The 144,179-nt window shown below is 43.8% G+C and overlaps 2 protein-coding genes across 2 annotated transcripts; both read right to left on the minus strand.

Moving 5' to 3' along the window:
• Positions 1–6,088: 6,088 nt before the first annotated feature.
• LOC141167269 (uncharacterized) lies at positions 6,089–66,613 on the minus strand. The gene is made up of 16 exons (XM_073654701.1): positions 66,604–66,613; positions 64,631–64,740; positions 63,970–64,034; positions 63,662–63,807; positions 62,047–62,171; positions 59,546–59,598; positions 57,544–57,695; positions 56,108–56,211; positions 55,409–55,473; positions 42,236–42,378; positions 40,659–40,783; positions 16,955–17,010; positions 14,584–14,720; positions 13,381–13,499; positions 6,245–6,307; positions 6,089–6,112 (listed from the first exon to the last, which is right to left on the minus strand). Exons 1-16 carry the CDS (start codon positions 66,611–66,613, stop codon positions 6,089–6,091), a joined length of 1,497 nt encoding a protein of 498 aa, XP_073510802.1.
• A 3,132-nt stretch (positions 66,614–69,745) lies between these two features.
• Positions 69,746–114,115, minus strand: LOC141167270 (uncharacterized). Its single transcript, XM_073654702.1, has 4 exons — positions 113,995–114,115; positions 87,789–87,862; positions 83,046–85,402; positions 69,746–69,796 (listed from the first exon to the last, which is right to left on the minus strand). The coding sequence occupies exons 1-4, from the start codon at positions 114,027–114,029 to the stop codon at positions 69,746–69,748; spliced, it is 2,517 nt and encodes an 838-aa protein (XP_073510803.1). The 5' UTR covers positions 114,030–114,115.
• Positions 114,116–144,179: the final 30,064 nt, after the last annotated feature.

Genomic DNA, 144,179 nt, shown 5'->3' on the forward strand with positions numbered 1-144,179 from the left:
TATGCCGCTGCTGAATTGCCGGCTTTTCATGTTTCACTGTGAGCACTGTTCCCATCGATTTGGGCAATCACTGTAATGCCACAACCACCATGGCTGTGGCATTACAGTGAGTGGCAGACAATCCCTGCATGATTGGTGCTCTAAATAGCGCCAGACATGCAGGACACGCTTTTGGTGCACGAACAGTTATCGAACATAACCTCGAACAGCCGAATTTTTAGCAAATCGTTCGGGTTCGTCGAACAACTCGAACACCGCCCAAAACAGCTCGAATTTGAGATTGGCGAACAGTTCTAGTCGAACACCGCTCATCTCTATTCAGTAGGTTCCTGTCCTTGGTGGGCGGATACCCTCTCTCAGGTGGTGCTGTCATGGGCTCTGTAAAATCCCGTTACCGGCTAGTAACTAGGATCTTTCCCTCCTATAACTGGGGCTAATATTCCAGCCCCAGTTACAGAGGAAAGGGTAAAAAAACAAAGTTTTAGGACCTTATAGGGAACGCCCTATATGAAATTGAAAATAAGCAGAAAAATAAACAAAAGCCACTGGCAATTCAAACTCTTACTAGCCCTTCCCATGTCAAAAAAGGCCTAATATACAAAATTGTTATGGAAAGTAGAACTAAATTTTAAATGCTTTTCAAAATGGATGCTGCTGGCTGCCATATTTATGAAACATTGGAAGGCTATTTAAAAGAAAAAGAAAAGTACTTGCCTTACTCACCTCCACTGCTCCTCAGTCACCTGTCTGGTCCTTGGCACCTCTTATCACTGCTACCAAGAGCTGAATCCTAGGGATGAGGCTTGGGATGTTTCTGCACAAGGTCACAGCGCACATCATGATGTGAAATTACGCAAGCTTCTGATGTGGCCAAGATCTAAAAGTCCTGACCTGGTTACGAGGTGATCAACGGTGGTGATAAGATGGGTAACATCTTATTGTTTCTAATCCTCTGGGGTCTGGAGAGACCAATAGAGCATAATAGGAGACATTCAATTCAAGGAGAACAACAACTTCTCTGCAAAACAAATTTCCCAGAAAAACCAGCACAAACAGGCAAATTAAAATTTTGCCTGCTCTGCTAATCTCTAGTTCCAAGTGATTTCCCTTTATTCTATTTTTTTATATATATTTTTTCCTTAATTAACTTGTACACATCTGGTACTCCTAACAAACCAGTCCTACGCTGGCAATATTGGTCATTCTTTTTCTAGTCATTCATGTAATACAACCCTTGTTTCCCCTTTTTGGGGAAACAGTGCATTTATCTTGTTTTTTTTCCAAGTATTAATATATACAATTTTCTTTCCTGCATAGCCTTAATTTTGACCTACCACCCAGTAGTAATGGACTGGCACTTGGATAACTTAAGATTCGTAAGTGGCCATGAGACTCACTGGAAGCATTAGTGAGATGGAGCTGTGCTTTTACCAGGCAGTGTCAGCTGGCTCTGTATCTGCTTTACACGTGGTGGATGTGGTGTCTGGACAGTAACTTGCATATTTTCTGCTTGGACTCCTCCCAAAGGCAAGACACCTCAAAAGGGAATGAACATCCTTGTTACTGATGACTGACTGAACAAGCTTTTTTGTGAATATCGAAAAGATCAAGTAATTTGTCCTTCAGCTTTTTTTTTTTTTTTTTTTTCTTCTTCGACCTGAAGATGTCTTGAAACGTGGCTCCAAACACGCTGGGAGTAACTTTCTTATGCTTATAGTTTTTTCTTCACTTTCTTTAGTTTCTTTTAAGTTGTTTGAATGTTTTACGTGAAATGTTTGTTTAGTTTTGTCTCCTGTCTATTAAAGTTTAGAGGTGTTTAATAAAAAAGTGAAATGTATTGTGTGTGGCTTCACTGGGTGCACCCATTCTATAGAGCGGCTTTACTGTAGACTGAAAAGAGCATATGGAAAGTTTACCGTATAAACACATGTAAATGGATTCCATACTAGCATGCGGTCTCTTGTCTTATTGTAATAAGGTAATTCATACTTGATATCCTCAAATGTACCAGATGTCCTCAATGTCCTTTACAATAATCCAATCACAGAAATACACACATATTCTTAATTGTTAGACTTTGCTTAAAAACCTGAGCATTTGGATAACTTGACGTGCTCCCATCAACATTTTTATTTTCTTAACATATTGCAGTCATCATATTATATAGCACTGTATACTTACAATTGCTCATTTTGCCTTTCTACCCAGCTAATTCTTCTTTTCCATTAGGTCTATGACTTCACATGATTAAAAACGGACTCGCTGAATCCTAAACTCTATGTAGAAACAGGAGGTCAATATTCCCTGTACGAGTCAAGTCACTGGCAGGGGGAGGAGTGGAGCAGTTGGGTCGGTGTTGAAGAGGGGAATGATATATGTAGGAACAAGAGACTTCCTGTTTCCACATGGTGCAGAGAAATCCAAAAACATTACGAAGTAGAAAGGCAAATTAAGCAATTGTAAGTACACTGTGCCATATAATATGACTGCCATATATTAAGCGGATAAAATTTTTGATGGGAATTCGTCTTTAAAATCGATACAACTCCCTAGTTCTTTTCTACCTAATTGTTGACTAGTGTTTAATATATCCTCCTTCAGCTCCATTATTGTACCAACCTATTGAAATTGACAACATTTTTTTTTTTTTTTCCCCCACAGTTGCCCATGTGTTTTATGTAGAAGCAGCACATGTCTTTGAAGTTGCATACAAGCCTTCCTGCTTTTACAATTTTTGCATGCTGCCTTCTTGCATTTTTTTTATTCAAATTCTTTTCTTTTTTTATGGTTGCTTTTTCCTAGAATTGTCATATCCTCATATTTCAATGAATGATTCCAATCTTAGCGCTAAATCTATGGTGTCAACACAAAGCTGTTTTACAAAAATGTGAACTTTTTTTTTTTTGGAGACCACTAAAGAACTATTGAGATTTGACCATAGAACCTTGCAGTTTGATCTCTGCCCACCAAGATGGGAATTGCTGAGTAGTGTTTGTTATATAAAATGTAATCTCTCAATGTTGTTGGCATTGGGTGTTGCAAACTGTATGTATTTCTACCGGTCCCATCCGTGTGGGAGTAATTTGAAGAAAAAAAAGCTAATTGTTGTATTAAAAATGGTTTTGTGTTATCGCTTCATTAACATTTCATTAAGTACTATTATCAAATTAATACACAGCTTTGTTTTTTGCCTCATGATAAAAAATCTTCAATTAAAAACATACGAATTGTGCCACATTAACGTGTTGTTCGTTAAACTATCAATTGTGATGGAGCACTGCAACAGTTATTCATTAAGACAGCTGTGCATTTCACCATTTTATTAGAAACTTCTGCATTATCTGTAATGCTTTAATAATCCTCCATGCTTGTATGCATGGTACAGTATGTACTGGTAGTCCATACCTTTAAATGGCTCATAGTAGCCTTTTGTGCTAAGCATCACAAATATTAACTGCCTTCAGCTCTCTCTCAAGCCATGGCAACTTGATAAACGCTCAGTAGGAAGATCAATCTTGTGCAAGCCTAGATAGGTCCACCAGGGTCTTCTCCGCTGTTATCTTGATTGTATCAAGCCACCGGTCTTCCTCTTTGCCTTTATCCTCCTACTCTTCCGACCATGATGTCTTTCTCCAGTGATTCTCTTTTCATACATGTCTGAAGTAGGCACGTCGTAGCTTGGTGATTACTTGCTTCAAGGTCCATGTCTGGCTTGATGTGTTCCAAAATTGATTTGTTTGTACTTCTTGCCATCCATGGTATTGATAGCATCCTTCCCTAGCACCACATTTCGAAGGTGTTGATTCTTCTGTCTTGAAAGCACTACAAATAAAAATGCATAAATGGGTTTGCAGAATCATGATCCAGAAGCCATGTCATCACTGCATTTGGGAGTCTTGTGCATCCAGTGGGAAGAGGTTCTTTTAGATTGGTTGACTCATTCAGTCCAGCAGTGGCAAGAGTTTTCATATAAAGCATAGTTTGACTGATTAAAATAGTTGCATGAAGACCTGAAGAAGCTGCCCCCCTCCCCTCTAAACTTTGTTAATTTTTATTATTGTGATGTTCTATTAAGCATGGCATAGTCAACCAGCTAAATCTGGGTGGACATGGTCTAATATCAACATGATCTTTGGTTATTTTAATTTAAATATATTCAATCTCTGGTTTCAATATTTTTCATTTAAGTAACCCTACTTATAAAAACTTATAAATATCAAAATTTATCACAAAACTATGAATAAAAGAAGTATTCTTATATTGGTTTATAAAATTGTGAATGGGCATTGTGCTACCATCTACCAAGGTCCTGGAAATCCATTGGCTTTTCTCTAGCCTCAAACTTAAGGCCCTGCAGACAAGCATATGAGAAATCGTCTGAATATCATCCAGAAAACTCAATTTTTTTTTTCTAATTTTCATGTGTCCAGTTTTAACGCCTATGTGACATCCGTGTGCTTTCTTTTACTACATTTTATACTAAAAATATAAATGGTCTAATACAATTTTATTATAAACCTATGCAAATTGTCTCTTCATAGAGGAAGAAGACTAGAACCCTAGTGCCACCTATTGGAAGTAGCAATTCTAAAAGTCAATACCGACTCTCTAACGAGCCTTGTCACATGACTTGGGATAAAAGCCAAAACCTCAACTTGTAGAGTTGATATTGACTTTTAGGATTGCTACTTCCTATTCTATCCTATCCTAATTCTGTCTGGATTAGACTTGCCTGCAGAGTTTTTATGTAATGCTACTGAGCAACTGTATCTTGTGAACAGAAAAAAAAAAATAAATAAACCTGTGAAAATCTGGCATAAAAAAATTCAACTCAAGTCTATTTTTAAAAACTTTATTAGAATATTGTACACACGTTCCTGAAACACGAGCAATATAATGTGGACATGGCTTTACATCTTTGTTAGCACAATTGTTAGAACTTCCTTTGCAAGCCTGGTTAGTTTTTAAAGAAAAAACTCCAAAAACCTTTTATACCTGATGGATCTCATTTAAAGTTGATTGAATCTGTATAATGGACCCCACACTTGTGCTCTGTGGCTTCCATTTATAACAGAAGCCATGTAAAAAGGGCTTAAATTGTATAATTTATTTAGAGATTCTGCATTTTGTTTCTGTGAACCAAATAGGCTGCAAACAGCCATATTATCTGTCCGATTGCAATCTGACAAAATATCGGATCACACCCAGTCCAATGTGATTCTTTGGGGCCATGCACATCTGATTTTTTTTTTTTCCTCAGACAGGATATGTTCAAGGAAAAAAAAAATCACTGCATGTCAGAGTTTGATCCAATATTTGGATCGCACTCTGAAAGCAAATCTATCGGTGCATGGAAATCTTCAGACTGTACTCGGATGACATCTGATTGCAGTCTGATTTCTGCACTCTAATACAATGGAGAAGATGGAGAACAAAATTTCTCCATCTTCTTCTCGGTGTACTCAGATTCTCTTCCTAGAGAATCAAATCACACAATGCTGACACTCGGATCAGAGTTTGATCAGGGTGTCATTTGCATTATCATCTTGAGCCCTAAATATCAGAATAGCTGATCTTTGGAAACAACAGTCTTAAATTGGTATCCCCATGCATACAAATCCAGCTTTTACCTTTACTGGCCAATCCTATTCCATAGACTTCATGCATAAAGCAGCATTGTGTGCAGAAGGCTGTGTTTGTGTATATCTGACATTTTGCTTGTGCTGGAGAATATTTCTGTAATACTACAAGCGCATATTATGAGTTTTCTCTGATTCAAAAGGATTCTGACCATAAAAACCTCTGAATAATATGTGAGACACACAGAGGTACATTAGGCCCCATAGAAGCTGAATACACCTGAAATGCAGCATGTGCCCAAACCCTTACCTTGTTTTACATGCATAAAAGAATTACTAATGGGGCACGTTATTTGCATTTAATCGGTTTTTCTTTTGTTATTTCATTTTTCTTACAATGTATATTGCTACGGTTTGTCTACTCTATTTGAATAAAGAATTTATAACAAAAGGAAAAATATATAATAATAAATAGAAATTTTCGCATATAGGGGCTTCTGCTATATATTTCAAATGATCAGTGCAAAGCTTTCCTGTTGAAAGAAAAACAAAATAAAATAAGCATAGTACTATTGTAATCCACACCTTCCACGTTTCTGCTCCAGCTCTGCCATTTTGGCTGTCAATGCCAGACGGGAAGTGAGGATATCCCTACTACCACTCACCTGACCCTGCAGCCAGTCATTGGCAGCAGCGGTCAGGTCACTGGTGTTTAATGTTGGATTATCCTAAATAATTTTTCATGATCACATGTTTCCTACTCTTTAACCCATCTGACCTTTAATTCAGTCATCATATAGGATGGGAAATCACAGTGAAGCATTTATTTAATGCAGCAGATCTGTCTTTGGTCCCTTATATAACAACGACTTGATATAATAATTATGCAGCATACGATTTACTATCAAATAATTCTAATGAGCGAAGCATTAATAAATATAAAAGGAATTTTTCCTGCATGCTCTAAAATATCCCTGCAATCAAACCGAATGGGACTCGTTAGAGGTGTTGATTGCACAAGAAAGGAGGTGGTGGTGAGGAGGTTGAAGAATAGAAACTATCTCATTATTGAAAAATGGATAAAAAAATAACCTCCATGCCTAAAGGATGTTGAATTTTCCAAAAAATAATGTAGAGGCCCTCAAAAAAAGCAAACAAAAATGTTAAAAAATGGCACAAAACCCACTGTTTGTAATGCGTTTCATATTTCTCTATTAAGCAGTTATTTGACTGCAGAGTTCTTTGTTTTTAGAGAGAAAGCTGTGTTTTTGTGTAATTTTTCCAAGCATTTTCATGGGATTTTTTCAGAACTGTGTGTCAAACCACCCCTATTGCTATACCACAAAGGTAACAGTGTCTGATAAAGTAGTGATTCCCATTTAGGGTTCTTTGGTGCCTGATCAGGGGTTTTCCAGAAGATAACAGCAGTTGGATTTGGATCTTCTTCAGTATAAATAGTAAACCCAGTGGCCACTTTGCTATCAGAGCAGCCAAATTAGCCAACCAACCACTGCCAAATTACAGAGCCATAAAATGCTTTATCCTTTGCAATAGCCTTGTTATTTAAGGTCGGAAATGTAGTAGAGGTTCCCCGTAACTGAAATTATCTTTGAAGGATTCTATTGTCAAATGGATGTGAATCACTGAGAGAGATCATGGTAGACACGTTGGTTAATGGCAATATTCAGTCCACTTTCCAGATGAAGATAATGCAATGAAAAAATTGATCCTGTGTAGTTATTTCTTCTGTAGGTGTAGAAAATGTCCCACAATGTTGATAAAGTGCATACAGGATAAATTATGATAAATGACTAGGCTAAGTAGTCTTTGTTGTACTTTTCCATGAGAATAATGTTTCATAAATTATATTTTCACCAAATTAGTGATTCTTGTGTCCTCCGAGGAATTTATGGAAATTAGGTGCACGTTGTACAAAGTCCATAGGGCTGTGCATCCTAAGGTTTTATTTTTGTTTTTGAGAAGATTAATGTGGAAAATCATAGGAGTGAGTCTAGAAAATAGAGATAATTAAAAAATAAACATTCCTAGAAGCAAGAGTTGAAAAATATTTTCATATCTAATTCTATGTCTGATCTAAAATGGAGTAGAACTGATACTGTGTTCATAGGATTAGCATTAATGATGGGAAAGGATGGGAAGGTCTGCAAGCGACATTACACATTGCATCTCCTCTGATGTGCTGGCATCTCAAGCAGTACTGTGCTTAATGTGCAAATGAAACATAGCTCATCCTAGTTTCCCTCAACAGCAGATATTGGGGGCAATTGGGATGGCTGATGTACCTAGTAACTCAAGATTGGCACCTAAATCACCAGAATATTCCTAATGTGTACTCTAAATAAGCATAGTGTTAAAACAAGATGTGATATAGTATAACTTAAATTTGGACTACTCAGCCAAGGTCTTGTTTTATATTCCCTTGATCAAAGAAGCAATTAGGTACAGGAAAGTGCACTAAAATTTACCTCTTATTTGGTTTTTAATTCCCCACCGGAAAGGTATGTTTTACTGCACTTCCCTATATCTAATTGCCAAAAGCAAGATATGAACTTAGCCAAATAGCAAGTGGGATGCTTCTAATTGTATTTACAGAGGTTTTCCAAGAATGTGATAATACATCAGGTAACTAAAACTGCAGTCTGTCTTAGTCCTGTATGAAGACTGGTTGCAGTCTGAAGAAGCACAACTCCCAAGACCTGTGTCTCCACTGAGGAGCTGGATAAAAAACACATATACCTTAAGAGAAGTGTGTGACAGAGCTGACTGCTCTCAGAGGACTGAGGCTGTAAAAAAATCCTTTATGCTCAGCCAGCTTTAAAGAAGATTTATTTCTTCTCATGTCACAGCCCTTTTCCAGCAGCTCAATGGTATGCATGCTTACATTTCAGCTACGCTGCCAGTTGAGACACAGGTCTCAGGAGCTATGTTTCATCATACTGCAGCCCATAATGACATGTGACAACAATGGACCATTGTTTTGATTTATGTGACAGGGACCATTTTATCACATTCTTGGTCAACCCCTTTAAAGGGAATCTGTCACTCCCTGGCACTTATCTTACCTCTAATATGGGCATACAAGTGATAGAAATGTAAATCTATTCATACTGTGCGCCTTATATTAGAGGTCTTGTTGCTGCTGTGAAATGTCTTTATGAAATGTATAGATTTACATTTCTATCACTTGTATATCCAGTTAAGAGGTCAGATAAGTGCCAGGGGCTGACAGATTCCCTTTAAGATGGCAACCCCCCCCCCCCCTTATCTCCTGGTAGGTTCTGCTTAACTTATGTAGGTTATTAACTGTGGGCAATGCAACTTGCTGGTTACCATTATTAACTTGTTTGAAGGAGGTGAGGCATAAACTACCAATATATGTGCAGTTAAACTTTCTTGAGATGATCACTTTAATAGAAATATGTTCTTACCCTATAATTAGTCAAGGCAGATGGAACACTAACGCCATGATAACGCTCATAGGGAGGCTTAAGAGAGCAAGCGTTGGAAAGTCTCCTGCATAAATCTGTTTTTAAAGCCTAACAATGAGAAGAAAAAGATTTGGTTAACCTTTTGACCAATATTTGAGACTTGTCTGAAATGATTGGTATTTTATTAAAACATAAATTATTCTAAAACCCTTTTCCGAAGGAAAAAAAAAGAACATTCCTACAGAAAGCAAATTCAAGCTATGCTTTGTAAATGCTATGTAATCTACGCATTACTGATAATTTCAAGAAAAATGCAGTCAGTGCTTGGTTATTCTAGGAGTGATTACCATACTCATGTCATAACTGTAAAGGCCATGTGCCCATATATTTGAACTGAATTGGCTACGGAAAATATGTGACTGCAGGGTCGCAATGAAAAATTTGGAACGGAGTCCCCATCTAATGTGACATTAATAATATTGGTATCCCATTATGTAATAACTGGGCCTTTGTTCCCTTCAGGCACGAGGGCCTCAGTGTGACTGCAAACTCATCACCCTCCATAACTACACCGTTGATCAATATGACTATAAGAAAAACAACACATTTTTAATTAAAATGCAATCACAGAGTCAATAACCATCAGTGTGCAGATGTGTGTTGTTTTCAAGGCTCCTGTACATCAACATACTCGTATAAAATCACATAAGATAAAATGACAAATAAATAAGCTTACAAATACGGCTAGATACGTCTCTTCATCATACATGGTATAAATCAACATGTACATTTGAAGAATCACACACGTGATCAAAATTGTTTGTACCCCTCATTTAATGAAAGAAAAACCCACAATGGTCACAGAAATAATTTGAATCTGACAAAAGTAATAAATTAAAAATCTATGAAAATGAACAAATGAAAGTCAGACATTGCTTTTCAACCCTGCTTCCAAAGAATTTTTAAAAAAAATTAAACTCATGAAATAGGCCTGGACAGAAATGATGGTACTCTTAACTTAACCCCTTTAAATTCTGGGGCATATAGTACGCACCAGGCTATCACCCCCGGTTCAGTGAGGTCTCCGGCGCTGAGCCCGCACTGAACCTAGCACATGTCAGCTGATTATTACAGCTGACATGTGCCTGCAACAGCCAGGGGTGGAATCGCGATCCACCCGCGGCTGTTAACTAGTTAAATGCCACTGTCGATCTCTGACAGCGGCATTTAACAGCGCCGTGCCCGAAGCGCGTCACTTACCCCGCCCATCGGTGACTCGCGTGATCGCGGGTCACTGATGGGTGGGCATGACAACCCTGTACTGATCGCTATGAGAGTGGTCGGCGCTCATAGCAGGTGAAGAGCAGATCACCTCTATGTAGCAGAGATCGGACAATTGCTGCTTCTAGTCTCCTATGGAAACTATAGAAGCAATCAAAAAGTGTAAAAAAAAAAAAAAGTTTTTAGAAAAATAAAAAAAATATAAAAGTTTAAATCACCCCCCTTTCGCCCCGTTCAAAATAAAATAATAATAAAAAAAATACATACACATTTGGTATCCCTGCATTCAGAATCACCCGAAATATCAGTATAAAAAAAGAATTTATCCGATCGGTAAACGGCGTAACGAGAAAAAAATTCTAAATGCCAGAATTAGGTTTTTTGGTTGCCGCAACATTGCAATAAAATGCAATAACGGGCGATCAAAACATTGGATGTACCCCAAAATATCAATAAAAACTTCAGCTCGGTGCGCAAAAAATAAGCCCTCACTCAGCCCCAAATCCCGAAAAATGGAGACGCTACGGGTCTTGGGAAATTGCGCCATTTTTTTTTTTTTTTTTAGCAAACTTTTGGATTTTTTTTTCACCACTTAAATAAAAAAGAACCTATACATGTTTGGTATCTACGAACTCATAATGACCTGGAGAATAAGAATGGCAGGTCAGTTTTAGCATTCAGTGGACGTGGTAAAAAAAAAAAAAAAAAAAAACATTTGTGGTATTGCACTTTTTTTGCAACTTCACCGCACTTGGAATTTTTTTCCTGTTTTCCCATACACGATATGGTAAAACCAGTAATGTTGTTCAAAAGTACAACTCGTCCCGCAAAAAATAAGCCCTAACACGGCCATATTGACCAAAAATTAAAAACGCTGTGGATCTGGGAACAAGGGGAGCAAAAAACGAAAATGCAAAAACTGAAAATCCCAGGGTCCTTTAGAGGTTAATATTTTGTTGAACAACCTATTGAGGCAATCTCTGCAATCAAACAATTCCTGTAACTGTCAATGAGACTTCTGCACCTCTCAACAGGTGTTTTGGCCCACTGCTCCAGTTGTCTTCAGAATAGTCCAATGTTTTCCTCTTAGCCATTCTTGGGCGCTTTTAGCTGTTTGTTTTGGGTCATTATCCTGTTGCAAGACCCATGACCTGCGGCTGAGACCAAGCTTTCTGACACTGGGCAGCACATTTCTCTCTAGAATCCCTTGATATTCTTGAGATTTCAATGTACCCTGCAGAGATTCAAGACACCCTGTGCCAGATGCAGCAAAGCAACCCCAAAACATAACAGAGTCTCCTCCATGTTTCACAGTAGGGACAGTGTTCTTTTCTTGATATACTTAATTTTTCCGTTTGTGAACATAGAGCTGATGTGCCTTGCCAAAAACTTCCATTTTTGTCTCATCTGTCCATAGGACATTCTCCCAGAAGCTTTGTGGCTTGTCAACATGTAGTTTGTCAAATTCCAGTCTGGCTTTTTTATGATTTTTTTTCAACAATGGTGTTCTCCTTGGTTGTCTCCCATGAAGTCCACTTTGGTTCAAATAACGACGGATGGTGCGATCTGACACTGATGTTTCTTGAGTTTGAAGTTCACCTTTAATTTCTTTAGAAGTTATCCTGGGCTCTTTTGTTACCATTCATATTATCCGTCTCTTTGATTTGTCATCAATTTTCCTCCTGCGGCCACGTCCAGGGAGGTTGGCTAGAGTCCCATGGATCTTAAATTTCTGAATAATATGTGCAACTGTAGTCACAGGAACATCAAGCTTCTTGGAGATGGTCTTATACCCTTTACCTTTTAACATGCTTGTCTATAATTTTCTTTCTAATCTCCTGAGACAACTCTTTCCTTTGCTTCCTCTGGTCCATGTTGAGTGTGGTACTTACCATGTCACCAAACAGCACAGTGAGTATCTGTAGCCCTATATACAGGCCCACTGACTGATTACAAGATTGTAGACACCTGGGATGCTAATTAGTGGACACAACTTGATTAAACATGACCTTTTTGTCACATTATTTTCAGGGGTACCATCATTTCTGTTGAGGCCTATTTCATGAGTTTAATTTTTTTTAAATTCTGTGGAAGCAGGGTTGAAAAGCAATGTCTGACTTTCATTTGTTCATTTTCATAGATTTTTAATTTATTTTTACTTTTGTCAGATTCAAGTTATTTCTGTGACCATTGTGGGTTTTTCTTTCATTAAACGAGGGGTACAAACAATTTTGACAATGTGTGTAATTATTGCATAAAAAGGTTTTTTTTGCAGTTATATATTTTTTTGTCTTTAGTTATCTAATGATGAGAATTTATTCTGTTTCTTAGTTTCTTTTTTTCATAATTCAACACTACAAGTGAAGAGAAGACACTTTTAATATCTCTAATTAGAAAAAAATGCCCTTTTCCCCACTTATCAGCGACATCTCACCTACACTGATCATTCAGTCTCAAAAACTGTTCAACTCTGAATACAGATCTGTCTTCAGTGAGAGATCAAATTACACCTGCTAACTATAAAAGTCTATGGAGAAAGTGAAGCTGATGGGAAATATAAATAGAGACACACAAAGAGAAACTGCTTTCCTCTAATGCAGAGTAAAAAACTGCTAAAAATACAGAAATATTGTTATTTTTCACTTTTCATTTTGAAAAGTCATCTGAAAGTGTAGTGACACTTTATCCATTCTTGAAAGCTTGGTTTAGTTAGCCGTTTTTGCATGAGGACAACCCATATTCACATGCCATATTAGGGCAAATGAACATATTTGAGGGGGTACTTTGCTCTATTATTTTTGAAGCTTTGCTAGCGAATGGCTAACACTGTAATTCTTTTTTTTTTTTTTTTTACAAAACTGCAACAACTTATTTTAGGAGTTTAATCATTAATTTAGATTTGCTTCCCCTCATTGCAAATGTTTCACTAAAATGGGTCATCATGTAAATATGCTGGATTTTACCTCGCCACATTTACATGGCAATATGTGAGTTATTTAAGTGTAGCGCAATATAAAAGAAAGTCACCATGCATAAACTACTTAACAGACACATCTCATATGCAAACTCACCAGGACTATGACAAGAGGTATGGCCAATATGAGCAGGATACACATGACAATAATTGCCACTCCATAACCTGGGACAGAACTTCCAGGAGGTGCATTGGTCGGTGCCACAGGGCTTGTATCTGAAATAATTAAAATGATTTGAAACTCATCAATCCATCTATGCCTAGTTGTACCTTTTTAAAATACAAACTGTAAAATTGGGGTTAGCAACATTGATTGGGTTCATTCAGTGAATTCCAAAAAGCAGGAATCAGACAGAACCTCACAGCAGCATCTGTCACTATCTGGACATATGTTAGTCCTCTTTTTTTTTTTTTTCCCCCGGCTTCCTGATGAACCTGTACTGGGAGGGTAAACACGTTGAGGCCATGACCGTGGACATCCTTTAAAGGGAAATACGCTACTTTATTTATTAGCTTTCTTAAAGGGAATCTGTCACCAGAAAAAACACTATTAACCTGCAGATTTGGGGTTAATCTGCAGGTTAATAGCGTTCCTAACCTTCCCGAGGCCTGCACGTAGCTGAAGGCTACAGGGAGAAAATTAACTTTATTCTTCCCGGCAGAGTTCCTGTTTCAGCCACTGCTTTGACTATACAGAGCGGTGACTGTAACCACGCTCCTGGCCTTGACTGACACTTGGTCTGCATTGCGGCCGGATGTCAGTCAGTTATGGGTGTGTTCTAGGAGCGGTGATTGAACCCGTGCTGACACCGCCCCGTGACTGAAACCGAATACTGCTGGGTGAAATAAAGTTAATTTTCTCCCCGCAGTGTTCGGCTAAGGGCGGGTGAAGGAGGTTAGTAATGCTATTAACCTGCAGATTAATCCCATATCTGTGTGCAGCGTAGAATAACTATGTACACATGTTAAGAGATTCTGTTGTTCTTCCGGTCTGTGAAAAAAATGTCGTCCAAGTCACTGTGGTCTAGGGTTTCGGGTACTATCCACATGGTTAAGGTTTCGAACGAGAGTCTTACAAGCAGTAGTGTTAATGGTATACAAAGAGTTCTGTTGAGTACAAAAATATATCATCAATAGGGAAATAATAAGGATTCAGGTTCTTCTGAGGGCAAAAGTTAACTCTTACCCATATGAGAAAGGTGTAAATTAGCTATGGGGTGTATAATGTACATGTATGCAGACCTAAATCAGTAATTATAAAAACTATTCTACAATGTCTGTGGGTATGTCAGTTACTTACACAGAGACTGAGGGTCCAAATTGAGATTCATCCCTGTAAAGACGTCTTTATTGTTAACTATTGTTTGAGTCACTTGAGAATATGAAGTAGCTGCATAAGGAAAAGTAGTTTCTACTGTGCCGACCACTGATCCTTGTCTGTAAAAGAGAAAACTAGATTTGTAAAAGAAAACAAATGTAGAACTTAACAAGACATTGCACTTTTTCCACAAATGCATTGTTTGGCCACCTAAAGGAGAACAATAAAAACCTATAGAAAGTTGCATTGTAAACGCAAACCAAAGAGCGCACATAACAAAAACATGACTGGTGCTCAGGAAAGACATATTGGAGCTAGAGAGGGTACAAAGGAGGGCGACTAAGGTAATAAAGGGAATGGAGGGACTAGAATACCCAGAGAGGTTGTCAAAATTAGGCCTATTTACATTGGAAAAGAGAAGGCTTAGGAGAGACCTCATAAACATGTATAAATACATCAGGTGGCAGTACAGAGATCTCTCCCATGACCTGTTTATACCAAGGATGGTGACAAAGACGAGGGGGCACACTATGCGTCTGGAGGAAAGGAGGTTCCTGCACCAGCATAGAAGGGGATTCTTTACGGTCAGAGCCGTGAGACTCTGGAACTCTCTTGGAGAGGAAGTGGTGATGTCCAACTCACTTAATGAGTTCAAGAGAGGCCTGGACGCCTTTCTTGAGAACAATAAAATTACATCTTATGCTTAGTGATAGTTAATTAATCCAGGGATTTAATCTAACTGCCAGATTGGTGTCGGGAAGTGAATTTTTCGTCAATTATGTAAATTGGCCTATACCGCATGGTATAGGAATAGCGGAATAGCTGCAGTGCACAAGAAATAGGCTGAACTGGATGGACGCTTGTCTTTTTTCGGCCTTATAAACTATGTAACTATGTAACTATGACCTCATCTGCATCAAGAATGGTACATAACATTTTGGTTTTAATAAGCTTGTATTCTATATCTGTAAATATCTATATAGTATAATAAGTGAAATGTATTGATTGTTGACGAAAAGTGCTCAGATTCCACCGATCGCTAAAATAGAGGGACAGAAGTGCTCAGACAAATGTTGCTCTTCTCTGAGGCTGAAGATGGGCTGAATAGAAAGTTTATCAGTCTGTCTTCAGCTAACAGATTGTATTCAGAAAAGCGTCTCTGTTTCTTAAAAAAAAAAGGGATCGTGTTGGTCTGAGAACCAAAAACTCTACAGAGGAAAACTTCTCAAAAGTCGTGACATATGAAACGTGTGAAAGTATAGGCGCCCGTATGGTTAAATGGAAACTTTTGGAAATAGGTTTGGGATTGATTCATAACAATTAATAAATATGAAAATAGTTTAATTTTTTTCTTTCAACCGTGTACCTGAGTTTCAAGGGTAAGATTATTTATAACATCTCTTGTAAACATTAAATTTGTACCTTACTTAATGAGTTTGGAGGATTTATGAAGACGATGAAATACAAAATGTGTTTTTTTTTTTTTGGTTTTTGTTTACAAAATATTATGTACAAGTACTTATAAAATAAATTATTAGATTAAAACCCTCATAGTTACTACCTTTCCATTTTTCGTTAAAGGAAACCTGTCATCAGGCTTTAGCCCTATAAACTAAATGTATGGCAACAATGACGCTGTGATGCTGAGAAATATGTGAAGGGATCCGCTAAGTGGTTGTTTAATACTCACCTTATGAAGTTTTCAGAAAATGATGTCTTGTGTGCTTCGTGGTGGGACGTGGGGGCATGGTCCTCTTCACCTTCTCCGCCCCCCCACCAGCCTCCTCTTTTTCTTCTGCGGGTCACTGAATAATCCTGCCTCCTTTTTAAATTTAGTGCTGTCGCCTCCGCCATTCTTGTGTGGGCGGCGCGTGCGCAGTGGGAGCATCCTGTGTGCAGGGCTTTAATAAAATGGCGCCAGAGGTGTTTATAGGGCTAAATCCTGATGACGGGTTTCCTTTAAACCTTCAATTATTTTACTATAAACCTCAAGAGATTGACGCTTCACTACATATGATAGTCTAGTTCCCTTGTATTTAGCCAAAATTTGACATGTAGCCTCAAAATTGCTAACAATTTATTAATCAAAATTGTAGTAGTTTTCTTAGGAGCTTTTACTGGGATATGAAAAACTTTATGGATTTTAAATGTAGAGCTAAATCAAATAAATAATTGATAATTTATGACCATTGATAAACCATATTAGAGAAAGAAGTCAATATAGATGTGCCCCCACTGCTCACTAGCTAATACAGCAATAGGAACAACAGGTTTCAGTAGCAATAATAACCGTTGACTAAACCTATAAGTGATTGGAACAAAGTATGAATTGTTCACTACTGCAGGTACTTACTGAAATGATTGCACAAATATCTGTTTCAGGTTGAAATCCTTTAAAATATCTTTGAGCTGAAAGAATAAAAATATTAGGATCCAAAATGAGAAGAAATATATTATTGTTTTAAAAGTCTTCTTCATTGCCTTGGAATATAGAAAAAAAAAACATTTTCTCAACCTTATAAATAGAAGTCATTTTGATACACTTCTAACTTTCATGATTTCTCTCTGTTTGACAGTTATATTCAGACTTAGAGCTTTGTTGCCTACAGCAGTATCGAATCAGTGACTGTACCTTTAACAGTATTTAAAAGTCCAATCATATTTTCTGGGTTCCTTACAATTGAGATGATATATCTAGAGATTGACATAGTTCTTGTGGATCAACATCCATTGAAATAAGGATATACTGTGAGTCCCTAGTCAAACAATAAACATCTAAATAGCATTTTCCATTTTTTGGGAAGTAACTGTCGCCTCCCCCCAGAAAACAGCAATTCTGAAATTGTATTTAGGTCTTTTTTTCACACATCCACAGTGCAATATAAATTTTTGACAAATCCCCGGGCCCGGATGGGATACACCCGCGAGTACTGCAGGAATTAAATAACGTCATAGATAGACCATTATTTTTAATCTTTAAAGATTCCATAATAACAGGGTCTGTACCACAGGACTGGGGTATAGCAAATGTGGTGCCAATATTCAAAAACAGGACAAAAACTGAACTTGGAAATTATAGGCCAGTAAGCTTAACCTCTACTGTGGGTAAAATCCTGGAGGGTTTCCTAAGAGATGCTATAAAAGAGTATCTGAAGAAGAATAACCTCATGACCCAATATCAGCATGGGTTTACGAGGTACCGTTCCTGTCAAACTAATCTGATCAGTTTTTATGAGTAGAGATGAGCGGTGTTCGACTCGAACTGTTCGCCAATCTCAAATTCGAGCTGTTTTGGGCGGTGTTCGAGCCGTTCGGCGAACACGAACAATTTGAAAAAAATTCGGCTGTTCGAGGTTATATTCGATAACTGTTCGTGCACCAAAATCATAACTGGATTTTTTTTCTCAGTAATGCTGAAAATTAATGTTAATACGCAGTTTGAGTGTACAGCGGGGCGGGGGGAGGGGCAGGGGATGGATCTCTGCAGAAATAATGACGATCTCCATTTTTTTTTCTCTTTCCCGCATTTACAGTGGGGAGGTGCAATCTGTCAGCCTATCAGCAGCGCACACACAGAGCGAACTGCTTTTTTTCACACAAGCAAGGGCATGTGTCATTGGCAGTGTATGTCACATGTCCTTGCCCTATAAGACCCAGCCATTTTCCCCGTCGCCACCATTTTCTCACTGCTGCAGCTGCGTGTTAGACGGCACCGCTGTTGCTGTGTGCGCTATACTTTGTTAATTTCAAGCCAATTTTCACACAAATCTACAGAGAGCTTGGGAGTAGGGAATAGTTGTGATTGCAGTCCTTTTGAGGACTAGGTTACATAATTTCCTGCGACTTTTATCAGGCAGGTCTGTGCTCTTAAATAGATAGGTTGGGAATAAAGACTAACTGTAACTGCAGTCCTTTTCAGGGCTAGGTTACATCAGTTCCTATCACTTTTTGCCAGGCAGGTCTGTGCCAGTGCTGTGCAAGTTTTTTTCACAGCATTTGGCTAAATCTAGCAAAGCAAGATGTGCAGTGTGTGTTAGTCAGTAGAGTAGCCTATCTGTGTTGCAAGCTACACCACCTGTGTATAGAATACAAATTTTTTTTACTGCACCTAGTGAAGTAAAACCTTTTGGGCATAGCATCATTTTATTAGTCCATCTATACTAACCTCCACCAGGTTGCAAATTCAATATAATTTTTATCTGCATCTAGCTCTGAAAAAATATTTTGGCTTTGGCTTGTAGCAGTGTGTGGGACTTGTTCTATTAGTCCATCTATACTAACCTCCACCAGGTTGCAAATTCAAAATAATTTTTAGCTGCATCTAGCCCGGAAAATAATTTTGGGCTTAGTAGCAGTGTGTGGTACTCATTGTATTAGGCCATCTATACCAAGCTCCACCAGCTTTCAAATTAGTAATAATTTTTAGCTGCATCTTGCCTGTAAACTAATTTTGGGCATATTAGCAGTGTGTGGTACTCATTGTATTAGGCCATCTATACCAAGCTCCACCAGCTATGAAATTAATAATAATTTTTAGCTGCATCTAGCCTGGAAAATTTTTTTTCTTCCCAATAGTGGTAGCAATAGAAATATGGGGCGCGCTCCTGGCTAACAAAAATATACGCTTCATAACAAAAAACACCAGCCTAGCGCACTACATTAATAAGATGGCATCATCGTCTCTCCCGTCTACGCCGGCTAGCATTCCTGTGCCTAAAACACAATGCATGGGTCCGCGCTAGCCATGATGCTGAGGGGTCTAAAGCTGCTGCTAACGCTTTATCACAATTCAATTGGCAGATTTTCACAGAGCTCCTCCCCAACGCCCACCCATCGGGCAACAGTTGCCCACCCTCCCTATGGGATCTAGTGGCGAATAGTTGATGCCATTAATCAGAGCGTCAGTTGCCCCGTCGATGTGGCAAGCATACGGTAAGGCATGGGAAGAGTGGACACGACTAGTAGCAGGCAGATGGGTTGACCAATGTGAACAAGCCAGATTACAAGTCACCATAGAATTTCTCCACAAGCTAATGATGAGGGGCATATCAGGGGCGTCAGAGCAGCGGTGTCTGACCGGAGTAGCATTTCACTTCCAACTACTGAATTGGGGAGATGTGACAAAGAGATTCATCATCAGACAATCCATAAAAGGGTGGAAAAGGGGTCAGCCAAGTCAGGAGTGTAGACGTCCTGTCCCGTGTCACTGAAACTGATTTCTCACATCATATCCCTAACACCATTAACATGACACTCACAATTTGAAGCAACACTACTGTCTACTGCATTTGCGATCTCCTTCTTCGGGGCGCTATGCATAAGCGAATTAGTCCCTCAATCCAAAATTACCACCAGTGGAGGCTTATTACACCAGGACGTAGTCATAGCCAATAATGCAATACGTCTACGCATACGCCAATTGAAAACGGTTCCAGCGGGCAGGGGCACTTGGGTACTTCTACAACCCACAAACAGTACACTGAGTCGGGTAACAATAGTAAAAACATATAACCATCAGATCACAAAGTAATTTCTTCCTATCACACATTGATGGAATGCCATTATCAAGATACCAGTTCCAAGCTATATTTAATAAATGCATAACATCGGCAGGCAACCACAAAGATTACGGGACACACTCATTCCGCATAGGCGCGGCCACGGAAGCAGCAAGAGCAGGACTGTCAGAAACGGAAGTTCAGAGGATAGGGAGATGGCGATCCACGTGTTTGGCGAGATACATAAGATCGGACTTGTTATCCTAACGTGGTTTGTTTCTTTTACAGGTGACGCTAAGCCAACAGTGTGGGTGATAGGCCACTCGTATATATATTGGGCAGAAAAAAGGGCGAAAGTCCGCCCAGGCGGGAGGAAATTAGAGTTTCATAACACATATTTCAACTGGAGAGGTATTAGAGGCCTGCTATGGCCACAGGTACTAATGGAGGTAATCAAGGTACGGAGAGAGGCAAGAGGTCCGGTCATCTTAGTTATACAGGCCGGGGGAAACGACCTAGGTCATCACAAGAGCGCATAACTAATGGCAATAATGAAACTAGACACTGAGCGCTTCAGAGAATTTTTCACAAAACTAACTATAGTATGGTCAGAAATTGTGCCGATAGCGGTATGGCAAGGTGCGCGAGACATCACGGCCATCGAACGGACAAAGCGGGTAATAAATATTCGGATGGCAAAATTTAGAAGAGACAGAGGCGGTGTAGTGATACAACACCGACAGCTGGAAGGAGATAAAGCAGGCCTCATACGGCCCGACGGTGTTCACTTAATGGATATTGGACTGGACATATTCCTGTCAGGACTCCAGGACGGAGTGGAACAAGCGTTAAGAGTGATGGATGGGGGTCAGAGTCCTGCATACGAGTACGCAGGATCCTCCGTGGCCTGGAAATAGAAAGGACATGTTGGAGAGTTACAATTGTTGGCCAACTTGCCGGTGTGGAGACCCAGGGCATGCTGCAACAAGCTGAATTATTTTAGAAATAAAATGCCTTTCTAATGGAATGAGTATAAAGAGTTAATAAAGCTGTGACCAATCCTCACCCATCCAGTTGTAAGAGTTACATTATTGTATTGTCAAGGAAACGGGGGCGGTAGGGGGGCTGAGCGTCTGGGTTTTGTTGGGGGTGCCCACAGTCTGCTTAGGCTACATGCATTTAAAAATTCTTATTAGATACACAGGCGGTGCAGCTTGCTTCGCAGCTGGGCTACTACGCCCAAAGTATTGCCTAGGCTAGATGCAGTTAAAAATTCTACGCTGACTAGCAGAAACTGAAGCTTTGGAGCAGACCTCTGAGTAAACAGCTCTTCAGACTCAACCATCTGTGTTACCCCAAACCATAGTGTATGTAGTTTCTTACAGTTAAAAGGGGGGGGAGCGACCCAACCCACCTGGAATTGACGATGCCAACGTCACGTAAAACATAGCAAGGGACTCCAAAAAGAGTCTCCATTTTTTTAAAAAATTGTGGCACAGACACCACTTAAGTGGCATCAATTGCCCCAGAGTTGCTTAAAACGGTTGGTGAGGTGATTTTACCAAATCCTCAAGCTTTTAGTCTCCCCAGGATGACACAGGGGTAGAAAAGTCCTTACGGATCCATGATTTGTTCATCTTTATGAACGTGAGTCTGTCTACATTCTCAGTGGACAGCCGCGTGCGCTTATCTGTCAGCACACCACCAGCAGCGCTGAACACACGTTCAGAGAGAACGCTGGCTGCAGGGCATGACAAGATCTCTAAGGCGTGAGTGGCGAGCTCCGGACATTTTTCCAGATTGGAAGCCCAAAATGAGCAAGGGTCCAGTAACACAGTCATAGCTTCGATGTTCACTTGGAGATACTCCTGTACCATCCTCTCTAGGCGTTGACTATGTGTCAGACTTCTTGTCTCCTGTGGCCTTGCAAAGGATGGTCTAAAAAAGTGGTGAAACGATTCCACAAAATTGCTGTTACCAGCAGATACTGTGTTACTGTTATGGTTTGAGTGATGAAGACTCGACAGTCCCACGGTTTGCAAGTTAGAACTGTGAGATTCACTACGTGCACCACTGGTGTTTTGTGGAAAAGCACATGTAAGATTCTGCAACAGCCTCTGCTGATACTCCTGCATGCGTGAATCCCTTTCTATGGCAGGAATTATTTCGGCAAATTTACTTTTGTACCGGGGATCTAAGAGTGTGGCAACCCAGTAGTCAGGATTACTTCGAATTCTGACAATCCGAGGGTCATATTGCAGGTAGTGCAGCAAGAAGGCACTCATGTGTCTTGCGCATCCAGGAGGACCAAGTCCTTGTTGTGTTGGTAGCGAGGTAAGAATCATGCTTCCTTCCTCTGCCCTCTCCCCCCAACCTCGCACAACAGAAATGTGATCAAGGTCTCCCTCATCTGATGAGTCTTACATGCCCATCGCCAGTTCGTCCTCCACTTCTTCCTCGGCTCCTGCACCTTCCTCAACAGTTTGGCTGCTACCATGCGCCCTAGTTAATCCCTCTCCCCCACCCTCCCATGCCTGCCGCCTTGGTGCTGCCGACCGTCTGGACCTTGGAGATGTTATCCCTTCCGCATACGACTCCTCTACTTCCTCCACCTCCTCTTGTCCCAGCACCTGACTCTGAATTCTGTTTAACGTGTGCACCAGCATGTAAATCACCAGAATAGTCATGCTGATAATGGCATCGTCGTCAGCACTAAACATCTTCGTCGCCATTTCAAAACTGTGCAGAAGGGTGTGTGGCGCCCCTGAGGGTTCAGTCATCACAGAGGTACTGCATCTCACCCAGAGGTGTGGTATCTCACCCTCAGGTAAGGAAGGAGTATGGCTCGGGACCCTAACACCTGCATCCAACACATACCCGCAGTGGGGGTAGGGCGAGATTGCTCCTAAGGTAGAGCACAGTCCCAGGTCTCTAGCTGGTGGGAGCGTCCTATGTAGTGGGTGTGGGTGGAGAAAGCGGCTTAGGGGAGCACATGACAGGGAGAGTATAAATAGGAAGCCATCTTAGAAAGAGCAAGCCAGTCAGAGGAGGAGAAGTGACAGGAGCAGAGGCTCTGCATGAGCTCTGTTCCGGAGGAGGGCCTAGGCTGGGAGGTCCAGGACTGAAGGAGAGAAGAGAGGAGTGGGAGCAGGAAGGCTCCAGGAACCAAAGGGACCCTAGGGTTACGGGCCGTGCAGAAGGCCACGCCCGCTGCTACCAGGATGTAGAGGGGTCAGGCCAGATAAGGGGAACCGGTCCCTCAACTAGCGGAGAAACAGCAAGGCTCAACTAGAAACTGGAGGCTGCAGCATTTCATGTACTGCAGGCCAAAGTCCACACCAGTCTCACTAAGAAGGTAGCCACATAGGACCCAGGGGACGGAACACACGTCGCCCGCCAAGGCCCGAGGATACCGGATAGAAGTGTCACTGGGTGTGAGGTGCAGGGAGAAGGCCAGAGAAAGGACACACAGAAGGGGGTCCTGCTAAGTACTCCGAAGCTATCTGGGGGTGGACTGAGCCCCTCACTGAGTATGCACAGCACAACGGGGGAGATTGCTCTGGTACCTGTAATCTGAACTGCAACAACTGTGAGTAAAGATCTTGGGATTGCATCACACGGACTTTGTGTTCATTACTGACTCCCTGCACTACAACCACCATCATCCACCCACACTGCCCTGAAGCATTATTACTCCTGTGGGGAGTAATAATACCATTGCTGCAAAACCACCAGCTTCAGAGGACTGTTCCGCAGCGGCGGCCCCTTTGGCCGCACTCCACAGGTGGCGTAGTCGGACATTATAAAACCCATATATACAAATTACCCTTGGATTGACCGCCCTGGGTCACGGACTGGGTTGCCGCCACAGTGACTACAACTCCCAGCGTCTACCGGCCCGGCTCCGGGTACCCCACAGCCCAGTGGGCGCGTCAACTTCATAGGTCCCTGATCTAAGACCACTCCTGCAGCGTGATTTGCCCCACCTCTGGATCTTGTTGGCCCAGGCTATACGTCAGAACGTATTGCACCGGTGCTGCCACAGTCGCTACAACATGTGCAGAGTTGAATTCCACCGTGTCGGCACATCGCATTTCAGCCGGTGCACTGGCAGGCCCAACGACTTCTGTAGAGATGTAAGTCGTTGAGCTGTGGGATGCGAACGGCGGAAATGAGCACACAGCGACTGTGCTCTCTGCAGAAGGCCATCGAGTCCGGGATAGTGGGCTAAAAATTGCTGGACAACCAGGTTCAACACGTGAGCCATACAAGGCACGTGTGTGACATTGCCCCGGCTAAGGGCTGCACCCAGGTTTGCAGCATTGTCGCACACGGCCTTCCCTGGTTGCAGGTCCAGTGGAGACAACCATTCATGAAACTGGGTCTTCAGAGCTGACCACAACTTCCCAGACCCTTCAAAGTAAACACCGCCTGATGCCGTTGAGCCCTGCTGCCAGCATAGTAAGGAGGTGTGCAGGATTCCTTCTGCGCAGTTAGAAAGCGGGTGGCATTACCAGACAGGCTTTGGGTGCAGATGGAGGACCGAGAGGAGGTTGAGGAGGCAGAAGCAGTGTAGGAACTTCTAGATAAAGAGGATTGACGTACAACTCGTGGGGACGGCAAGACTTGGACAGCAGCCCCTTGTCCTGCTGTCACAATAGTTAGCCAGTGCCCAGTCAGCGACATGTAACGCCCCTGTCCATGCCTACTCGCCCAAGTGTCTGTGGTGAAATGCACCCTGTTACACACAGAGTTTCTCAAAGAAGCGGTGATGTTGTGTGCAACATGCTGGTGTAGCGCAGGCACACCTTTCTTTGAGAAGTAGTGCCGACTGGGCATCTAGTACTGGGGCACTGCGACGGACATAAAGTCTCGAAAATCCTCTGTGTCTACCAGGCGGAAAGGCAGCATTTCTGTAGCCAAGAGCTTGCAGTTGGTGAAATTCAACCTCTTAGCTTTCTCATGGCTAGGAGGAAATGGTCTTTCACTTGTTCACATCTGAGGGACCGAGGGCTGGCTGTTGTGCTTAGACGGGGTTGAGTAGGGTGTCCCCGACAAACTTGCCGGTCTGTGAGGAAGATGCAGGCGGAAAAGTTAGGTTGCCTTGATCCAAAGGTGGTGCTCTCGATGTCGGAGAGCGCTCAACACCAGCTGGTGTTTCCACTTCCAAATGAAATGATGACCTGCCAATCACACTGGCTGTTGCGGGTAAAGAGGTGGCAGGTCTGCGTCCAAAAACATGTGTGACTGCTGTCCCCCCAGTCACAGAGGATGAAGAGGCCGCGGATGCACAAGATGGGGCAGACGGTGGTTGGCCCGGCCCGCTAGGCCGCATTATAGCACAGTGAGCTTCCCACTGCAACTTATGTTTCATAACCATGTGACGGTTCATGCATGAAGTACTCAAAATATTGATTTTTTTGGCCTCTACTTAGCTTTTGGTGACAAATATTACAGATAACACGAGTTGGGTCATCCTTATCGATCTGAAAAAATGCCCAGGCTATGCAAGGCTTAGAGCCCATGCGACCTGAAGAGCCACTACGACTTGTGGTCAGAGGCAGAGTTGTGGTTCAGGATGCAGTTGTTGACGTGCTTCCGTTACTCCGTCTCTGTCCAGGAAGGTGCAACCTAACCTCGTCGTCAATAGCATCTGTGACGCCCCGCTGCGCTTGGTATCACAGATCCTAGAAGAGTGCACTGATGGAATCCTCCACAAGAGGCCCCCATAAACATTCACACATCTCCACCTTCCACCTCAGACCAGCAGAGGGAGCCCGTTAGGGATATAAATAGGGAAGGTGGAGTTAGGCAGTTCAGTTCCTCTGAAGAGTTCCTGCAGTAGAGAAGCCTAAGAGAGGTCAGTCTGCAGTGGAGCTCAGTCTAGTCTAGAGAACTCAGTTAATAGTTCAGCAGTGGAGCACGAGGCTCCTGTTAGCTAGATTCAGGGAACCCAGTTAGAGCTTAAGGTGTGTCGGCGCCATAAAATCGGTGAAGCGCGGCAAGTTGCCGTTAGTGTGTATAGCCTAGTGAGGGCCCGAGTAGGCCGAAGGCGAGTGGAGAGTTAGTACATAGGGGGCAGAGGAGCTTAACCAGCTGACCCCGAAGAATTTACCAGATACCGGATCCGAGCTTACCGGGATCTCTATGACCCAGTAAGGCATAACCGGAATCCCTGGAGAACTGCAAGTCCCAGGATCGCTAAGGTGCTGATACATAACAGAGCCAGGAGACGCTTAGGCCCCGCATACTGGGAGCGTGAACTCCAAGACAAGGCCCTACCACAAGGTCAGCCAGCGCAGGACAGAGACAAAGTTAGGCCTAGCTCCAGGCAGGTCAGAAACTTACTACGCAGAGGCAAGAAACAGGAGGCCCTACACCCGCTCATTGGGGAGAATCCTGATATGCACCCTTCACCCTACAGTGCTCCGGGATGTGCCTGAATTTCCACCAGTAAAAGGTACTGAAGTGACTACCGTGTCCGTTCCCGTTCTTGCTCTGACCCAGCTGGGTCTCGCCTGTCATGCATTCCCCCTGCATACGCTTTTCTGAGGCCTAGTTCCACCTGTGGGGTGCTATACCATTGAGCTGCCTTATCACCGGCCTCAGTGGACTACTGCAGCGCTGGTGCTTCTCACCAGATACCACAGGTGGCGTCACGAACTCTTATAAAATTAACAATTATCCACCCTTTTAAAGACTGACCCCAGGGTACGGGCCCGGGAGCCGACCACCGCGACATCCCAAAGGCCAGGCAAAGGCCCGGGTACCGAGTCATCCCCATCCCCTGGGCTAGTCACATCCTCCTCCACCTCCTCTGCTGACCTCATCGACTGGCTGACTGTGGGTTGACAGTAAGTGGGATCTCCAACCTCGTCATCATCACCTCGTGTGTTCTCACACCCGTTGTCCTCAGAGCCAACCTCTCCAATCAGGTATTTGAGTCTCATCATCGTCTTCATCATTGTCTCCACCAACAGGAGTTACAGTTTGAGAACGAGGGTCTACATTATGCTCAGAACCTTCTTCATCTGGTCCTGGATCCGACTCATAAAGATTCTGGGCATCAGTGCAGATCATTTCCTCGTCTGGATTAACAGAAGCTCTGGAGCAGACCTCCGTTTCCCAGGCTATAGCATGAGTAAACAGCTGTGCAGACTCAACCATCTGTGTTACCCCATACTCAGACGGGCAGCTGGAGACTTGGGAGCTGTGAGGAAGCAAGTGCGATTGGGGTGACACCTCTGAGGACTGGAGTATTTGTGATGTTGAAGTTGAGGTGGAGGAGAGCCCACTTGAAGGAGCACTTGATATCCGTTGAAGCACCTGCTGTTTTTGTGCCTCATCTGGAATTTGTAGCGATGGGCGTGTCCGTAAGAAAGGGATCGTATCACATTGTCCACGAAAAGAAGTAGACATCTTAGTTTGGCTGGAAGTTGGTTTTTCTTCTGCAGATGTTACTCCCCCCCACCGCGGGGGGGCTCGACCCACCAGCGGACAGGCACCAGTATTGAGAGAGGGGGGCTGGCCGTCAGGGTCCACTGCAGCTCTGGCACAAACCCGGCGACACGGAGGTCGCACGGGCAGGAACGGACTGGCCGTGTCAGCTTCGCACTTTTTTGGTTTTAGAAGGGCATGACATGCCTATATCTGTGTCTCCCCCTCCTTTTACTCCTCCACCTCTTTTCTTTTCGCATGACTATATGTACTTGTCACTTTTCCATGTGTTAGTTGTGTCTTCTGAGCAGTTTGTCAGCTTTTGGACACCTTTGAAGGTGTTTTACTATGTGTTTCTATGTGTTTTTGTTTGCCTGCCATTGGTTTTAACGGTGTTCGACCAACAGTTCGACCAACAGTTCGGCGAACAGTTCGGCGAACATACGTGTGTTCACCTCACCGAACTCGAACACTACGGGGGTGGCTCAACACTATTTATGAGGAGGCAAGTTCTGGACTGGACCAAGGAAATGCAGTGGATGTTGTGTATATGGACTTTTCAAAAGCTTTTGATACGGTTCCACACAAAAGGTTGATACATAAAATGAGAACAATGGGGATAGGGGAAAATATATGTATGTGGGTTAAGAATTGGCTCAGTGATAGGAAACAAAGGGTGGTTATTAATGGAAAACACTCAGACTGGGTCTCAGTCAACAGTGGGGTACCACAGGGGTCAGTATTGGGCCCCCTTCTTTTTAACATATTTATTAATGACCTTGTAGGGGGCATACAGAGTAATATTTCAATATTTGCAGATGACACTAAACTCTGCAGGGTAATCAATACAGAGGAGGACAATTTTATATTACAGGGGGATCTATGTAAACTAGAAGCTTGGGCTGATAAATGGCAAATGAGCTTTAATGGGGATAAATGTAAGGTAATGCACTTGGGCAGAGGAAATAAAATGTATAATTATATGCTTAATTGTAAAACACTGGGCAAAACTGTCACTGAAAAAGACCTGGGTGTATTGGTGGACGACAAGCTCACGTTTAGTGGCCAGTGTCAGGCAGCTGCTGCAAAGGCAAATAAAATAATGGGATGCATTAAAAGAGGCATAGATGCTCATGAGGAGAACATAATTTTACCTCTATACAAGTCATTAGTGCGACCACACTTAGAATACTGTGTACAGTTTTGGTCTCCGGTGTATAAGAAAGACATAACTGAACTAGAGAGGGTGCAGAGAAGAGCGACCAAGGTTATTAGAGGACTGGGGGGTCTGCAATACCAAGACAGGTTATTACACTTGGGGTTATTTAGTGTGGAAAAAAGAAGGCTTAGGGGTGATCTTATTACTATGTACAAGTATATGAGGGGACAGTACAAAGACCTTTCTACTGATCTTTTTACTCTGAGGCCAGAGACGGGGACAAGGGGGCATCTTCTACGTCTGGAGGAAAGAAGGTTTAATCATAATCACAGATGCGGATTCTTTACTGTAAGAGCAGTGAGACTATGGAACTCTCTGCCACATGATGTTGTAATGAGTGATTCACTATTAAAATTTAAGAAGGGCATGGATGCCTTTCTTGAAAAGTATAATATTACAGATTATATATACTAGATTCCTTGATAGGGCGTTGATCCAGGGAACTAGTCTGATTGTTGTATGGAGTCGGGAAGGAATTTTTTTCCCCAATGTGGAGCTTAGTGTTTGCCACATGTTTTTTTTTTGCCTTCCTCTGGATCAACATGTTAGGCTATGGGTTGAACTAGATGGACTTAGTCTTCCTTCAACCTTAAAAACTATGTTACTATGTAATTATGTTTTATCTCCTTAAGAGGCAATGTTCCAGCCCATATGATCAGATACTTTTTAGTAAAATTGGAAGGAGGGATACCAAAATATATATTTATTGGTCGACCATGTCAGCACCACAAGAGAGGGGATCCGCCCACCAAGGACAGGAAACCTACAGGCTTAAAATGGGCGGCCCTCTCTCTCGCCTCAGTTTGGTTTCCTGTCCTTGATGGAGGGAACCTATTTCAGGCTTGTGGAAAGAACCGGATGGCGACGGCTGTCGAGCAGCGCCCCTATCTGGGATCTGCATCTCCAGCGTCTGCTTTGTGGGTGCACCCCTATCTGGGAGTGGCACAGCATATTTTGCACCGGATAAGCAGGAGGCTGCGCCCCTATCTGGGGTGGCAGCACTTTCATCAGCTGCTTCAGCCAGGTTTGCGCCCGTTTCTCTGGAGGAGTCTGCCCCTGGTCTGATCTGGACTGCAGTGGGACTGCGCCCCTATCTGGGGTGGCAGGGCCACCATCGCCCTGAAGACATGCGGGTTGCGTGGGATGCCGTCCCCATCGACACCCAGCGGAGGTCAGCGCGCTGGATATCCGACGCTGCTCCCCGATCCGGGGTAGCAGGCCCGTAGATCTTGGCAGAGCCTACCTGGAGCGGCGGCGACTGGAGCTTCCCGGCGCGAGGCTCGTGCAGGCGCGCACTTCCGGTCTCCTCCTGTAAGTCACGGCCCGATGACGTCACCGCGTATCGGGGCGATCACGTGACCGGGACTCGGAAGTCCGGTCACGTGCACCTAATTGTAAGTGCGGTATTAACCGCGGCGATGGGGCGCCAAGCGTCCCTGTGTAAAAAAAAAAAAAAGGTGGAATGTATTCAATTAAAATCAGGTGGCTGAGGGGTGGAACAGGTGCTACTTAACTGGCCCAAGCACCACTGTTTAGGGCTTCCCAGCTTGTTCTCCTCATCATGGAGTCCGATAATGAGCAGCAGCAGCAAGTTCAGCAGCCGCCATCTCCACCATCTCAGCGGCTGTTTGGGGAGCCCTAAAAAGTGCATCGCCCTTGTGTTACTGGTAACGCCCGGTCCTCAGGAAAGCGAGGTTCGGGGTCTAAGTCCAGTCATCACGGTTCCAGCAGGGTGGACGAATCTGCAGCCTCCAGGGACGATCCCCCGGCTGAGAAGGGTCCTTCCTCCAAATCGGTACCAGCCCATTTGAGCCACCTGGGTAAGTGATCTTCGAGAAAGTTCACTTAGTAATGGAGTATCCCTTCTCCCCTTCTATTTTTAATAGGGGAAGAAGTGTACCTCCAAGACCAAGCATGTTCAATGTGCATTGTGTAACACCGTCCTTCCCAACTAATACCCCAAAAAATGATGTCAGTCCTGTGTAAATCAGACGCTAGCAGAGGAGACCCCTAGCTTAACCTCAGGATTAAAAACCTTGGTCAGGTCTGAAATTAGTAAAATCCTCTTTAAAAAGACTAAAGTAAAGGTGGATACAGACCAGGAGATCTCCCCAGCCCCGGATGACTCTCTGTAGTCAGCTTATGAGTTGGACTTGGACGACTCAGCCTCTTCATCATCCACTTCCTCAGATAGTGGTGCGGGTCAGCATTGTTTCCCACTTAATGGAGTTGATGGCTTGATCAAAGCAATTCGGTCAACCATGGGTATTACAGAGGCCAGACCAGAAAAGTCAGTCCAGGATGTAATGTTCAGGGGGCTGGGACAAAGGAAAAGAAGAAGTTTTCCCTTTAATGATAAGATTCAGGACTTGAAACGTAGAGAATGGAAAAGGCCAGAGAGAAAGGGTGTTCTTCCTCCATTCTTTAAAAGAAAATACCCCTTTGAAGACTCAGCTTCTTCTTCCTGGGAGAAAGCCCCAAAAATAGATGTGGCCATAGCTAAGGCATCTAAGTGATCCTCTCTCCCCTTTGACGATATGGGGGCTCTTAAGGACCCTTTAGATAGGAAAGCTGACACCTTTCTCAAAGGAACCTGGGAAAAATCTGCAGGGGCCTTAAAGCCAGCGGTTGCCGCTACTTGTACTACCAGGTCCCTAATGATATGGTTGGACCAACTTGAATCCCATTTGAGAAATAACACCCCCAGGAAGGAGATTTTATCAAATATATCACTCCTACATGGGGCAGCAGCCTTCCTGGCGGATGCCTCGGCGGACTCAGTCAGATTGGCAGCGAGGTCAGCCGCTATGTCCAACGCAGCCCGTAGAGCCTTGTGGCTTAAATGTTGGCCAGGGGATATTCAAGCAAGGCCGAGACTCTGTACTATTCCATGTGAAGGAGAGCATCTTTTTGGGCCTGTTCTGGACGAACTTCTGGATGAAGCCAGTGACAAAAAGAAAGGTTTCCCTAGCTTGTCTGCCCCCGCTTATAAACGTCCTTTCCATAGGAGCAGGTTTCTACAAAAAAGACCGCAGAAAGGTCATGAGAAGTGGGAAGACCGCAGACCGAAAGATAGAGGGCTCCTATTTGGCTCTTCTCCTTCTAACCGGAGACCCCGGAAACCGAGTCAATGACTCGCAGCCCAGGTAGGGGAGAGGCTGTTGGGCTTCTTACCTGCCTGGACAAAAATTTCTGCTAGTAACTGGATCCTTGATCTGGTAGGTTCGGGTCTGAGGTTCGAGTTTCGGCAGATTCCTCGTGGGAGATTCATCTTGACCCCAAACCGTCCCTCGGTAGTAGAGCAGACGGCCCTACAAGTGGAAATCCTGAACTTGGTCCATAAAGCGGTCCTTGTGGAGGTCCCGACAGCAGAAAAGGGGCTAGGATTGTACTCGCCTCTTTTTTGATTTCTAAGCCTGATGGCACTTTTAGGTGCATTATTAACCTTAAAGCCCTTAATAAGTTTTTGTTAGTTCCCACCTTTAAGATGGAATCCATTAAATCTACAATAAAGTTACTTTTTTCAGGCTGTTACAAGGTAGTATTAGATCTAAAAGATGCCTATTACCATGTACCTATACATATGGATTTCCACAAATACCTTAGGGTGGCTTTGATCATAGATGGAGAAATTAAGCACTTCCAGTTTAGGGCCTTACCGTTCGGTCTGGCCATAGCCCCTAGGGTATTTACTAAGATTATAGCGGAAGTCATGGCTCATGTCAGGGAACATAATATTTTAATTATCCATTACCTGGATGATTTCTTGATAGTTGGAGACTCAGCCTCCCAATGTTATAATCACCTAAAATTAGTATCCTCCATCTTAGAAAGTCTGGGCTGGATCCTAAATCTAGAGAAGTCCAGGGTAGTGCCTTCAAAAATACAGCAGTTCTTGGGTATTATGCTGGATTCAGACCTTCAAATATGTTTCCTCTCGGAAGCCAAGAAACAAAAGGTTAAAATCCTGGTAGAGAAAGCATTATCAAACCCAGTCATGTCCCTTAGAGCTGCGATGTCCTTGTTGGGTACCCTGTCATCTTGCCTTCCCGGGGTTTTGTGGGCACAATACCACTCCAGGGTTCTACAGTGGGACGTCCTACATAATGAAGTTTTGTTAGATGGGCACTTGGAAGGACGAATGTCCTTGTCACCCCAATCACTTGAATCCTTGCTGTGGTGGGTGAACGAGGCGAACCTTTCTCGAGGAGTTCCCTGGGTATTTAGAGTCACTAAAATAATTACAACTGATGCAAGCTCCCGCGGGTGGGGAGCCCATCTGGGGGACATGGTTGCCCAGGGGTCCTGGTCAGACACGGAAAAGGGCCTTTCCTCCAACGCTAAAGAACTACTAGCAGTGGATAAAGCGATTAATCATTTCTTACCTTTCCTTCATGATAAAAACATTAAGATCCTTTCAGATAATAGGATAGCGGCAGCTTATGTGAACCATCAGGGGGTCACTTTCTGGATCACTAATGAGAGTGACGGATTGTCTTTTTCAGATTTCGGAATGCCATCTCCTTTCCTTAACGGCCCACCACATCAAAGGAAAAGAGAACATAAAGGCAGACTACTTAAGCCGTTTCTCTCTGAGGCAAGGCGAAAGGGAACTAAAGCAGGACATTTTTTCCCAAATAGTCCGAAAATGGGGGCTTCCAGTGGTAGATCTCTTCGCCACAAGGCTAAATTGAAAGACAGAGCTCTTTTGCTCCCTAAATCCCAGTGAAAACTCTCTGGCAGTGGATGCTCTCCAAGTGACTTGGGATTTCAGTCTGGTCTATGCCTTCCCCCCCCTGAATCTTCTTCCCATGGTCCTAAGAAAGATCAGAGAGGACAAGGCGAGGGTCCTTCTGATCGCCCCCTTTTGGCCCAGGAGGTCCTGGTTCTCATGCCTGAAGAACATGTCCATCTCCGATCCTTGGGTCCTGCCAGAAATTCCGGATCTCCTCGGCCAGATGTCCAATAGTCCATCCTCAAGCTCCTGGCCTCAACTTGACGGTGTGGAACTTGAGTGGTCTCTGTTAGAATGCAAAGGATTCTCCCAAAACCTAGTGGCTACATTAATGCGTAGTAGAAAACCTGTCACTACCAGGATTTACGCCAGAACTTGGAAAACATTTTTATCTTTCTCTGGTTCTGCAGTTGGTGAGGGACTGCCAATTGGGAAAATTTTCGAGTTTTTACAGAAGGGCCTCGAGTTGGGGTTGGCAACAAGTACCCTTAAGGTCCAATTCTCTGCCTTAGGTGCCCTATATAACTGTGACCAGGCAGGAAATTACTGGATTTCTCGCTTTATCAAAGCTGCGTTTAGATCCAGGCCTGTTATCAAAAACAATTTAGCACCCTGGGATCTAAATTTAGTTATAAAAGCATTATCTGGTTCACCCTTTGAACCAATAGATTCAGCATCCCTTAAGTCCATCTCCCTTAAAACAGCGCTTCTAATAGCTCTAACATCAGCTAGAAGGATTAGTGACATCCAGGCTCTGTCTTCAGCTTCACCTTTCACTCAGATCCTGGATGATAGAATAATTCTTAAAACTGACCCAGCGTATCTCCCTAAAGTAGCTTCCTGTTTCCATAGACTACCCTCGTTCTGTCCTAATCCAAGTAACCAAAAAGAGGCAGAATTCCATACCTTAGATGTTAGAAGATGTGTGATTAAGTACCTGTCGGTCACACAGGCTTTCAGGAAAGATAGTTCCTTGTTTATCCCATACCAAGGGGTTAGAAAAGGGCTTAAGGTTGCTAGGTCCACCATAGCTAGGTGGATCAGGGAAGCTATTACTGTAGCTTATGTCTCCAGCAGGGAGGAAGCGCCACAGGGGTTGAAGGCTCACTCTACCCGAGCAGTGGCGACCTCGTGGGCGGAGGAGACGGGTGTCTCGATGTAAGGCTGCTACCTGGTCTTCTCCATCTACCTTCTATAGGCACTATAGACTGGATTTGGGTGTTTCATCTGACCTCACATTTGGAAGAAGGGTGCTCAAGGCTGTGGTCCCTCCCTAAATTTCTTCATCTCTGCAATTCTATCGTGGTGCTGTCATGGTCGACCGATAAAGTCATAAGATACTTACCGGTAACGGGATTTTTCGGAGGCCATGACAGCACCCTTATATTCCCTCCCTTCACTTTATGAGAGCACTCCTCAGTTATTAATTATAATTTTCTCACTTAGTGGTGTTGTATAAAAATATTATTTTTATGATGGTTTACCATGTCTACTAACCTGGTGGTCCTCTCAATGCTCTGTAATCCAAACTGAGGCGAGAGAGAGGGCCGTCCCTTTTAAGCCTGTAGGTTTCCTGTCCTTGGTGGGCGGAGCCCCTCTCTCGTGGTGCTGTCATGGTCTCCGAAAAAATCCCGTTACCGGTAAGTAACTTATGACTTTTCTTTTTTTCTATTACACACTGTGATTTTTGGGTTACAATTTTTTTATAGATTTTTTTTTGCCTTATTTCTTTTACTAGAGGTGAATAAAAAGTTTAAAATATGATTATTTTACTTATAGTTCTTCAAATTTTAAAGTCGCAAATTTATACTAAAGTATAAGAATGAGATTCTCTGTTATTTTGCTTGTTTTGATGCATAATATGTATAGTTTTGGATAACTGATAATTAATGGGCGTCTTTGCTGATGGTTTGTATTAGTGTTTGATGTGTGGCTTTTTTTGAGGGAAACAACAAAAGCGTGTATGTACATGGTGTTTTATAAACGCTGATGTGCCCCTGAGTTTTAACTATAGGAATACGCTTCAGGAAAATGCTGGCAGTCCTTTTCCTGAAGCGTCTTCTTTGCATCCTGCTTGTTGTGGTTTTTGGCGGTTTTCATGCCAAGAATCCTTTTGTGCTAACTATATATATCTATATATCTATAATATAACCAGGGATGTGTCCTTCTGTCTGAAGCCACTATAGACTGAGCATGCTCAGTGTGGAGCAGTAACATTATGTCCAGGATGAGAGAGAGACAAAATTTGTGAGTACACCCCCATATTATTAGTACACTATACAGCGCTCAGCATAAGTGAGTACACCCTTCTGTATTGTCAGTACGTTATATATACAGCGCTCAGCGTAAGTGAGTACACCCCCCTGTATTCTCAGTATGTTATATATACAGCGCTCAGCGTCAGTGAGTAGACCCCCCCTGTATTCTCAGTACATCTTATATATGCAGGACGCGTCCTTCTATCCGAAGCCGGGATTGGTGGCGCCTGCGCAGTAAGGCGCCGGAGTCAGCACGTGTGCATACCGCACTACGGCACCATTTTATTGAAGACATTGTATATGCGAGTTTGCAGACAGTGTCTTTAAAAAAAATGGTGCAGAATAGCGCAGTATGCGCATGTGCTGACTCCGGTGCCATTAATAAAATAAAAAATGTAGCAATAAAAATGCTCACCACCCGGGTGTAGAACGGGTTCAATAGCTAGTATATATATAACAATGATTAGCTTCCAAATTAAAGCAGACAGAAAAATTGTCAGGTCACTTTTTTTAACCGCTTCACGTTTTTTGAAACCTGGAATGATTAAAATAAGGTGAAAAAGGCTGAAAATATGCACAGCAAGTAATTTTGACCAGACAGTGCTCATACTCATTCTTTTTAACGTATAGTGAGTGCTGAAAAGGATGCAGAGTGCTCATACTCATAGGAGCCCCTGTCGTTAAATCCATCACTGTAAAATATGACCTGGGTTTGCTAATACTCAGCAGCTTGGTCATACCGGAGGGCTCTAATAAACGCAAAGGAATTGCTGATTGTGCTATTCAAGGCATGATGGTCGTAAAGATGTATGTGGGCTTTTTTGTGAGAGGAGCTGCAGGTTTTATCGACACAATTTTATGGTACTGTCACGGGTGAGTCAGAGGTGACAGACAGTCGCCCTGCAGTTGGTTGCAGGAGAGCTCTACGTTTGGCATTACAAACATCTTCCTAGAGGCTGGCTGTCTCTAGAACCCAGCGGCTACCTCCCTCTGGCTAATTAGCTCCCTGGCCTGGGTGTATAAATACCTGGTATGTCTGAGAGAGAGGTGCCGGCGATATTCATTTCTACTTGTGAGGCTTAGCAAGAGCAGTACTTCGTCCTCTCTGGAGCTTGAGGCCGTGTGCGCATTTATTTGGAGTCATCTACAGCTAAGCAATTCCCCCCTTGTTGTCTATAAAGTTTAGTGGAGATTGACTAGTGCTCATCTCTTTCCTTCCCTAGCCTTAGTCAAACGCCAGGGAAAGTCAGGGCAAGTCAGGGCGAGGCACGCGTGCGGCGATTTGTGAAGAGCCAATATAAGGACGGTAGTTGAGACAGGGTGACACTAGACCCGACTAGAAAGTCTCCACTCCCCCCTTTCCCTAGTGTCTGGGCTCCCTTTCCCTCTACCCTCTGTGTTGCGCTAAGTCTTTCCCACACCTTGCATTACCGATACATATGAATGTTTTAGCATTTTTGGGAAGCAGGATAAACAAAAACAGTTAACCTAGCATAATTTTTTATGGCATTCATCATGAAAGATAAATTCTGGGATAATGTGAAATGGTTTGAGTCATTAATGGGGTTTTCCTACAAACAAAGTACATTTTAATTAATAGATTTTAGAATAAAAATAAGTTCCACAATTGGATGTGTTTAAAAAAAATGTTCCTTTGTTGAGATAATTTTATACATGTGCCCCTGCTGTGTACTTTGTAATGGCCGTGTCTGCACTGACAGACACAGCCATTACACAGAACACAGCAGGGGCACATATATAGGATTATCGCAGCACAGGAACATTTTTTTTTAACATCGAATTGTGAAATGTATTTTTATTCTAAGATATACTGATAAGCGTACTTTGATCATGGGACAACCCCTTTAACAGCACCAATTATGTGCTGCGCTTTTGTTGTTTAATTTTTTTTTTTTTATTTTAGTCTCACTAGGGAATAATAATTTGATGCCTTGTATAATAAACCAAAATACTTTAATAATGAAATGTATTATTGCCTGTCAACATTCATTCTTGCATTTGCCTGTGCTAGACCATGACGTACATAAAAGAACGAAAAGCAAAAAAGTATTGAGACTACAATATATATACAGAAAAGGACTTTGAGACTATGTTCACACACAATATAAAATATCCACTTTAAAACCAGCCTGAAAATCCACAACAAAAACTAATTTTATACATATATACAGTTATATGACAAAGTTTGGGCACCCCTATTAATCTTAAGCGTATTGTTTTATAAAAATTGGTGTTTTTGCAACAGCTATTTCAGTTTGATATATGTAATAACTGTTGGACACAGTAATGTTTCTACCTTGAAATGAGGTTTATTGTACTAACAGAAAATGTGCAATCTGCATTCAAACAAAATTTGACAGGTGCATAAGTATGGGCACCTCACCAGAAAAGTGACATTAATATTTAGTAGATCCTTCTTTTGCAAAAATAACAGCCTCTAGTCGCTTCCTGTAGCTTTTAATGAGTTCCTGGATCCTGGATGAAGGTATTTTTGACCATTCCTCTTTACAAAACAATTCCAGTTCAGTTAAGTTAGATGGTCGCCGAGCATGGACAGCCCTCTTCAAATGATCCCACAGATGTTCAATGATATTCAGGTCTGGGGACTGGGATGGCCATTCCAGAACATTGTAATTGTTCCTCTGCATGAATGCCTGAGTAGATTTGGAGCGGTGTTTTGGATCATTGTCTTGCTGAAAGATCCATCCCCTGCGTAACTTCAACTTTATCACTGATTCTTGAACATTATTGTCAAGAATCTGCTGATACTGAGTGGAATCCATACGTCCCTCAACTTTAACAAGATTCCCGATGCCGGCATTGGCCACACAGCCCCAAAGCATGATGGAACCTCCACCAAATTTTACTGTGGGTAGCAAGTGTTTTTCTTGGAATGCTGTGTTTTTTTGCCACCATGCATAACGCCTTTTTTTATGACCAAACAACTCAATCTTGGTTTCATCAGTCCACAGGACCTTCTTCCAAAAAGAAATTGGCTTCTCCAAATGTGCTTTTGCATACCTCAGCCGACTCTGTTTGTGGCGTGCTTGCAAAAACGGCTTCTTTTGCATCACTCTCCCATACAGCTTCTCCTTGTGCAAAGTGCGTTGTTTAGTTGACCAATGCACAGTGACACCATCTGCAGCAAGTTGATGCTGCAGCTCTCTGGAGGTGGTCTGAGGATTGTCCTTGACTGATCTCACCATTCTTCTTCTCTGACTTTCTGATGTTTTTTTGGCCTGCCACTTCTGGCCTTAACAAGAACTGTCCCCGTGTTCTTCCATTTCCTTACTATGTTCCTCACAGTGGAAACTGACAGGTTAAATCTCTGAGACAGCTTTTGTATCCTTCCCCTGATCAACTATGTTGAATAATCTTTGTTTTCAGATCATTTGACAGTTGTTTTGAGGAGCCCATGATGCCACTCTTCAGAGGAGATTCAAACAGGAGAACAACTTGCAAGTGGCCACTTTAAGTAGCTTTTCTCATGATTGCATACACCTGGCTCTGAAGTTCAAAGCTCAATGAGGTTACAAAACTAAAAAAAGTGCTTTAGTAAGTCAGTAAAAAGTAGGTAGGAGTATTTAAAACAAGAAAATGATAAGGGTGCCCATACTTATGCACCTGTCAAATTTTGTTTGAATGCAGATTGCACATTTTCTGTTAGTACAATAAACCTCATTTCAAGGCAGAAACATTACTGTGTCCAACAGTTATTACATATATCAAACTGAAATAGCTGTTGCAAAAACACCAATTTTTATAAAACATTAAGCTTAAGATTAATAGGGGTGCCCAAACTTTTTCATATAACTGTATATATATATATATATATATATATATATATATATATATATATATATATATATATATATACACTGCTCAAAAAAATAAAGGGAACACTTAAACAACAGAATATCACTCCAAGTAAATCAAACTTCTGTGAAATCAAACTGTCCACTTAGGAAGCAACACTGATTGACAATCAATTTCACATGCTGTTGTGCAAATGGAATAGACAATAGATGGAAATTATTGGCAATTATCAAGACACCCTCAATAAAGGAGTGGTTCTGCAGGTGGGGACCACACACCACATCTCAGTACCAATGCTTTCTGGCTGATGTTTAGGTCACTTTTGAATGTTGGTTGTGCTTTCACACCCGTGGTAGCATGAGACGGACTCTACAACCCACAGAAGTTGCTCAGGTAGTGCAGCTCATCCAGGATGGCACATCAATGTGAGCTGTGGCAAGAAGGTTTGCTGTGTCTGTCAGCGTAGTGTCCAGAGGCTGGAGGCGCTACCAGGAAACTACCCATCCACCAACGTCACGTTGCACCACAGACTGTGCAGGAGTTGGCGGATGCTTTAGTCCAGGTCTGGGAGGAGATCCCACAGGAGACCATCCGGAACCTCATCAGGAGCATGCCCAGGCGTTGTAGGGAGGTTATACAGGCACGTGGAGGCCACACACAATACTGAGCCTCATTTTGACTTGTTTTAAGGACATTACATCTAAGTTGGATCAGCTTGTAGTGTGTTTTTCCACTTTAATTTTGGGGGTGACTCCAAATCCAGGCCTCCATTGGTTAATAAATTTGATTTCCATTGATGATTTTTGTGTCATTTTTTTGTACAGAACAGAGTATTCAATGAGAATATTTCATTCATTCAGATCTAGGATGTGTTATTTGAGTGTCCCCTTAATTTTTTTGAACAGTGTGTATGTATATGTATATATATATATATATATATATATATATATATATATATAAAACTATATACCTCTATTATATCACCATATTAATTGAGAAAATAATTTGACTTTAAGTTCTCCACTGAAACCCCACTGTAAAACTTCTACAACTACTAAGAAGTGTGATCTTACCCCTTCTTTAATTTTGTCTCTCAATTCTATGAACCTTGGACTATTTCGGTTTTTTAAGTCGTCACCATAATCTTGATTGATGAACCTCAGATTCAACGTAAATGCATCAAAAACTGGTTTATTGCCTGGAAATTAAAAATAAAAGCAAAACACAATTAACTCTCATACTATCAGACACAATTAAATAAATGATGAAAGGAAACAAAATGAGAAGGTCAAGACACTGCTGATATGTTTTGTTTCAATCTCATTCAATCAAACCTAAAGTTACGTATGGTTTGGGTAAAAAAAAAGACATTTGCATAGTCCTTAATAATGAACTAACCATAAAACTTAATCATCGAGTCTCTGAACCTAAAGAAACAGAAGGATCTGCACATAAGATCTGTTCGTTTTCCAAGATATTTCAAACCACCTTCCTGCCGAGATCCTTCAAATACTGTGTACAAGCATAACTAGAAGAATTGATGTTGTCACACCGAATATTGATTTTGATTTCAATATTTATTTTGATGTACAGTGGATATAAAAATTCTACACACCCCTGTTAAAATTTGTGCAGACTTTTTATATCCAGAAATTGTGTCATTAAAGATGGAAAAAAGTTCTGGAATGGTTCTTCGTGGTATGATTTTTTTTACATAACAGAAACCTGGCATTTTAACAGGAGTATACAGACTTTTCATATCCACTGTATATTTCTTATTCATGCTGCAATCATTGAAACATGGTGCCACACACACACCAGACTCCATATGGACAGTATGAAGCGCTGCCACCTAAAGGAGTTGCCCATTCACTAAATATGAATGACATCTGTCCTAACAAGAAAAGTTACATAACTTACTGCTAAGATGCCTGCATGTTCCTGATTCCACCTCTATGTGTGATGCGGGTGGGGGAACTATGTTAATAATAGTGGCACATTGTTTAACTCGGAGGCCACATGATGCGTCAGGGGGAGCATTTAAACAACACCAATGTAAGCACAGACAAAAATTATGTGCTAGCACAGATTGTGTTCATGCAGATGTATGTTTCAGTAGGAACTGCTGATGTATTGGTTTTGTCACAGATGCTCTCTACCCATTCAGAAAGGAATTGTCCGGCCTTAGGCTACAAGTCTGCAGTCACGCAGAGTGCACCGCGTGCTGTGAGGATTCTCCATTGACGGTGATTTGCATACCTCCGGCCACATTCCGAATAGACTTGTCCGGCCTCGCTCAATACAATTGCATTGAGCGAGGCCACACCCATCTAGTTGGCGCATGACCGCATTTATGTAAATCACATACTAGAGGTCATGTGTCCCCCGCTCCCGGCATCGGAGAATCTTCAAGCGCGCACGATGTGAGTATCCACAAGTCTAGAGTGACTGCAGACTTGTAGCCTAAGGCCGGTCAACCCCTTTAAGTGCCGTGTAGGCTAGAAAAATATCTTTAACAAATAAATGAAGATTTGAATTAACCTTGATGCCGCATAAACAACTACTGCTAGAATATAACAGCTACTGAGCTTTCCCTGCAAATAAATTCAGGCTAAATAATTGAAGACAATCATCTCCCGCATTGACCTACCATTAACGGACAAACTTGATATACGGGTAATATTGATCAGGCCAGTATTATTTAGAAGAGACTCTAGCATTAAAGAACTCTCCACATTTGTTGTGTAGTTAAGCTTGTAATTGATATCCATAGCTGCTAATCCGTCAGAGTTCCTAAAGGAAGAAATTATTGAAAATAAAAAAAGGAGTAAGTACAGTTTTATGATCCGTGTACTCATTTACTTACTTAACGGAGTTACCAAAACTCATCATTACTGTATGTGCCTAAGTTTTATGGTTCAAAATAGGTTAAATGCAGCAAAACATGAAAGACTTCATGGAAAAATACAAAAAACAATCTACATTATTCACATTTATTTCAAACAATTATAAGAAATTTGGAAACCTCTCTTTGTCATTTTGTTTCATAACCCAATGCACATTAGATTAACCCATTCCCTAAGTGGCCAATTTCCGTTTTTGCATTTTCGTTGTTTTCCCTCCCTTCTTCCCAGAGCCATAACATTTTTATTTTTCTGTCAATACAGACGTACATGGGCTTGTTTTTTTTTTTGCAAAACGAGTTGTAGTTTTGAATTACAGCACTCATTTTATCACATAGTGTACTGGAAAAGGGAAAAAAAATCTGAGTACGGCGAAATTGTGAAAAAAAAAATGCAAATCTATCTCCTTTGAAGCTCGGCCACATGCTGGTTTTCAATGGGCCTCCGTAATGACAAGCACAGAGGTCTTCAATAGACACCTAGCTGTCCTAGCAACCCATTGCCGACCTACAATCACATGCAATCTCTGTTAAGGCCGCTTCCAGAGTTTGACAGCGGTATTTAACAGGCATAGGCGGATTATAATGAGGGCAATCTGGGCTACTGTCTGGGCCTGATGCTCGGGGGGCCCATGAATTGCCTCCATTATAATTCGCAATCGCATGTTTGTTGTCACCGCCGCGGCCACATATGGTTTAAGTAATACTGGGCCCGCCCTGCCACGTTTTAATGGTTACCGCCGCAGCCGCAGGTGCTTTGAATGATGCTGGGCCCGCCCTGCTGCATGACGTCTGGCAGGATCCAGCATACATAGCGCGGGCGCGTCTGACAATAGCTGTAGTCACGCCTACTGTCACTCAGTCAAAGAGGAGCTTCATGGTGGTGCTTGCCGGTTTCCATCTCGCACCGCACGCACACACGCCTGTGCTGAGAAGAGAGAAGACTGAACAAGCTGCTGCACCTGCATATTCCCCTGGCTCCCTCAGTTCTCCTCCTCTCCTCAACTGTCTCTGGAGTCTGGCTGCACTGTGTGAGGGTCTGACTGCCACACTATAACCTAATTTACTATAAAGTACAGACAGTGGTTCTAGGCAGCAGCATTAATCTAATTTTTAAAATGTGTGTATATAATGAGTATGGGAGTGCATTGAAACTACATGAGACAAATGCCCCTGCACACTCTGTTTCCCTCCACCTTGGAAATGTTGCCACATTTCTAAGATGGAAGGGCGCACAGTGTGCAGGAACATTTGTCTCATGTACTTTTAGTTTACTCCCATCCCCCACATAAGCCACATTTTATGCACAAGAAGAAAAAACCCCTTGCCCCTAGGCCTCTTTCACACGTCCGGATATTTCCGGTACTGGAAAAAACAGTACCGGAGATATCAGTGTCCGTGTGCACCTGTGTGTCATCAGTGTTACACGTACTGGCACCTGGGAATCAGTGTACAGTTAGCACTGTTCCCAAGCGCCGGGTGCTGGAGGCAGCTCTCATCATTGTCCCCAGCTTGCGCTGCGATCAGCACTAGCATGGGACAATGTTGAGAGTAGTATTCTGCTCTTGCTGTCTCCAAAATCTGTAAAAATAAAAATAAAATCGAATGACTCGCAGCAGCGAGTGGGCCCCTGACCTGTGCTGAGCTCATGGAGTGGTGTCCTGTCAGTCACTGAGCTCAACGGAGGACAGGGGCCCACTCGCTGCAGCGAGTCATTCTCCTCTGCTCCTCAGTGTGTAAGGTTGCCTCAAACCAGGTGAGTATAATGATTTTTTAATTTTATTCTTATTTTTACAGGTTTTGGAGACATGGGGAGATGAATACTACTCTCAATATTGTCCCTTGCTGGCGCTGATTGCAACGCAGGCAGGGAACAATGATGAGGTCTCTGTTCGGCATCCAGTGCTTGGAAACAGCGCTATCTGTACACTAATTCCCAGCCACTGTTACATGTCACACGAATGACACACAGATGTTATCCGAGTGTCATCAGTTTTCATGTGTGTGGGGTATTTTGTGTCCCGTGCAGCGTGTAAAAAAATGGTCCGTGGAAACACACTGATATGTGCACAGACCCATTCATTTGAATGGGTCTACAACTGTGTTAGTGTCTATGGTACATGTGGAAACTGTCACCACACGTTCTGGAGACACTGACGCATGAAAGAGGCCTAAGATACAGAGCACCGCTGCAAATTCTGCTTCTACGCATTTCTACTACTGTCATTATTTGACAGTTTGCAGTGCAGGGGCATGCAAAGTGTACAGCCAGAATCTATCTCTCGTAACCGTGGATGGAACTGAGTTCCGGCTGCTGTTAATTCCTTAAAGCGGTTTTCCACTACTCAGACAACCCCATCTTAATCCGTATGTTAGTTTACCTCTTGTAAAATATCAACACTTCTACTTACCGCCAGTGCTGTACCAATGGTGCCGCAAGTATGGCACCGGCAGTGAGAAAAACTGTTATTTTTACAAGGGGGAAACATATGAATTGAGATGGAGTTGTCAGAGTAGTAGACAACCCCTTTAAAGGGAACCTGTCATGTCGAATAACGCTACTAACCTGCAGATGCAGGGATAATCTGCAGGTTAATAGTGTTAGATAGGTGCCTGATGGCTGTACTGAAAGTGCAGCTCATGGGAAAAAAACTGACTTTATTCATCACAGGAACTGCCGGCTTTCACTGATAGCTGGCTCTTCAGTGATGCACTGCACCAGGAGAGGTCAGTGAAAGTTTCAGTGCGGTCTTACAGCAGCCACTCACAGTGCTGTGAACGGCAACTGTAGACGCTTTGTACACCTGTATGACTGAAAGCCGGTGGTTCCTGTGATGAATAAAGTCAATTTTTTTCCCATGAGCTGCACTTTCAGTACAGCCATCAGGCACCTATCTAACACTATTAACATGCAGATTTTCCCTACAGCTGCAGGTTAATGGCATTTGGGGACACGATAGGTTTGCTTTACATGCCACTGTCAATCTCTGTGGCTAAGCGATTTTTCCTATATGCAGCAATGCAAAAGTACCGCTGTATATAGTACAAGTGATCAAATGATCACCGGTTCAAGTCCACTAAGGGGACTAACAAACTAAAAAAAAATAATAATCTATTCACCACCTATTTTCTACCATTAAAAATATAGATATTAAAGGTGTTGTCCAATCTTAAACTACAAGTCTGCAGTCACACTAAGTGTTATGCATGTGTGGGCTCATACTGTATACAAGAGGCTATGTGTGGGCTCATTGTATATAGGAGGCTATGTGTGGGCTCATACTGTATGTAGGGGGCTCTGTGGGGCTCATACTGTATAATGGGGCTGTGTGGGGGCTCATACTGTATAATGGGGGCTGCGTGTGGACTCATACTGTATAATGGGGGCTGTGTGTGGGCTAATACTGTATGTAGTGTATGTAGGGGACTGTGTGTGGGCTAATACTGTATGTAGGGGCTGTGTGGACTCATACTGTATGTAGGGGCTATGCATGGGCCAATATTGTATGTAGGGGGGATTGTGGGGGCTCATATTGAATGTAGGAGGTTATGTGGGGGCTCATACTGTATATAGGGGCTGATATTGTATGCAGGGGCATATTGCAATGGCCTGTGAGCAGTTATCCTCATTGTAGTATGGCTTATAGTCTCCTTTTCTTGTCCTAATTGAAGGAATTCTCTGATGAAACCCTGAATGACCAAAAGACAGGGAAACACGTGGGAAGAAGATGCCATTAAGCTAAGTGCACAACTTCTCAGGCCATAAAGGGGCTATTTATATATGCAGGATAGTCAATGTCCATAGAAACATGACTGAGGTATATGGATGTTTTGTGGTTTAATTGCACTGCCACTTGATTGGCCATTTATGATATAAAGAGTTATTCTCTGTCTCACAAGGACATCATATACGTTTCTTCTTAGACTTTGTTAGGGTTTTTTTTCTGATCAGATTGTTGAAAAATATTGAGTTATTTATTTTTTTATATATGTACAGTACAGACCAAAAGTTTGGACACACCTCATTTAAAGATTTTTCTGTATTTTCATGACTATGAAAATTGTACATTCACACTGAAGGCATCAAAACTATGAATTAACACATGTGGAATTATATACTTAACAAAAAAGTGTGAAACAACTGAAAATATGTCTTATATTCTAAATTCTTCAAAGTAGCCACCTTTTGCTTTGATGACTGCTTTGCACACTCTTGGCATTCTCTTGATGAGCTTCAAGAGAGTAGTCACCGGAAATGGTTTTCACTTCACAGGTGTGCCCTGTCAGGTTTAATAAGTGGGATTTCTTGCCTTATAAATGGGGCTAGGACCATCAGTTGTGTTGTGCAGAAGTCAGGTGGATACACAGCTGATAGTCCTACTGAATAGACTGTTAGAATTTGTATTATGGCAAGAAAAAAGCAGCTAAGTAAAGAAAAACTAGTGGCCATCATTACTTTAAGAAATGAAGGTCAGTCAGTCCGAAAAATTGGGCAAACTTTGAAAGTGTCCCCAAGTGCAGTTGCAAAAACCATCAAGCACCACAAAGAAACTGGCTCACAAGAGGACCGCCCCAGGAAAGGAAGACCAAGAGTCACCTCTGCTTCTGAGGATAAGTTTATCCAAGTCACCTCAGAAATCGCAGGTTAACAGCAGCTCAGATTAGAGACCAGGTCAATGCCACACAGAGTTCAAGCAGCAGACACATCTCTACAACAACTGTTAAGAGGAGACTTTGTGCAGCAGGCCTTCATGGTAAAATAGCTGCTAGGAAACCACTGTTAGGGACAGGCGACAAGCAGAAGAGACTTTTTCGGGCTAAAGAACACAAGGAATGGACATTAGACCAGTGGAAATCTGTGCTTTGGTCTGATGAGTCCAAATTTGAGATCTTTGGTTCCAACCACCGTGTCTTTGTGCGAAGCAGAAAAGGTGAACGGATGGACTCTACATGCCTGGTTCCCACCGTGAAGCATGGAGCAGGAGGTGTGATGGTGTGGGGGTGCTTTGCTGGTGACATTGTTGGGGATTTATTCAAAATTGAAGGCATACTGAACCAGCATAGCTACCACAGCATCTTGCAGCGGCATGCTATTCCATCCTGTTTGCGTTTAGTTGGACCATCATTTATTTTTCAACAGGACAATGACCCCAAACACACCTCCAGGCTGTGTAAGGGCTATTTGACCAAGGAAGGAGAGTGATGGGGTGCTACGCCAGATGACCTGGCCTCCACAGTCACCAGAACTGAACCCAATCGAGATGGAGATAGTTTGGGGTGAGCTGGACCGCAGAGTGAAGGCAAAAGGGCCAACAAGTGCTAAGCATCTCTGGGAACTCCTTCAAGATTGTTGGAAGACCATTTCCGGTGACTACCTCTTGAATAGTGTTGAGCCACCCCCATAGTGTTCGGGTTCGGTTCGGTTCGTTGAACACCGGGATGTTCGAGGAACTGTTCGTCGAACACCTTAGAACACCGTCGAACACCGTTAAAACCAATGGCAGGCAAACAAAAACACATAGAAAACACCTTCAAAGGTGTCCAAAAGCTGACAAACTGCTCAGAAGACACTCTCTTTAAAAAAGCCGGCCGGCAATTCAGCAGCGGCATACACCGGTACCCGACAATTTAGACAAGAAGGAATAGAGCATCACACATAGATTAGATAGATAGAAACATGTCAGTCACACATATAAGAAGCACAGTGACAGTGTTGGTTACTGCACTTGTCATTTAGTGTAAAGCATTTATTAAAAAAAATATTAGTGTTTTCATGCACCGTCTCTTTAAAAAAGCCGGCCGGCAATTCAGCAGCGGTACCCGACAATTTAGAACAGAAAGAATAGAGCTTCACACATAGATTAGATAGATAGAAACATGTCAGTCACATATATAATAAGTACAGTGACAGTGTTGCTTACTGTACTTGTCATTTAGTGTAAAGGATTTATTTAAAAAAATAATAGTGTTTTCATGCACTGTCTCTTTAAAAAAGCCGGCCGGCAATTCAGCATCTGTACTCGACAATTTAGAACAGAAAGAATAGAGAATCACACATAGATTAGATAGATAGAAACATGTCAGTCAGATATATAATAAGTACAGTGATAGTGTTGGTTACTGTACTTGTCATTTAGTGTTAAAATAAAGGATTTATTAAAAAAAAAATTAGCGTGGGGTTCCCCGTAATTTTAGTCTCTAGCGGAGGTTAAGCAGACGGCTGGGGCAGATGTTTGAAGCCTGGGAAGGGGGTAATACCCACGGAGCTTCCCAGGCTACTAATATCAGCCCCCAGCTGAATACCTAGCCTTTACTAGCTATTAAAATGGGGGACCCCCCAAAAAAATGACGTGGGGTCCCCCCTAATTTAATAGCTAGCAAAGGCTAGGCAGACAGCTGGGGGCTGATATTAATAGCCCAGGAAGGGTGCCATGAATATTGGCCCCCTCCCAGGCTAGAAACACCAGCCGTCAGCCGCCCCAGAAATGGCGCATCCATAGGATGTGCCAATTCTGGCACTTAGCCTCGCTCTTCCCACTGCCCTGTAGCGGTGGCAGTGGGGTAATAGGGTTGGGGTTGATGTCAGCTTATAATGCCAGCTGACATCAAGCCCAGGTTAGTAATGGAGAGGCGTCTATAAGACACCCCCATTACTAACCCCATAGTGAAAGTTAAAAGAAAACACAACACCCAGAATAAAGTCCTTTAATTGAAATAAACACACAATTCTTTATTGTTCTAAATTAAACCATACTTACCATCACGCCCATTCCAGCTGAAGCCAACGATCTCCTGCAATAAAAGAAAAATAATAAAGCAACCTCATCCTTACCTTTCGATGGTTCCCAGGACAGCTCCAGCTCTGCTACTTCGAGATGACAGGCTGGACCGCAGCAGAACGCTGCCATCCAGCCTGTCAACCCGCAGACACTGAGAAGAGCAGGCTTGCTTCGCTCCTCAGTGTCTCGCTGTGACGGCATCCAGATGAGCCGAGGTCATGTCCAATGAACTCGGCTCACCTCATGCACGTCACTGACAGCGTGGGAAAATTCTCCTGCACTCAGCGCTTCAGCGTGAGAATTTTCCCACGCTGTCAGTGACGTGCATGAGGTGAGTTCATGTCCAATGATCTCAGCTCACCTCATGCACGTCACTTACAGCGTGGGAGAATTCTCACGCTGAAGCGCTGAGTGCAGGAGAATTTTACCACGCTGTCAGTGACGTGCATGAGGTGAGCTCATGTCCAATGAACTCAGCTCACCTCATGCACGTCACTGACAGCGTGGGAAAATTCTCCTGCACTGAGCGCTTCAGCGTGAGAATTTTCCCACGCTGTCAGTGACGTGCATGAGGTGAGTTCATGTCCAATGATCTCAGCTCACCTCATGCACGTCACTTACAGCGTAGGAGAATTCTCACGCTGAAGCGCTGAGTGCAGGAGAATTTTACCACGCTGTCAGTGACGTGCATGAGGTGAGCTCATGTCCAATGAACTCAGCTCACCTCATGCACGTCACTGACAGCGTGGGAGAATTCTCCTGCACTCAGCGCTTCAGCGTGAGAATTTTCCCACGCTGTCAGTGACGTGCATGAGGTGAGCCGAGTTCATTGGACATGACCTCGGCTCATCTGGATGCCGTCACAGCGAGAAACTGAGGAGCGCAAGCATGCCAGCGCTTCTCAGTGCCTGCGGGATGACAGGCTGGATGGCAGCGTTCTGCTGCGGTCCAGCCAGTCATCTCGATGTAGCAGAGCTGAAGCTGTCATGGGAACCATGGAAAGGTAAGGATGATGTTGGTTTATTATTTTTCTTTTATTTCAGGAGATCGTTGGCTTCAGCTGGAATGGGCGTGATGGTAAGTATGGTTTAATTTAGAACAATAAAGAATTGTGTGTTTATTTCAATTAAAGGACTTTATTCTGGGTGTTGTGTTTTTTTTAAATACTTTACTAGAAATTCATGGCGGTCATGTCTAATACTGGCGTGACCCCATGAATTTTGGGCTTAGGGCCAGCTGATAATACCAAGCTGGCCCTAACCCCTTTATTACCCAGTGAGCCACCGCACCAGGGCCCTGGATGAGTTGGGTACAGCGCCAGAAGATGGCACTTCTATGATTGCGCCATTTTCCGGGGTGGCTGCGGACTGCAATTTGCAGCGGGGGGGGGGGGCCCAGAAAGCTTGGGCCTCCCTGCGCTGCAGATTCCAGCCCCCAGCTGCCTAGTTGTACCTGGCTGGACACAAAAATAGGGCGAAGCCCCACGTATTTTTTTTTAAATTATTTCATGAAATTCATGAAATAATTAAGAAAAAAAGGCCTTCTCTATATTGTTGTGTCCGGCCAGGTACAAATAGGCAGCTGGTGGTTGTCGGCAGCCCGTTCCTGCCTGCTGTACCTGGCTGGACACAAATATAGTGCGAAGCCCCACGTCAATTTTTTTTAATTATTTAAGGAAATTCATGAAATAATTAAGAAAAAAAGGCCTTCCCTATATTGTTGTGTCCGGCCAGGTACAAATAGGCAGCTGGTGGTTGGGGGCAGCCCGTTCCTGCCTGCTGTACCTGGCTGGACACAAATATAGTGCGAAGCCCCACTTCAATTTTTTTAAATTATTTAAGGAAATTCATGAAATAATTAAGAAAAAAAGGCCTTCCCTATATTGTTGTGTCCGGCCAGGTACAAATAGGCAGCTGGTGGTTGGGGGCAGCCCGTTCCTGCCTGCTGTACCTGGCTGGACACAAATATAGTGCGAAGCCCCACTTCAATTTTTTTAAATTACTTCAGGAAATTCATGAAATAATTAAAAAAAAATTGACGTGGGGCTTCGCACTATACTTGTGTCCAGTCAGGTGCAGCAGCCAGGAACGGGCTGCCCCCAACCACCGGCTGCCTATTTGTACCTGGCCGGACACAACAATATAGAGAAGACCTTTTTTTTTTAATTATTTCATGAAATAATTAAAAAAAAATTGAGGTGGGGCTTCGCACTATATTTGGGTCCAGCCAGGTACAGCAGGCAGGACCGGGCTGCCCCCAACCAACAGCTGCCTATTTGTACCTGGCCGGACACAACAATGTAGGGAAGCCCTTTTTTTCTTAATTATTTGATGAAATAATTTAAAGAAAATTGACGTGGGGCTTCGCCCTGTTTTTGTGTCCAGCCAGGTACGACTAGGCAGCTGGGGGCTGGAATCCGCAGCGCAGGGAGAACCAAGCTTTCTGGGCCACCCCCGCTGCAAATTGCAGTCCGCAGCCACCCCGGAAAATGGCGCGTTCATAGAAGCGCCATCTTCTGGCGCTGTACCCAACTCATCCGGGGCCCTGGTGCGGAGGCTCACTGGGTAATAAAGGGGTTAGGGCCATCTTGGCATTATCAGCTGGCCCTAAGCCCGAAATTCATGGGGTCACGCCAATATTAGACATGACCACCATGAATTTCTAGTAAAGTATTTAAAAAAAACACAACACCCAGAATAAAGTCCTTTAATTGAAATAAACACACAATTCTTTATTGTTCTAAATTAAACCATACTTACCCTCACGCCCATTCCAGCTGAAGCCAACGATCTCCTGAAATAAAAGAAAAATAATAAACCAACATCATCCTTACCTTTCCATGGTTCCCATGACAGCTTCAGCTCTGCTACATCGAGATGACAGGCTGTACCGCAGCAGAACGCTGCCATCCAGCCTGTCATCCCGAAGACACTGAGAAGCGCAGGCTTGCTTGCGCTCCACAGTGTCTCTCTGTGAGGGCATCTAGATGAGCCAAGTTAATGTCCAATGAACTCGGCTCACCTCATGCACGTCACTGACAGCGTGGGGAAATTCTCCTGCACTCAGCGCTTCAGCGTGGGAGAATTCTCACGCTGAAGCGCTGAGTGCAGGAGAATTTTCCCACGCTGTCAGTGACGTGCATGAGGTGAACTGAGTTCATTGGACATGAGCTCACCTCATGCACGTCACTGACAGCGTGGTAGAATTCTCCTGCACTCAGCGCTTCAGCGTGAGAATTTTCCCACGCTGTCAGTGACGTGCATGAGGTGTGCCGAGTTCATTGGACATGAACTCGGCTCATCTGGATGCCGTCACAGAGAGACGCTGAGGAGCGCAAGCAAGCCTGCGCTTCTCAGTGTCTGCGGGATGACAGGCTGGATGGCAGCTTTCTGCTGTGGTCCAGCCTGTCATCTCGATGTAGCAGAGCTGAAGCTGTCGTGGGAACCATGGAAAGGTAAGGATTATGTTGCTTTATTATTTTTCTTTTATTGCAGGGGATCGTTGGCTTCAGCTGGAATGGGCGTGATTGTAAGTATGGTTTAATTTAGAACAATAAAGAATTGTGTGTTTATTTCAATTAAAGGACTTTATTCTGGGTGTTTGTGTTTTTTTTTAACTTTGACTACGGGGTTAGTAATGGGGGTGTCTTATAGATGCCTCTCCATTACTAACCTGGGCTTGATGTCAGCTGGCATTATAAGCTGACATCAACCCCAGCCCTATTACCCCACTGCCACCGCTACAGGGCAGTGGGAAGAGCGAGGCTGAGTGCCAGAATTGGCGCATCCTATGGATGCGCCATTTCTGGGGCGGCTGACGGCTGGTGTTTCTAGCCTGGGAGGGGGCCAATATTCATGGCACCCTTCCTGGGCTATTAATATCAGCCCCCAGCTGTCTGCCTAGCCTTTGCTAGCTAATAAAATAGGGGGGACCCCACGTCATTTTTTTGGGGGGTCCCCCATTTTAATAGCTAGTAAAGGCTAGGTATTCAGCTGGGGGCTGATATTAGTAGCCTGGGAAGCTCCGTGGGTATTACCCCCTTCCCAGGCTTCAAACATCTGCCCCAGCCGTCTGCTTAACCTCTGCTAGAGCCTAAAATTAAGGGGAACCCCACGCCAATTTTTTTTTAAATAAATCCTTTATTTTAACACTAAATGACAAGTACAGTAATCAACACTATCACTGTACTTATTATATATGTGACTGACATGTTTCTATCTATCTAATCTATGTGTGATGCTCTATTCCTTCCATTCTAAATTGTCGGGTACCGCTGCTGAATTGCCGGCCGGCTTTTTTAAAGAGACAGTGCATGAAGAAAACACTATTATTTTTTTAAATAAATCCTTTACACTAAATGACAAGTACAGTAAGCAACACTGTCACTGTACTTCATATATATGTGACTGACATGTTTCTATCTATCTAATCTATGTGTGAAGCTCTATTCTTTCGGTTCTAAATTGTCGGGTACCGGTGTACGCCGCTGCTGAATTGCCGGCTTTTCATGTTTCACTGTGATCACAGTTCCCATCGATTTGGACAATCACTCTAATGCCACAACCACCATGGCTGTGGCATTACAGTGAGTGGCAGACAATCCCTGCATGATTGGTGCTCTAAATAGCTCCAGACATGCAGGACACGCTTTTGGTGCACGAACAGTTATCGAACATAACCTCGAACAGCCGAATTTTTTGCAAATCGTTCGGGTTCGTCGAACAACTCGAACACCGCCCAAAACAGCTCGAATTTGAGATTGGCGAACAGTTCTAGTCGAACACCGCTCATCTCTACTCTTGAAGCTCATCAAGAGAATGCCAAGAGTGTGCAAAGCAGTCATCAAAGCTAAAGGTGGCTACTTTGAAGAACCTAGAATATAAGACATATTTTCAGTTGTTTCATACTTTTTTGTTAAGTATATAATTCCACATGTGTTAATTCATAGTTTTGATGCCTTCAGTGTGAATGTACTATTTTCATAGTCATGAAAATACAGAAAAATCTATAAATGAGAAGGTGTGTCCAAACTTTTGGTCTGTACTGTATATCTATGCACATATTTACCCCTCAGCCAAGTGACTGACCGGCGCCTGAGCACAAGATCCCGGCAGCACTATGACTACATAGTACAACTGCGCCATCTGTAAAAAGTGAAGCGCGCAGGCGTGGGATTTGACCATCGCAACTGCACATCAGAGGGCACTTTAACATGCAGGGGAAGTGGGAAATATAATAATTAACACAGGAGGTGGGAATTCCTTGCAGCCCCGGGATGGGAATACATCAGAAACTTGTAGGAATAAAAAGTAATTTCACACCAAAAAGACCTCGACTATGGGGCATACAGGTATGTATAGATGTACATTTCTATCACCTGTATAGCCATATTAGAGGTCAGATAAGTGCCTCTAATAAGGGGGTGACAGATTACCTTTAATATTGAGCAGAATTAATTTCAGCCCCTCAGGAAAATTAATCTCCCACCCCTGCTCTGTTATGTTTAGTTCTGTTCATAAGGGAAAAATTTGCGTGGCGCACAGTGCTATCTCTGGCGTGGGGTGGTGAGGCCCACGCCTTCTAAACTGCCCGGGGCCCTGGCTACCCTTAATCCACCCCGGTTAACAGGTTAACAATTGCTTTCTTTAGTCTTCCATCCAAGTGGATGTTTTAATTTGAGACATGTATTTCTTCTTCCTGTATAAGATTGTATCTATTAACACCTACTTGGACGAAACAAAAGTTAAGTCTTTAGGTGCCAATACTTTGAGTGCTAATATCTCCGCAACGGAGAGGTGAAATAAAAAAATAAACAAAAACGTTTTGCTCCACTTTGTAGCCACTATTACATCTTGAGTCCAGTTCAACATCAAAAAATTTATGAGAAGTCTTCTTTAATGAAAAACTACCCCTCTGGCACAAGGTTATTTCTTAGGACAGATGAGAGGTGGAACCGCTAAAGATGTTGATATAAAATTACTTATTACCCTTCTAGACCCTCAATAAAATTCATAATTGTAGCTCCTGCATTTATACTAATGTAATGTACTGATCACTAAGTCTCTATGGCGAGAAATCTAAAATGCATTTATAAGTCTGTTCATTAATATTTTGTACAACTATTGCAATAGGAAGGTCAAACCTGAAAGTCACTGATGGTGGATCTTGTAAACTGTTACCATAGAACTTTCTTAATTCTGGTGTTAGCTGAAAATAAATAAAGTAGAAATATTATAAGCAGCCGTTATTACAGCTTTGGTCATCATATATTGTAATCAAATAGTATAATTATGGCAGCCATGGGCCACGTGAGTTTAGTTGTACATGCATAATGCAGATTAATGTTTATTTTTAACTACAAGAAGACAATTTGCAGTATTGCAGTTTCTTTCAGGTGAATTATGTTCAATAGGAACAAAATGAGCTGTAAACTAAGTAAAATTGGCAGTGCATACCTACACAAAACACATACATTTTTTGCAGGGTACGTTACACATGCATTTCTGCTATCGACCTTCCTTAGCAGAAAAATCAATGCAGATATTATTGCAACAATGGTGCAGGTAAGCCGCCCTAACATCTACAGCGTAAATTGCCATGCTGCGGATTTCAAATATGCAGCTCTGGTCAATTTGCGCTGTAAATATATTTTGCAGCTTGTTTATGCTAGTACTGTAAAACTTGGTGAATATTCCATCCCCAAAATCTAGATGTAAAATCTGCAATGTTTTCCCTGTACGGGAAAATACCTGGGAAACCTCAGAAATGGCATGAATAATTACATGATGTGTTTTTTTAATCCTAATCATAAACTATATATACTGTGATATACTATACGTACCAAGTCCAGCATTGTTTTTTGGAGTTCAGTGGCATTAGAAGATGAAGCATTAGACAAATCTGAGGTATAGTCCTGCATGAATGTGGATTTCACTTGAACGCCAACTACAAGTATAATACAAACAATACAACGACATTATACAATTCTTGACTCTAAAGCTACATTCCCACAATGAGCTTTAGGTGTATTTTTGAAGCTGCATATTCTTGCTGTGTCAAAAACACAGCGTCTTACAGTTCCAGCAAAGTGGATGGGATTTATAGAAATCTCATGCCCACTGTGCGTAAACTGACCTGCGGTTAGTGTTTCAAATCCGCAGCACGTCAATTTCTCTTGCTGGTTCACTGAGTTTTCTGTGAAGATTTTTCCCATAGACATGTATTACATGCAGAAAATCAGCAGGTAAAAAACGCCCATGCATTTTTAGTGTGTTTCCGCAGTGGAAATGCATCAAAAATGCGTGAAATCTGCACCTAAGTATAGCAATAAAATATTGTCAAAGACAAGTATCGAAAACAAAGCAGCTTGCGTAACATACCAAAAAATAACAAAAAACGAGATATAAACGCATGTTAACAAAAAAATGAACACACAAAAAGGCAATGAAAACGTGCAAGTAACCTCATTTAAAAAATAAGTGCAGAAATTCGGCAGCGTCAAAACTCAATAAAAGTTCATTGTGGGAAGGTAGCCTAATAGAAACCTATATCCAATAAAAAAAGGCATTATCTTTAAAGCAAAGTAACATAAATATAAGTATTTGTTAGCCTTGTCTGTTGGCTGTTCTACATTCATTTATAGGGGTTATTCAGGACTTTATTATTTTTGTGTATGGGGCTAAGAAGTAACAGGCAGGTACTACATCGCCTCCTGAAGAAGAAGGCGAAACGTAGGTTGGGGCGTTTTCTGCTGATGGGTGTATATGATCTAAGTATGTTTGGTTATTTTCAATACCTGTATATATAGGACTTGGTAGATTGTACCACTGACTTGTTATAGTTGCCCTTTTAGCACAGCTTTTATGGCACATCTCCTACGTTACTATGGCTTTTTCCACATTTTGGTATTGTAGCCTGTTACTTTTAGCATTATATGGAGGGAGATTGTATCTTGTTACATTCATTACACTTTTGCTCATGTAATAATACTTTTGTTCAACCCATCAGTTGATTTGTTATTTAATGATACCTTGTTTTTTTGATATTTACATGTATTCATGTTTTAATAATTTGGGAATAAAATTTGCATTTCATTGGAAATGTTTAGCTCCATTCATTAAAACTGGGGTGGCACTCGGTTTTATTTTTGTTTAGCGGTACTGTAGTCGCCTGTTCTGCATGGGGTTGAGCTCTGCCGCTTCAGCCGGAGATTCCTTCATTACAAATCTAAGTGATATTTGGATGCTCGCTGGTTGGTTATATTCTTCCTTGTATTACCTTTAGGATCCAGTAGGAAGAGATCCAGATTGAGGTTCCTGTTCGTGAATGTTCCCACATTAGCTTCCGTCTGGGTGATCACAGTGGTATTGTTTATAGCATCACTTTGAAAATACAGATCAACGGAGGCCATACCACTCAGAGGGTCATTCCTGCAAATTATATATATCAAAGATAGATAGGTATGAGTGACAGTGTTAATAGTAGAATAATAGAAAACATAAAAACCACTGGATAATGAAAATATAATTCTGTATAGGTTCTGTCACTCGGGCTAATTATGTGCAGTTGCTTTTATGCATTTACAGTATTCAGTGTTTTTGTCACCAGCATCATTATTACAGGACTGGATAGTCATGGCACTAGGTGAAACACACTATGGGTTATGGATAATATGAATGATATTGTGGCGCCCAGCTGCGCTTGGTACCACAGACCCTAGAAGTGTGCATTAATGGAATCCTCCACAAGAGGCCCCCATAAACATTCACACATCTCCACCTTCCACCTCAGACCAGCAGAGGGAGCCCGTTAGGGATATAAATAGGGAAGGTGGAGCCAGGCAGTTCAGTCTAGCCAGAACAGAGTTCCTGCTCACAGTCAGAGAGGGACAGAGTTCTCAGTTCGGTTTTTGCAGAAGTCTGTCTGCAGAGGTAAGCCCAGTCTAGACTCAGTTGTAGCTCAGATCTAGACTCAGTTGTAGCTCAGAATAGTGAGCTTAAGGTGTTCCGGCGCCATAAGATCGGTGAAGAGCGGCAAGCTGTCGTTAGTGTGAGTAGCCTAGTGAGGGCCCGAGCGTGGCCGAAGGCGAGTGGAAAGTGAGTAGCAGTGGGGGCAGAGGAGCTTACCCAGCTCACCCTGAAACATATACCGGACACCGGGTCCGAGCTTACCGGGATCTCTATGACCCAGTAAGGCATAGCCGGAATCCCTGGAGAACTACAGGTCCCAGGTTCACCAGAGAGCTGATACGCAACAGAGCCAGGAGACACATAGGCCCGTAAGCTAGGAGCGTGCACTCCAAGAGAAGGCCCACCCACAACGTCAGCCGGTGCAGGACAGAGATAAAGTTAGGCCTAGCTCCAGGCAGGTCAGAAACTTATTACGCAGAGGCAAGAAACAGGAGGCCCTACACCCGCTCATTGGGGAGGACCCTGATATGCACCCTTCACCCTACAGTGCTCCGGGATGTGCCTGAATTACCACCAGTAAAAGGTACTGAAGTGACTACCGTGTCCATCCCCGTTCTTGTTCTGACCCGGCTGGGTCTCGCCTGTTCTGCATCCCCTTCTCCGTACGCTGCCTTGAGGCCTAGCTCCACCTGTGGGGAGCTATACCATCGAGCTGCCTTATCACCGGCCTCAGTGGACTGCTGCAGCGCTGGTGCTTCTCACCAGATACCACAGGTGGCGTCACGAACTTTCATAAAATTAACAAACAATCTCCTTTTTAAAGCTGACCCCAGGGTACGGGCCCGGGAGCCGACCAATGCGACATTCCCAAAGGCCAGGCAAAGGCCCGGTACTGAGTCATCCCGATCCCCTGGGCTAGTCAATATCATATGATTCTTCAATCCATATTCTCATAGTCCACATGTCTGAGTCCAGTGACCCTGAAATAGGCAAATATGACAAGCAATAACGGACCCTGCATCTATTGTGCCGCAGAGAGGGGGCAACTACAAGCCACTCTGTGTTGGTCAATGTATTTAGTTATATGGCCGCTACAGTAATTCTATTATGAAGCAGAAAACTTCTAGTTGCACTAACTGTAATGAAGATTTGGATGGCGTGAATATGAATTCCCTATCATACGTTTCATGGCAGTTGTGTGGTCTGCCTCATAAACTCATATGCCACTTTTCCTGGACATGATCAGATATGTACCGCTTGTGACTATGCACTCCACATAGCAAAAATGTGTATAGAATCAGATAAAGAGGGAATTATTTCAGAACAGCATCATTACTCTAAAAACAATATCTGGAAAAATGGCTACTTACGTGAAGCTTGTTACTACTGGTTCTACCAGCAGGTCACCAAATATATCTTTAAACTAGAAATAAAAAATTAAAAAACAAGATTGAATGAACACTTAAACAATTGAATTAGGCCCATGATGTTTGCTATTGGGGGGATAGAAGAGGGAAGTCCCTTAGGCTATGTTCACACCTATCTGAGGTTAAAAAATCCCGGAGAAATGAATTTGGCTAATTGCTGTGGAGCTAATCTGCCATTTGATCCACTGACCTGTCACTTACTATTTTTGCAGCATATATTCACAACTTGCACAGTTTGAAGAGCAAATTTTCCATTGAAATTCATGGGGGGTGCATGGTAAGTGGATTTTACATAGATTTCGGTGCAGAATACGCATCAAAATCTATCTGAAAACATTATGTTAACATGCCCTTAGGCTGGATTCACACCACTGTATTGTTGCTGGAATCTGCAGAAATCACCCCACATATAAACTGACGTGTCTATAGACTTTAATGGACAAATGTATACCAGAAGGTGGCACAATTTTATCTACATAAAGGTGCATCTCACTAAATTAGAATATCATCAAAAAGTTAATTTATTTCAGTTCTTCAATACAAAAAGTGAAACTCATATATTATATAGAGTCATTACAAACAGAGTGATCTATTTCAAGTGTTTATTTCTGTTAATGTTGATGATTATGGCTTACAGCCAATGAAAACACAAAAGTCATTATCTCAGTAAATTACAATAATTAACAAACGACACCTGCAAAGGCTTCCTAAGCGTTTGAAAAGGTCCCTTAGTCTGTTTCAGAAGGTTCCACAATCATGGGGAAGACTGCTGACTTGACAGATGTCCAGAAGGCAGTCATTGACACACTCCACAAGTTTCCAGAGTTCCAATTTTCATTTGGAAATCAAGGTCCCAGAGTCTGGAGGAAGAGTGGAGAGGCACACAGTCCAAGCTGCTTGAGGTCTAGTGTGAAGTTTCCACAATCAGTGATGGTTTGGGGAGCCATGTCATCTGCTGGTGTAGGTCAACTGTGTTTTATCAAGACCAAAGTCAGCGCAGCCGTCTACCAGGAAATTTTAGAGCACTTCATGCTTCCCTCTGCCGACAAGCTTTTTGGAGATGGAAATTTCATTCTCCAGCAGGACTTGGCACTTGTCCACACTGCCAAAAGTACCAATACCTAGTTTCAAAACAACAGTATCACTGTGCTTCATTGGCCAGCAAACTTGCCTGACCTTAACCCCATAGAGAATCTATGGGACATTGTCAAGAGGAAGATGAGACACCAGACCCAACAATGCAGACTAGCTGAAGCTGGTATCAAAGCAACCTGGGCTTCCATAACACCTCAGCAGTGCCACAGGCTGATTGCCTCCATGCCATGCCACATTGATGCAGTAATTGATGCAAAAGGAGCCCCGACCAAGTATTGAGTGCATTTACTGAACATACATTTCAGGAAGCCAACATTTTGGATTTTAAAAACATTTTTCAAGCTGTTATTATAAAGTATTCTAATTTAGTGAGATAATGACTTTTTTGTTTTCTATGGCTGTAAGTCATAATCATCAACATTAACAGAAATAAACACTTGAAATAGATCACTCTGTCTGTAATGACTCTATATAATATATGAGTTTCACTTTTTGTATTGAAGAACTGAAATAAATTAACTTTTTGATGATATTCTAATTTAGGGAGATGTACCTGTATAGTAGCTATTTTCTAATCTGTAGCAGAGATGGAGGAATGGGGCTCAGTATGCTCCTTTTTTATTACTCATGTAAATATACTTGTTACATATTCATGTATAATATTATTTAAGCAAAAGTATTATACCTCCACTTTATCTCTTTTAGAGGAACATGTTTTTTTGAACCAAAGCTGTTCATCATTAAAAATTCAAAATTATTTATTCCTTTAGAAAAGTGCATCTGATCCCTAATAGTTAGACACATCTATTCTGCACATTTATCGTTCAAACATTGAACATTAAAGGGAATCTGTCAGCGGGTTTTTGCTATGTAATCTGAAAACAGTCGGAGATAGAGGCTGAAACACAAATTTCAGCGTTGTTTCACTTATTAGGCTGTGTTCTGCTGTTTACTTACAATGAAGGTATTATCACCAGGAGATTATCACTGCCCGGACTACAGCTCACAGGACTGCTAGACTGACCATGCCCTCCTCTGATAAGCAGCTCACTGTCAATAGACAATACACATAGCCTGGTAGGGGCAGGGTTAACTTTCTGAGCTTTGCTGCATGCTCTGTGTCACAATTGCTGCACTCAGTAAACTAAGAGATATATCGTTGGAATCAGGGTCTCTTTTCCTACATTATGGTGCTCTCAGATGAGGTCGTAAAAACCCTGGTGACAGATATCCCTTTAAGTAGACAAAATATCTGTAAACCTAAATTTTTCTTGATTCTAATAATGCTATTGTTCTACAGAACAACGGATGAGAATTTAACATTTCTGCAACATATTAGAAAAACTTACAGAATCTTCAATTGCTTTACTGTATTGTTGAAAGGCAGCACTGGATTTCGTTGATAGGTCAAGCGACTGAGGTATGAGTAGTATTCTTAGAGGAGGGCTGATGGTGTTAAATGTGGGTGATTTTTCTATAAAAGAGTACATCAAATACAGTTTATATATTTTATGCAACATTACATATAAGACATGCTACAAATTTTATAAACAACTTGAAGAAAAAATTGAAAATGATTGAGAGTATATATTCAAATGCTTGTCCAAGATACTGATACATTGAAGACATATCTGTAGTGTAGATCATCAATATTAAATCATCAGAGCCCCTGTGCCCCCACTGATCAACTATTTGCAGCTCGGACGTACACAGTGTACAGAGCAGAACACTACAGCTCCGCACACTGTTTAGTGGCCATTCTCAAGTACTGCAGCTCAGCTCCTTTTAAAGTGAATAGGGGCTGAGCTGTAGTACCGAGGATGGTCACTAGGCAGTTTCTAGAGCCACGTGCTGTTACAGAGCTCATGCAAATAGTCGTATAAGGCTATGTGCACACGATGCAGAAATGCTCAGGATTTTTTCCTGAGCGTTTCTGCATCTCTCTGGCAGGAAAAAACGCATGCGGATTGTACATGCGGTTTCCTGCCAGGGACATGCGGAAATGAAGCGGTCTTCACTTTCATTTCCGCATGCGGGTTGACAAGCGCTTTCCAAGCGATTTTAGCATCACTTGGAAAGTGCTTGTCAACTTTACACTATATAAATCCATGCAACCGGCATGGATTTATATAGTGTGTGAATGTCAAAAAATAAAAAATAAATCTATGCTTTACCCTCTGATGGCCCCCGGTGTCCTGCTTCATCGGTCCCGGCTGCCGGCAGTGAAGACTTTAGGACCTTCCGACGTCAGCGTCACGTGACCCGGTCACATGACTCTGACGTCAGCGAAGGTCCTTCATTCAACCGCGAAGTGCCCGGGAAGCCAGCAGGACGCAGCGCGGGCCGTCAGAAGGTGAGAATATATATTATTTTTTATTTTATTCTTTTTTTTTAAATGGTACCTGGGTCTGGATGAGAGTCCTCTCATCCACACCCGGGTACCATCCGCACATTAGACCGCATGAAAAGCGCATCAACATATACAGTGATGCGGATTCCATGCGGTCTAATGCAAGTCAATGGCGGCAAAAGAGCAGCGTTTCCGCAAAATTAATTGACATGCTGCGGATTTTTGACCGCAGCGTTTACGCACAGCACATGCGGATTTCAATTGGGGAACATTGCTGCCCTTCTACCATGCGTTTTTCATGCGTTTCCGCGGCGTTTACGCAACTGCAAAAAAGCTCCGAATTCTCGCTACATTGCTTGCCATAAACCTTTTATAATGCACTATATAATTACAGTTTATAAAAAGCCATATATTTATAGGCAGAGTGATTAAGAGCATAATTATATAGCATTAGCTAAAATACAGATATAAAGTGCAGGTACATAATTATAGAAATAGACCACTCTTTTGTGGCACATATCTTGGAGTGCTACCTTCAGTTGTTGCTGCTTACAGTTCATAAAGATCTATAAAAGTTATCAGGATTGGCAATTGGCTGATAAAAATCATTTTACCCTGAATGGTAAGTGTACTAGGTACAATGGTGAATTCGGCATTCTTCCTGTTTGATGTAAAGTTACTGAGAGCTGCATCCACATCAAAGAATAGAGGAGTGATGATAGGAAATACTGCACTATAAAGAGTCCATCCACTGATGTTCCTGAAACGTAGATATAAAACAGGGTCCTTAAAGCCGTGCAAATGGTGCGAGTGGAGTATCTCTAATAAATGTTTCTGATTAATATGAATTTTTATGACTTAATTTGTCTATAACGTTGATGACACTCAGTCCTTGAAATATGCAATGCCTGACATTACTTACGTGACGGTGACAGATGAATTTTCTGCTGTTGTAATATTTGGCAGCAAGAATAAGGTTTTATTGACCTGGAAAGTAAAAATAAAATGCAAAATAAGTAAAAAGTCCTCACCGGGATTGAATTCAATGAATAATTCACTAAGCAAAATTGTGATGAGTCCAATCTCTGCTATTAAAGGTCTGTCAGAAGGATTTTGCCCCCTAAAATGTCATCACCGGCGGCAGTCTCTAAAAGGATTGATGTGTCATTTACTAAAAATGAAGCTAAACGCCTGATTGTGCCATATGCTGATTAAGGCAATCCAATCAAGACTTTGAAGATGCTGCAGTTTAAAGACAAGTTGTTCACATTGTATCCCTGCCAATATGCTTGATGCCTCTTTTTAAGGATAGAGAATGTGATCAAAAGTACTATCCTCAGGAACATCAATTACACCACAAAGAGCAAAAATACTGGGTTGACAGCATGAATGGTCCCTATAGTATGTCTACCTACTTGGTTGATTAGATGTAATTCACACATGTTGTAAGTAGAAAGTAGTAAAAAAACTTCTGATAGGTTCCCTTTTAACAAGGTCAGATATTTTGCATTATTACTCACAATTATCGTTATCAGTTGCGTTAATATAGGTGATTTAAACTTATACCAAGAAGCTCAACATACCCAATTGTTTGCCTTAGCTTTCAGACTATTTTGGGATGATAAATCATATGGCATCTTAATGAGGAAACTGATTGAAACATCGAGTGGAGCTAGGTTACTCAAGTTAACGCCTGAAAAACAAAAAAATAATTATTGTAAAGATAGAAATTGTATTACTTTTCCTTTGTTTTCCCTTGACAAGGTCAGGTTAGAAAATTGGGATCAGATTAGAAAGTAATGGCCTACAATGCTACAATGTTAAAATAAAAATAGGATATAGACCAGACTTTAAACGTATATACACCTTGCTAAAGTATACAGTTAGGTCCAGAGATATTTGGACAGTGACTGAATGTTTGTGGTTTAGGCTCTGCATGCCACTATTTTTTATTTAAAATGAAACAACTAAGATGTAATTGAAGTGTAGACTTTCAGGTTTAAATAAACGGGTTGAACAAAAATATCCGGTGAAACGTTTAGGAATTGCAACCATTTTTCTACAAAGCCGCCTTATTTCAGGCGCTCAAAAGAAATTGGACAAATTAACTTTACCATAAATAAAATGTTAATTTTTAATACTTTGTAGAGAATCCTTTGCAAGCAATGACTGCCTGAATTCTGGAAGCCATGGACGTCACTAAATGCTGGGTTTCCTCCTTTGTGATGCTTTGCCAGGCCTTTACTGCAGCTGACTTCAGTTGTTACTTGTTTTTGGGTCTTTTTGCCATAAATTTTGTCTTAATCATGTGAAATGCATGCTCGATGGGGTTGAGATCTGGTGATTGACTCGGCCATTGCAGAATATTACACTTCTTTGCCTTAAAAAACTCCTGGGTTGCTTTCACAGTATGTTTTGAGTCATCATTGTCCATCTGTACTATGAAGCGCCGTCCAATTAACCTTGCTGCATGTGGTTGAATCTGAGCAGCAAGTATATCCCTTTACACTTAAGAATTCATCCGGCTGTTTCTGACTTCAGTCACATCATCAATAAACACTAGTGACCCATTGCCATTGGAAGCCATGCACAATCATGCCATCACACGGCTTCCACCATGTTTTACAGAGAATGTGTTGTGTTTTGGATCATGAGCCATTGCAAACCTTCTTCATACTCTCTTATTCCCATCATTCTGGTGAATGCTGATCTTAGTTTCATCTGTCCAAAGAATGCTTTTCCAGAACTAGGCTGGCTTCTTTAGATGTTTTTTGGCAAAGTCTAATCTGATTTTTCTATTTTTCAGGCTGACTAATGGTTTGCACCTTGCGGTGAATCCTCTGTATTTGGTCTCATGAAGTTATCTCTTTATGGTAGACTTAGATACTGAAACATCTACTTCCTGGAGAGTGTTCTTCACTTGGGTGGATGATGTGAAAGAGTTCTTTTTCACCATTTAAAGGATTCTGCCATCATCCACCACTGTTGTCTTCCGTGGACATCCAGACATTTTTGAGTTCGCAACTCAATTTTTATCTTCCATTGAGAGCTCCTTTGACCGCATATTGTGGGTTCACAGCAACAGCTTCCAAATGCAAATGCCACATCAGGAATCAGCTCCAGAGACTGTTTACCTGCTTAATTGATGATGGATTAATGAGGGAAAAGCCCATGCAGCCCACTAAAAAGCTTCTGAGATAAGTGTCCTATTGCTTTTGGTTCTTTTAAAAAGAGGCAGCTACATATTAAAGAGCTGTAATTCATAAACCTTTACTCCAATTAGGATGTCAATACCCTCAAATTAAAGCTGAGGGTCCACACTTTAAGCCCATATGGTTATATAACTGTATCTTGAATATATTTTGACAAATCTCAAAACTTGTGTCACTATCCAAATATTTCTGGACATAACTTTATATTTCAGAGTGTAAGAACATGACTGTATGTAGTATGTTTATGTAATTACAAATAATGTAAGTGTAATATGGCTGCCTTTCCAACGAAACCACTGAATAGGACCCACTCATTCTCACGATCAACCTAGTACATAGCTCACCTGAAGACATGCCTATTTTAATCAGTTGAATGAGTCAGTTGGTTTGATTTTCTTGTCATCCGGATAAATGGCAGGGCAACTGCATGATTCAGGGAAATCTTTCTGTGGCTTTTTCATTGGCAATACTTGTTAGACAGAAACCACCAGAGCATTAAGCAGAGGGGGACATGACTTTGGGACGGGTTGCCCTGTAACTCCTGCAGTTTTGTTTGTATAGCTGTGTAGACTTTAATCAAGAGTGATTCTATTTTAAGAGGAAGGAGCACAGTATGTATGTGCCTGGTGTCTTACTGAGGGGATGGTGGAGCTTATATAGAGGATGTAACTCTCTGTCTTATCTCTCGCTCCCTCTTTCTCTGACCGGAAGAACTGGAGGAAACACCTGCCCTCCTGCCCTCTTACTATCGTTGTCTTATAACGCTTTATTTAACCATTACTTGTATAATGATAAATGTTTTATTGTATTCGTTGAATTAGCCATTGTATACCTTGTACCATGTCCAATTTTATCATGGCTATAACGGGTTAACATTAGCATTAACCTTCTAAGCCCAAGGGAAGGACAATCCTTCAGGCATGGTTCTCTAGAAGTTTCCTCCACAGGGTTTTTTTCCTCTCCTGAGCGCTGTACTATGACTCTTTGTGAGTCGGAGGTTTGCTAAGTTTAGTCCCCTTAATGCTTTTGCAGGGGCATCTAATTTATAAGTTTACCAAAGTGAAATAGGTGTTTAATTTCTAAAAAAAAAAGAGGCTAAAAGTGTCATGTGTGGCTTGGAATTTATAACCCATCACAGCTCTGTGGTTTCGGAGTCAGGTGGAATGTGCAGACAAGTTAAGGTGGACTAATTTTAAGTAATAGTGAATGTAAAACCTCATGGTGGTGAACATGCTTGGCTTTGGTGGCCAGCCTCAAGGATGTTGTAATGGTAACGTTAGGGGTGGATAAGGTGGTAAAGCACAGGAGTGAGATAAATAGGGTCATTGGTGCCTTGAAAGTTTAATGGCTCTGCTTTAATAGCAAGCCAGTGCTTGCCGTCCCTTTATGACTGTCTGTCTTGGTGCTGTAAGTCACACAGCTGGGGATATCACAGTACTTGTGAATTCCAATGTACTAGCACTTCACCTGACTCCTACTGTGATTGCTTTAATACTGTGATTTAAATAAAGCTGTGGCCATTTTGACAACCAAAATAATGTGTTTTGTGTATTTATTCCACTGTTTAGGTTTATTATAGTTATGGTGTTTTAAGATGGAATGGGGGTCGGTTCTATATCCAAAATTCATGTATATATTGCAGTATTTGTCTTACCATTTGAGTTGATGCTTTCACTTTTGAGTTGGAAATCCCCGACAAAATTATTGCTCTGTAGGCTGCTGACCAGGGCCCGTACAGTATTGTCAGAAGAGGGAGCAGGAACTGTAGAATTTTCAAATTCAAGCTCAGTTGTAACAATCACAGATCCTTGACTGCAAAAGCAAGTTACCAACAATGAAGACAACTCAAAGCTATAGGTGTCCATTTTTTGCATTTTTATCTGCTCCATAGTGTATCTGAGCCAACCATTATTGGTGCAGTTGAATGTGGTGCAGCATGTTACAACATTTGGTTCTTGTTACCCTTGACTGATGAGCGTAGGTTCACATTTACTATTTTTTTTTACATCTACTATTTTTATTACTCATACCAGTTTTTATTCTGGAGACAATTTAACTGATTTGTGCCAAACAAAAAAAAGTTGCTTGACTTTTAATAAATTTGTCACAATGAAAATTATTTTAGCCACAAACTGGTATCTATATCTGCTCACAGATTTGTGGTAAAATGCATACCACAAAAATGTACAAGCTTTGGGGATCACCTTAAAGACCACTCATACTTTTCTTGTCAGTTTTCAAAATAGTCGAGTGCCAAGAAATATCACAACTTTTGTGCACATTTTTATGCGTCCATCATTTGCTACTTTTTTGGTACAGCTTATGCCAAAAATTGTATCACAATGTAAAATTAAAACCATAATCTATAAGGTATTTTAGTAATTGAAATGGTTAAAAATGATTTACGTACCTCAATGCTGTCACAGTAACAGACTTAAAGTTACTAAATTTTTCTTTGTAAATTTTTTCCAGCTGAAATAAAGAATATATTAAAAATAATGTTATATTTTCATTCAGCTATGACAAGCAAAAGAAAAGCACATTACATTCACTAAGTACAGTAGTTAAGCAAATGATTAACCCCTAAAGAGATTTTCCCAGTTTATAAATTGATGGCATTTTGCTAGGCTATGCTAGGTGGTGGTCTGACCTCTGGGAACACCAACAATCCAGAGAATGCAAGTGATACTGTGCTGCTTTTCCTCTGCAATTTGCCTTTTTTGTCACCATGAACTTCAGGTATAGCCTCATTTAAGTTAATAAAGCCAGCTGCAGTACCCTAAACAACCAGGGATAGCACTATGCAGGGAGAAATTAGAAGGGGAAGTACTACTATGTCGCAACCCCTTTTTCCCAGGATCGATCGTTGTTCCTAGAGTTTAGACTCTCACTAATCATAAAGTGATAGTGTGTCCTAGAAATATGCCATCACGTAAGAAAATACTTAAATCGGTTGTCCACTACTAGAAAAACCCTTTATTAATAACTTTACTGCACAACATAAATAAAAAACACCTCATACTTCCCAGACTTACGCTGTTCCTGTGATGTTGGCGCTGTGTCTCCCAGTGGTCACATGATATTATGTCACATGACTACTGTTGCCAATCACCAGCCGCTGATAAATTACAGACTTTGCTATTCCATTAGAATAGACTTCTACTCAGATATAATACTAAAAGACTGCAAACAATCAATGGTCACTGATTGGCAGCAGATATCACTTGATATAACATGTTACATAACTGCCGGAAGGCACAGCGCCAACATCACAGGACCGTTCTGGGAGGTAAATAAGTGTATTTGTTTTATGTTGGGTAGTGAAGCTATTAAGGGGGTTGCCAAGTAGTGGATAAGCCCTTTAAATATTTTCTTAAAAACTGGGTGGGCTTAGCATGAGGAATGTGGCCAACTCTAGCACACCAAATTCACTATAATATGCAAAAAAAAAAAAAAATAAAAATTGGCATAAATTAAAACAGTAATTTACTCCAGCTCATAACTGGGGTAGATTTCTGATTCTGTGTCTCTAACAACCTAAAGGTATTGAGGTGTGTGCATCTTAATGGATTTAGAGCATCTTAATCCAGAAGGTTTTGATTAAGTTTGCAATAGGAAACACCAGTCTAGAGGGATACCCCATTTTGTCTCAAACATGAAAATACAATAAGTGAGTTAAAATATATGACTTTATTCCATACATGCTAAAAGCACTGAACACAGATCCTCAAACATCTGACGCGTTTCAGAAGTAAACTTTCTTATACCTAGCTATGAATAGAGACGTTTACTTGAGAAACGCGTTTGATGTTTGATAACCAGTGTTCAGTGGTTTTAGCACGCATGGAATAAAGTTACAATAAACATGGATTTTCTTAAGAAGGACGGAGTGCTGGCCTTTCTCTTACTCAATTATATAGACATGCTCTTCTCAAGCTGCCGAGCACCCTGGATGAAGACATTACAGGTGTGGTGAGCTGATGGTTTTCTTATATTAGAATATATAACTTATGTTCTGTGTCAGTATGCATGTTCAAGCATATCTAATATTAATCTAACATAATCAACCCTTATATGGACAACTGTAAAAATGTGTTCATACCACTGTCATTCCTGGTATAAAATGACCAATATTGTGAGTCCAAGCAAATTCTGATGATCCTATTCACGAACATGTAGAATCATCACTGTTCTGCAACAATAGTGCTGAACATTATACTGTTCTTGCTGGCAAAAACACTTGAACTTTGATTAAAGTTCATTATTATTAGGTTCTACTGTGTTTTCTTGCTGGAATTTTATTAGTTTTTCTAAAGTTAAACAAACATTTTATTCAAACATTTTGTATAATTGTATTTTAATAGAAACTTCAGAAACTCCAGGTCAATTTTCTAATTAAAATTAAAGATGGAGCTACAATGGTCATGAATTATGCCAGGGCTGTTACTTCTTCCAGTCTTGTCTCCCAAGTACATAATTTACATGGTGATCTGTACACAAATAGTCCTTATAGAAGCACTCCCATCAAAATTTTTATCCTCTTAATATATTGTAGTTATCATATTATATGGCAGGGGTCGACAAAGTTGTTCAGAATCTAGGAGCCAGCCAAAAAATTTAGGAGCCAGAATTTTTTTTAAGCAAACTTGGTTTTTAATTTAACAAAAAAAACATTACAAACGTTATAAACAACATTTTACTTTTAAAGATAATAAATATTATATTTTGAGTTTTTAGATTTTAGGCAACATTCTAGTGTTTTTCACTTTGCTTTTCGTGGCCATGAACATGAATGCCTGTTCCGTTTTTTTGTTGACAAACTGTACATATAGACCCCCTCACACACGGCGTCTCCCCGGGGAGCACGGCCTTTGTATGTACTTACACAGGTAGCGGGAGATGAGAACGGGCCCCCGGCCACAGCGATCCTTCCCCCGTAACCCAACTCTCCCTGTCCAGTCCCGGAGCATAAGGGGGGCGGAGCAAAGTGGAGAAGGCGGCCTGAGCGATACTGTCCCTGCTTCCTCCGATTGGATGACTCCGTGCAGGAGGTGGGATTGGATTGAGAGTATTTTTTTTTCTTCTCAACTCCTCAACTCCTCAAGCACCAGGCAACATTTTCTAGGCGCCAGACAACATTTTCTAGGCGCCACTGGCGACCAGGCGCCTGGGTTTGTCGAGCCCTGTTATATGGTACTGTGTACTTACAATTGCTCATTTTACCTTTCTACCCAGTTAATTCTTCTCTTTTCCATTAGGTCTATGACATTGCATAATTAAAAACGGAGTAGCTGAATCAATCTAAGCTCTATGTAGAAACAGGAAGTTTCCTTTTCCTGCATGAGTCCATCACTGCAAAAGTCCCTGGCAGGAGGAGGAGTGGAGCAGCTGGGTCAGGAGTTGAAGAGGGGGGTGACTCAGGCAGGGAAAAGAGACTTCCTGTTCCTACTTAGAGCTTAGAAGGATTTAGCTAGTCAGTTTCTAATTATGCGATGTCATAGATCTAATGGAAAAGAGAGGAGTTAACTGGGTATACGTTGATATATAATATGATGACTGCAATATATTAAGATGATAAAACGTTTGATTTGAGTGCTTCTTTAACACAACAGGAAATAGCAATGCCTGCATACTGCTTCCCCAGATATTGGCTACTGTTTCACCAAACATTTCCTTTCTGCTCAGCCGGCCCTGCAGCCGGCCTACTTATGACCTCTGCATATGGTGCTGTTGATACAGAGATCTTTGTGCTCTATTTCAGGAAATTCTTTATGCTTCCTTGTCCAAATGTAGAAGAAAGTAGATAAAATGAGCCCCAACCTCTATAATAATTTAGCCAAGAACCCTCTAACATATTTATTTGCAGAGTATAAACAGCATCTATAAAGTAAAACGTCAACCCTTGGCTGCTAACTAGTGTTGAGCCACCCCCGTAGTGTTCAAGTTCGGTTCGGTTCGTCGAACACCCGTGTGTTCGCCGAACTGTTCGTCGAACTGTTCGTCGAACACCTTCGAACACCGTTAAAACCAATGGCAGGCAAACAAAAACACATAGAAACACATAGAAAACACCTTCAAAGGTGTCCAAAAGCTGACAAACTGCTCAGAAGACATAACTAACACATGGAAAAGTGACAAGTACATATAGTCATGCGAAAATAAAAGAGGTGGAGGAGTAAAAGGAGGGGGAGACACAGATATAGGCATGTCATGCCCTTCTAAAATCCAAAAAGTGAGAAGCCGACACGGCCAGTCCGCTCCTGCCCGTGCCACCTCCGTGTCGCCGGGTTTGTGCCAGAGCCGCGGTGAACCCTGACGGCCAGCCCCCCTCTCCCAATACTGGTGCCTGTCCGCTGGTGGGTCGAGCGAGCCCCCCTGTGGTGGAGGCAGCTCTAAGCTTTTTAATTTAAATTGTCTCTCTAATTTGAATGAATACACTTTAAATCCATTTACAAGGATCTATTGGAGGGCAAGTCTTATGCCAGCAGCCGCGGTAATTCCAGCTCCAGTAGCGTCCACTAAAGCTGCTGCAGTTAAAAAGCTTTTATAAGGATCGAGCTCGGCTGTCCACCGCAAGGCATCCTACTGCCAGTCCCAGCCCCTATGCCTTGGGGTGCCTCCTGATGCTCTTCACTAAGTATCCCATGGTCCCGAAGCATTTCCTTTGAAAAAATTAAGTGTCTAAACTACAGGTGGTGCAGCTTGCTTAACAGCCGGGATAATCCGCTCACTAGCAGACACTGCTACTAGGCACAAAGTATTTCCTGGGCTAGATGCAGTTAAAAATTTGTAATTAGATACTTTCGTTGGATGCTGAGAAAGCATTCCATAGAGTCTCCTGGCACGCCATATATGATTCTCTTAAAAAGCTTGGGGTAGGGGTCTAGGGGACCCTTTTATAGCCAAAATCACGGCCCTGTATCGCAATACGTCACCTAGGCTGAAGATAAATGGAACTGTAGCACCCTGAGGGCTCGGTTGCTACAGACGTATTGCACCTCACCCAGAGGTGTGATATCTCACTCTCAGGTAAGGATGGAGTGTGGATCAGGACCCGACACCTGCATGCATTACACCACATTGCCGTGGGGCAGGGCGACCAATATGCCCCTGAGATGGGCACGACAGTCCCTGTCCCTGGCTGGAGTGGGGGGAGGGAACACTGAGGAAGGGGAACCCTGTAGTGCAGGAGCAGGGAGGAAGCAGTTCCTGGGTGCATTGAGAAGGGAGTATAAAAGGTGGGCACCATCTTAGTTCAGTGCAGAGAAGTCTGAGCAGAAGTGGCAGGGAGCAGGGGCTCTGCATGAGCTCTGCTCCGGAGGCGGGCCTAGTAACAGAGGCCCAGGCCTGGAAGAGGGAGAAGGAAGGAAGAGGAGCGGAGAAGGCTCCAGGAACGAGGAATGAAGGGATCCCAGGGGTGCGGACGGGCGAGTCACCACCGCACGCCCGAATCCACCTGCGTGGAGGGGTCAGGCCAAAGGGGGAGACCGGTCCCCGAACTAGTGGAGGCAGGAAACGACCCTCAGCTAGAAACCGGAGGCTCTGACATTTTATGTGGCGCAGCCCCTCGCTACACCCGCTAGGAAGGCACCACATAGGGTCAGGGAAACTGGCGCCAAGTTTACCAAGAGGAGGCCCGAGGCAGCCGGACAGAAGTGTTGGTAAGAAAGGCCAGACAAAGGACACACAAAGGGGGTCCTGTGAAGTGCTCCAAAGTTATCTGGGAGTTGTCTGAGCCCCTCACCTGGTGAGCACAGTACGACGTGGGCAGCCGTTACCTGCAGACGTGGTCTGGATAATAAGAACTGTGAGTAAAGGCCCTGAACTGCATCACTGACTCCGTGTCGTTACTGCTGCTGCCCTGCACCATCACCCCCATCCTCCGCATACACTGCCCTGAGGCTATACTCCTCCCGTGGGGAGTTATGCTACGCTCTGCTGCACCCACAACACCAGCCTCAGTGGTCTGCCCTGTAGCGGCGGTTCACTCTGACCGCAATCCACGGGTGGCGTAGTCGGACATTTAAACATGAAAACCACATAAATAGTTCCGCCACTGGTTTGACCGCCCTGAGCCACGGAACTGGGTCGCCGCCACGAAGACTACAACCACCAGCATCCACCAAAAAGGGTCCGGCTCCGGGTGTCCCAAGGCCCAGGGGGTGCGTCAGAACATTTTCATCACCTTTCACAATCACCAATGGGACAAGGCAGTGATGTCCTCTGTCCCCTCTCTTATACATCCTAGTGACGGAGCACCTGCTCTCATCAATTCGCCATAACCCCAATATTAGGTGGATTGAGGTGGGAGGCACCGAGTACAAGTGCTCTCTATTTGCTGATGATGTCCTAGTATATATCACTCAATCACATATATCCATCCATGCTGTTATGGCTGAAATAAATCACTTTGTTACATGGTAAAATTTTAAAATCAATGCAGCGAAGTCTGAGGCCCTCGATGTCTCCCTCCCCAAATCCATATAGGATTCCATCCAGTCCAACTTTCCCTTTGCCTGGCCCTCACAGGGTATCAAATACTTAGGAATTCCTATTCATAGAGACCTCTCCCATCTATGTTATCTTAATTTTGGGCCCTTTATTGAACAACTCCATACAGACCACGGTTGGCAAGTTAGAACTGTAAGATTCACTACGTGAACCACTGGTGTTTTGTGGAAAAGCACATGTACACTGCGTTCCAAATTATTATACAAAAAGTGTTTAGGAGTGATAAGGGAAGAATTTGTTTGTTTGTCAGTTAAACTCATTGATGGTGATGTGTGTCAGGGCTCTTTATATCACTGTAAGCAATTGCAGACACCTGTGCTAATTAGTTTGGCAGGTGTGTCCAATGAAAGGCAAGACTACTTAAGAAGGCTCTCTCACATTATTAAGCAGCCTACATTTTCTGCCAAAATGGGAAAGAAAAAGGATGTGTCGGCTGCTGAGAAGCAACAAATTGTGGAGTGTTTAGGTCAAGGCATGACTACAATCAACATTGTGCGATGATCAGGATGAAGTGTCTTGGCAATCAAGAAGTATGTAGCTGATTCACAGTACACACGTGTGCGTGCTGATAAGGGCAAATTGAGGACTCTTTCCTACAGGCAATTACGTCAGGTTGAAAGAGCAGCGGCAAAATAGCCTTGTCATAGCAGCAGACAAGTTTTTGAAGCTGCTTGTGCCTCCAACGTCCCCCGAACAACAAGATGCAGGGTCCTTCAGAGGTTTGCAGCTGTGCATGCGCCATCCTGTCGACCTCCTCTATCCACTTCACACAAGCAGAAACGGCTCCAGTGGGCCAAACATTACATGAAGACTGATTTCAAAACTGTTTTGTTCACGGATGAGTGCCGTGCAGCGCTCGATGGTCCAGATGGATGGAGTGGAGGATGGCTGGTTGATGGACACCCCACGCAAACACGGCTACAGCGCCAACAAGGAGGAGGTGGAGTAATGTTTTGGGCTGGAATCATGGGGAGAGAGATTGTCGGCCCCTTTAGGATCCCTGAAGGTGCTAAAGTGAACTCCATAATGTATGTGGATTTTCTCAAACAGCACTTCCTGCCATGGTTCAAGAAGAAGAACCGTGTATTTCACAGCAAGATCATTTTTCTGCATGATAATGCACCATCTCATGCTGCACATAAAACATCTGCATCTCTGGCTGATATGGGCATAAAAGGGGACAAACTTATGGTGTGACCCCCATGCTCCCCTGACCTCTACCCCATTCAGAACCTTTGGAGCATCATTAAAAGGAGTGTCTATGATGGCGGGAGGCAGTTCACATCTAAGCAACAGCTCTGGGAGGGTATTCTGTCCTCATGCAAAACAATTGAAGCAGAAACCATCCAAAACCTGACAAATTCAATGGACGAGAGAGTTCAGAAGCTCCTTTCGAACAAGGGGTCCTATGTGAAAATGTAACATCACCTAGAATAAAGTTTTGAGTTGAAAACTGTTTGATTTCAGTTTCTAACAACCTGCTAATGCTTATAATTTCAAAAATGACCATTTTTTTGGTCTTTATTAAAATGAAAAGGTTGATCGAAAAGTTTGGGGGATCTAAGAGTGTGGCAACCCAGTAGTCATGATTACTTCGAATTCTGACAATATGAGGGTCATGCTGCAGGTAGTGCAGCAAGAAGGCACTTATGTGCCTTGCGCATCTCGGAGCCCCAAAATTATTTTCCGGGCTAGATACAGCTAAAAATTATTTTTAATTTTAAATCTGGTGAAGCTTTAGTATAGATGGCCTAATAGGATCAGTGCTGCACACTGCTACAAAGCCCAAATTATTTTCCAGTCAAGATACAGATAAACATGATTAGTAATTTGAAAGCTTAAAACGGTTGGTAGGGTGATTTTAACCAATCATCAAGCTTTTACTCTCCCCAGGATGACACAGGTCACAAAGTGATGACAAAGTCGTTTCGGATCCATGATTTGTTCATCTTTATGAACGTGAGTCTGTCTACATTATCAGTGGAGAGCCGCGTGCGCTTATCTGTCAGCACACCACCAGCAGCGCTGAACACACGTTCAGACAGAACGCTGGCTGCGGGGCATGACAAGATCTCCAAGGCGTAAGTGGCTAGCTCCGGCCATTTATCCAGATTAGAAGCCCAAAAAGAGCAAGGGTCCAGTGACACAGTCGTGGCTTCAATGTTTACTTGGAGATACTCCTGTACCATCGTCTCTAGGCATTGACTATGTGTCAGACTTCTTGTCTCCTGTGGCCTTGCAAAGGATGGGCTAAAAAAGTGGTGAAATGATTCCGCAAAATTGATGTTACCAGCAGATACTGTGGTTCTGTTACGGTTTGAGTGCTGAACACTTGACGGTCCCACGGTTGGCAAGTTGGAACTGTGAGATTCACTACGTGCACCACTGGTATTTTGTGGAAAAGCACATGTAAGATTCTGCAACAGTCTCTGCTGATACTCCTGCATGCGTGCATCCCTTTCTATGGCAGGAATAATTTCTGCAAATTTACTTTTGTACCGGGGATCTAACAGTGTGGCAACCCAGTAGTCAGGATTATTTCTAATTCTCACAATTCGAGGGTCATGTTGCAGGTAGTGCAGCAAGAAGGCACTCATGTGTGTTGCGCATCCAGGAGCACCAAGTCCCTGTTGTGTTGGTGGCGAGGTAACAATCATGCTTCCTTCCTCTGTCCTCTCCCCCCAACCTCGCACAACAGAAATGTGATCAAGGTCTCCCTCATCTGATGAGTCTTCCATCAGTTCGTCCTCCACTTCTTCCTGGGCTCCTGCACCTTCCTCACTAGTTTGGCTGCTACCATGCGCCCTGGTAAAATCATCTCCCCCACCCTCACATGCCTGCCGCCTTGGTGCTGCCGACCGTCTGGACCTTGCAGATGTTAGCCCTTCCGCATACAACTCCTCCTCCTCTACTTCCTCCACCTCCTCTTGTGCCACCACCTGACTCCGAATTCTGTTTAACATGTGCTCCAGCATGTAAATCACCGGAATAGTCATGCTGATAATGGCATCGTCAGCACTAAACATCTTCGTCGCCATTTCAAAACTGTGCAGAAGGGTGCATAGGTCCCTGATCTGAGACCACTCCTCCAGCGTGATTTGCCCCACCTCTGAATCTCGTTGGCCCAGGCTATACATCAGAACGTATTGCACCAGGGCTTGTCGGTGCTGCCACAGTCGCTGCAACATGTGCAGAGTTGAATTCCACCGGGTAGGCACATCGCATTTTAGCCGGTGAAGTGGCAGGCCCAACGACTTCTGTAGAGATGTAAGTCGCTGAGCTGCGGGATGCGAACGGCAGAAGTGAGCACACAGCGACCGTGCCCTCTGCAGAAGGCCATCTAGTCTGGGATAGTCGGCTAAAAATTGCTGGACAACCAGGTTCAACACGTGAGCCATACAAGGCACGTGTGTGACATTGCCCCGGCGAAGGGCCGCACCCAGGTTTGCAGCATTGTCGCACACGGCCTTCCCTGGTTTCAGGTCCAGTGGAGACAACCATTCATGAAATTGGTTCTCCAGAGCTGACCACAACTCCTCAGCTGTGTGACTCACATTTCCCAGACATTTCAATGTAAAAACCGCCTGATGACGTTGAGCCCTACTGCCAGCATAGTAAGGAGGTGTGCAGGATCCCTTCTGCGCAGTTAGAAAGCTTGTGGCATGACCAGACAGGCTTTGGGTGCAGGTGGAAGACCGAGAGGAGGTTGAGGAGGCAGAAGCAGTGGAGGAACTTTGACATAAAGAGGATTGACGCACAACTCGTGGGGACGGCAAGACTTGGACAGCAGCCCCTTGTCCTGCTGTCACCATAGTTACCCAGTGCCCAGTCAGCGACATGTAACGCCCCTGTCCATGCCTACTCGTCCAAGTGTCTGTGGTGAAATGCACCCTGTCACACACAGAGTTTCTCAAAGAAGCGGTGATGTTGTGTGCGACATGCTGGTGGAGCGCAGGCACACCTTTCTTTGAGAAGTAGTGCCGACTGGGCATCTGGTACTGGGGCACTGCGACGGACATAAGGTCTCGAAAATCCTCTGTGTCCACCAGGCGGAAAGGCAGCATTTCTGTAGCCAAGAGCTTGCAGATGGTGAAATTCAACCTCTTAGCTTTCTCATGGCTAGGAGGAAATGGTCTTTTACTTGTCCACATCTGAGGGACCGAGGGCTGGCTATTGTGCTTAGACGGGGTTGATAAGGGTGTCCCCGGCAAACTGCCGGTCTGTGAGGAAGATGCAGGCGGACATGTTAGGTTGCCTTGATCCAAAGGTGGTGCTATCGATGTCGGACAGCGCTCAACACCAGCTGGTGTTACCACCTCCAAAGAAAATGATGACCTGCCAATCACGCTGGCTGTTGCGGGTAAAGAGGTGGCAGGTCTGCGCCCCAAAACAGGTGTGACTGCTGTCCCCCCAGTCACAGAGGATGAAGAGGCCGCGGATGCACAAGATATGGCAGACGGTGATTGGCCCGGCCGGCTAGGCCGCATTGTAGCACACTGAGCTTCCCACTGCAACTTATGCTTCATGTCCATGTGCCGGTTCATGCATGAAGTACTCAAACTATGTATTTTTTGGCCTCTACTTAGCTTTTGCTGACAAATGTTACAGATAACACGAGTTGGGTCATCTTTATCGATCTGAAAAAATGCCCAGGCTATGCAAGGCTTAGCACCCATGCGACCTGAAGAGCCACCACGACTTGTGGTGAGAGGCAGAGTTGTGTTTGAGGATGCAGTTGTTGACGTGCTTCCAGTACTACGTCTCTGTCCAGGAAGGCGCAACCTGACCTCGTCGTCACTAGCATCTTCCTCCACCTCCTCTGCTGACCTCATCTCTTGGCTGACTGTGGGTTGACAGTAAGTGGGATCTCCGACCTCATCATCATCACCCTGTGCGTTATCACACCCGTCGTCCTCAGAGCCAACCTGTTCCTGCCCTGACAAAAAACTAAAGTTGTCGCTCCAATCAGGTATTTGAGTCTTATCATCGTCTTCCTCATTGTCTCCACCAACAGGAGTTACAGTTTGGGAATGAGGGTCTACATTATGGTCAGAACCTTCTGCGTCTGGTCCTGGATCCGACTCATAAAGATTCTGGGCATCAGTGCAGATCATTTCCTCGTCTGGATTCACAGAAGCGCTGGAGTCGACCTCTGATTCCCAGGCTATAGTATGAGTAAACAGCTCTGCAGACTCAACCATCTGTTCTACCTCATACTCAGACGGGCAGCTGGAGATTTGGGAGCTGTGAGGAAGCAAGTGCGATTTGGGTGACACCTTTGAGGACTGGAGTATTTGTGATGTTGAAGTTGATGTGGAGGAGAGCCCACTTAAAGGAGCACTTGATATCCGTTGAAGCACCTGCTGTTTTTGTGCCTCATCTGGAATTTGTAGCGATTGGCGTGGCCGTAAGAAAGGGATCTTATCACATTGTCCGCTAAAAGAAGTAGACATTTTAGTTTGGCTGGAAGATGGTCTTTCTTCTGCAGATGTTACTGTTGCTTTAACACCTACCCCACGGACACAACCTTTTTTCCCCTTCCCAACACGCCTATTCCCCTTTCCACCAGCAGCAGGCCTTTTTCCACTCATTTTGGTGGTTAACTAATTCACAACTCTGGAGTTGTTTGCACAAAAAAACAATGGATGGTAACCGAGCAGAGCTGAGTGGCCAAACTGTGGTATTAGGCCAAAACTATTGGCTGGGTTAGATGCAGAAAAAAATTATTTTGAATTTGCAACCTGATGGAGGTCAGTATAGATGGACTAATACAAATAGTCCCACACACTGCTAGAAGCCCAAATATTTTTTCAGAGGTACTGTAGATGCAGATAAAAATTATTTTTAATTTGCAACCTGATGGAGGTCAGTATAGATGGACTAATAGACCAAGTCCCACACACTGCTAGAAGCCCAAATATTTTTTCAGAGCTAGATGCAGAAAAAAATTATTTTTAATTTGCAACCTGATGGAGGTCAGTATAGATGGACTAATAGACCAAGTCCCACACACTGCTAGAAGCCCAAATATTTTTTCAGAGCTAGATGCAGAAAAAAAATATTTTTAATTTGCAACCTGATGGAGGTCAGTATAGATGGACTAATAGACCAAGTCCCACACACCGCTAGAAGCCCAAATATTTTTGTAGAGCTAGCTGCAGAAAAAAATTATTTTTAATTTGCAACCTGATGGAGGTCAGTATAGATGGACTAATAGACCAAGTCCCACACACTGCTAGAAGCCCAAATATTTTTTCAGAGCTAGATGCAGAAAAAAATTATTTTTAATTTGCAACCTGATGGAGGTCAGTATAGATGGACTAATAGACCAAGTCCCACACACTGCTAGAAGCCCAAATATTTTTTCAGAGCTAGATGCAGAAAAAAATTATTTTTAATTTGCAACCTGATGGAGGTCAGTATAGATGGACTAATAGACCAAGTCCCACACACTGCTAGAAGCCCAAATATTTTTTCAGAGCTAGATGCAGAAAAAAATTATTTTTAATTTGCAACCTGATGGAGGTCAGTATAGATGGACTAATAGACCAAGTCCCACACACCGCTAGAAGCCCAACTATTTTTTCAGAGCTAGATGCAGAAAAAAATTATATTCAATTTGCAACCTGCTGGAGGTCAGTATAGAAGGACTAATAGAACAAGTCCCACACACTGCTAGAAGCCCAAATATTTTTTCAGAGCTAGATGCAGAAAAAAATTATATTCAGTTTGCAACCTGATGGAGGTCAGTATAGATGGACTAATAGAGTGATGCTATGCCCAAAAGATTTTACTTCACTAGGTGCAGTAAAAAAATTGGTATTCTATACACAGGTGGTATATCTTGCAACACAGATAGGCTACTCCACTGACTAACACACTCTGCAATAGGCCAAAAAGGATTAGCTTTGCTAGATTCAGCCAAATGCTGTGAAAAAAACTTGCACAGCACTGGCACAGACCTGCCTGGCAAAAACTGATAGGAACTCATGTAACCTAGTCCTGAAAAGGACTCCAATTACAATTAGTCTTTACTCCCACAACCTATCTATTTAAGAGCACAGACCTCCCTGATAAAAGTCGTAGGAAATGCTGTAACCTAGTCCTTAAAAGGACTGCAATCACAACTATTCCCTACTCCCAAGCTATCTGTATATTTGTGCGAAAATTGGCTTGAAATTAACAAGGTATAGCGCACACAGCAACAGCGGTGCCGTCTAACACGCAGCTGCAGCAGTGAGAAAATGGTGGCGACGGGGAAAATGGCTTGGTCTTATAGGGCAAGGACATGTGACATACACTGCCAATGACACATGCCCTTGCTTGTGTGAAAAAAAGCACTTCGCTCCGTGTGTGCGCTGCTGATAGGCTGACAGATTGCACCTCCCCACTGCAAATGCGGGAAAGAGAAAAAAAAATGGAGATCTTCATTGTTCCTGCAGAGATCCATCCCCTGCCCCTCCCCCCACCCCGCTGTACACTCAAACTGCGTATTAACATTAATTTTCATCATTACTGAGAAAAAATCCAGTTATGATTTTGGTGCACGAACAGTTATCGAACATAACCTCGAACAGCCGAATTTTTCTCAAATTGTTCGTGTTCGCCGAACGGCTCGAACACCGCCCAAAACAGCTCGAATTTGAGATTGGCGAACAGTTCGAGTAGAACAACGCTCATCTCTACTGCTAACCACTGAGCAATGTTAATGAAAGACGGTCTTATCTAGGCAATTTCTTCAATACAGCCCACTAACATGCAACCATTTTGTACTTCCGATGGTGTTTAGGACTTGAAGTGAACAGAGCAACTTGTAAAACTGCATTCAAGGGACCACAGCAAAAAAATAACTAGCATGCTATTTAAACCTATTAGTGGGGATGAGCAGATATATTGGCATGGAATTGAATTATACTTGAATATTACAAAAAACTGCATTCGCCAAAATGCTGATTTTTTTCAGTCACTTCTTCCGCCATTTCTCTAAACCGTAAAGTGCCATCAGAAGTTTTAAAAAAACCCTCCTTACTGCTCATTTCTCCAGCCCCTCTGCTCTGCACCATTCCCCATCTGTTCCTCCGTGCATCTTCTTATCAATGCTGCAGAGCGCTGAATTTAAGGGAAACACTTGACTCATTCCATTTAATTTAAAAAATCTTGTAAAGCCCATAAAAAGTGGTAGCATTTGAGTTCAGTGTTAATTGTTATTTTGGAAACATTTGTCTGGAAATCTTAAGTGTCTAAAAGGGTTAACAAATTAATTAGGCATTCTTACCTCAGTCTCAACATTAGACTTGAAATTAATATATGCATCTGATGATTTGTTCTTTAAATCTTCAGTAAACTCTTTATTAACAATCCTAAAGTCCAATGGAACAATAGAAGTAGGTATGGAGGTGGTTGATTGTGAGGTTGCTGTGCTGGTTGACCTGAGTATGGTTGTTGTTAAACTGTTGGCTTTTGTTGTACCTTGGGATGAAATACTAGTACCTAATGATGTCATTGTGGTAGTGGATGGTAATGTAGTTATTGCTGAAGTAGTGTTGGTGGATGTTAATGAAACTGGTGATGATGTTGATGAGGAGGTAACTGTTGAATTTAAAATGTTACTTGTAGTTGTATGAGATATTGTAATGTTGGATGTTGTTGCTGATGTAACTTGAGGTGATGTTGATATGTAGGAAGACTGCATTGCTTGTGTTGTTAATAGAGGCGAATTAGTTGATAATGTTGAAGTATTGAAGGTTGATGAAGTTGACAGAGATGTTGAAATGTTGGATGTTGTTGCTGATGTAACTTGGGATGATGTTGATGAGTTGGGAGATTCTGTTGCTTGTGAAGTGAATAATATAGAACTTGATGTAGAAGTATTGGAGGATAATGAAATTGTCAGAGATGTTGTAATGTTGGATGTTGTTGCTGATGTAATTTGGGATGATGTTGATGTGTTGGGAGCCTGTATGGCTTGTGTAGTTAAGAGAGTTAAACTTGTTGATAATATTGACGTAATAGAGGGTGATGACTTTTGCAGAGGTGTTGTGATGTTTGATGTTGATGTCACTGGGGATGATGTTGACACGTTGGGAGACTGCATTGCTTGTGATGTTAGTGGAGTAGAACTTGTTGATAATGTTGATGTATTAGAGGGTGATGAAGTTGACAGAGATGTTGTAATGTTGGATATTGTTGCTGATGTAACTGGAGATGATGTTGACATGTTGGAAGATTGTGTTGTTTCTGTTGTTAACAGAGTCAAATTAGTAGATAATGTTGAAGTATTGGAGGATAATGTAGTTGATAGAGATGTAATGTTTGATGTTGTTGCTGAGGTAACTTGGGATGAAGTTGACGAGTTGAGAGACTGTGTTGCTTGTGAAGTGAACAAAGTTGAACTTGATAATGTTGAAGTATTGGAGGATAATGTAATGTTGGATGTTTTTGCTGATGTAACTTGGGATGATGTTGACACGTTGGGAGACTGCATTTCTTGTGATGTTAGTGGAGTTGAACTTGTTGATAATGTTGAAGTATTGGAGGATAATGAAGTTGAAGGAGATGTAATGTTGGATATTGTTGCTGATGTAACTTGAGATGATGTTGACATGTTGGGAGATTGCATTGCTTGTGATGGTGATGGAGTTGAATTTGTTGATAATGTTGAAGTATTGGAAGGAGATGAAGTTTGTAGATTTGTTGTAATGTTGGATGTTTGTGATGAAACATGAGATGATGTTGATATGTTGAGAGATTGCATTGTTTGTGATGTCAATGGAGTAGAACTTGTTGATAATGTTGAAGTATTGAAGGGTGATATAGATGGTAGAACAGTTGTACTGTTGGATGTTATTGCTGATGTACTTTGGGATGATGCTGATGTGTTGGATGTTTGCATATTTTGTGATGTTGATAATGTTGAACTTTCTAATAACATTGAAGTATTGAAGGTTGGCTGATATGTTGTAATATTGGATGTTTCTGATGTTACCTGGGATGATGTAGATGCATTGTAGGATTGCATTGTATGTGTTGTTGTAATATTGGATATTGTTTGTAATGTAACTTGAGTTGATGTTGATATGTTGAGAGATTGCATTGTTTGTGATGTTAATGGAGTAGAACTTGCTGATAATGTTGAAGTATTGGATTGTGATGAGGTTGGCATAAATGTTGTGATATTGGAGGTTGTTGCTGTAGCTTGGGACAATGATGACACATTGGAAGGTTGTGTTGCTTGTGATGTATATAGAGCTGAACTTGTTGATAGAGTTAAAGTATTGGAGGGTAATGAAGCGGGTAGTGGTGATGTAATATTGGATGTTGTTAATAAACCTGGTGATGATGTTGAGGAGTTAGAGAGTTCCACTGCTTGTGATGAAGTTGATGTTACTGTTAATGAGGTTTCATTTGTTGAAGACATTGTATGTAGCATTGCTGTTGTTTTATGTAAAGCTGTTGTACTATTGAGAACTGTGGCTGAAGTAGAAGAGATATAGGAATTTGAGGTTAATAGTGAAGTATTGTTTTCTGAAGCTGTTGTGGCTGATGTTGAAGTATTCATAATAGTAGAGCTTGCCGAAGTCACATCAATTCCGGGTAGTGTGGTGGCGTTAGTAATTTGTTGATCTGTTGACACTGTAAGTGTAATAAATATAACATTTATAGTATTACGTAAAAAAATATACGAAGCATTAACAATGGTTGACTAAACAGTGTCTTAAAAATGTATACTTTTTAAGTCAATTGAAAAATGTGCTATGTAACATAGCCCAGGGTAAACTGAATGGACTTTGTTAAAATGTAAAACATAACTATCATTAAAAATGTGTTGGCTGTTCATTAATGAACTGAATTCAGTATTCCAAAACTGAAAATGCCAGTCTAAAGCTATGCATGATCTATGTTGCTCTACGTTAATCTAAACAAATTGAAAAAAAAAAGCAAAAAAAAATCAATCTTGGTCTGCATCTTTTCTTTAATCAGTCATAACTGAACTTAAAGGAAATATCTCATCAAAAACTTATCTGCTGTTTAAATAGGTTTCTTTATGTTAAATATATATTATTAAAAACTGTTGGTAATAATTTTTTTTTCATACTAAGATCTATATTAAAAAAATAGAAATTATGCAATGTTTACACCTGCCTCTGGAATTATACTACACTTGTACTTCATGTTCTTTCAGCAAATGCACATGTACATTAACAGCAATATAATAACTCAGACCCTGTCTTCAGTTGTGAAACATTTAATGCTCATATACAAAGGTCATTGTAAAAGGAAGAGGAACAGGAAGTGCTGTGTCATCACCTATTGTGAATGGTAGATATTGTGTTATCAGCTGAATTTTGAGGTGTTACCTGTAGTTGTAATTCTATCTGTCATGATAATCAATAATTGTGTGCCAAATTACCTGTTTATATCTGTTGACTGGTACACCTCCATTCATGTCTGAGTGAACTAAATTCAATTGTTCCCACAAAGTAAGTATTGGCTTCTCTGCTTCTTTCCTCTGTTAGGACACTAAAGGTGCATTTACACTGCATGATTACTGGGATTGTTCCTTTGGTGTCCTAGGAACACATGTTCCAGATAACAGGTATAGTCTAAACAGGCTGCCAATCACCCAACAAATGAGCAAAACACTTGTTACTCTGGTGAAATTATTTTTTCATTTTCCCAAAAGATCATTATTCTCGGCAGCATATCATCCAGTGTAAACAGAACAATGCCAAGAACAATGGCAGCCTATGCGCACAGAACGATGTACTACTGATTGTCATGTGTGCATCTGAAGCGCAGTTTACCTACATAAGCAATTAATTAACTTCTGACCAACAAACATGTTGCCAATCGGTGGTCATTTAATGGGGCGCATCGGAAGGTGTAAATGCACCTTAAAGAGGTTGCTCACTACTTTAACATTGATGAACTATCCTCAGGATCCATCAACGTCTGATTGGTAGGGGTGCAACATCCGGCACCATGCCGATCAGCTGTTCTAGGTGCCGGCGGCTGCCAGAAGTACTCAGTTATGACTCTGCTCCATCTACTGATAGTGGCCGTGGCTGGGTACTGCACATCTACCCCTATTCAAATTAACAGGGGATAGATGTGCAGTCCCAGGCTGCAGCCACTATCAATAGGTGGAACAGCTCCTTAACTGAGCACTTCCGGAAGCCACTGGCACCTAGAACAGTTGATCGGCGGGGGTGTCGGGTGTCGCACCTCCACCAATCAGACATCCTGAGGATAGTTCATCAATGTTAAAGTAGTTTAAAACCTCTTTACATTTGGAAAGATGGCCCTGTCTAGTGGAATGATACAGCTTCCTTTTAATCATGATTGATCCAACTTAGTTCATTTAGATATATACTTGGACATTATTTTGCAGCTTTTTCTAATTTGTGCATATCTAAAATGTTACCTTAATTTTTATACAATGCTCTTTTTTCACACTCACAGTCCAAAAAAATGTTGCTTTTATCTAGAAAATGTTTTTAATGCTTCACAAGTGTAGGTCAATTATAAACCAGTTTTAAAAGAACCTGTCACTCAATTCATGCTGCCCAAACCACAGGCAGCATGAATCAGTCCGGCTGCACAATTGCAGCCAGATATAATTTTCTATGAAATGCTCCAGAAGAAGCTAGACTAGTCTTCTTTCGGCCTATGGTCCATGGCTGGATCTTCAAACTATATTCTCTTTGGAATGCCGGAGCATTTCAGAGAATAATAGACCTGCTGCAATTCTATGAACACGTAATAATATTATAAATAATAATAATTTTATGTTTATAGCACCAACATATTCTGCAGCACATTACAATTAATCGGGGGGCATGTACAAACAATAAAGACATTACAGATTAACGCGTAGTTCATCATATACAGAAGAGTGAGGGCCCTGCTCACAAGCTTGTAATCTATAAGGAAATTGGGTAGGGAATTTCCCTGGCCGATTTGGTTGAATACTTATGCAAACAGCATTTTTCAGGTTCTAGCTTTCAATTTAACTCACCAGTCATTAACAGCAGCAGAAGAGATAGTCTCCATAAATTCATTGCTGAAGATACAATGTTACCTTTGAAGTGCCTAAGAAGAAACAATGAACATATTGACACTATGCTTTTAACAAGTAACCAGTTACACTTGGATGTAGGCAGTGAAAATAAAATATAGTCAGCAATATTTTGGAAGGCAATACAAAATGAACACTGGTATTGGAAAGAAATGTTTTGTTTTTCACGACTTGTAAAGTTGTATGAATTGTTAAATGACTACATAATTTACGTTACGTCAGTAATCAAAGACACAAAACCTAAGAATATAGCTTAATGGCAGATGAAGAAAATAAAGTATATATTGTCTTGGCCAAATGATTCAGTATATATAGTAGCTTTCTCATGCCTAGGAATCGAGTGAGTGGTCCTATTTTGTGATTAACAACTATCTCTGTATGCACAGTCATATAGGGATGGCTGTCAATCATTAAGTAAAACTGTTCACTAGACTCCTAAAAAGTACAATAAATCATTATGATGAGCTACTTTTGTTCTGTACCATAACAGTGGCATACTGCCAATGGCAGCAGGCCATGCCACTGCTATGGGGCCCGTGAGTCAGAGGGCCCGCACCGGGCCCTCACCGCACTGGGCCCCGCCTCTGCCCGTCAGCACCAGCAATGTCAGGCCGCCCACACAGAATGATGGGGGTGGAAACGTCTGCTGACGATCCCTCCTCCATCATCATTGCTCTCGCTGATGGCCAGATGGGGGTGTCAGAGCAGCTGGCATGATGACGTCATTACAGGGCGCCTGCTTCTCTGAGATGTCTGGCACTTCACACCCCTCGCTGAGGAGACTAAAGCATTGGGTGGAACCAGGAGAGGTGAGTACTGTATTTATTTTTTTTAATCAGTAAACGGTGGCTATAATATAGTATGGGGGGTGCATTATATTGTGTGGAGGACCATGGGGATGCATTATAGCATTATACTGTGTGAAGGACCATGGGGGTACATTATACTGTATGAAGGACCATGGGGGGTGCATTATATTGTGTGGAGGATCATGGGGGTGCAATATACTGTATGGAGGACCATGGGGTGCATTATACTGTATGGAGGATCATGGGGGGCACATTATACTTTTATAGTGGACCAAGGAGGGGTGCATTATATTGTATGGAGAACTATGGGTGTGCATTATACTGTATGGAGGACCATGGGGGTACATTATACAGTATGAAGGACCATGGGGTTGCATTATACTGTATGAAGGACCATGGGGGTGCATTATACTGTATGGAGGACCATGGGGGTGCATTATACTGTATGGAGGATCATGGGGCGCATTATATTGTGTGGAGGACTCTGGGGGATGGATTATACTTTATGGAGGATCATGGGGGTGCATTATATTGTATGCAAGACCATGGGGGTGCATTATAATGTATGCAGGACCATGGGGGGTGCATTATATTGTGTGGAGGACCATGGGGTGTGGATTATACTGTATGGATGACCATGGGCGGTATATTATATCATATGCAGGACCATGGGGGGTGCACTATAATGTATGCAGGACCATGGGGGGTGCATTATATTGTGTGGAGGACCATGGGGTGTGGATTATACTGTATGGATGACCATGGGCGGTATATTATATCATATGCAGGGCCATGGGGGGTGTATTATATTGTATGCAGGACCATGGGGGTGCATTATATTGTATGCATGACCATGGGGGGTGCATTATATTGTATGCAGGACCATGGGGTGCATTATATTGTATGGAGGACCGTGGGGGTGCATTATAATGTATGGAGGACCATGAGGTGTGCATTATATTGTATGGAGGACCAGGGAGGGTACATTAAATTGTATGGAGGACCATGGGAAGTGCACTATATTTTATGGAGGACCATGGGGAGAGAATTATAGTCTATGGAGGACCATAGGGAATGCATTATACTATATGGAGGATTATGAGGGGTACATTATACTATGTGGCAGGCTATGTGGGGTCATTCTAATATGTGGGGGTCCATAATACTGTATCAAGCAATTTTGCAGTGTGAAGGTTTGTGTGGGGTCCATCAAACTGTGTGGGGGCCATTGTACTGTTAGGAGGGCTAGTGCAGGCCATTATACTGTATGTAGGCCCATTATAGTGCATGGAGAGCTGTGTGGGGATCAGAGTTGGGAGATCATACTATGTTGAGGTCATCATTATACTGTGAATGTGGAGGAACTTTTGTTTGCATAATACTTTATGGGGGCAATGAAAGAGGAATCTAGGACTTCAGCAGTAGAACAACTACTATGTAAAGGCTGCAAAGTTGTGAGATCTGCTCTTCTGTGACCCCGACAATTATTTTTTTTTTTGGGGGGGGGGGTGGGCCCAATTAGAACTTCTGCTATGGGGCCCCATGATTTCTATATATGCCCCTGTTGCCAAATCATAGAAGAGTTTGCCCCTTTTTGACATACAAATTGGGTGTGGGTGTTTGGAGTGAGTTTAGGAACTGAGGTCGCTCACTACATGGCAGGTGTCAGCTGTGTTATACATTTCGAATCTTCCTCTATCAGCAGTGATCTGAGATAGCACTGATCGCTTCTGATCAACCCATTTGAAGCTGCTGTCAATGGCTCACAGCAGCGTATAAGTGGTCAGATCCTGGGGGTTCCTTCACTTGCTCATCATCCCTTCTTTATGCTTTTGCTGCAAACCCCTATTGGCCCTGTGGCTGAGCTTCATAGTAGATTGGTAATTTGACAATATATTGCAAAGCAAAAGTGTTATAGTATATACAGTATATAGTACAAGCAAAAGTGTAGCAAAAAAAACCTTAAACAATGAAATGACCGCTCTTTTCCCATTATAAAAAATAAAGCATATTTGGTATTGCTATGTCAGTAAAAGTATAATAAGCAAAAATATAAAATTATTTAAACCATAAGGTAAAGCCATAGAAAATAAAATGCAAGATAAAAAAAAATAAAATCATACCAATAGATACTATAATTTGCCCTGCAATAACAAGCAGCTATATTGGTGGAAAAATATATCTAAAAAAAATCTTTTAAAAGTTCAAAATCTTTCTCCCACAGTAATAGCTCTGCTTTACGTTACCTGTCTCATCTATTACATTATTTCTGTGTCCCATTGTATATAAATATGTGACTCTTCAGATTTTGTGTTATACTATGCCTGATGAAGAGACCTCAGTAGTCTCAAAAGCTTGCAACATGTTGCCATCTTTTCAGTTAACCATTAAAAGGTATCAACCACTGAGGACTCTCAAATCTTAATATTTTTCTATTTACTGGCTAACGTGGTACAAAAATATATATTTTCCCTGTCACCAATCTGATACGGATGATTTATCCTAAGGTTAGGTCGTCAATATACAAGTACAAGTAGATTGTACGCTTTGCTAATGATCTACTAACAGCTAAATCTAATGGTAACAATTCCTTTCTTATTCTTCTGGATATCTCTGCAGCATGTCAGGATTCCTGTTGTCCTTCTACAGTTTGACCACTAGTGGCTGCAATTGTTCACCTTAATAATTGTGCTGCAATCCCACTCTTTACCACTGGAGGCTGCTGTTGTGTTCTGCAATTCCCCTTTACTAAGATGGCAGATTCTGAACCTGCGGAATGGGCCTACTAAAAGCCACATGAATCTCTCACTCATTGCTTGAGTATTGTGTCTAGCAGTGTAGTCTAATTCCAGTTTCCAGCTCCTGGAAGTCTTACCCAGACTGTTCTCACCTATCTACTTATTGTTTCTTACAACTCCTTTGTTATATCCAAGAACATCTATAACTGCTTGCTGTTCCTGCTCGTGCTCCTTCGTCCACTGGTTTCCAGCAGTGCTACGCCAGTATCGTAACACAACATTTGACATTTGGCATCACTAACTCCTTCTCACTGTTGCACTGATGTCTCCACCCAGTGCCAGTAATTGCACTGGTTGCCCATCCACTACAGAATGCAACATAAACTTATCACACCCACACACAAAGCTCTCCACAGTACAGCACATCTCTTTTTACCATCTTATCCATGGTATCCTTTCTAAGAATTATCTAAAATAAATATTTTCCATAATCCGAACCTACCACTCCCTTCTCCAAGACTTTTCTCATGCTTCACCAGTTCTCTAGAATGCACTATTCCAAGCAATCTGCATAATTATGAGTGTCCAGAATTATGAACATGTCATTAAAATACATATTTTAGGCTGGCATATCACATCACCTCACTAATCTAATTTTTCTCGGTTTACCCCTTCCTACATTTTTCTCAGTCTGTTTTTTCTATAATCTGTATCTGTAGTCAGAAGTATCTGGACAAATACCAATACCAGCTGTTAAGCAATTCATGCAGATGTACATGCATTCCTTTATTTATAATAAAAGATGGTTGGACCATACACTACAAGCACTTTTTACCTTTTGTGCCACCGCTATTTCTTCATAGATTGTAAACTTTTTCGAGTAGGAACCTCAATCATATTGTTTGAATTGTTCAATTACCGTATGTGTTATTTTGTAATGTCAGACACTGTCTGAATTGTAAAGTGCTGTGGAACATGTTGGCTGTGTATAATTTAAATTATTATTATTATTATAAGGTCTTCCTAGCTTACATTGAGTTTGAATATGTCCATAGACCTTTTTAATCAATCCTACCTGTCCACATCCCAGTAATTTCAAAACCAATTTTAAAGAATTAAAATAATCAGAAATACTCCATTTCTTAACCAGATGTTTATATACAGATTATATAATTACAGCCAAGCAAAATAGTGATATGGGTTAAACCTAGATATAAGGTCCCTTGTGATTATTCTCTTTTGTATTGTTTTTTAATATTTAATTGTATCCTTAGACATAACTTAGTCTCCTGACAATGGTTTGTCCTTATTTTGTAGTGCTAATGCCACTTTTATGACTCATGGCTCTATTACAAAGAGGAATAATACTGCTTACACGACGGTACAAATATTATTAGACACTATAGATTTTGTTTCTCTGTCTTTTATTCCGTTACAGTTCCGCTCACAGCTAAGCTTCTATTACAATATACACAAAAGACAGACCATAGATTAGTACAGAAGGAGACAATATAAAAAGATATGTCATGAACCGCCTACCCTCTACACACGTGACTCGGATGTGACTGTAAAGGGGGACTCCGCTTCTCACATTCCCTTCTCACAATAGGCTGATATTGAGCTAAGCGCACATTACAGCCAGTTCACACCACACTTCTTGCTGCCACCACTCGCTGTTTTGTTAGGCCAGCGAGATGCCGGGCTTGGGTAACCAGTCTACCTTAGGGCGATTATCTTTTATATTTTTAGCACTCCTTTGTTAGTGAAAACAATACACAGATAAAGTTTACTCTTCCTGGAACCGTAGCCTCCTCAGTAATTTAATTATCTACTCACAAAAAAGACTGCCAGGTGTCCAGAGATATAGGATTTTTATTTATCGACCCAAAACACAATCAATAACAAGATCCATGAAATGTAACCACACATTTTTTTAGGCTATGTGCCCATGATGCAGAAATGCTCAGGATTTTTTCCTGAGCGTTTCTGCATCTCCCTGGCAGAAAAAAACGCATGCGGATTGTACATGCGTTTTTCCTGCCAGGGACATGCGGAAGTGAAGCGTTCTTCACATGCATTTCCGCATGCGGGTTGACAAGCGTTTTCCAAGCGATTTTAGCATCACTTGGAAAGTGCTTGACAACTTGGTCACACTATATAAATCCATGCAAACGGCATGGATTTATATAGTGTGACCCGAGAGAATGGTAAAAAATAAAAATAGAAATATATACTTACCCTCCGATGGCCCGCGCTGTCTTGCTTCGCTCGGTCCCGGCTGCCGGCAGCAGTAGAGTGAAGGACCTGCCGACGTCAGCGTTGCGTGACCCGTCACATGACTCTGATGTCAGCGCAGGTCCTTCATTCCATCGCGAAGTGCCGGGAAGCAAGGAGGAGCGCAGCGCGGGCCGCCGGAAGGTAAGTATACATTTATTTTTTATTTTATTCTTTTTTACAGCTTTTTTAATGGTACCTGGGTGTGGATGAGACTCTCCTCTCCTCTACACCTGGGTACCATCCACACATTAGAACGCGCCAATTGCACAAGTACAGATGCAGTCTTGCGGAATTGGCGCGTTCTAATGCAAGTCAATGGCGGCGAAAATGCAGCGCTTCCACAAAATAATTGGTAGTGCTGCGTTTTTTTCCGCAATGATAATCCGCAGCGGAAATTTCCACAGCATATGCACAGCACATGCTGATCATTGGGGAACATGGCAGGCCTTCTACCATGCGTTTTTTAAGCGTTTCTGCAGCGTTTTTGCTGCTGCGGAAACGCTTAAAAAACTCATCGTGGGCACACAGCCTTAATGTATTTTTAAGTTCTCCCCCTTAAAGAATCCTTCCCATGAATATTTTTTTTGTTAAATGTGTGTATATGTGTATGTCGTGTAGTGTGAATGTATACTCACCTACTGCCTCCTTCTCAGGGATCCAACACCATTTAGCTCCTCTTCTCAGAGACCTCACTGCAATTCAGTCTCAGCGGCTTACTGGAGTCCATGCTATATGTGTGATCCGGAAGTCTCTTTTATGATGTAAGCTTATGGAACTTCGTTCACATGTTCCATAGACTTATATTGTAAAAGCCACTGCAGAGCGGTGACGTCACTGAGAAGAGGAGCAGATCGACGCTGGATCCCGAAAAAAGTGGTGGTGTGTGAGTATATTAATACACTCACACTGCACACCATGAAAACAATACACTCACAGTACACACCATGAAAAAAATACACACACTACACACATGAAAAAAAATATTCATGGGAGTGCTTCTTTAAAAACACTTGTTCATCAGGTGAAATGATCATTGTTCTCGGCAGTGCATTGTCCTGTGTAGACATGACCTGTGCTGCTGAGAACAATGGTAGCCTATGCGCACAGAACGATGTACTACTGATCGTTCTATGCACATCTGAAGCTGGGTCTGCCTGTGTAAATAGGATATTAATTGACTGTTTATCAGCAAGCATGCTGTAGATCAGCAGTTGTTTAATGGCGGTTGGCTGGTATTAATGCAAAGTCAGTGCAGTTTAGGTACATATTTGTCTGCTAGCAACTTGCAGCAGATGAACAGATCGTCCATTTAAAATAGGTTCCATATGTTATGTAAGACTACGATATGTAAGGCCTTGTTCGAAGAGACCATGTTTGTTTGTAAGAAATTCGGACTATGTTCGAAACGCGTCACTTTTTGTCTCACTATTTTGGATGAAATTTTACCATTTAAGATGGAATAAAAGTGATGTTTTACCAGGAGCTGGAATCTCCATATAGGAAAAGCGTTTACTTTTCTGTAACGTTTCAAACCAAGTTTATTGTTTAACAAAAGCAAAAATCAGCTCAAACTATGCTTTAATCATGCAGCATAATTTTGCTATTTGCATGTGTTTCAAGGCATATGTAAACTTGGAATCACTCTTGCCTCCTCTCTTTTTGTGGCATTTGTGGCACCTGTGGTTTTTTTTGTTGTTTTTTTTAATTTAGAAATTTTAAGTTTTATAGAGAACAAAACAAACACACCTAGAGCATTATGTAAGTTTTTTTATACTCCCAAGTTAACTTATATCCAGCATCTTGTCTCAGCATAAAAAAAGTACCGTTTTTCCTTAAAATGTTGTGTGTAAAACCACCATGAGGCTAAGGGTCACACCACTGTACTTTCTCGCTTCCGAGAGAATCAGGCCGATTATGCTAATCACACTCTGATCAGAATGTGATCAGAGTGTGATCCAGTTCTCTCAGATGAGGAGAAGATGGGAAAATAATTTCTCCATATTCTGCCTTGTGTCAGTCGGGAAAATCGGACTGCACTCTGATATCATCTGAGTGGAGTCCAATTTTTTCAACAGACTCATTGACTTGAATGGCCGAGTGTGATCCAAATGTCGGATGCAAATTGAGCATGCTGCGAAGTTTTTCCTTGGACAGACTCTGTCGAAGGAAAAAAAATCGGACATGTGCACGGCCCCATATAACATTTGTCCTAGTGTGGTTCGATATTTTGTCGGATTGCACTTGGACTGAAAATACAGTTGTCTGCACGAACCCTAAGGGTATGTGTATGTGTTTGCATTGCAAACGGTGAAATGCGCCCTTACAGTTATAGTACAACTTGACATGATGCAGAATTTAAAAAAATCTCATTCACTGCACTGCGCTGTAAGGTTAAGTTCCCACAATGAGTTTTCGGTGCGTTTTTGATGCTGTGTATGTTTGCTCTGCAAAAAAGGCATCATTTTATAGTTCCAGCAAAACAGATAGGATTTATAGAAATCTCATGCCTACTGGGATATTTTTTCACTCTGGGATGTGTTTTTGAAATCTGCAGATTTTACCCATAGAATTATATTAGAAAAAAATGCATGTAGTCGGGACAGGACTGAATCAATAAAATGTTACTGGGAAGGATAAAAAAGAAAGCAGCTTAATTTTAACCATGACATATCAAAAAGAGACAAAAACTGCAGCATTAAAAATGCCTGTATAAAACACTCAAAAACAAAATGGGAAAAAAAAACCTGTAGATTTTCCATCTAGAATTTCTCCTCTGTGTCTGTTTATTCTCTTAAAGGGGTTTTCCAACGAACAAAAGTTCATTTTAATCCATGGCTGTGTCTGACCGTGTACAGAACACGATCTGATCATACCACAGCTCCTGGGCAAGGGAGGAAGGGAAAGACAATACAGATACTACAGCAGGGGATCACAGAGGATTCATTTTGTGAGGTAAAATATTGTTTAAAGAAGATGTCCATTACTTTTTATTATCCCCCCAATGTATTCCCCCGGGGCCCATAAGGGTTTTTGTAATTACCTATCGCTGGCCGCTCACAGGCATCACGTGACCCGCCACTGATGTCAGGTCAAATGAGGCGTGACATCAGTGACGCACTCCCCGCGGTGGATGCTGGGTTGTGGGCGGGGTTTCCCCCTGTGTCACACCCAGCATCCGACTCTGTACATCAGATGTCAGAGTCGGCTGCAGCCGGAGGTCACGTGACGCCCGTGAGCGGCCAGTGATAGCGCCCCTCACAGGCAGTAACTGAAACGCAAGGTATTTACAAAAAAACACTTATGGGCCCTGGGGAATACATTGGGGGGATAGTAAAAAGTAGTGGACAACCCCTTTAAAAACAGGCAGTGAAATGTTTTACCTCAGAAAATGAATCCTCTGCTGTAATGTCTGTATTGTCTTTTGCTTGCTCCCCTGTCTCGGAGCTGTGGTATGTTCTGTACACGGTCCGACACAGCCATTGATTAAAATGAACTTTTGTTCATGGGAAAACCCCTTTAAGGTCTATAGACATTTCCTTTTTACAGCTCAGTATAATATAATGTATACACACCACATGGCTGCCATATTGGTGTGAGCTCTCTATTGCATCTTTGTGTAACACTTGTAGTAAGATCTGTGTGAACAGAGAATGGAATTGCTGGGATTACACAGCCATTCACAGCTGCAGACATTGGTGAATCTTATGCTGCACTGTCTTGGACTACAACTCCCAGTGGACATTGCTCCTCTCTGTATCATGGGGGAGGAAGTGCAGCAGAGGAAGAGACTGATTGGATGAATAGGTTGGAGAAGAAGGGTGGAGCTAAGAGCAGTGGGAGAGAAGCCTGGAATCCACCATGTCAGACATGTGAGAGTCTGATCCTGGAGAGCAGGAGACAGAGGCACAGAGTAAGTGGTACACGTTCAACCCCTCAGTGTGCGAGGGGAGAAGATGATCCTGCAGTTGAACCACATCTGCAGACCAGTCAGCTTATCAGGAGATGTCCGTCGCCACATGGCCTAACCAAGGGACCGATTCTGACATCCATCCCCAGTATCCAAGGGATCGGGACCCTGCAGCACTAAGACTGGAAACAGTGTGACTACAGAACAGCTACATCGAGAAGTGAGTAGCTATTATGGGACTTGTGGTTCTGCTGTGAGTTAATAAGAGAACTGTTGCTGAGCTATTATGAGACTTGTGGTTCCACACACTTGAAGCCATAAAAGGACTATCTGTGAAGGATATTCTTCTTTTTTGCTATGTGCACCAACCAAGAGCTCCAACAACCCCGCCCACAGAGACTGCTTAAAGGGGTGTCACATTTGTAACCTATGTACAGTGGGGAAAAAAGTATTTGATCCCCTGCTGTTTTTGTAAGTTTGCCCACTGACAAAGACATGAACAGTCTATAATTTTAAGGGTAGGTTAATTTTAACATTGAGAGATAGAATATCCCAAAAAAATCATGAAAATCTCATTGTATAAATTAGATAAATTTATTTGCATTTTACAGTGAGAAATAAGTATTTGACTTCTGTCCACAGACTCAATTAATCAGTCAGATTCTAACCTCTACAGCATGGGCAAGACCAAAGAGCTTTCCAAGGATGTCATGGACAAGATCATAGACCTGCACAAAGCTGGAATGGGCTACAAAACCATAAGTAAGATGTTGGGTGAGAAGGAGACAACTGTTGGTGCAATAGTAAAAAAATGGAAGAAATACAAGATAACTGTCAATCGACATTGATCTCGGGCACCATGCAAAATCTCACCTCGTGGGGTATCCTTGATCATGAGGAAGGTGAGAGATCAGCCTAAAACTACATGGCAGTGTGGCGCCCCTGAGGGTTCGACCGCCACAGGGATGCTGCACTTCTCTAATGGAGTGTAGTATTCCTCCTCTGAGGTAAGAACAGTGTGATAGTCATGACCCAACCTTTGCATCCAACACCACATTTCTCCACCAGAGGGGGCTAGTATGAACTAGGTGCTGCTCCCCTGGTTACAGGGAGACTGGGGAACCAAGAGTTAGAGTAACCAGTTAGTGGGTGAGGGTGGAGGACTTACAAGTTAGTTACACTTTAAATTTCATATTTAATAAAAAGCCATCTTTGGTCTTGGCTTTTGTGCTGTCAAATTACTGTGTGTTACTGTGACCTCCCACCCTGAGCGTGGATCCTGTGAGGACCTGCAGGGGAGGGAGACACAGCCCTCGTACCCTGGCCTTGGGACGAGGGGCAGGTTGCAGACGGGGAATGTCTCAACCCGGCCAATGACCAGGATCAAGAAGGCCTGGAGCTTAAGAGTGTGGCTCCACAGCAAATGGATCCCAGGCAGGATGCAGACGGAGTGGTGTACGCCACCTGTCCTCGCCATGCTGATATATTCAGAGGGAGTCCGGCTGCAAGAGGGGTACCAGCCCCCGACACCCGACCTTGCTACTCTATGTCCTGGACGGGAAAGCCCGGTAGGCCCAGAGGATCCCACCGGGTATCGGGCGGAGCGGAGCTGCCACCCGTGCCCTTGTTCTCTGAGGAGCTCAGAGGGAGTCCCGGCCTACTTGCTCACACACGGACAGGAAAGGATTTGGTCTGTAGTTCAGGAACACTCTGGTGTAGGGTCCCGACTGAATGCTGGACTTGGAGGTTGTCGGACTCCCGTCCCTGGTGACCACAGGACTCCACGGGGAGCAGGGAGTTGCCTTCCTTCTGCCATCTCTAAAGTGAGTAAAGCCTTGGAAGTTCACCCCTATGGCCTCCGGACTGTTTATTCTGCGCTACACCGCACGACGCGGTGCCCGTTCTCCTCTACTACTACCCCCTCCATCCTGTCCCTCTGCCCTGAGGCCTTGCTCTGCCTGTGGGGAGTAGTAATAACTCTGGCCGCCATAACACCATGCCTCAGTGGACTGCAGCTGCACTGGTGGCCTTCACCATGTGCCACAGGTGGCGTAGTCGTAAATCAGCCACTCAACCCGGACGAGCCCACACCATCCTTTTTAATGTGATGGCCCTGAGCACGGGTCGGGTCCGGGCCACGGCTGCACCCCATCTCTCCATCACAGGACCCGACTCCGAGTCCCCCATCACCCAGAGTAAAATAAAGGGCTTTTTCCGAGAAGAGGCGTCACAGCAGTTTAGTTGATCTCCAGGCAGCTGGGACCACAGTTACCAAGAAAACCATTGGTAACACATTACGCCTTAAAGATTTAAAATCCTGCAGTGCCTACAAGGTCCCCCTGCTCAAAAAGGCACATGTGCAGGCCCATCTGAAGTTTGCCAATGAACACCTGGATGATTCTGTGAGTTATTGGGAGAAGGTGCTGTGGTCAGATGAGATAAAAATTGAGCTCTTTGGCATTAACTCAGCTCGTCGTGTTTGGAGGAAGAAGGAGGATCAGTACAACTCTAAGAACAGCATCCCAACCGTGAAGCATGGTGGGAGAAACATTATACTTTGCAGGTGCTTTTCTGAATAGGGGACATGACGACTGCACCGTACTGAAGGGAAGATGGATGGGGTCATGTATCGCCAGATTTTGGTCAACAACCTCCTTATCTCAGTAAGAGCATTGAAGATGGGTCATGGCTGGGTCTTCCAGCAAGACAATGACCCAAAACATACAGCCAGGGCAGCAAAGGAGTGGCTCAAAAAGAAGCACAGTAAGGTCATGGCGTGGCCTAGGCAGTCTCCAGACCTTAATCCCATAGAAAACTTATGGGGGGAGTTGAAGCTCCGAGTTGCCAAGCGACAGCCTCAAAATCTTAATGATTTAGAGATGATCTGTAAAGAGGAGTGGACAAAAATTCCTCCTGACATGTGCGCAACCCTCATCATCAACTACAAAAAACATCTGACTGCTGTGCTTGCCAACAAGGGTTTTGCCACCAAGTATTAAGTGTTGTTTGCCAGAGGGATCAAATACTTATTTCTCACTGCAAAATGCAAAAATGTTTTATATAATTTACACAATGTGATTTTCTTGATTTTTTTTGGGATATTCTATCTCTTAATGTTAAAATTAACCTACCCTTAAAATTATAGACTGTTCATGTCTTTGTCAGTGGGCAAACTTACAAAAACAACAGGGGATCAAATACTTATTTCCCCCACTGTATATATACAGAAACATACAGGCCCTGATTATTTAAAGTGATTACTAGTGTAAATAGGTTTGAAAAGTCACACAAAACTTTCGTGTTTTTTTGTGTTTTCACTAGAGATGAGCGGTGTTCGACTAGAACTGTTCGCCAATCTCAAATTCGAGCTGTTTTGGGCGGTGTTCGAGTCGTTCGACGAACCCGAACGATTTGCAAAAAATTCGGCTGTTCGAGGTTATGTTCGATAACTGTTCGTGCACCAAAAGCGTGTCCTGCATGTCTGGCGCTATTTAGAGCACCAATCATGAAGGGAATGTCTGCCACTCACTGTAATGCCGCAGCCATGGTGGTTGTGGCATTACAGTGATTGCCCAAATCGATGGGAACAGTGCTCACAGTGAAACATGAAAAGCCGGCAATTCAGCAGCGGCATACACCGGTACCCGACAATTTAGAACAGAAAGAATAGAGAATCACACATAGATTAGATAGATAGAAACATGTCAGTCACATATATATGAAGTACAGTGACAGTGTTGCTTACTGTACTTGTCATTTAGTGTAAAGGATTTATTAAAAAAAATAATAGTGTTTTCATGCACCGTCTCTTTAAAAAAGCCGGCCGGCATTTCAGCAGCGGTACCTGACAATTTAGAATAGAAGGAATAGAGAATCACACATAGATTAGATAGATAGAAACATGTCAGTCACATATATATGAAGTACAGTGACAGTGTTGATTACTGTACTTGTCATTTAGTGTTAAAATAAAGGATTTATTTAAAAAAAAATTGGCGTGGGGTTCCCCATAATTTTAGGCTCTAGCGGAGGTTAAGCAGACGGCTGGGGCAGATGCTTGAAGCCTGGGAAGGGGGTAATACCCACGGAGCTTCCCAGGCTACTAATATCAGCCCCCAGCTGAATACCTAGCCTTTACTAGCTATTAAAATGGGGGACCCCTCAAAAAAATGACGTGGGGTCCCCCCTATTTTAATAGCTAGCGAAGGCTAGGCAGACAGCTGGGGGCTGATATTAATAGCCCAGGAAGGGTGCCATGAATATTGGCCCCCTCCCAGGCTAGAAACACCAGCCGTCAGCCGCCCCAAAAATGGCGCATCCATAGGATGCGCCAATTCTGGCACTTAGCCTCGCTCTTCCCACTGCCCTGTAGCGGTGGCAGTGGGGTAATAGGGCTGGGGTTGATGTCAGCTTATAATGCCAGCTGACATCAAGCCCAGGTTAGTAATGGAGAGGCGTCTATAAGACACCCCCATTACTAACCCCATATTCAAAGTTAAAAAAAAACACAAACACCCAGAATAAAGTCCTTTAATTGAAATAAACACACAATTCTTTATTGTTCTAAATTAAACCATACTTACCGTCACGCCCATTCCAGCTGAAGCCAACGTTCTACTGCAATAAAAGTAAAATAATAAACCAACATCATCCTTACCTTTCCATGGTTCCCACGACAGCTTCAGCTCTGCTACATTCACATAACAGGCTGGATCGCAGCAGAACGCTGCCATCCAGCTAGCCATGCCGCACACACTGAGAAGCGCAGGCATGCTTGCGCTCCTCAGTGTCTCGCTGTGACGGCATAAAGATGAGCCGAGTTCATGTCCAATGAACTTGGCTCACCTCAGGCACGTCACTGACAGCGTGGGAAAATTCTCCTGCACTCAGCGCTTCAGCGTGAGAATTCTCCCATGCTGTCAGTGACGTACATGAGGTGAGCTGAGATCATTGGACATGAACTCACCTCATGCACGTCACTGACAGCGTGGGAGAATACTCACGCTGAAGCGCTGAGTGCAGGAGAATTTTCCCACGCTGTCAGTGACGTACATGAGGTGAGCTGAGTTCATTGGACATGAACTCGGCTCATCTGGATGCCGTCACAGCCTGACACTGAGGAGCGCAAGCATGCCTGCGCTTCTCAGTGTCTGCGGGATTACAGGCTGGATGGCAGCTTTCTGCTGCGGTCCAGCCTGTCATCTCGATGTAGCAGAGCTGGAGCTGTCCTGGGAACCATTGAAAGGTAAGGATGATGTTGCTTTATTATTTTTCTTTTATTGCAGGAGATCGTTGGCTTCAGCTGGAATGGGCGTGACGGTAAGTATGGTTTAATTTAGAACAATAAAGAATTGTGTGTTTATTTCAATTAAAGGACTTTATTCTGGGTGTTTGTGTTTTTTTTTTAACTTTGACTATGGGGTTAGTAATGGGGGTGTCTTATAGACGCCTCTCCATTACTAACCTGGGCTTGATGTCAGCTGGCATTATAAGCTGACATCAACCCCAGCCCTATTACCCCACTGCCACCGCTACAGGGCAGTGGAAAGAGCGAGGCTAAGTGCCAGAATTGGCGCATCCTATGGATGCGCCATTTCTGGGGCGGCTGACGGCTGGTGTTTCTAGCCTGGGAGGGGGCCAATATTCATGGCACCCTTCCTGGGCTATTAATATCAGCCCCCAGCTGTCTGCCTAGCCTTTGCTAGCTATTAAAAAAGGGGGGACCCCACGTCATTTTTTTTGGGGGGTCCCCCATTTTAATAGCTAGTAAAGGCTAGGTATTCAGCTGGGGGCTGATATTAGTAGCCTGGGAAGCTCCATGGGTATTACCCCCTTCCCAGGCTTCAAACATCTGCCCCAGCCATCTGCTTAACCTCCGCTAGAGACTAAAATTACGGGGAACCCCACGCCATTTTTTTTTTTTATAAATCCTTTATTTTAACACTAAATGACAAGTACAGTAACCAACACTGTCACTGTACTTCTTATATATGTGACTGACATGTTTCTATCTATCTAATCTATGTGTGATGCTCTATCTTTCTGTTCTAAATTGTCGGGTACCGCTGCTGAATTGCCGGCAGGCTTTTTTAAAGAGACGGTGCATAAAAACACTAATATTTTTTTTAATAATTCCTTTACACTAAATGACAAGTACAGTAACCAACACTGTCACTGTACTTCTTATATATGTGACTGACATGTTTCTATCTATCTAATCTATGTGTGATGCTCTATTCCTTCTTGTCTTAATTGTCGGGTACCGGTGTATGCCGCTGCTGAATTGCCGGCCGGCTTTTTTAAAGAGAGCGTCTTCTGAGCAGTTTATCAGCTTTTGGACACCTTTGAAGGTGTTTTCTATGTGTTTCTATGTGTTTTTGTTTGCCTGCCATTGGTTTTAAACGGTGTTCGACGGTGTTCTAAGGTGTTCGACGAACAGTTCTACGAACAGTTCCTCGAACATCCCGGTGTTCGATGAACCGAACCGAACCCGAACACTACGGGGGTGGCTCAACACTAGTTTTCACACCAGTTTCACCCAGCTCCACCAAAATGGGCGGAATGAATGCTCGACAAGGGCTTAATCAAGTCTCTGAATGGAGTTAGATTTGTGGCATGGCGCACAGAGGCATATGCCACTTGTCTGCGTCTGCTCCTGATTCATCAAAAGGAGTGAATCTCTTTATGAATCAGGAGCATCTGACTCCAGTACACCCCCTCATCAACGCCAGTCATGATGAATTGGGATCAAAATTTGTTTTTGTTGGATTTCATGCATATCCAAAGAAAAGTGTTACATTCTTAATTGGACTTTTGCATTTGCATTGCTTCTAAGGGTGTACAGTAGTGCTTGAAAGTTTTAAAGGTATCTACTAATCCTAAAGGTTCACATACTTTTACCTTTCATAGGCATGTGATATTTGATTGTTTTCCTCATTTAAAAAAATATTATCTTTGACACCTTTATTTGATTGTGTTCTCTTTATCTGCTGTTATGAAAATCCGATGTAGTTTTAGATCAAATTTATGCAGAAATGTGGAAAATACTGAATAGTTCACAAACTTTAAAACACCACTGTATTTCTCAGTACATACAGATTCTGTTTTGCAGCACACAAAGGTTACGTTACAGATTTTACGGAAGATCTGCAGTTAATCTGCATTAAAATGCGTGCCACAATCCATGAGCCTTACATGTAGATTTGACACCGATTTAAACCTATGCTTTTCAAAAAGTGATGTTATATGCTCGTGTGAGCGAGGCCTAAATATGGCCGAGTGCTATGTGATGTTTTATCGGATAGCACACGACCCAATGTTATATACTATGGGGTAGCGCAGATTTGCTTTTTTTTTTGTTATGCCGATTTGGCATGAGAAAACAATCACAGCATTCTGCGAGTGGCTCCACAAATCAGATCATGAGCCCCTATATAAGTCCAAGGATGCGTGTAAAACATAGGACTGCACTCGGATGTCATCTGAGCCTAGTCCAATTTACGTGGACACAGACAATGAAGAAGATGGAGAAATTAAATTCTCCGCCTTCTTCACAGTCGTGATATGATTCTCTTAGCTAATAGAATTGGATCACAGTGAAATGACACTCTGATCAGAGTTTGAACCGAGTGTCGTTCCCATAATCGATATGATTCTCTTGGAAGAGAGAATCATCACTTGTGTGAACGAGCTACAGATTTAAATTTCCATTTTTTCCCCCCACAGTTTAGCGATGAGAGTTAATGTAATCTCTTCCACTTTCCTTCTATGTAATATGGTGCAGAATCTTTGGACTTGCAAAATCCGTACTGAAAATCGAATTTACAGCCTGCATGCTTGCTTTGCTGTTCATGAGCCTCAGGCAAGGTTCACACTGAGCAGTCCTTTTCCATAGGCAAGGTGCAATGTAGAAGTCATGGTGAGTGAGAGATTGCGCTGAATGCTGAACACAAGTTCTTACATTTACAAGTTCCCTAATCACTGTTCACAGAAATAATTCTGCTGTGACATCCTGAGAGAGATCAGCACGTACCACTGATTCCACCATCCTGCAAATATATATAGGGTAGGAGATCTAATTCGGCATGTAAGCTCTGGCTCTAATCGATTTACCTTTTAGCGATAATGTTCTGCCCTTGTTGCATCTTATTATTTGCAATAGGGTGTGATACTCCTTCCCTCTGATGAACCAGATGAATAGCTATCTGATCTTTTTCGTACATTATTATCTACGTATTTTGCCACTTTTGTTTTGTATGCACTAGTGTATTTGACAGTGGCTTTACTCTTTGCTTTGTAAGGAGTTTATATCCTGAGAATAAATTTACATGGTGTGGATGTTAGAGTCCAGCTAAAAGATTTGCGCTACTCTGGTCCAGCTTCCAGTCCCGTGCTCAATGGCAATTTTTTCTTCTGCTGCTGGCATCCTGGGCGCCCCGAATGTATGTCATGACGTAGTGTGACTAGTGACTAGGCCTCACATGATATCATGGAGTCTTGGAAATGCCAGAGGCATCAAGGATGATGCTGTCCAGCTGCCACGGAAGATCAGACTGGAAGTCAGAGAAGGGCAGCACAAATCTTTTTACTGAACTCTAGTGGATGTCATATCCATAGCACTAGTCATTTTTCTCTGCAGCCTATGGATGAGATTTCATAAAAATTCATCCACTATGCTGGTGCATGTCCTATTTAAACAAACCCTCATAAAGCTAGAATGCTGTTGAACATTCATAAACCCTGCAATAACAAGTGACCACAGATCTACGACTGTGTGCAGATTTATTAGGCAAGTTGTATTTTAGAGGATTATTTTTATTATTGATCAACAACTATGTTCTCAATCAACCCAAAAGACTCATAAATATCCAAGCTTAATATTTTTGGAAGTTGGAGTGTTTTTTTTTAAGATTTGGCTATCTTAGGAGGATATCTGTTTGTGCAGGTAACTATTACTGTGCAGAATTATTAGTCAACTTAATAAAAAACAAATATAATCCCATCTCACTTGTTTATTTTCACCAGGTAAACCAATATCAGTGCACAAAATTTAGAAATAAACATTTCTGACATGCAAAAACAAAAAACAAAAAAATTAGTGATCAATATAGCCACCTTTCTTTATGATGACACTCAACAGCCTTCCATCCGTAGATTCTGTCAGTTGCTTGATCTGTTTTCGATCAACATTACGTGCAGCAGCCACCACAGCCTCCCAGACACTGTTCCCAGAGGTGTACTGTTTTCCCTCCCTGTAGATCTCACATTTTATGATGGACCACAGGTTCTCTATGGGGTTCAGATCAGGTGAACAAGGGGACCATGTCATTATTTTTTCTTCTTTTAGACCTTTACTGGCCAGCCACTCTGTGGAGTAGTTGGATGCATGTGATGGAGCATTGTCCTGCATGAAAATCATGCTTTTCTTGAACGATACCAACTTCTTCCTATACCACTGCTTGAAGAAGTTGTCTTCCAGAAACTGGCAGTAGGTCTGGGAGTTGAGCTTCACTCCATCCTCAACCTGAAAAGGTCCCACAAGTTCATCTTTGATGATACCAGCCCATACCAGTACCCCACCTCCACCTTGCTGGCGTCTGAGTCGGAGTGGAGCTCTCTGCCCTTTACTGATCCAGCCTCTGGCCCATCCATCTGGCCCATCAAGAGTCACTCTCATTTCATCAGTCCATAAAACCTTTGAAAAATCAGTCTTAAGATATTTCTTGGCCCATTCTTGACGTTTTATCTTATGTTTCTCGTTCAAAGGTGGTCGTTTTTCAGCCTTCCTTACCTTGGCCATGTCCCTGAGTATCGCACACCTTGTGCATTTTGATACTCCAGTAACGTTGCAGCTCTGAAATATGGGAAAACTGGAGGCGAATGGCATCTTGGCAGCTTCATGCTTGATTTTCCTCAATTCATGGGCAGTTATTTTGCGCCTTTTTTGGCCAACACGCTTCTTGTGACCCTGTTGGCTATTTGCCATGAAACGCTTGATTGTTCGGTGACCACGCTTCAAAAGTTTGGAAATTTCAAGACTGCTGCATCCCTCTGCAAGACATCTCACAATTTTGGACTTTTCAGAGCCCGTCAAATCTCTCTTCTGACCCATTTTGCCAAAGGAAAGGAAGTTGCCTAATAATTAAGCACACCTTATATAGGGTGTTAATGTCATTAGTCAACACCCCTCCTCATTACAGAGATGCACATCACCAGATTTACTTAATTGGTAGTTGGCTCTCAAGCCTATGCAGCTTGGAGTAGGACAACATGTATAAAAAGTATCATGTGATCAAAATACTCATTTGCCTAATAATTCTGCACACAGTGTATATATAATGTGTATTTTTATATTTCATCATAAATGGATACACCTGCTCTGAGAAGTAAGATTTTGATGAATATCTCACTAAACAAGAACATTTTCCAAAATTTTGACAAGACCGAGTTTCGTTGAACAATTTTTTTTAACATGAAAGTAAAATTAATGATATTTCAAAATTTTCAGTTTTACTCAGATGATGCATGAATACACCCGATATTAAAAGCTACTATATTTACTATTTTGTATGACCTCCATGATTTTTAAGAACATCAACAAGTCTTCTAGGCATGGAATGAACAAGTTGGCGACATATTTCAATGTCTATCTTTTTTCATTTTTCAGGAACAACCTCTTTTAGAGTCTGGATACTGGATGGAGAGTGAAGCTCAACTTGTCTCTTCAGAATTCCCCATGGTTGTTTCATTGGGTTCAGATAGGGAGACATACTGGGCCACTGAGTCACCTTCAGCCTGTTTTTCTGCAGAAATGGAACCGTGGCTTTAGATGTGTGTTTTGGACTATTGTCCTGTTGGAAAAGGGCACGTCTACCAAGGGCACGGAGTGATGGCAGCATCTTCTCTTTCAATATCGAGCTGTACATCTGTGAATTCATGATACCATCAATGAAATATAGCTCCCTGACACCAGGAGCACTCATGCAGCCCAACATAAGGACACTGTCACCACCATGTTTCACTGTAGGCACCATACATTTTTCCAAATTCATTTTTCTAAAATACATATATACTCAAATGCAGTGTTTGCTCGACAATTCTTTACCTAGGGCAAGGGTTTAGATCAGTGCTCTATCGCTGTATCAAAATACCTTTCAGAAACAACTCTAGTTACACATAGAAACTGTTTTTTTCCTTTGTTGCAACATTTGTGCAATGAATCTGCTACATCTGAAAATACTTTAACTCTGTGCAGTACAGAGTGTTACGAGAGGATTGCTTTTTCACTTTGTAGGGCACCCTCTTTTCCTTGTGTGTATTGTACTGGATAATGAAAGTAAGACTGACCTGTCACAAAGGTTCTCGAAGAGGTTTCCACCCGAGGCAATGCAAAGTTACGCCCATACTATGTTTAGTAACACTTTCTGGAATGCCATAGCTTTGATATTCCAAACATTGGGGCAGATTTACTAAACTTGTCTAATTTCTACATAGTGTTATATTGGACTAGACAGTCTAGAATTGGGCCAAATGTACAGTATCTCAGTTATCTATGCTGTAAGCTAAACTTGCCAAACACTTAGACTGTGTAATCTAAGTTTCAACCACCTATTAGTTGTGCCAGAAAATTGTGCCAAAAGTTTGGCACGTTGATTTTGGCACACAGTGTAGCATATTAGGCCATGCCTGTTTCCAGCAAAGCAACCTAGCTGATGAACCACAAAGGGTTTCTAAAATACATAATAAATGTGCAAGGCATGTTTGACAGCTTTTTGATGAATTTAGCATAGCACCTCACCCCCATTCATTTTCTAAATTTTTTGAGTGGAGGCCACAGTTCCTCTGTTACACCTCTTGTACACCAAAACATGTACACTGATTTTGCAGGAAAAGGAAGGACTGTAAATTGATCAGCAAAACAGTCATATGTTTCTGTGAATAAGGATACGTGCACACAGCGCCGGAATCCCTCTGAATAGATCAGGTAGGCGAGGACAGGTGGCGTACTCCGCTCCGTCTGCATCCTCCCCAGGACCCATTTGCTAGGGAGCCACACTCTAAAGCTCCCGGGCCTTCTTGATCCTGGCCCTCGGCCGGGTTGAGACATTCCTTGTCTGCAACCTACCACTCGTCCCAATATCAGGGTACGAGGGCTGTGTCCCATGCCGGTGCAAGCCCACACAGGATCTGCGCTCTAGGAGGGAAGTCACATTACACACAGTATTTTGACAGCACAGTGACAGCCGACAGACTAGCAAGGGCTAGACTGATGGACCACAGAAGAACCAACTAACAAGGACAGAAGGACCGAAGGACCAAGATGGCATTCTATTAAATATGAAATCTAAAGTGTCACTATCTAGTTGTTCCTCCACCCACACCCACTAACTGGTTCCTACCACTTTGTGTTCCCCAGTCTCCCTGTAACCAGGGGAGCAGCACCAAGTGCATACTAGCTACCTCTGGTGGAAATGTGGTGTTGGATGCAAAAGGCTAGGTCACAACCATCACACTGGCCTTACCTCAGAGGAGGAACACCACACTCCATTGGAGAAGTGCAGCATTCCTGTGGCGGTCGAACCCTCAGGGGCGCCACACCTGCGTGCCACCGAGGTCTGCCTGGGGACCGGTGGTGGTGGTGGTGGCAGAAGAGGCAACAGCAAAGGAGGAGGAGGTGAGGTGCTGCGGGTGACTGGCTGGGGGCCGCGGGTGTCTGGCTGGGGTTAGACTGGATGCGGGCAGTGTCTGACTGTGGGTCGGGGTGGTGAGCGGAGGAGGAGGTGAGATGCTGCGGGTGTCTGGCTGGGGGCCAGTGCGGGTTGAACTGAATGCAGGCAGTGTCTGGCTGCGGGCCGGCGCGATGAGTGGCGCAGGTTTCCGGTGTGCGCTGCCATCTTCCTGAAGCTGTGGTCTACAGGAAAATAGCCACCCGAGCTACAAGTCAGCGCATGCGCTGGCTCGGGCAGCCATTTTCCTCTGGCTCACGGATTCAGGAAGTGACCACGCACACCAGAAACCTGCGCTGCTCACCGCCCTGGCCCTCCTTTGCTGCTGCCGACACCAAGGAGGGAGATCCCGATCCACCACCACCGCAGGTACGCAACGTTCGGACCATAAGACGCACCCCAATTTTTCTCCCAAATTTGGGGGAAAAAAAGTGCGTCTTATGGTCAGAAAAATACGGTATATGCAGAACACAAAGATGATTCATCAAGATGCAGTTATTTTTCAACAGTTTTCTGGTGTAAAACACCATGAAATGATGCAAACATTTTTGGGAACTGGAAGTTCTGCAAACATTTTGCAACTTTTATCATTTTTTTGCACCAATCCCAACCAGCTAACCCAAAGTTGGCAGAGCTTTGATGCGGCAAAATACATCCCAAAAGTCATCAAAATGTACACCAATAATTAAGCAACTTATTTTGTCAAATACACAAGAAATGTACATGAGCTCCTGACTTTCATAGCATTTCTGCCAGAGGCGCACAACGTCAGATGGAAGATGCGCTTAATCCATTAAGAGGCATGCGTTTCCTAAGGCTCCTCATAATGCAGAAGTGTGTACTCTAAGACTGACAAACAAAATGCTAGTCTCAATGAATCAGGTCCAAAGTGTTTCCCTGAATGATGATCTCTGAGTAGTAGTGTATTAGAAGAAAAGGCTCACAATAACAAGAAGATTAATGTACAATGACCAAGCACAAATGACAGCAATAATCGCAACACAAAAATCCCATCTATCTAATCCTGTCTCATCTTTTGTATTTGTTTAAGGCTTTCCTACTTTCATGCATCATTAACAAGAGACTTTCTGTGGTGAAGGACTTACATAAGCAGAACTACTAGTATCTGTTCTAAAAGGTAGGCATATTTCTATTGCACGGCAATTGAACCTTCTTACGTGAAGAACTTGTAAGCAAGTAATGATAATTACCAGCCTTGGTTATAGATTGAATAAGGATTGTCTTCCAGTAGGGTGTTGGGATCACCATCAATATTCAATGAAGCAGAGAATATTATTGCTAACTTCATTTCAAGGAGCTGTATAATGAAATGTTGCATATTTCATCTTATTTTAATTGTTACACATGGGGGAATATTTACCACGATTAAGGCTTTATTCAGACTAACATTAAATACTCTGTTTCACCAGTGAAAAACAGACAATTTTTGCATTTGAGTCTAAATAGTTTTGTGTTTAAGTTCTGTCTATTTTTTTTTCTGGACACTAGGATCTTGGATAGACTTGTCTGAGAATTAGACCAAAGTAGTGTATGCTGCAATTTTCATATATTTCACATGTGTATTATCTCGTTGACTTTAATGTGTTATTGTTCAGTGTGAACACTGTCCGAACTACAATTGGACAGCACTCTCATGTGAGAATCGTTTCTCTAAATAGGTAAGTAGTAAAGCTATGCGATGTGCATGGTATTTTCGAAAACTTGAGCATGTTCCAACGCTTCTCCCCTTGCTTGTGACACAATGTAATTATTATTTTACTCTAAAAGAACCACAGAAGAACAGATCTCAAGAAGGTGATGAGATGGGTATTGTTCTCCCTTACGTTTCATTATGCATAATAAACTTATAAAGGAAAGACTTTTTTTTATAGGCTAGACATCAATTCTTCACATTCAGTATGCCTTCAAAGTTTGATCATGAGTTTCTGACCACTTGAACCTCCACTGATACCTGAAATGGTGTCACTCTTGACCTAGCACTGGGCAATGAAGCCTCATTTACTTGGATAGTTTGGGAGTAGTAAAAAGGGTCCTTTATTCCAGGAGTGGGTCTCAGCAATCAGACCTTTACATTCACACACTGATGTCACATTTTAATACGCCATTTGTCATTTTATTAGGAAACCCCACCGAATATCTACTGATGTTTGGCTTTCTATCTGTGTGAAGAAACATCATGAGTTTTCATGGCATGCCGTAGAGCAACTAGTAATAGAGGCTGGTTCAGACCAACATATTCCAGATTCTTTCCCTACTTTTCAACAACTATAATATTGTTAGAATCCAACCAAATTGATAGCTCTGCCATTGTGGAACTAATACCATGCCTCAGTTTAGGAGTCTTCATCAATGGACTTATTAGAAATAAAAAAAAATCTGGCTACAGACATTATCATTTATGGACCCTTATTTGTTCATACCAGCGAGTCATTAGATATTTTACAATCTACTAAAATAAAGAAAAAAAAATAAATTACAATTACCACATGACGTAGATTTTCATATGCTATGTATATAAAATAAAATAAAAAAACAGCATCTTTCATATACACATGGAAGCAAAGTGATTAAAAAAATTCCATTGTGAAGAAATCTAATATTTCCTGTGTCACCCAGGCCCTTAATTACGAAAAGAGAGCACTAAACGTATCGATAACTCAATGCAAAAATATTCTTTAGGGTACAATATTTGTGTACGAATTACATCCATGCTCTTCACGAATAGAACTTGTACCTAGTATAGTCTGTGGGGCTAGCCACATTTCTGATTTTTATGTGGACTGAGTAGTTTGGGCAAAATTGTGGAGACATGACTGATATTGATCCCAGTGTTGGGTCAAATTCACCAATGCAAGTCTATGGGTACATGAAAAAATCAGAGAGCACTCTAATGCCATCCGAGTGCTGTTTGTTATTCATGGACTGCTAAATAGGAGAAAATAGATAAACTTTTTTTTTTCTCATATAATAAAACTCGCTTTCTGATGCTCGATTTTAACTCAGTTGAAAATGTGATGAAACTCTGAACAAAATCAGAGTTTTCTCGTATGTAAAAAAAAAAAAAAACGGACTTCTGAATAAGCCCTAACTCTTAGTTTTGCAGTTATTCTTATGAAATTGTGTGAGATACAAGTTACTTTACATCAGCCACTTAAAAACATTTGTACTGTTCATCACAAAAACAAACTAATCTGAATTCTCAAACGAAAACAAGAGAAGTAAGAATTGAAACAGAAGTCGTCATGGTCTAATCTATAATGAAGCAATGAAGCATGCCTTGAACATTTAAATATAGATTACATATAATGTCCTTTTACGGTGCAGGTTTAATATAGTTTTACACTAATGCTACAATGTAATGTGGTATGCTAACTGAAAGACTGTGATATTAAGAAAATAATTATATCACAAAGTAAATAATTATGGATATAAATATACCTACAGTCATAAATGTAAAAAAATGAACAAAAAAAATAATTCTAAAAAACAAAAATGGTTAATAATAATATAGTATATTATATATTTTTTACAAACTTATGTTTTCTTTTAAACTCCATAGGGAGTCACACTCCCCTTTTTGCATCATTATATTAATTTTTTTTATAATATTATTTTTTTTTTATATTACTACATAAGAGATTCATTAAATACTGTTAAATAATATCTTACCTTTTATTATGGCCGGTAGCCTCTCTGTCTGCCATGTCGTTCTCTGTAGTCCAGTGAGTTGTGTGTTCCTGTGTTTAGAAGGCTCTAGTACTGTAAGACCACAAGTTTCCAAATGTATACTAAACAGGTGAATCAAGTATCTGAAAGGGCTCAAAGCAGGCGTGGCTCAGTGATAGCTAATCCCACTCCCAACGTCAACATAACTGTATGCTGAGAAAAGTTTCTTGGTGTCACTGAAACTCTTTGTGTTGTTAATTCTGTAGGGAGAATAGTTTATTGAAATCAATCCAAAGTTAACTTTGTGTAAGGTTGTAAATGTGGCAGGAGTGAAATGTCTATACATATAAATTACTATTCATTCTATTATCTTAAGCTTGTATTACAACAAAAGGGATTAGTGATTACTTGCACTAAGTGGGGCTGGATTCATACTGGTGATTATCTTTACTAATTTTATTAAATGTAAGGTTGCTTAGGAGTAAGGATTACTATATTTCAAGTTCTACCTTTATAATGTCATGGTGCCATACCTTGCACTGATAATGACACCCATATAGAAGTTGGAATAAACTGTTCTGTGATATAGACTAATCGCTCAGGATGTATTATTAGTCAGCTATGAGAGGTTGAAAGCAACAATTTGAATTGATTCAAAAGGGTGACCAATTTCTCTGTTGTTCGATTATGTGATGTTTTCTTTGCCCCAATCTGGTGATAAAGGCCTGCTTCTCACAGTCTCCTCTGGACAGCTGATGTTGAGATGTGTCTGCTAATTGATGTTTGTACATCATTTATGAGTGCAGTAAACTGAAGTGCTCTCAATTTGAATTTTCTGGGGCTGATAAATTTGATGAACTTATCCTCTGCAGCAAAGGCAATTCTTGGTCTTTTTTTCCTGAGACAGTCCTCATAAGAGCCATTTTCATCATTGTGATTGACGGTTTTCATGACTACACTAAGAATACCTTGAAGGTTCTAGCAAATTTCCATACTAAATATGACCTTCATGTCTTAAAGTAATAGTGGACTGTCATTTTTTTTACTCAGTTGGTTGGTTCTGGCCATAGTCTGGTTTATAAAAGTTGTTGAATATGGCTCAGCACTGTATGGAACTGTGTACCAATATTACCTGTGTAACGCACCACATGGTTGCAAATATTTTGTGAAAGCCGGTGATTCTATCAACAAAATTTTAACAAGGCTTACCTGTTCATTGAAAGCCATTCCAAGTGACTAACTAATGAAGCTCAATGAGAGAATGCCAAGCATTTGAAAAGCTTTTATCAGAGCAAAAGGGGGGTACTTTGAGGAATCTAGGGTTTAACACATATTCTGGTTTGTTTCACAAGTGGTTTTTTTACTCCTTGTTTCCATATGTATGCCTTTGTAGTTTTGTTGCCTTAAGTCTGAATTTACAATGCGCACATTCCAATAATCATTGCATAAAAAGGCACGTCCAAACTTTTGATTGGAAAAATACGTCAATGAATGTGCAAAATAAAGAGATGACATACGGACGTCATCCATATGGCATCCAATGCAGTTATTAAAATAGTGAACTGTGTTTAGTCTGAGGAATCTGCTCCAGAGACAGTGAAGGCGCCAGGTTTCTGATCTTACATGGATATCGGCACAATAAAACTATCACACCACTTAAAAGATAATGAAGGACTCATTCTCTGAGCTCAGTCTGTTTATTTTAATGCCCACTTATTATGCCATGTCTCTGCTCTTTTTGTACCTATATTTGTGTTTCTTCAGATACTTTGTTATACCATGCCTGATGAAGGGACCTAAGAAGTCTCGAAAACTTGCTTTGTAACATCACTTATTTTATTGTTATTAGCCACTAAAAGGTATCATAACTACAAGATTATTATTATTTTGCTTTTCCTAGTGAGTGCAATCAATATTTTTTCAACAGGCTAACACGGTGATAAAACCTTTTTCTTTTCTTTTGACATGCACAATAGCTTGGTGGTGTGAAGCAACCCTGGTTGAGTGGGAGTAGATAGAAGATGGAAGACTGGGTATGTGGGTGGAGTGCGGACAGTAATGTAAAAACATATCAAGTACTTCAAAGCTCTATCAGAAGTTGGAGTGATGTCAGAAAAAGGTAAAAGAATAAAGTGAGCTCCACAAGAAACAAGATCCTGAGAAACTATTATTAGATGACTCTATGTAAATATCCATTGCTGTGTTTGCCAGAAATTGTTCTCTATTCAAATATGCTAAGGATATCCCTAGGGCACCCTGAGCAGGGCCCAGAAGTTCAGTGTACTATTTCACCTATTTCCTTTTTTTACATTTTTAAATCTTTAGAAAACCATGTGTCATTTCCTTTCCATTTCACAAATACTTGCTACTTTGTGTTGGTGTATCACATAAAATCCCAATAAAATAGATTTAAATTTGTGGGTGTAATGTGAAAAATGTGAAAAAGTTCACAGAGTATGAATATTTTTTCGAGGCACTGTAGCATCAATAGTGCTACATCATTTCATGGGGGAAATTTTAGCTGGATACAGCAGAAGTTCTTAGAAATAACCTGTCAAACATGTCTTATATAAATAACATTGTACTAGGAGCTGAAGCTATTAATCGTCATTACAAGAGAAATAAAAAGAAAACTAGAGCTGCAAATTATTATTTTTTAACCTGTAAAGCAGGTGAGACAGGGACTTTGTCAAAATTTTCTTAAAAACAATAAACATTTATTCGTTCGTGGGGAACAGAAACTAGGTAGTTTCATTTTAATAATAAGTCAGATCTGCTAGGTAGATTACCAAATTCTTTCCAATAAAAGTAAAGGATTTGTCAACTATCAAAGAAACAATGTGCACATGACATGAATATGTAAGAGGCCAATTTAGGGTTAGGAGTCAAGTTTATTATGGAATAAAATATGCAGGTTAGGCATGTAAATAAGTCTTGCATGTGTGACTAAATTAGTTATACATATGTTCTGAAAAATACAGTATATAAAACATGGGTCGGACTGGGGCACCGGGACACTGGAGAATTCTCCGGTCGGCCCGGGTCCTCAGCGGGCCCCCAAGCAGGACGCACGGAGCCCCTGGTTAACATGGCCACCGGTGCTCCACACTGCAAGGGCCCGGACGGTCAGGAGGGCTCTTGCAGTACGGCTGATGAGGGCAATCTGGCCTGATTCTCAGACCCCCAGGCTCTGGGGGGCCCATGGCCAGATTGCCCTCAACCTGTGCGATGGGCAGGGAGCGATCCCTCCTGCTCCGCTGCCGACAGGAGGAAAATGGCAGAAGACCTGGAGGGATCCGTCCTCACCTCTGCTTCCTGACCGCCGCTTCCTCCCTGACACAGGTTTGCGCTGCTTGATGACGTCATCATGCAGTGCGAGCCTGTGTCAGGAAGAAAGATGCCGGGCAAGAAGCAGAGGACGTTGCTGCGGGGCACGTGTGTTGAGAGGTAAGTGTTTTTTTTTTAAAACTAATAGACTGGACTGGAGATGGGGAGAAATGGGGACAGCAATGGTGATGGAGGAGGTGGGGGGAGATGAGGCAGAGCAATGGTGATGGTGGGGGGAGATGAGGGAGAGTGATGGAGGAGGTGGGGGGAGATATGCATGGCATGGTGATGAAGGAGGTGGGGGGGAGATATGCATGGCATGGTGATGAAGGAGGTGGGGGGAGATATGCATGGCATGGTGATGGAGGAGGTAGGGGGAGATATGCATTTCATGGTGATGGAGGTGGTGAGGAAGATAAACATGGCATGGTGATGGAGGAGGTGGGGGGGGAATATGACATGGCATTGGTGATGGAGGAGGTGGGGCAGATATGGCAATGATGATGGAGCAGGTGGGGGGGAGATATGGCAATGATGATGGAGCAGGTGGGGGAGATATGGCAATGATGATGGAGCAGGTGGGGGGAGATATGGCAATGATGATGGAGCAGGTGGGGGAGATATGGCAATGATGATGGAGCAGGTGGGGGGAGATATGAAAATGATGAGGGAGCAGGTGGGGGAATATGGCAATGATGATGGAGCATGTGGGGGGGATATGGCAATGATGATGGAGGAGGTAGGGGGAGATATGGCAATAATGATGGAGGAGGAGTTGGGGGAAATATGGCAATGATGAAGGAGGTGGTGGGTGGAGATATGGCAATGATGATGGAGGAGGTGGGGGAGATATAACAATGATGGAGGAGGTAGGGGAGATATGACAATGATGGAGAAGGTGGGAAGAGCAATGATGAGGATGGGAGGGAGCAATGATGGAGGAGGTGGGGGAGGGCAATGATGTGTATGGGGGAGAGCAATGATGGAGTTGTGGGAGAGAAATGATGGGGAATTATTTGGACGCTATATGCTGCTAATATCTGGTCTGGTCACGGTGTGGTGGTATTTCTCCCTTGTATGTGGTATTATTCGGTCACTGTGTGGTGGAGATATGCATGGCATGGTGATGGAGGAGGTAGGGGGAGATATGCATGGCATGGTAATGGAGGAGGTGGGGGGAGATAAACATGGCATGGTGATGGAGGAGGTGGGGGGAGATATGACATGGCACTGGTAATGGAGGAGGTGGGGGAGATATGGCAATGATGATGAAGCAGGTGGGGGAGATATGGCAATGATGACTGAGCAGGTAGGGGAGATATGGCAATGATGACGGAGCAGGTGGGGGAGATATGGCAATGATGATGGAGCAGGTGGGGGGAGATATGGCAATGATGACGGAGAAGGTGGGGAAGATATGGCAATGATGATGGAGCAGGTGGGGAAGATATGGCAATGATGATGGAGGAGGTGGGGGGATATATGGCAATGATGATGGATGAGGTGGTTGGTGGAGATATAGCAATGATGGAGGAGGTGGTGGGTGGAGATATGGCAATGATGATGGAGAAGGTGATGGGGGAGATATGGCAATGATGCTGGAGGAGGTGGAGTAGATGTGACAATGATGGAGAAGGTGGGGAGATATGACAATGTTGGAGAAGGTGGGGGAGAGCAATGATAGAGAAGGTGGGGAGAGCAATGATGGGCATGGGAGGGAGCAATAATGGTGGAGGTGGGGGGAGAGCAATGATGTGTATGGGGAGAGCAATGATGCAGGTGGGGGGAGAGAAATTATGAGAAATTATTTGGACGCTAAATGCTGTTAATATCTGGTCTAGTCACGGTGTGGTGGTATTTCTCCCTTGTATGTGGTATTATTCGGTCACTATGTGGTGGTAATATGTGGCCTGGTCATGGTGTGGTGGTATTTCTCCCTTGTATGTGGTATTGTTCAGTCACTATGTGGTGGTAATATGTGGTCTGGTCATGGTGTGGTGGTATTTCTCACTTGTATGTGGTATTATTCAGTCACTATGTGGTGGTAATATGTGGCCTGGTCATGGTGTAGTAGTATTTCTCCCTTGTATGTGGTATTGTTCAGTCACTATGTGGTGGTAATATGTGGTCTGGTCATGGTGTGGTGGTGTTTCTCACTTGTATGTGGTATTATTCAGTCACTATGTGGTGGTAATATGTGGTCTGGTCATGGTGTGGTGGTATTTCTCCCTTGTATGTGGTATTATTCAGTCACTATGTGGTGGTAATATGTGGTCTGGTTATGGCGTGGTGGTATTTCTCCCTTGTATGTAGTATTATTCGGTCACTATGTTGTGGTAATATGTGGTCTGGTCACGGTGTGGTAGTATTTCTGCCTTGTATATGGTACCATTGGTGTTAGTATAGTGGATTGTGTTGTGTATGGCGGTCATTTGTTCTCTCTGATATTAATTAGGAGAAGATTCTTTATTTCCATTAGTGACTAAATACTTGGAACAAGATGCACTTACAGGGGTTCTCGGGGAAAACAAGTAATCACCTCTCCACAGGATAAGTGATAAATTATTGATTAGTGGGGGTCTGACTGCTGGGACCCGCACCGATTGGTAGAATGTGGAGCTTTTATCCCCATTAGACTGGAGCTCATGTATGTCTTGACCACTGATCCATTAATTCCCTCATTGGCTATTCTTGTTTTTTTTTCTGGAAGCCCCAAAGAGAATGAATGGAGCTGCGGTCAGACATCCCACCTGCTGCTGCATCCCACCTGCTGCTGCATTTTAAAATGGGGATGTGTCCTGTCAGGGATAAAACTTCCCCATTCTTCCGATAGTTGCGTTTTCCAATGTTCGGACCCAAACGATCAATAAGTGATCACTGATCCTGTGGATCCCATGGATTAGTGATAACTCATTTTAACCAAAGAACCCCTTTAATTCAAACTACCATAATTCTACATCCCAGTTATGGTGGTGCACAGTATATGTGCAGGAGCCGCCTGTGATTTACAGTCAACGCTCCACTATAACGGGGATATCGGCTATCAATTATTTGCATATTGCTGTAGGGTGGGCCCTGAGGATCAATTCCTCCTGTGGACCCCAGACACCCCAGTCCAACACTGTATAAAACTAACCAGTGGCCATAACAATACTACCACTAGCACTAGTGCAGTCTTGACTGGAATAAGCAGGCAGTAGAAAGGATGCCATGGAGTTGGAAAAAGTACAAAGAGCCGAAAAACTGATGAGGTGCATGGAGTATATCGGGGTGCATTTAAACTAGCAAACCCACGGTCATGAAAAACAACCGCTGATCGGCTACATAGAAGGTGGTCGTATAACAGGCTTTGTTAGGAAGCATACTCCCCATGCACACAGAACAATCAGTAATTCGGTCATTCTGTAAGTGTAGCATGTCATCGTTTTTGGCAGCATATCAACTGTTTACACAGGAAGATGTGCTGCCAAAAACTATGCTTTCACCTAACGAATTAGTGTTTTGCTCGTACGTAAGATGATTGGCAGCCTTTTTAACCTGACCGATTATTGCAAAACAATCATTCCTGGCAACACGACACATTGTTGGATCTGTCGTATGACTGATACCATTGGTGCCCAATAGACCCCATTGACTAACAGTGATGTCCGTAGGGTTTTAGTTTTTCCCAAAAAATAGCAATACATGCAACACTATTCTTCCCATCCTATATAATGGAATTTGCCAGGTAGAACTGAAACACGTAAATGGCATGTATTGCTATCCTCTAAAAACAAGATGTGTTAGTCTTCTTTACATAATGTCAATCAATAAATAAGAACCTACCTTTGAATGCATTGTCGCTCTTCTTGATCACAAAACTATTTTTACCATTCTCATGTGCTATCACATTATTATTTTTATGTGCCAACTTGCTACTTTCAGAGCTCTATTGTGCGCCAGTTTACATATTTAGCTGTTTTAGATAATGGATATCCATCAACTTCTTGAAGACTTAAAGGGGTGGTCTAAAATACAACTTAATTTTCATCCTAAATCCTTATCTATTATCTTATTTAAAGATTATTTTTTTTTTTAAGCTTTTTTCACTGTTTTCAGGACATTAACAATAAGAACATGGAAGAGTCCAGGAGCCATTTGGTGAGCTGCATATCCTGCTACATGTTCACAGACTTGCCAGTGGAAAAGCCAAACTTCACATGCCAGAAATGCAAGCTTGTGTCCCTGTTGGAGGAAAAGTTGCGAAATCTAGAAGAGAGGTTAACTACCTTGAAAATCATTAAGGAAGGTGAAGAGTTCTTAGACTGAGCAGAATTATCTCTTCATGATTCAGAAAGAGAAGAAATTCGAACTGCACCTGACGAAACAGAGGAATGGAAGCATGTGACCCACAGAAGCAGGAGGATCGAGAGGCAGTCAGCACCCATACTGCTCAGGAACCAGTACCAGGCTCTCACGCAGGAGAACCATGAAAAAATACAGCAAAATAAGACTTTGCCAGCAATGAATAACCTTGTAAGCCCTCAGAATCCTCCTGGATGGAGAAAGAAGAATGTTGTGAAGAAAAAACGGAGAGTGGTGGTCATGGGGGATTCCCTGTTAAGAGGAACAGAGGCCGCTATCTGCAGACCAGACATAACCTCAAGAGAAATGTGCTGTCTTCCAGGAGCAAAAATTAAAGATGTGTCTGACAGGATATCAAGACTCTTCAGACCTACAGATCACTACCCATTCCTGCTAATACATGTGGGGACAAATGACACCGCAAGAAAGGACCTGGAAACCATCTGCAGTGACTTTGAAGACTTAGGCAAGAAAGTGAAAGAATTGGGAGCGCAGGTGGTCTTCTCATCCATCCTCCCAGTGGATGGCCATGGAACAATGAGGTGGAATAAGATTGTACAGGTGAACAACTGGCTACGTCGATGGTGCCGTCAACAAGGATTTGGATTTCTGGATCACGGAATGAATTACCTATACGATGGACTACTTGCTAGAGATGGGGTGCACCTTACGAAGACTGGAAAACATGTATTTGGAAGTCGCCTTGCTACACTCATCAGAAGAGCTTTAACCGGTTCAGGACCGCCCACTGTACATAAACGTCGGCGCTGCCCGGGCTCTGTGCAGCGCCGACGTTTAAAAACGGTGGGTGGTCCCGCAGCGCTCAGGACCCCCAGGGTCCTGCTAGCGCTGCGGTACCGGTTCAGAGCGATAGCTCTGACATGTGGCATCATGGGGACCTAAATGGATCAGGTCCCCATGATGTTAACCTGTTCCTATCTTCTAGATGCCGCGATCCATAGCGATCGCGGCATTTAAAAGATAGTAACAGCTGGTGGTCGGCGATCGGGACCCCCCACATACCTCAGGAGCGGCGGGGATCCCGGTGCTGTGACCTCTGACATCATTGAGACCTGATTGGCTCAGGTCTCGATGATGTCAGCGTCACACCAGCCAATCAGAGAGATCACCAGGGAAGTTTGTTTTAGCAACAAACTTTCCCGGGCGATCTGCCTGATAAATACACTGTTTCTCCTCCGATCTCAGTGAGAGAGCAAAGGAGAAACAGTGTGACAAGAGCTGTGTCAGCCTTGCCACTGTGAAAGTAAAAAAAATAAAATAAAAAAGAAAGTAAGAGTTAGGGTTAGTGAGTCTGTCAGATCAGTCAGATCTGTCAGTCAGTCAGTCCTGTCAGATCTATCAGTCAGTCAGTCCTGTCAGATCTATCAGTCAGTCAGTCCTGTCAGATCAGTCAGTCCTGTCAGATCTGTCAGATCAGTCAGTCCTGTCAGATCTGTCAGATCAGTCGTTCCTGTCAGATCTGTCAGTCAGTCAGTCCTGTCAGATCTGTCATTCAGTCAGTCCTGTCAGATCTGTTAGTCAGTCAGTCCTGTCAGATCTGTCAGTCAGTTAGTCCTGTCAGATCTGTCAGTCAGTCAGTCCTGTCAGATCTGTCAGTCAGTCCTGTCAGATCTGTCAGTCAGTCAGTCCTGTCAGATCAGTCAGTCAGTCAGTCCTGTCAGATCAGTCAGTCAGTCAGTCCTGTCAGATCAGTCAGTTAGTCCTGTCAGATCAGTCAGTCCTGTCAGATCAGTCAGTCCTGTCAGGTCAGTCAGTCCTGTCAGATCAGTCCCGTCCGTTCAGTCCGGTCCGTTCAGTCCAGTAAAAAAATCTAAAAATAAAATGGCCCGTCAGACTTATACCGCAGAGGAGGCGTATGCCCTGCTGTGTTCTGATAGTGATGACAGCGCAATCTCAGATGGAGATGTGGATTTTGAGGGCTTTAGTAGCGGCGACACTGAGAGCTCAGAAATGAGCAGTGATTCTGGTCCATCCTCAAGCCCAAGGACCAGTACAACAATAGGGGCAAATAGCGCTACTGGAGAAACGTCTCCAAATCAGGGAACACTGCCCAGTACAAGCGCTGTCCCTGCTACTAGTGAATTGGCGCACGCCAGTGTACAAGGGGCTTTGCCACATGATCTAGCATTTCCCAGATGGGAGGCTTCGGATTCGGCTGCTCCATTCAGCCCTGATTTCAACGCCACTCCTGGTATAAATGTGGAGGTGGAAGATTTTGGACCAATTCATTTTTTTAATTTGTTTTTTACAGACAGCTTGCTAGAGCATATTGTCGTGCAAACAAATTTATATGCATCCCAATTCATAAGCCAGAATCCCCGATCTTACTATGCTAGGGCAAATTTATGGACACCAACTAATGTCCCGGAAATAAAAAAATTTTTAGGACTTACATTTGCCATGGGGCTTGTTAAAAAACCGAGCATTCGATCCTACTGGTCCAACCACCCTGTTCAAGCCACCCCTATGTTTTCAGTCGTTCTGCCTAGGACCCGTTATGAAATGCTCATGTGGTTTTGGCATTTTAATGACAATAGTCAATGCCTGCCCAGAAATGCCCCAGAACATGACAGGTTATATAAAATTAGACCCATCATTGAAAATTTGTCAGAAAAATTCTTAAGCCTCTACACCCCAACACAAAATATTTCTATAGATGAGTCTGACGCGCCCCCTGGGCCATGTTCAAGGGATACCTGGAGCCGGATCTGGATGGGGGTAGTAGTCCTTGTGGCGGTGACCCGGTCCGTGCCCAGGGTGTCAAACTAAGTGTGTGGCAGTCTTGGTAGATGTTGTTTCTGTGTCGACTACGCCACCCGTTGATTTGCGGTCACAAGGCCGCCGCTGCAGAACAGTCCGCTGAGGCCGGTAGTATGGGTGCAGCGATGGTGGTATAACCCCCAACGGGAGGGGTATGGCCTCAGGGCAGCTGGTGCGGATGATGGGGGTAATGATAGTGCAGAAAGGAGAGTCAGAGACGTGAGATGCAGTTTCAGGGTTTTTACTCACAGATGTTGTTTTAGTCACTTCGGCCGGGAGTGACCACCCGAGCCGTACTGCGTTCACCAGGTGCGGGACTCGGCTAACCCCCAGGCAGTTCCGGAGCGTGGTCCTGAGCTTCCCTCTCACTCTCTTTCTCCTGGCCGTCCCCACCAGGGATCCACCTTTGTCCGGTTCCCTTGGGCCTTCTATGGTAAAACCTTCTCTGGCTTTCCTGACCCTACTCTTGGTGTACCTTCCTGGTGGATGTGGTGAGGGTCGTGGCAAAGCTTGCCCACGACCTCCGGTTCCTGGTTAAGGGTTACTTTTGCCTCCGCCAGCTTGGGATCCGGTGCCCTCTTCTGCCAACCCTTCACCCTTTTTAGCTCACTCGTGGGATCTCAGGGTTCCCTCTTTTCTGCGTCTCTGGGCCTTTCTTCTTCCTCTCTGCTTCAGGCCTGGCCCTGGAGCTGGGCCCAGCCGGAGCCACAGCTCCCTGTCAGCCCTCCTGGCTGAGCTCCTCTGCTCTGTTTCTCCTCAGACTGAACTCGACCCTGTCCTAAGATGGTGCCCACCATATATACTCCCTCTATGTGTGAGCCCAGGTGACCAGCACCCAATGGGCTCCTAGCTTTACCCAGAGTACTCCCCCTATCTGCCCCTACACTACTGGGATGTTCCACCCCCCCTCCCACTCCAGCCAGGGACAGACGCTGTCGTACCTGCACATCTACTTGGTGGGAGTACCGTAGTTCTGTCCCCCGGAAATGGGATGTATGTAGTGCATGCAGCCTACTAAGCTCAGTCCCACACTCCATCCTTACCCGGGAGTGGAATACCACACCTCTGGTTTGAGGTGCAATACCCCTGTAGCATCCGAGTCCTCAGGGTGCTACATTCCCCCCTGGTAAATCACAGCACGTCCTCGGGCTGTAAAAGAGCAAAACAATATAAAACATACAAATTTTTTTAAAACATACACCAACATATAAAACATTTTCCTTAGTCATAATAAAACATCTGACAAATGCCACCGGAACTCTTTTGGCACATTAGACATATTATTACTCTAGCTGCATAAAATTTTCAATATAACTTTTCCATATAAAACTCTTTTATATAAAATGTTCTTGAATTTCTGGCCACTGTGCACTTGTGACCAGGTAAAAGTGCAACAGTACAAAAACAGTTCCTTATAAAACCGGTAGGGGGCGCCTTAAGAAGCGCAACTATTTACAGGGTGGCCGCTCTCAGTCCTCGGCCAGTGGGGATAAGGAATGGCTGTTCACAGTCCTCAGCCTGTTAAGGGATAGGGACACACGGGTAACAGTTTGCTGGTCCCAACGGGGACTATACTTTACTGGTAACAGTTCTTGTACCCTCACGGGTAACTATTTACAGCTTCACTGTACTGTACTTTAGTAACGGCATCCTCCTGCTCCTTCTTAAGGGTAACCTTCAGACCCGTCCGGGTCCTCTTGACCTTCCTCAAACCGCAGCTCTTCCTCAGTCAATCTGTGCACATGGAGAGCATATGGACCTTTGGCACATTGATGCCGGGTGAAGGTGACCTCATCACCCAGGTAAAGATCACGTCCTCTGTGTCCCTCCGGCAGATGGCTCTCGACGTCCCTGCGGGTGACAAAGACGTCGCCGGGGGTTCTGTGGTCCCGGATAAAACCCCAACCGTGCTGCAGTTGAAACTTGATTACGGTCCCGGTGGCGCGGGGACCATAGGCTGCACGGGGGTTTCGTCTGGTCCGGCTTTTCTGTTCCGTACTCTGTACTTGCAGCCGCTCCTCGCGGACCCGCCTTTCTCGCCGTTCCCGGTCGAAGACCTCCAGCTGTTGCCGGCAGCACTCTACTCGCTGGGCTGCGGCCGCCCGAGTCTCATGGGTGAACCCAATGAGGTTTTCTCCGGTGGGGTCCCATTCGAACTGCGCCTCCTCCAACGGGAGTGGGGTGATCTTGGCGGGCGCCGGAGCCGGAATCAGAGGCTCACACAGAGGCCTTTCCTTCCGGAGTCGGGGATGGAGGTACTCCGGTGGCCACTCAAAGGGCTGCCCATCCGGGCAAGTGTGCTGGGCGAACAGGTCTTCACCCAAGGGTAGCACGGTGGAGGTTGAGGGCGCGATGGTAGTAGTGACGCCCGGATTCACCAGGCCTTGCGACCAGGCCGGTGGCGCTCTAAAGGTAAAGGGCACTGTGGAGACGGCGGCGCCCGGGGGCACTCGACCTTGCGACCAGGCCGGTGACTTGGTGGAGATAGAGGGCTCTGTTGGAACTGCGGCGCCCGGGGGTACTCGGCCCTGCGACCAGGCCGGTGGCGTCTCCTGCTTGGCCGCGCTCGAAGTTGAGGCGCGTGACGTCACAGGGGGCGTGGCCGCGGCTCCTGATTGAGGCCTAGTCTGGAGCGGGGGCGGTGCAGCGACGGGCACGGTAGGGGGAATTTCGGGCTCTGCGACGGGGAGCTGGGGCAGGCTCACGGTTTCTAGGCTTGGGGTAGTGTCGTCCCCTTTACCTGCCTCCGTCTCTTCAGCTCCTTCCACGGCGTCGTCTCCGGCCTTCATTCCTCCTGCACCATCCTCAGAGGCGGTCAGACTCCTCGTCTCGGGTGGCGTGCTCCGCTGGCGGGTTCCAGCCTGCTGGGCCATCTCCCTACTCCACTCAGTCAGCGTTTCTCGCTGCACCTGGGCCATCCTCCGTGCGAGGCCCTCCAGCGCGGTCTGTGCACACTCCCGGTCTCGGGGGAGCTGTGCCAAGATCTCCACCAGGTCTTGTGGGGCGGTGGCTTGCAACAGGCTCCTGACCATCGGGTAGGGGCAGCCTGACTCTCCCTCCATCTCCGGGTGCGACCTCTCCAGACTCTCCCAGGCTGCACCCATCCTCACTCTTTTGTTCTTCATCCGCCCACACTGAGGGCGGTCCTGGGGCAACTTGGTGATTGTCAGTTCCAGGGGCAGACCCCCCACGCTGACGGACATCTCAATCATTGCAGTCTCTGCTGGTGGGGGCGGTTTCCGCTTTTGGCGCCATTCCTGGACCTGGCCCACGATGGGAGGTAGTCTCTTGCCACCCTCTGGCACGCCCGCTCTGCCAGGGCGGGAAATCTTCTCAGATGGCGGGAACCGTCTCCCAGTGGCGGGAAACTCCGTGGATGGCGGGAAAAAGCTGCAGATGGCGGGCAACCGGCGGGAAACGACCCGTGATGGCGTCCTATGGCGGGGACCCTCCGGAATTGGCGGGAGACTCCTTTTTACGGTAAATGTGAACTTTTCTTCAGGCACGCAGTACCCGGTGGTTGCGGGCACGAGATCCTGCCGACTACGCCAATGTTGACGCGCCCCCTGGGCCATGTTCAAGGGATACCCGGAGCCGGATCTGGATGGGGGTAGTAGTCCTTGTGGCGGTGACCCGGTCCGTGCCCAGGGTGTCAAACTAAGTGTGTGGCAGTCTTGGTAGATGTTGTTTCTGTGTCGACTACGCCACCCGTTGATTTGCGGTCACAAGGCCGCCGCTGCAGAACAGTCCGCTGAGGCCGGTAGTATGGGTGCAGCGATGGTGGTATAACCCCCAACGGGAGGGGTATGGCCTCAGGGCAGCTGGTGCGGATGATGGGGGTAGTGATAGTGCAGAAAGGAGAGTCAGAGACGTGAGATGCAGTTTCAGGGTTTTTACTCACAGATATTGTTTTAGTCACTTCGGCCGGGAGTGACCACCCGAGCCGTACTACGTTCACCAGGTGCGGGACTCGGCTAACCCCCAGGCAGTTCCGGAGCGTGGTCCTGAGTAATGTTGAGCCACCCCCGTAGTGTTCGAGTTCGGTTCGGTTCGTCGAACACCCGTGTGTTCGCCGAACTGTTCGTCGAACTGTTCGTCGAACACCTTCGAACACCGTTAAAACCAATGGCAGGCAAACAAAAACTCATAGAAACACATAGAAAACACCTTCAAAGGTGTCCAAAAGCTGACAAACTGCTCAGAAGACATAACTAACACATGGAAAAGTGACAAGTACATATAGTCATGCGAAAATAAAAGAGGTGGAGGAGTAAAAGGAGGGGGAGACACAGATATAGGCATGTCATGCCCTTCTAAAATCCAAAAAGTGAGAAGCCGACATGGCCAGTCCGCTCCTGCCCGTGCCACCTCCGTGTCGCCGGGTTTGTGCCAGAGCCGCGGTGAACCCTGACGGCCAGCCCCCCTCTCCCAATACTGGTGCCTGTCCGCTGGTGGGTCGAGCGAGCCCCCCTGTGGTGGAGGCAGCTCTAAGCTTTTTAATTTAAATTGTCTCTCTAATTTGAATGAATACACTTTAAATCCATTTACAAGGATCTATTGGAGGGCAAGTCTCATGCCAGCAGCCGCGGTAATTCCAGCTCCAGTAGCGTCCACTAAAGCTGCTGCAGTTAAAAAGCTTTTATAAGGATCGAGCTCGGCTGTCCACCGCAAGGCATCCTACTGCCAGTCCCAGCCCCTATGCCTTGGGGTGCCTCCTGATGCTCTTCACTAAGTATCCCATGGTCCCGAAGCATTTCCTTTGAAAAAATTAAGTGTCTAAACTACAGGTGGTGCAGCTTGCTTAACAGCCGGGATAATCCGCTCACTAGCAGACACTGCTACTAGGCACAAAGTATTTCCTGGGCTAGATGCAGTTAAAAATTTGTAATTAGATACTCTCGTTGGATGCTGAGAAAGCATTCCATAGAGTCTCCTGGCACGCCATATATGATTCTCTTAAAAAGCTTGGGGTAGGGGTCTAGGGGACCCTTTTATAGCCAAAATCACGGCCCTGTATCGCAATACGTCACCTAGGCTGAAGATAAATGGAACTGTAGCACCCTGAGGGCTCGGTTGCTACAGACGTATTGCACCTCACCCAGAGGTGTGATATCTCACTCTCAGGTAAGGATGGAGTGTGGATCAGGACCCGACACCTGCATGCATTACACCACATTGCCGTGGGGCAGGGCGACCAATATGCCCCTGAGATGGGCACGACAGTCCCTGTCCCTGGCTGGAGTGGGGGGAGGGAACACTGAGGAAGGGGAACCCTGTAGTGCAGGAGCAGGGAGGAAGCAGTTCCTGGGTGCATTGAGAAGGGAGTATAAAAGGTGGGCACCATCTTAGTTCAGTGCAGAGAAGTCTGAGCAGAAGTGGCAGGGAGCAGGGGCTCTGCATGAGCTCTGCTCCGGAGGCGGGCCTAGTAACAGAGGCCCAGGCCTGGAAGAGGGAGAAGGAAGGAAGAGGAGCGGAGAAGGCTCCAGGAACGAGGAATGAAGGGATCCCAGGGGTGCGGACGGGCGAGTCGCCACCGCACGCCCGAATCCACCTGCGTGGAGGGGTCAGGCCAAAGGGGGAGACCGGTCCCCGAACTAGCGGAGGCAGGAAACGACCCTCAGCTAGAAACCGGAGGCTCTGACATTTTATGTGGCGCAGCCCCTCGCTACACCCGCTAGGAAGGCACCACATAGGGTCAGGGAAACTGGCGCCAAGTTTACCAAGAGGAGGCCCGAGGCAGCCGGACAGAAGTGTTGGTAAGAAAGGCCAGACAAAGGACACACAAAGGGGGTCCTGTGAAGTGCTCCAAAGTTATCTGGGAGTTGTCTGAGCCCCTCACCTGGTTAGCACAGTACGACGTGGGCAGCCGTTACCTGCAGACGTGGTCTGGATAATAAGAACTGTGAGTAAAGGCCCTGAACTGCATCACTGACTCCGTGTCGTTACTGCTGCTGCCCTGCACCATCACCCCCATCCTCCGCATACACTGCCCTGAGGCTATACTCCTCCCGTGGGGAGTTATGCTACGCTCTGCTGCACCCACAACACCAGCCTCAGTGGTCTGCCCTGTAGCGGCGGTTCACTCTGACCGCAATCCACGGGTGGCGTAGTCGGACATTTAAACATGAAAACCACATAAATAGTTCCGCCACTGGTTTGACCGCCCTGAGCCACGGAACTGGGTCGCCGCCACGAAGACTACAACCACCAGCATCCACCAAAAAGGGTCCGGCTCCGGGTGTCCCAAGGCCCAGGGGGTGCGTCAGAACATTTTCATCACCTTTCACAATCACCAATGGGACAAGGCAGTGATGTCCTCTGTCCCCTCTCTTATACATCCTAGTGACGGAGCACCTGCTCTCATCAATTCGCCATAACCCCAATATTAGGTGGATTGAGGTGGGAGGCACCGAGTACAAGTGCTCTCTATTTGCTGATGATGTCCTAGTATATATCACTCAATCACATATATCCATCCATGCTGTTATGGCTGAAATAGATCACTTTGTTACATGGTAAAATTTTAAAATCAATGCAGCGAAGTCTGAGGCCCTCGATGTCTCCCTCCCCAAATCCATATAGGATTCCATCCAGTCCAACTTTCCCTTTGCCTGGCCCTCACAGGGTATCAAATACTTAGGAATTCCTATTCATAGAGACCTCTCCCATCTATGTTATCTTAATTTTGGGCCCTTTATTGAACAACTCCATACAGACCACGGTTGGCAAGTTAGAACTGTAAGATTCACTACGTGAACCACTGGTGTTTTGTGGAAAAGCACATGTACACTGCGTTCCAAATTATTATACAAAAAGTGTTTAGGAGTGATAAGGGAAGAATTTGTTTGTTTGTCAGTTAAACTCATTGATGGTGATGTGTGTCAGGGCTCTTTATATCACTGTAAGCAATTGCAGACACCTGTGCTAATTAGTTTGGCAGGTGTGTCCAATGAAAGGCAAGACTACTTAAGAAGGCTCTCTCACATTATTAAGCAGCCTACATTTTCTGCCAAAATGGGAAAGAAAAAGGATGTGTCGGCTGCTGAGAAGCAACAAATTGTGGAGTGTTTAGGTCAAGGCATGACTACAATCAACATTGTGCGATGATCAGGATGAAGTGTCTTGGCAATCAAGAAGTATGTAGCTGATTCACAGTACACACGTGTGCGTGCTGATAAGGGCAAATTGAGGACTCTTTCCTACAGGCAATTACGTCAGGTTGAAAGAGCAGCGGCAAAAAAGCCTTTTCATAGCAGCAGACAAGTTTTTGAAGCTGCTTGTGCCTCCAACGTCCCCCGAACAACAAGATGCAGGGTCCTTCAGAGGTTTGCAGCTGTGCATGCGCCATCCTGTCGACCTCCTCTATCCACTTCACACAAGCAGAAACGGCTCCAGTGGGCCAAACATTACATGAAGACTGATTTCAAAACTGTTTTGTTCACGGATGAGTGCCGTGCAGCGCTCGATGGTCCAGATGGATGGAGTGGAGAATGGCTGGTTGATGGACACCCCACGCAAACACGGCTACAGCGCCAACAAGGAGGAGGTGGAGTAATGTTTTGGGCTGGAATCATGGGGAGATAGATTGTCGGCCCCTTTAGGATCCCTGAAGGCGCTAAAGATGAACTCCATAATGTATGTGGATTTTCTCAAACAGCACTTCCTGCCATGGTTCAAGAAGAAGAACCGTGTATTTCACAGCAAGATCATTTTTCTGCATGATAATGCACCATCTCATGCTGCACATAAAACATCTGCATCTCTGGCTGATATGGGCATAAAAGGGGACAAACTTATGGTGTGACCCCCATGCTCCCCTGACCTCTACCCCATTCAGAACCTTTGGAGCATCATTAAAAGGAGTGTCTATGATGGCGGGAGGCAGTTCACATCTAAGCAACAGCTCTGGGAGGGTATTCTGTCCTCATGCAAAACAATTGAAGCAGAAACCATCCAAAACCTGACAAATTCAATGGACGAGAGAGTTCAGAAGCTCCTTTCGAACAAGGGGTCCTATGTGAAAATGTAACATCACCTAGTATAAAGTTTTGAGTTGAAAACTGTTTGATTTCAGTTTCTAACAACCTGCTAATGCTTATAATTTCAAAAATGACCATTTTTTTGGTCTTTATTAAAATGAAAAGGTTGATCGAAAAGTTTGGGGGATCTAAGAGTGTGGCAACCCAGTAGTCATGATTACTTCGAATTCTGACAATATGAGGGTCATGCTGCAGGTGGTGCAGCAAGAAGGCACTTATGTGCCTTGCGCATCTCGGAGCCCCAAAATTATTTTCCGGGCTAGATGCAGCTAAAAATTATTTTTAATTTTAAATCTGGTGAAGCTTTAGTATAGATGGCCTAATAGGATCAGTGCTGCACACTGCTACAAAGCCCAAATTATTTTCCAGTCAAGATACAGATAAACATGATTAGTAATTTGAAAGCTTAAAACGGTTGGTAGGGTGATTTTAACCAATCATCAAGCTTTTACTCTCCCCAGGATGACACAGGGGTAGAAAAGTCGTTTCGGATCCATGATTTGTTCATCTTTATGAACGTGAGTCTGTCTACATTATCAGTGGAGAGCCGCGTGCGCTTATCTGTCAGCACACCACCAGCAGCGCTGAACACACGTTCAGACAGAACGCTGGCTGCGGGGCATGACAAGATCTCCAAGGCGTAAGTGGCTAGCTCCGGCCATTTATCCAGATTGGAAGCCCAAAAAGAGCAAGGGTCCAGTGACACAGTCGTGGCTTCAATGTTTACTTGGAGATACTCCTGTACCATCGTCTCTAGGCGTTGACTATGTGTCAGACTTCTTGTCTCCTGTGGCCTTGCAAAGGATGGGCTAAAAAAGTGGTGAAATGATTCCGCAAAATTGATGTTACCAGCAGATACTGTGGTTCTGTTACGGTTTGAGTGCTGAACACTTGACGGTCCCACGGTTGGCAAGTTGGAACTGTGAGATTCACTACGTGCACCACTGGTATTTTGTGGAAAAGCACATGTAAGATTCTGCAACAGTCTCTGCTGATACTCTTGCATGCGTGCATCCCTTTCTATGGCAGGAATAATTTCTGCAAATTTACTTTTGTACCGGGGATCTAACAGTGTGGCAACCCAGTAGTCAGGATTATTTCTAATTCTCACAATTCGAGGGTCATGTTGCAGGTAGTGCAGCAAGAAGGCACTCATGTGTGTTGCGCATCCAGGAGCACCAAGTCCCTGTTGTGTTGGTGGCGAGGTAACAATCATGCTTCCTTCCTCTGTCCTCTCCCCCCAACCTCGCACAACAGAAATGTGATCAAGGTCTCCCTCATCTGATGAGTCTTCCATCAGTTCGTCCTCCACTTCTTCCTGGGCTCCTGCACCTTCCTCACTAGTTTGGCTGCTACCATGCGCCCTGGTAAAACCATCTCCCCCACCCTCACATGCCTGCCGCCTTGGTGCTGCCGACCGTCTGGACCTTGCAGATGTTAGCCCTTCCGCATACAACTCCTCCTCCTCTACTTCCTCCACCTCCTCTTGTGCCACCACCTGACTCCGAATTCTGTTTAACATGTGCTCCAGCATGTAAATCACCGGAATAGTCATGCTGATAATGGCATCGTCAGCACTAAACATCTTCGTCGCCATTTCAAAACTGTGCAGAAGGGTGCATAGGTCCCTGATCTGAGACCACTCCTCCAGCGTGATTTGCCCCACCTCTGAATCTCGTTGGCCCAGGCTATACGTCAGAACGTATTGCACCAGGGCTTGTCGGTGCTGCCACAGTCGCTGCAACATGTGCAGAGTTGAATTCCACCGGGTAGGCACATCGCATTTTAGCCGGTGAAGTGGCAGGCCCAACGACTTCTGTAGAGATGTAAGTCGCTGAGCTGCGGGATGCGAACGGCAGAAGTGAGCACACAGCGACCGTGCCCTCTGCAGAAGGCCATCTAGTCTGGGATAGTGGGCTAAAAATTGCTGGACAACCAGGTTCAACACGTGAGCCATACAAGGCACGTGTGTGACATTGCCCCGGCGAAGGGCCGCACCCAGGTTTGCAGCATTGTCGCACACGGCCTTCCCTGGTTTCAGGTCCAGTGGAGACAACCATTCATGAAATTGGTTCTCCAGAGCTGACCACAACTCCTCTGCTGTGTGACTCACATTTCCCAGACATTTCAATGTAAAAACCGCCTGATGACGTTGAGCCCTACTGCCAGCATAGTAAGGAGGTGTGCAGGATCCCTTCTGCGCAGTTAGAAAGCTTGTGGCATGACCAGACAGGCTTTGGGTGCAGGTGGAAGACCGAGAGGAGGTTGAGGAGGCAGAAGCAGTGGAGGAACTTTGACATAAAGAGGATTGACGCACAACTCGTGGGGATGGCAAGACTTGGACAGCAGCCCCTTGTCCTGCTGTCACCATAGTTACCCAGTGCCCAGTCAGCGACATGTAACGCCCCTGTCCATGCCTACTCGTCCAAGTGTCTGTGGTGAAATGCACCCTGTCACACACAGAGTTTCTCAAAGAAGCGGTGATGTTGTGTGCGACATGCTGGTGGAGCGCAGGCACACCTTTCTTTGAGAAGTAGTGCCGACTGGGCATCTGGTACTGGGGCACTGCGACGGACATAAGGTCTCGAAAATCCTCTGTGTCCACCAGGCGGAAAGGCAGCATTTCTGTAGCCAAGAGCTTGCAGATGGTGAAATTCAACCTCTTAGCTTTCTCATGGCTAGGAGGAAATGGTCTTTTACTTGTCCACATCTGAGGGACCGAGGGCTGGCTATTGTGCTTAGACGGGGTTGATAAGGGTGTCCCCGGCAAACTGACGGTCTGTGAGGAAGATGCAGGCGGACATGTTAGGTTGCCTTGATCCAAAGGTGGTGCTATCGATGTCGGACAGCGCTCAACACCAGCTGGTGTTACCACCTCCAAAGAAAATGATGACCTGCCAATCACGCTGGCTGTTGCGGGTAAAGAGGTGGCAGGTCTGCGCCCCAAAACAGGTGTGACTGCTGTCCCCCCAGTCACAGAGGATGAAGAGGCCGCGGATGCACAAGATATGGCAGACGGTGATTGGCCCGGCCGGCTAGGCCGCATTGTAGCACACTGAGCTTCCCACTGCAACTTATGCTTCATGTCCATGTGCCGGTTCATGCATGAAGTACTCAAACTATGTATTTTTTGGCCTCTACTTAGCTTTTGCTGACAAATGTTACAGATAACACGAGTTGGGTCATCTTTATCGATCTGAAAAAATGCCCAGGCTATGCAAGGCTTAGCACCCATGCGACCTGAAGAGCCACCACGACTTGTGGTGAGAGGCAGAGTTGTGTTTGAGGATGCAGTTGTTGACGTGCTTCCAGTACTACGTCTCTGTCCAGGAAGGCGCAACCTGACTTCGTCGTCACTAGCATCTTCCTCCACCTCCTCTGCTGACCTCATCTCTTGGCTGACTGTGGGTTGACAGTAAGTGGGATCTCCGACCTCATCATCATCACCCTGTGCGTTATCACACCCGTCGTCCTCAGAGCCAACCTGTTCCTGCCCTGACAAAAAACTAAAGTTGTCGCTCCAATCAGGTATTTGAGTCTTATCGTCTTCCTCATTGTCTCCACCAACAGGAGTTACAGTTTGGGAATGAGGGTCTACATTATGGTCAGAACCTTCTGCGTCTGGTCCTGGATCCGACTCATAAAGATTCTGGGCATCAGTGCAGATCATTTCCTCGTCTGGATTCACAGAAGCGCTGGAGTCGACCTCTGATTCCCAGGCTATAGTATGAGTAAACAGCTCTGCAGACTCAACCATCTGTTCTACCTCATACTCAGACGGGCAGCTGGAGATTTGGGAGCTGTGAGGAAGCAAGTGCGATTTGGGTGACACCTTTGAGGACTGGAGTATTTGTGATGTTGAAGTTGATGTGGAGGAGAGCCCACTTAAAGGAGGACTTGATATCCGTTGAAGCACCTGCTGTTTTTGTGCCTCATCTGGAATTTGTAGCGATTGGCGTGGCCGTAAGAAAGGGATCTTATCACATTGTCCGCTAAAAGAAGTAGACATTTTAGTTTGGCTGGAAGATGGTCTTTCTTCTGCAGATGTTACTGTTGCTTTAACACCTACCCCACGGACACAACCTTTTTTCCCCTTCCCAACACGCCTATTCCCCTTTCCACCAGCAGCAAGCCTTTTTCCACTCATTTTGGTGGTTAACTAATTCACAACTCTGGAGTTGTTTGCACAAAAAAACAATGGATGGTAACCGAGCAGAGCTGAGTGGCCAAACTGTGGTATTAGGCCAAAACTATTGGCTGGGTTAGATGCTGAAAAAAATTATTTTGAATTTGCAACCTGATGGAGGTCAGTATAGTTGGACTAATACAAATAGTCCCACACACTGCTAGAAGCCCAAATATTTTTTCAGAGGTACTGTAGATGCAGATAAAAATTATTTTTAATTTGCAACCTGATGGAGGTCAGTATAGATGGACTAGTAGACCAAGTCTCACACACTGCTAGAAGCCCAAATATTTTTTCAGAGCTAGATGCAGAAAAAAATTATTTTTAATTTGCAACCTGATGGAGGTCAGTATAGATGGACTAATAGACCAAGTCCCACACACTGCTAGAAGCCCAAATATTTTTTCAGAGCTAGATGCAGAAAAAAATTATTTTTAATTTGCAACCTGATGGAGGTCAGTATAGATGGACTAATAGACCAAGTCCCACACACTGCTAGAAGCCCAAATATTTTTTCAGAGCTAGATGCAGAAAAAAATTATTTTTAATTTGCAACCTGATGGAGGTCAGTATAGATGGACTAATAGACCAAGTCCCACACACTGCTAGAAGCCCAAATATTTTTTCAGAGCTAGATGCAGAAAAAAATTATATTCAGTTTGCAACCTGATGGAGGTCAGTATAGATGGACTAATAGAATGATGCTATGCCCAAAAGATTTTACTTCACTAGGTGCAGTAAAAAAATTGGTATTCTATACACAGGTGGTATATCTTGCAACACAGATAGGCTACTCCACTGACTAACACACTCTGCAATAGGCCAAAAAGGATTAGCTTTGCTAGATTCAGCCAAATGCTGTGAAAAAAACTTGCACAGCACTGGCACAGACCTGCCTGGCAAAAACTGATAGGAATTCATGTAACCTAGTCCTGAAAAGGACTCCAATTACAATTAGTCTTTACTCCCACAACCTATCTATTTAAGAGCACAGACCTCCCTGATAAAAGTCGTAGGAAATGCTGTAACCTAGTCCTTAAAAGGACTGCAATCACAACTATTCCCTACTCCCAAGCTATCTGTATATTTGTGCGAAAATTGGCTTGAAATTAACAAGGTATAGCGCACACAGCAACAGCGGTGCCGTCTAACACGCAGCTGCAGCAGTGAGAAAATGGTGGCGACGGGGAAAATGGCTTGGTCTTATAGGGCAAGGACATGTGACATACACTGCCAATGACACATGCCCTTGCTTGTGTGAAAAAAAGCACTTCGCTCCGTGTGTGCGCTGCTGATAGGCTGACAGATTGCACCTCCCCACTGCAAATGCGGGAAAGAGAAAAAAAAATGGAGATCTTCATTGTTCCTGCAGAGATCCATCCCCTGCCCCTCCCCCCACCCCGCTGTACACTCAAACTGCGTATTAACATTAATTTTCATCATTACTGAGAAAAAATCCAGTTATGATTTTGGTGCACGAACAGTTATCGAACATAACCTCGAACAGCCGAATTTTTCTCAAATTGTTCGTGTTCGCCGAACGGCTCGAACACCGCCCAAAACAGCTCGAATTTGAGATTGGCGAACAGTTCGAGTAGAACAACGCTCATCTCTAGTCCTGAGCTTCCCTCTCACTCTCTTTCTCCTGGCCGTCCCCACCAGGGATCCACCTTTGTCCGGTTCCCTTGGGCCTTCTATGGTAAAACCTTCTCTGGTTTTCCTGACCCTACTCTTGGTGTACCTTCCTGGTGGATGTGGTGAGGGTCGTGGCAAAGCTTGCCCACGACCTCCGGTTCCTGGTTAAGGGTTACTTTTGCCTCCGCCAGCTTGGGATCCGGTGCCCTCTTCTGCCAACCCTTCACCCTTTTTAGCTCACTCGTGGGATCTCAGGGTTCCCTCTTTTCTGCGTCTCTGGGCCTTTCTTCTTCCTCTCTGCTTCAGGCCTGGCCCTGGAGCTGGGCCCAGCCGGAGCCACAGCTCCCTGTCAGCCCTCCTGGCTGAGCTCCTCTGCTCTGCTTCTCCTCAGACTGAACTCGACCCTGTCCTAAGATGGTGCCCACCATATATACTCCCTCTATGTGTGAGCCCAGGTGACCAGCACCCAATGGGCTCCTAGCTTTACCCAGAGTACTCCCCCTATCTGCCCCTACACTACTGGGATGTTCCACCCCCCCTCCCACTCCAGCCAGGGACAGACGCTGTCGTACCTGCACATCTACTTGGTGGGAGTACCGTAGTTCTGTCCCCCGGAAATGGGATGTATGTAGTGCATGTGACGCGCCCCTGGGCCTGTGTCGCGCTGCGTTGCGCACGCGGGAGCTTACCCGGAGCCGGATCTGTTGAGGGTTGTAGTCTCGTGGCGGTGACCCGGTCCATGCCCAGGGAGTCAAACTGAGCGGCGATGTATCAGCGGTAGATGTTGGACGACTACGCCACCCGTTGAGTACAGCTAAGGAGCTGCTGCTGCAGGGCAGACCGCTGAGGCCGGTGGTAGGATTGTGCAGCGTGATAGTATAACCCCCAACGGGAGGGGTATGGCCTCAGGGCAGCCGACGTGGATGATGGGGGTAGCAGGAACCACTCGGAGACGGTACGGTGTAGTTCAGGGTCTTTACTGGTGACAAAGATAGACCCTCCCGGAGTACTGGCTAGCGATTGGGGCCTGGTCAGTCCTTGAGCAGATGGGATCTCCCCTGGCCAGGCGGAGTTGTAGGCCTCCCAAACTAACTGTACTCTTCTGGCTACCTTGCTAGAGGCGGGTATAAGTAGCCCACGTCCCTCAGTGTACCGTGTGGTGCTCACCCGTATGGCCGGTGACTCGGGGCCTTCGGGTTTCTTGGCCAGAGGACCTGGAATCCCCTGCCTGACGGATTCTGCTGCTGGGTAGGAGTTAGTCCCCACAGCCTCGGACTCCGGGTCCGGTAAGAAATCTTCTCAGTCAGGGCGAGCTCTGCAGCTGCCAGCCCCTGACTCCTTGTAGTACTGCTCCCACAGAGCTCCTGATGTTCTGTTCCTATATTTGCTTCTTTTCTCTGTCTCTACTTCTTCTCTACTCTCTAACCCTGCCTCAGCCCTAGGTTTATATAGGGGAAGTTCTTTCCCTCCCAGGACTGGGCAGGAGGTGTGGCATGCATAGGATCCCTGACCAAGAGACCTCCCACCTGCTCTCAGACGTAATATCTCTATCACTGTGGCAACCAGACCCCTGGGGTGTCACATTCCCCCCTAGTGAACTTTAGTACTCCGGGACTAAACATATTTTTAGAAAAAACATAACAAGGTATAAACAATAATAATACAATAAGAAAAACATAAAGGTGGTCACGGCATGTCCGTAACCGGGTGCAGTCTTTGAAGAAAGCAAGGTGTCCATTTCACCAAAACAGGGAGACGTAACCAGGTAGGGGTCTGTCCTGCCCCGAGTCCTTAACAGTCTTTAGTCCGTCCTGGGTTACGCTCCAACTATGTACACAGGATTCCCGGTAAATCCACCAAAGACTCCTATAAACAACTAGAAACACATAATTATACACAAGCAACAAGAAAAACAGGTAACCACAAATAAAACAATTTATACACTTCAAATCCTCCAACGTGCGGGTAACTGGCCTCTAGTGGACCTAGTGGACCTACGGAGCTGACTGTCTGGCCCTGAACTACAGGGTGTAGGAGCTGTCAAGGGTAAATTGGGCAGCTGTCTACGGGCCCTTTGGCTCACTAGGGATATGGCAGGCTCACTGCAAGCAGAGGGTTGATCCTCCTGATCTGCTGGTGTGGGGTCTTCTGCCTCCTGGACCGGCTGTTCTTCCAGCTCTACCTGTTGCTCCGTAGGTGCTTGGGATGGTGGTTGGAGGAAGGTGAGTACGGGTACCACAACTGCACCATTGACTTGAGTCCAAGACCGAGGGAAGTCTCCGAGCACAGTACTAACCATATCTTCCCTTTCCTCTACGGGTCGATGGTCTTCTTGTTCCTCTTCAGGGTCCCGTAGCTGTTCAGGACACTTCTTCAGGTGATCCCGGGATACAATGGCTGTGGTCTCCCCTCCGTCTTTACTGATGGTACAGACCTTCGGGTTCTCGTGGCTTGAGGGCAGTACGGTGTACGGGTCCTTCTCCCACTGGTCGTCCAACTTGTGGAGCCGTCTTTTCCTCTTCAAGACCTGCTCTCTGGGCACCAGGGGAACAGCGGGAGCATACTGGTTGTAAGTTTTCTCTTGTCTCTCCCTAGCCTGACAGAGACTTCGCTCCACGCTCTCCTGTACTTTCCGGTACTGCTGCTGCCTCTCTGTGTCCCAGTCTGCTTCTGGTGAAGTGTCATCGGGTGTCAGGACTCCCATTTCCAGGTCAACAGGTAACTTACCAGGTCTCGCCCTCATTAGGTAAGCCGGGGTACAGTTGGTGGAACCTACCGGGATGTGGTTGTATAGGTCCACCAGATCGGGCAGCTTCTCAGGCCACAGACTGCGTTCTTCCAGGGGCAACGTTTTCAGAAGATCCATTACCACCTGGTTCATTTTCTCACAAAGTCCATTAGTTTGCGGATGATAGGGTGTCGTCCTTATCTTCCGGCAGCCATACAGATTGCAGAATTCCTGGAAGACCTCCGCTTCAAAGGCAGGTCCCTGGTCCGTCAGCACTTGGTCCGGGTACCCGTGTGGACGGCAGAAGTGCTGCTGGAAGGCTCTAGCTGCTGTTTGAGCCGTTAAGTCCTTGACGGGGACGACAACCAAGAACCGGGAGTAATGATCCACGATGGTTAACGCATAGACGTAGCCACTTCTGCTTGGGGTCAGTTTTACATGATCCAAGGCTACCAGTTCCAACGGCTGCCGGGTGACGATGGACTGCAGGGGAGTCTTCTGGCTGGCACGGTCCTTCCTCCTCAGGTTGCACGGGCCACAGTCTCTGCACCACCTCTCGATGGTTCCCCTCATGCCTACCCAATGGAACCGCCCGCGCAGCAGGAACTCCAGCTTCTTCCATCCGAAATGCCCAGCTCCATCGTGGTGTGCCTCCATCACCATGGCTGCGTCTCGTCGTGGCACCACTACTTGCCAGATTAGTTCATGCGTCCGGGAGTTAACCATCCTGCGGCACAACTTCCCCTTGTAAAGGAACAGTCTACTCTTTTCTGCCCACAGTTGCTTGGCTTCCTCCGGAGCGTCTGGGTCAAGGCGAGCCTCTGGCCGAGTCAGCATCTCCTTCACCAGCCGGACGGCAGGGTCACTGTCTTGCGTTTCCGCCCAGTTGTAGTGAGGTAAGGGGTTAAGCGTAGCGCCTTGCTTACTCCTTACCCGATGGGAATACTGGATAGTCCCATGACGGTGAAACGCGGGGAGTTCGACTTCTTCCAGTCCCTCTGGATCTTCTCCTACGTCCGGTAGGTTTGGCATCCTGGACAGGGCGTCCGCGTTGGTATTGGAGCGTCCTGCCCGGTATTTGATGGTGAACTCGTAGTTGGACAGGCGGGCCATCCATCTCTGCTCTAGGGCACCGAGTCTTGCCGTGTCCAGGTGTGTCAACGGGTTGTTATCCGTGTACACGACGAACCGGGAAGAAGCGAGGTAGTGCTTAAAGCGTTCGGTGACTGCCCACACCACTGCCAGGAACTCTAGCTTAAATGAGCTGTAATTCTCAGGGTTTCTTTCGGTGGGTCGCAGTTTTCGGCTGGCGTAAGCGATTACTCGCTCTTTCCCCTGCTGGATCTGAGACAGCACGGCTTCTAGCCCGATGTTACTTGCGTCGGTGTAGAGGATAAAGGGCTGGCTGTAATCCGGGTACGCCAGGATTTCATCCCCCGTGAGGGCCATCTTCAGCTGGCGGAAGGACTCTTCTTCCAACTTCTCCCATCTGAAGGGCGGCTTCTGGTTCTTGGCCTTCCGGGACTGGCCTATCAGGAGGTCCTGCATAGGAGCTGCCTTTTTGGTGAAACCGGGGATGAACCTGCAGTAGTAGCCTACCAACCCGAGGAACTGCCGCACTTCCTTTACACTGGAGGGACTTGGCCATTCCTTAATTGCGGTGATCTTATCAGGGTCGGGAGCCACTCCGTCAGCGCTCACCACGTGTCCCAGGTACTGCACCTTTGGTTTCAGGAGGTGACACTTGGAGGGTTTCACCTTTAGGCCGTAGCTTGCCAGAGCTTCGAACACTTCCGCCAGGTGTTTCAGGTGGTCCTCATAAGTCTTAGAATATACGATGACATCGTCCAGGTACAACAGGACCGTCTCGAAGTTTCTGTGGCCCAGACAGCACTCCATTAATCGTTGGAAGGTTCCTGGTGCGTTGCAGAGTCCGAACGGCATACAGGTAAACTCGCTAAGTCCCATCGGGGTGGTGAATGCGGTCTTCTCCCGGTCCGCCTCTGCTACAGGAACCTGCCAGTACCCACTAGTGAGATCCAAGGTAGAGAAGAAGTTAGCAGATCTTAAAGCAGCCAAAGACTCCTCTATCCTTGGTAAGGGGTACGCATCCTTGTGTGTGATACGGTTGATTTTCCGGTAATCTACACACATCCTCATGGTGTTGTCTTTCTTTTTGACTAAGACTAGTGGAGCTGCCCAGGGGCTACAGCTATCCCTGATCACCCCAGCCTCCTTCATGTCTCTAAGCATCCCCTTGGCGTGTTGGTAGTGTGCAGGGGGTACGGGTCGATACCTCTCTTTTATGGGAGGATGGTCTCCCGTGGGGATGTGGTGTTCTACCCCCTTGACTCGCCCGAAGTCTAACGGGTGTTTACTAAACACTCTCTCGTACTCTTGAACCACCCGATAGACTCCCTGTTTCTGGTGTGAGGGAGTGGAGTCAGTACCCAAATGTAGTTGCTGACACCAGTCCTCCATTGCTTTCTTAGAGCCGTTACCTTCCTCCGGGTGAGATGGAGGCAAGGGTTCCACAGATTGTATAGCATTTTGGTTAATGGTATATAATTTGGCTAGCGTGGCATACCGGGGCAGGTACACTTCCCTCTTCCCGATATTGATTATGCGAACGGGCACCCTCCCATGGCGTACATTAACCACCCCCCGTGCTGTCAAGATGGTGGGCCTACTGTCTGAGTAAACTGGTTCTACCATTGCCTGGTAATCTCTACCTCTCAGACCAATAGCTGCCCGGCACCAAATCATCATTTCACTTTTTGGGGGCATGGCAATAGGGAAAGGGTCACACATTCTCACGCTACCAATCTCACCGCCGGAGAGTTCCACCTGCTGCCGTCGCATCAGTGCCCGGATCTCTTTTTGGAGCACTCGCTGCTCGCCGGAGCTGGCGTTCTTGGCAACCTGCTGTAAAAGGAAAATCACCTCTGCAAGACAATTTTCAATTACATTAGTTCCTAGAGTTATCTTTGGGTGACTCTCGTGTTTGTCAATGTCTACAATGATCAGTCCCTGTGCTGCCAGTTCGACTCTACCGATTTTAATGGTCACCTCTTTAAATCCAATCTGTGGCACGGGCTGACCATTGCTGGCGATGATACTCAAGTCGTCGTCAGGGTAGCGGGTGATA

The sequence above is a fragment of the Phyllobates terribilis genome, unplaced genomic scaffold, assembly GCF_046119375.1.
Source record: "Phyllobates terribilis strain yellow unplaced genomic scaffold, ASM4611937v1 Scaffold_11__3_contigs__length_659146591, whole genome shotgun sequence".
NCBI lineage: Eukaryota > Metazoa > Chordata > Amphibia > Anura > Dendrobatidae > Phyllobates > Phyllobates terribilis.

Excerpts from the sequence above, each read along its gene's own strand:
- LOC141167270 (XM_073654702.1), bottom strand. The coding sequence starts at position 114,029 with ATGGCAGACAGAGAGGCTACCGGCCATAATAAAAG. Across the intron at positions 85,403-87,788 it reads TCTGCTGCTGTTAATGACTG|TGTCAACAGATCAACAAATT; the intron begins GTGAGTTAAATT and ends TTACACTTACAG. Across the intron at positions 69,797-83,045 it reads AGTCTAATGTTGAGACTGAG|GTTGTTAGAGACACAGAATC; the intron begins GTAAGAATGCCT and ends CAATACCTTTAG.
- LOC141167269 (XM_073654701.1), bottom strand. Across the intron at positions 62,172-63,661 it reads TAGTACACTTACCATTCAGG|AAAAATCACCCACATTTAAC; the intron begins GTAAAATGATTT and ends ACTCTTTTATAG. Across the intron at positions 17,011-40,658 it reads GAGACAAAATTAAAGAAGGG|CTCAAAGATATTTTAAAGGA; the intron begins GTAAGATCACAC and ends TTATTCTTTCAG.